We start from the raw sequence: 101,300 nt of genomic DNA on the forward strand, positions 1-101,300 counted from the left end.
CGAAATTAATTAATTTTTAAAATAGTTTTTATTCTACTATATCTTATTCAAGTTTAATTACTTAATTATTTTTATTTGATTTGCTTATGTAATTTAATGTCATGTAATTCAGTCAAATGTTATCTAATGTAATTAGATTTAATCATGTTTAATCCAATGTGTTTGATTAGAATCTATTTAAATTAATTAATTACATAATGAGAGGTGGGAGGCAGTCAAAGGAAGTTTGGAAATCTGGTTTTAAAGCAGCAGCCAAAAAGGTGAATCATTACTGAAACATCGATATACTTCATCTCCATTAAAGTATGTCAGATTCAATAATGTGTAAGCAGCATCTTCATACTGGATAGTTTGATCTATAATAATGCATATTTTATGAAATGATCATGTTTTATGTATAAAATCTTGATCTGATCTGAAAAGTGACTGTGGCTCTAAGTACCACATTTGTCTCTCAGTGCAGTAAAAGTCTGAATTTGCATTCATTGGAAACCTTCAGTATTATATATAATACACAGCAGAGCCAACTTGTTATTTTTGTGACTTTTCTCTGCAGACCAAATTACTTTTGCATCAGCCAGAACTTCACAAACACAACATCAGACTCCCAACAGACTTCATTTCATGAAGCTTTTATTTGTACAATAGCATAAGATACAAAGAGTCTGATCACATATCATACAGACGTTCCAACGTAGTAAATACACGTGTACTGCCTTGTCCAAAAGGTAGTCCTACTGAAGAATGAGACATTAAAGCCGGGACTAGACGATGATGACGGATCCAGACAGCAGGAAACCACCGACCCATCTGAACTGAGCTGAACTCTACTCTTCGTCTGACAGAATCTGTTTCATATGAGCCACCTGTCAGTTTGCTGTTATGGCAGACGTATTGACTGAGCAGCCTTTATCCTACTTGATAAGTGCAGTATTTAGTTGTACAGATTTTAGGGTAGTAGTACAATAGCTGACAGAGGTATGAGTGTTAGCGCTACAATCCACAGAGACAGTCTGATATGTGCAGCCTGCAGCTCAGTGACTGCTACTAAAGAGCCGCTTCTGTTTAATGCAGACCAGTGGACTGATGAGGATGAAGCTGCCCCGAGGCTGCTCTCACCTCAAGTCTGTAAGGCAACAGTCGCAGGCGATGTCGTGATGCCAACAGCCTCGACTGCTACTGTTTTGACCGTGATGTATTTGCTCCTTTAAGCTCTTTCTCCAGCAGTCAGTGAGATTTCTGTCCCTGCTGTAGAAAGCAATTCTCCATTACCACTGAATGAGACTGAGCCTGAACCATAGCAACAAGGAAAAAAAAAAAAAAAAAAAAACTGGTTGAGGAGATGTGAGTGGTATTTTTTTTTTTTTCAAACCACAAGAGCTTTTTTTTTTTCTTCTTCTCTGGCACAGATTCTCTTTTGTTACAGCTGGAGATGAGATTGATTTTCCTCTACCAGACGACCGCAAATTGATCCAATTTTCTTATCTTGCGTTAACGCAGACACAAAAATCAGCTTTTGATTAATATTTTAGAGTATATAAAGCCTTAAGTACTACAGCAAGAGAAAAAAATATATACTTAATTTACCCTTGTCATTGCTATTTTAAAATAATAGGCTGACATCTTGGGACATACGCTTGTTTTAGCTGAGAGTTAGATGAGAAGATCAATAACACTCTCCAGGTCTGGAAGGTAAATATGAAGTACAGCCAGGTGCTGCTTAGACACAGTCATGCTTACTGTCTCCAGTCTTTCTGCTCAGCTAACTGTCTCCTGGCTGCAGCCTTTTATAACACACAGACATGAGAGTGGTGAGAATCTTCTTATATAACTCTCTGCAACTATTCCTTTAAATGCAGATACATGTGATGATGATAACAGATATATTATGTCCACTTTCCTGAGCTGAACAGGTGAGCTGTCAGACTGTGTTCACTTCTGCACTCATTCTGTTTAATTACCCCATAAAAAAATACATTTCATGGGTTTTATGTGCCTCTTTTTCTAAAAAAAAAAAGAAAAAAAAAAAAATCCAGGAAAACGGGAGTTGCAATGAGCTCCAGCTGTTTGCCTCTCTGCTGCTTTTTGCAATCACACACTTTCAGATCAGTAATAAGGTGATGTCTGTGGATTTAATACTGAAATGTGCCTCGGCGCATGATGTGTGAGACAAAACGATGTAAAAATAGTCCTGCGTCTGAAAGGAACTAGGATTTTACTGACGGCAAGGTGATTTTAGTTGCGGGGATGTGTCGGGGGGGGAGTCTGGCCCTGGAATCTCAAAAAAAAAATAACAACGTACCTTTTAAAAAAAGAAAATCAGTGACAGAAACCTCACCGTGAACGTCAGCTTCCATTTAGCGTGACTTGTTTCTGTCAAGGTTATCATAGGACTGAACCGCACATTCAGATTTCACCTGAGAAAACACATTGCTGCCAGGACATCTGACTGTCACCTGTTAAATAAGAACAAACAAACAAATAAAACCCCTTAAAATCAAGAACCACGTTTCCCAAAATGCTCTCAGCTGATGCAGCTCTTTACTTCCTGATTGATGTTCCTTACACTCCACGGTTCTTCCAGTTATTTTAAGAATCTGGAAGAGAGAAAAAAAAAAAAATCTGTGTATCGGGTCAGCGATGTGAGAAAAGACCTACTTTAGGTGATAAATGCTACAGGGAGCACTCTGGGATCTGTGTCATGTGCTGTAGGTGGAGCAAAAAAAAACTCCCCTCTGATTTAGGCTAGCACAGCAGAAAGGGATCACCCTGCTTCCCCCTCTATCTGATCATAATGTTCTGCTCTACAACTGTGAGAAATTGAGGAAACTGATAACAGTTTCCATGCTGGAACAAGGTCTCGCCTGTTCGGCTGCACACCGACTATTAAGATTTTTCTACCCACCACAGGCGACGGGAATGTGAGAGGAATGTGTAATTATTCTGCTGCCGGGGAGCCTAAAAAATGTTCTGATGAGAGCTGTGTTATCTCCCTAAAGAATTACACATTCATTTTGAAGCTGGAGGGAGCATCTTGGGAAACAAACATCAAAAACATAGGATCACAGTAGCTGAAGACTCCAAGAAAACAGTAAAGCGGGTGCAGGTTCATGACACCAGATGTACAGTGATATGTCTGAACCTTTAGGTGTCTTTTCAAACCTTTACACAGAGAGATAAGACAAGTACGATGTCGCTGGCTCGAATCTAGCAGAAGACCCTCTCTGTCTGCCATCTTTCCTGCCGCTCTCATCTCATCTCTCTTATATCTAGAATCTAGAAAAAGCAGAAATGCCTCAAACGTATACACTATATGTTCAAAAAAAAAAAAAAAGTAGCAATGTCAAGTCACACTGCATCACAAGTTTACATCCTCTTCTTTAGCCTACAGCGAAGAAAGAAGAAAACGTCAGTGCAGAAAGCGGTAAGAAGTGAAGAGGCGTCTGTACCACGAGCAGAAGGCAGAGTGTGTGTTTTCATGTAAGTGTGTGTGTGTGTGTGTGTGTGTACAGCTCAGAAGGCACAGCTCTCAGCCAGCAGATGTGTGTGTTTGTGTGTCAGTCTATGTAGACTAAAAAAGACGCAAAGGTAGCAGGTGTGTGTTGCTGATGGAGCAGCTGTAGGCGAGAAAAAACGTCCAGCAGCAGGACAAGGCACAAAAGCATGAATGTGTGCATGTGCATGTGTGCATGTGTGCGTGTGTGTGTGTGTGTGTGACAAAGAGAGAGAAAACATAAACATTATGTTCACACTGACTCTTAAACTGAGCCCAGCTCAACACTAAAGCATCCTATAAAATCTGTTATGTGCAAAGAAGGATAAAAACATTGAAAGCAGATAAAAGTACAACAGTGATACATGTGGTTACACGAGTTCATCCAAAGATAATACAACAATAATACAGAACTGATATCAGCAAAGGAGGCACAGTTCTTCCCATCGCCTCCAGGGGGCAGTATGTCACCCCCCCCTCCCTTCCACCCTCCTCACTATGTGTGTGTTCGTCTCCTTCAAACCTTTCTCAGCAGGAGGCTCAGTCAGGAAGAGCAATGGCAAGAATACATGAAAAAAATGAAAACATTTAATAAGGACGAGCTTCATAACACGTCACGTGGTTACATCCCTTAACTTTTAGCATCAAACCCAGAGGGATGTGCGTTCAACAATGTGCACACGTACACAGGTGTTATCTCACGTGAACGTACCATCTGCCGCAGCCGCTGGCACTCACGTTTCCTACACAGCTCCTCTTCACAAGTTGAACTAACTTCTTAGACAGTTTGGAGGTGGCATACAGATTTTTTTTTTTTTAGATCATTGTATAACACCTTATGAGTCATTAAAATAATACAGAGACACCTTCTCAGGAAGAATACAGTGGCAGTAAACTCTTGGCTGTGACTGGTAATGTTTTCTCATAGATTTTAAAGCAGCATATCTGCCAAAAATATCTGTTTTCTTAATCTGTAAATTCTGTAATTGAGGAGTCCTACATGAAGACACAATTTTCCAACGCAGTTTTTCTTATTTCAATTGAGAGGAATCTGTATGTGTGTGTGTTGTTGTTTTTTTTTTTTTGTCTGTGCTCTTCTCACTGATTGGAAATGGGGGCGTTGCTCACATGGAAAAATGTGATGTCACATATATCTATCAAGATGTTTTCATGTTCTAATGAAAATCTGATAACAGCTGTTATTGTTTGCTAATGTTGTCGGGCCGCTGTCAATCATATCTGATCAAATTACAAACAGATTAACAGATAAACAGATTAGCTGAGATAATCCGATTAGTCAAGTTTTTGAGTGTTTAACTCTTAGTAAATAATACATGAGGATGTTTTCTTTCCAAATTTCAAATCAACTTGTGAAATGTTGAATGTTAGTTGTAAATATGCAATATTATACAGAAATAGTACTTAAGATTTCAAACCAAGTTTTCATGAGCTTTAAGTAATCTATGACTTTCCATCACAGGGTAGCCTCTAACAATTAAATTAAGTCTGGAAAATGAGCTTTACAGGTCAGAACTCAGCACAATTTGAAGTAACTGTGGAGTCACTGATATAGCTGACTGATGAACAATCATATGAAAAAACATTAGTTTTGTGTAATAGGCGGTAAAAATGTTACTTATCGCACCTTTAAAGACTTATTCAATCAGTTACTTCTTCATATTGTCCGGACCTGCGTAGGAACTCTGAGTGCTTTTCGCTATCAGCCACCAGCTGCTTCTTGATAAACACATCTCTGCCACGACATCTTTGGATGGATTTGCAGCTTCAGCTCAAAACAAACACTTTTATTTTCCTTCGTCTTTGTGGCATACATTTTCCTTTTCCGCTGATTCTGATTCAAATCTGTCTTCTGTCACTTGAATGTAAAACACTGAGTGGTCTTAGTAACTAATGCTTGAACAATGTGACTTAAGACAGAGAGTAAGATTGATATCCCTCTCATGTCTGTACGCTGTATATATGAAGCTAGAGCTGATAGGCAGTTAGCTTAGCTTAGCACAAAGACTGGAAGCAGGGGGACACAGCTAGCTTGGCTCTGTCCGCTCACTGCTTAATACATCATATCTTGTTACACCAAGTGTAAAACCAAAGTGTAAAAACAAAAAATTGTGGTTTTGTCACGCTAAACTAACTGTCTCCTGGCTGTAGTTTCACATTTAACAGACAGATATGAGAGTGGTATCAATCTTCTCATCTACCTCTCAGAAAGGTGGTGAATGAGCATATTTCCCAAACTGTCAAACTATTCTTTAAGTGGGATATTACTTGATGATACCAAATTGTAATAAAACACATTATGTGCCACCAAATTAAAAAAAAAAAATTGAGCCAACATTATAAATCCATCCAAAGTTGAAACTCAAAGCTAAGTAGTACAAAACAAACAAATCAAATCTGCAGTCTGCGGGGGGATATGCCATCATCATGAAAATCAAAACAGGAAGTGCAGTTTCTGCGGTGCGTAGGTGAAGTCTAAGGCGTCTGGTGGCTCTGCCCCCTCCAGATATAGCTGAAGTTTTAATTGGCTGAGCAGGGACCAGGGCTAGTGGTTAATGAAGCCGAGCTGCTGACATGTTAAATAATTCCCAGATCCAGAGGGTTCTCCATTTTCTTTCATCCCATCACTGGGGCCCTAATCTGGGACAAAATGCTCCTGACGATCTCTAACTCCACTGGGACACAGCAGTCAGCTTGGAGGGTTAGGTCTGTGAGAGGGAAAAGAAGCAGAGCGAGGTGCTTTTTGTCTCAGTCCTTTCAAAACCGAAGTGGTGAACCCAGTACAGTTTGTGTAGTAGTGTGAAGTTGCTGCACATAAACAACAGTGAACCGCCATCTTTTCTTTTCATCCTTAAAAACCAGGGAGCAAATGATGTGTTTCTCTTGCTGGCTTTGTCCTACTGGTTTCTTCATGCCTCGGCTCTCTGTCTCTAGTCCTTTTCTCCTAAATTAGACCCTGACAGACCACATGGGGATTAAACTCCAGTCCAGAAACCAGTGTGCCTCCATCCAAACATGAAATCCCAGGACATGGACTTTTGGCCTCATTAGAGTCTCACGCAGTCAACCAACGCTCTCTCAGAACATTTCTCCTCTCTGTCTGGATGTGAATACAAAATGTAGCACAGCTGTGGTGGTTAAATCCAGGCTAGCTGGCTCTACAGAAGCGGAGGCTCGTGCTAGCGCTGCAGTGAACTATCTGAGTCACAACGGCCGAAAGCAGAAAGTCTGGATAATGTTTCTGTGAGTGTGCTGCAAGGTGTTGAGGCCTTGCTAAGCCTGGTACACACCTGGGGATGGGGGGGTTTAGAGGACAGTCATTTGATATAATCTCCCAGCAATCACCTACGGTCTTATAACCAACTGCTTTACAACCCATCACAAGTCACACAAGGTCCTTGTAATAGTGTCTTGTGAGGCAGATCTCACGTAATGTAGAGTAATGACAGTGACAAGTGGTGAGTGATGTTTCGTCCCATATAGTATAGTAAAGTCATGGCACAGGGCTCTGTATGAGACGGAAAATGTTCAACAGTACAACAGCTTCTCATAGCTGCACAGTTTGTATCTGATGAGTCAAGCAAGTGAAGATGAACTTTGTCACTACCAGAAACCACATGGCTGTAGAACAATAGTCCCCTAGATGATTGCTGATGGTGCTGTTTCTGTGGCCTTTTCAGTAACAAGTACACTGTGTTTATGTTAATGGTTGAGGACTGGATCCTTATCCACTATTCATTTCCACTGGTTTGAGTCCAAAAGTGGGATATTTGCATGTGATCGTTCCCTCTCCGGCTCTCTCTCTGTGTCAAACACAGTCAGTATTTCTGGTGATTTGTTGCATTTTCTTTCTGTCTGGCCCTCACTTGTTTTTTTTTTTCCACTCCTGAGTTGCAGCTGCCCTTGGAAACCAATTAGTGGTCTTATCTTTCAATCCCAGTACTGGTCATTAGAGGTGAAATCTTGAGCCAATTGCTTTATAGTCTAGTTTAAGGCTCAACTCTCACTTTTAGGTCAATCCTCTGTGAGTAGAACTACATTTGGATCTTTATGTTCCCTAATCCTGGTTCTTAAGAGTGTACACCATTTTCTCCAATCGGGATCTCGGCTGGTGGGCCACTTCCCAAACATGAGGGAATATGATTGGAATGACACTTTTTTGTACCAGTTGGGGAACTGAAATCCATTTTTACCTCATCTGTGACCATTTCGTCTCACCTTCAGTAAGCTTTTGGTTTACTGACTGGGAGCCCAAATAAGTGAAAGCAAGAATATCTAACACATTCTAAGTGGCCTCTATAGTGTCTGTTGCCGAACCAGCTTTTTAACATATAACCTTAGATATGCAGGGTGATTTGCTGGTTATTTCCCAGGGAATATGGTGATTTTGCCGGCCTTGGCGAGCCGTTGAATGATCTGAGCTTCGAAGTCGGCATCGTGGACCCCGGTTTTCCTGAACTCTCCGGAGTAGCGGTTCTGCTCCCAGTAGTGGTGCCAGTTTCCCCGGCTGTCCGCCCCAAAACCAAACACATTCACCTAGAGTAGAGCCAAAGAGTGAGTATTAGAAAGTAAGTGTGAGGTTACAAATGTGTGTGAAGATTGTCAGTCATCCAGGTCTGGGTACAGGGTCGAGTCGAGAGTTAGTTGCTCTGGACTCGACCCTTCTGGATGGTTAGACATGTGTCCACTATGAATATGATGTGTAGAGTAGTTTCAAAATGATGCCAAGATTTACAGGAAAACTGACCTCATCACAAACGTGCAGGGCAAAGAACAGCACTAGCATGCCAGTGGAGGGGTAGCGCCCATGATGTCTGGTCCAGCGATCATGGATGTATTTAAAGAATGCAGGGTTGAAGATTTGGACCTGGATGGTGGACAGAGATGCAGACAAAGGAAAATATTATAATTAACTGTAAATTTGCATTAAAAAAGGAGGAGGAAGATTTGTTTTCCCAAATGTTCCCAGTCTAAGAAAAGTAAAATTCACATAGCTTTACCCATCAGATGATATTTAAAAAAGGACGATGACCTCATGTAAATCATAGCCGCTACGTATTCCAAAGGTCCACAGGAAAAGGAGAAGATTTTGCCATGTTAAATTTTTAATACTCCCTGAGGTTTTGATTGCTTTAAAAGATTAATAGCACTGTTAACCAAACTAATAGTAATTACAAAATTCTCATCTACCTCCCGGTGATGTTCGATGCCAACAAACAGGGCTTTAGGCTGCTTAGAGCTCCGTATTGGAGTAAATCTTATAAATCTATATTTTTGGGTTGGCTCCAAAAGACACTGTAAAAAAAAAAAACTGTGTCTCTGACCAGACGAAGATGTTCACAAAGTCCTCACATGGCGGGGATTAGTTAGAGTTTATTTATTTTCACAGATTAAAGAGTGAGCAGAAGATTATTTAAAACAAAGGGAAGGTTTCTAATCTAACTGTAATCCTTCATCAACAATGGGGAGGGGATGATATAATAACAGCAAAGCAGGGTCACTGTGTATGTGCGTGTGACTGCACATGTGTATGTGTTGTAACATTACTATGTATGTGTGTGTGTGAGAGAGAATGGCTCAAAGTAATTGCAATGAACGTTGAAAATACACACCTTGTCTTTATCCACACGGAGAAACTGCTTCACTGGAGCGTAGGTGCTGAGAGAGAGAGAGAGAGAGAGAGAGAGAGAGAGAGAGATTGATTAAATGCATTTAATCAGCTCTGTATGAGATTGCTGCAGCTATGACTTTGGAATGATTGACAACTGACAGATTGTTACAACCAAGTGACTCTCGTGGCTTCTCTCGACTCTGCTGTGTGTGTGTATCAGCGTGCGGGCGTGTGTGTGTTCGTGTGTGTGTCTTCTTACAATCGAATCTGGCCGGTGGACAGAGCGCTGGTGATCCAGACAAGATCCAGTGTTTTAAAAGGGACCAGGACAAAGCTGACGTTGGACGCCAGGTTCTTGGCGCTCTCCGGATACATGAAGTGATGAGTGGTGTGGCTGCCGGCGTCTTCCTCGTAGCCCACCGTGGGGGCCAGGTTTATCCTAGGAGCGTGTCAGAGGGGGAACAGCATTAGAGATGTGTGTCTTCAGGCTACACTGGGTTAGCTAGCAAAGTGTAAGACAGCTCCAGCTCTACCTGCAGTCAAATACATGCAAAAACTGTTTCACAAGAATCTCCACTCATGCTGACTTGATAGCAGCTCCTGTAATGTTGTTTTGGAACCAACGTAAGGGCTTTTAAAGGAGTAGTTAAACATTGTAATCAGTTTCATTTCAATTTGTTAAACCTGTATTAATTGATTTTTTTGGTCACTTGGGGGCAGCGCAGCAGGATGTAATTACATAATTGACATTATAAACTTCTTAAGGTGATATGGCAAAAGTGTCAACAAGCAGTGGCTTATGTACACATCCAGGGACAAGGATCAACATTAGCATTCATTTGGAGTTGTGTTTTTGTCCACTAGACGAATGCAAGTCCAATATTCACTTTGATTTGGTCTCCTACAAAACCTGAGGAAAATATCTGAATCTTTAGCTGCTAAATATTCCATGTATTCACCAGCTAGTCGCTGACACTGACTGTCACTTGCATACAGCTGGTTTATTCTCATTTGAAAACAGCTGCCTGCTGGAAATGAGGGTGGCAAGAGTGTACCAACACAGTAAACAATAAAAACAAACAAACAAAAAAAAAAAAACCTGAAACTGAAAGATGCTAAAACACTCTGTAGAGAGCTATGAGGAACTGCAGAGTCTGGTGATAATTCTCTGTGGGTTCATCACTATGAGTATTATTATGAGTATTATACACAGCAGCTTTAAGTACGGCGCTAGAATCAGGATGTGTTTAGCCTAGCTTAGCATAAAGACTGGAAGCAGAGGGAACAGCTAGCAAGGCTCTGTCTAGTTCAAAAATATACCTGACTCAGCTCAAACATGTTCAAACTTATTTGTTTTGTCTTGTTTTGGGTTTTTTTTTACTGTATGTTAAAGCCCAAAATAGTGAACTATTGCTTTAAAGCCACACTGTAGCCACATACATGAACATGTAAAAATGACAGGATAATAGTAAATGCTAAAGCATAATATAACACTGACTCTATAATGTCAGTTACACAGCACTCTCTATTTGAACACCGGCTAACATCTGTCACTATGAGCTACTGGTCATACCAGACCAAGTCAGGCTGTAGCAACAAAATGCTGAATGTATTGAACTGTGTTTGTTTTAGTGCTTATGAATTCAGGTTTTCCTTTGTAAGAGAAAAAAATGTGTTTCTAAAAAAAGTTGCATAGTCCTGCTTTTACTGGTGCTTCACAAAAAAAACAGCATTATGCAACCAGAGTGGATCCTTATATACACCAACCTCTCAACATGTCATTAAAGAAAACCGCTTCTGTCAAACCAGAATGTGGACCTTCTGCTGCTGAAGACTATCTGCTTTAAGGTTTGACAGGTTGTGTGTTCTCACAAGAGTGTCATTTTAAATTTGACAATGCCTGACAAAGATCTCTGTTAGATCTGTTCAATTAAATCAAATTCGCCGGGAGTGTAAAGGGGGTTTTTTGTCTGACATTGTAGCGTTGTTGTTTTCTAACTCCTCATCATAGCTTGACAGCAGCACATTGTATTATATTAGATATAAAATATAGTGCAGTGTAAGCGTTTGTCAGTAAGTGAACCGCTCTGCTCTGTCTGTGTACTTCAGACCTTTGCTGTATTTACAGTAGATGTGGCTCACTGTCTGGAGGAGTGAGCTTCTTATGTAAACAGGAAGGTGCACCTGAAAAAATGGCCACTGAGTGCACCTACCCATATGCCTGCAAACAAAACAAATGTTTGTTCAGATAAGCAGGAGTGAAAAGGCAGACGGTCAGGAAGTGGGTGGTGGTGGTGAGAGAGACTGTTGTTGGCTAAGCCGGTTTTTAAAAACAAATGAGAGTCAAATCAGCAGAAATGAGAAACTGTTACAGGAAGTGGAAGTTAGAGGTTGCCCGCACAGGTCTGCTGAGAGTGCGCTAATGGATGCTAATGCCTTTAGCACGCAGAAACACAAAATACAAGTCATTCCTGCAGAGAGGCTCTCGTGTCACCGGCACGTGGCTGCAACACACACTCGCTGCAGGAAACAACATATAGCTGTGTGTTCGTGCCAGCTGACAACAATCAGACACTGCTATCCATCACTGCTGCACCAAAACGACCGGGGGAATAGACTGAGACAAAAGGATTTATGTACCTCGCTGCGTGTGTGTGTGTATGTGAGAGACAATCTATATGTTTCTGCTTTTTAGAGCATACGACCCTGAGTGGTGACCTCACATGAGCCAAGTGACACTCCCTCCCAACCAATAGGAGAGCTGAATACAGGATGGCATTAAAGAGTGAGATTAAATATAGAATCAGACGCACACATCTGCCGTCTGCTTCTCTGTAAGTCCTTCTCTCTTTAGCGCACACACACACACACGGTCATCCGTGATGTCACTTTAATGACATACTGTGCAGTGTGATGGTATAGAGCTCTCCTCACATGAACTCTCTCTCCTCCCTCCAGCTTCCTCTAACTCCTCCTTTCTTTGTCTCTCAGTTTCAACCTTCATCTCAGCCTCTATCTCCATCTCTCTTCGTCCTTCTAATGCATCCTTATGTCTGCTCCCTGGTCTCTATCGGTTTCCCCATCTAACCATTACATCCATTCCCCTCACCTCATGATGTAGTTGTGTCCATCAATGGTCGCCCCATATCCGGCCCCGCGGAGGTTTCCGGAGTTGCCCACCACAGCGCAGCGCAGGCAGCGTCCCGGATCCCAAGAACCGTACGGTGACCTTCCGGGAATCACCTGTGATAGAAAGCCATGATCAAATTAAGAAGACTGGATTCAAGCAACAGAAGGAAATGACTCTAGCACTAGAATATCAAGATACATAAAATAACCTAACCTGCGACTTAAATCTGATTATAAAAATACATCCTGCTTGCAATACTGGGGTGAATTCTTCATGAGACCCATCCATGAAAAATACATGAGCCCCTTCTGTCCTCGGGGAGCCAGACTGAGATATTTAAACATACGGCCTTATGTGAAAGTACTGCTCTGCAGTGAGAGTCAAGATGAAAAAAAAAAGGATATACAGGTACATTTGAAAGGAATGAGCCAGGTCATTGATAAACCTGACATCTAATAAAGACAATCTGTTCCCCTCAGCCTTTGCCCAAGAGTGTGAAGTAAAGACTTGGCTGATTTGAAAGTACCAGAGTAATGAAAAGATGAATTAATAATATGAAATACCTGGAACAACCTCAGCAGCACCTGCTGGATGCTGTGGGGTTTAAACTGGGGCTGTAACATCTAGAGAGAGAGAGAGAGAGAGAGAGAGAGAGAGAGAGATATGGTTAGGATGTGTAGTTTCTTCTCTGCAGACAAATCAGATCTGACAACACACTTTAAACTGAGTTACTTTCTGTGTACTCATGTACGTGTGTATGCATGCACTCGCCTGCATTCATGTGCAAATAAGCAGGTGCTGTGCCTGTGTATGTGTGTGTGTGTGTGTGTGTGTGTGTGTTTAGGTAACAGCCATGTGTCAGACTGACAGGATGCAGTCAGACTGGCCAGACTGTGGTCAGAGGAGCAGAGGCATTGCTGTCCACATGTCAAAAACAAGCTGAATAAGAAAAGTGGAAGAAGGATGGAAAGTGAGAGAGAGAAAAGGCAGAATATGATGTTGTGCCTTCCATGTGAGTCAAAAAAATGTTTGCACATAAACTCCAATTCCAATTACACCAGTGTTAAAGTTTCTTTATGACTTTCCAGGCAAGTTTTCTTTTGTACTGTCCGTCATCAACATAGGTGAGATGTCCAAAGGATCTACTGTTCTACTTGGAGGGATAAACAAAAGTGACAGCAAAGATGACATCAAGGCTCTCCAGTCAGGATGAATCAAAAACGACCTGAATAAACAGCAAGCGGATAAAAAAGTACAAGTTGTGTGTAGAATGTAAAGAGGAAGATGGCAGAAAGAAGCAGAGAAGATGAAAGAACAGAGGAGGAGTTGATACTTTATATGATGCTGTAAGTTTTCTCTAATATTCTCTGCACTCCCTTTATTTTGCCCTTGAAGTGCCTGACTGTCAAAGTTTCCATGGATAACACCATGAAGATGAAGCTATTAGTGTCTTGTGCGAGAAAACTTTTATTCAGGATTTCTCTTTGGCTACCTTGAAAATGGCTTTAATGCGCTGCTTATTTTCCTGTCTGAAAACATTAAATATCATTAAAATGTTTGAGATTGAATAGAATCCATTACAATGTTAATAAACCAGTTCATTTAAATAAAGCAGATATTAAAGCAAATACAGATAAAAAACACCCTGCGGTGTGTAAAGCAATAAATAAAACCCAGTAAAATTGTGATTATGGTGCTTTAGGAAATGTAACCAATTTTAAGTGGACCAAAAATATGTGGATACATTAACACAAAATGCTCCGTGTTCTTAAAATCAGTTTTAGTAATATTTTTCATGCTTTTCGTACCATTAGACTCAAGAGAAGGTGATTATGCATTTTTGAGGCACACATGGCAGTATTTTGTGGTTCAGATGTGACAGTAACAATATGACACTAATTATTAATAAGCTATGTTGCGACAGCAATAGCAGGCTTTTTTAATATGCATAGCACCTTATAAAGTTTGCTAACTTACTCACAAAATCACTCATTCACATTTACAAAGCTGCGGAAGCTGTTTGGACAGAAAAGTAAGAGCAGCAGCTTTTTACGTATTATTTATGTACGTTTTACGTAGACATGTTGACGTCGCCTCCTACAGGCTAAACATGTTGCTGCAGTTTTAACAGATGTGCAAACTGCAGGGAATAAGCTTCATTTTTTACCCCCATTCTTTAAGCTGCTATTTGTTTGTGTTTGTTTTTTTTTTTTTTTTTTTGCAATTTACAGACTAAAACAACTAGTTAAAATAATAAAAGTGAAACGTCGCTGGGTCACATTAATCTCTGGTGTGGTTATTAAATACAGAAATACAGTTCAGCCTTTAGGTATAAAATAGAAAAAAGTAAAGCTCAAAGCATTAATGTGAAAATTAATCTGCATCTATTTAGGTAATTAATTCATTAAGTCGCTTTTTAAGCAATGTGCAAAAAACTCTGACTTCTCAAACAGGTTTAATTACTCTCTATGACTGTTATTTGTTATCTTTGGGTTTTGTACTGTTGGGAAACAGTGACAGGCATTTCGCACCATTTCATGACATTTTTAAAGACCAAAGTGATTAATCAAGAAAGTAATGGTCACATTAATTGATAATAAAAGTAATCATTAGTTGCAGCTCTAAAATGCTCAAAGGACTTGACCATCAGACAAGTGACTTTTACTGTCTGTTCAGAGCTATCTTTTCTAAAACAACAAACTATTTAAACTATTTTAATAACCTGTGTTTATAGTTCAAATGTTTTGCCCCAAGGAAAGCGCTTAATTAACATATAGATGGATATTTTCTTTTTTTTTTTGTTCTTTTGGCCTTTGCTGTCCTGCTAAATGTTGCAAATATTAGTTTTTATGAAAATAGGTGACAACTGTTGGACTGGAACTGCAGTTGGATGAGACCGGCTGCATCTGGCTTTAGGTGCTTTACATCAATGACACAATTTTTAAAAAGGTTTTTTGGTTGTGTTGTCTGCCTTTAATCCACTCTCATGTTTTGATTTTTTTTTACTGACTATTATCTTACACTTTAAGCCCTTATGCATATGTAGCATGTGTTGTTCTTGTTTGTGCTGTAACAAATTTGCTGTCCCCCAACAGCAATTTCAAACAGATCAAACTTTACCAGTCAGTTTAGCTTGATAGAGTGCTCCTGTCCTTAGAAGCATGAAATATTGTGCAGCATGATGTTCGCAGTCGACACTGAAAATACATATTCCTGCGTTGCCTATGAATTTAAATGAGGTCTGTGGCTTTTTTGGGGGATCACGGTTTTGAACTGCTTCATAGAGGGATGTAAAGAGAATGCTGTCACATAGCAGCAGGGGCCCACAATTAGATTAAAAAAAAAAAAATCTTGTACCAATTTGAGCATCTGCCAAACCACACAAGCGAATGTGCATTCATGCGCGTGAAGAGAGAGCGAGCACCTGCACACACAAAAATCCTCCAAAAACAAAATGCTCAGACAAAAGTTTCAACAGGATATCAGCAGCTACTACATTGCTGTTGCTCTCCATAACCATCTTTTCCTTTCTGTTTTTCTCCCTCTCTCCCACACAGCAATCTTCATTTTTGCACTCCTTTGTCACCTCTTCCTTTCACCCACCATCGGCCTTAATTCCCTTTTTCCCAACACAGATCTCATTCGCTAATATTTTCATTCACACATCTTCTCCAGCAGTTTCCTTGCCCTCATGTCTAATTCCTTCTCTTTAATTTCCCTCGCTCCCTCTTTGTTTCTCCTCCTCCTCTTGTCTTTCTTCATCTCTTCATCTCTCTGGGACGCTTGTGCACCCTGCAGCTCATCAGCGCTGATCAGAGACCACTAAATCTTTCTTAAACTCCCTTCTACTCTCTGACTTTGTTTCTCATGCTGTTACCTCATTCACCTGCATTTTTCTTTCTCCTCTTCCCTTTCTGTTTTTCCATCATCCTTGATCCCTCCATCCTTTCTTTGCCTCTTCTGTCTCTGACTCCCTGCATGATGCCAGAGCCAGCTTGGCATGCTGCACTGCTGTTGTTCAGGGGCTACTAATTTTTGGCAGATGTTTTTTTGGCAGCCATGCCAAATTCCTTCTCGCCTCCTTCCTCTCAACTGACTTTTAAAGTATAAGTCACCTGACACTTACTTTCAAGTAAATAAAACTTTTCTTTTTCACTTAGACCAATATTTCACATTGGCAGAACATTTCCAGGAGCTGGACGCACCAGCGGTTCTCAATCTCAAACTCAGCCTGGTTATAACAAGTATTAACCAAGTGGAAATAACCACACCGCTAAATTAAAAAGGGCTGCACCACACAAACTAATTCTGAGATTAGTTGTTACTAAATGTTTGCACACGGTAACTTCAAGTAACTTAATCAACAAACAAAACTAACGTCAGCTTGTTAATATGTGACCCATTTAGACTAAAGAGTAAAAGAAGTACTGTAATAAGGTCAACATAGTTAATCAAAATGCTGTTTAATAATGATGTAAACTGGGTAAAATTACTTTTTACAAAAATAACACAATATACTTTAAATAATAAAAACCTTACGTCAATAACATCGGCTTACATAGCCATATAACAACAGTTAAGTTAACGTTAGCTTAATCTGGTATTTCACTCACAATCTAAGCTACATCTGTACTACTAACTAGCATACATATTTCTCCATGTATACAAATATAAACAAAACAGATTCATAGCCACATTTACAAAGGATTGTGTGGTGAATTGAATACCACATTCAGTAAATCATTTGACACCAGCTAATAGTTAGGGCTACTTGACATGACATGACAGACTTTTATAAATAAGAGGAAAAAGAGTGGTCCAAGTACACTCCCTTGTGGGACTCCACACTCCTAGGATAGACCAAGGATGAGACATTGTCCCACCAACATCTACCACCTGCTTCCTATCTTTCAGGTAAGAGCTAACCCATCTGACTGCTGTATTATTAAAACCAACAGCTTTCAGTTTGGACAATAAAATAGCATGATCAACCGTATCAAATGCCCTCTGTAGATCTAACATTGCCATATTACAAAAATTCCCTTTGTCTATCTCCCTCCTGATGTAGTCAGTTAAATACAATAAACAGGTGTCAGTGGAGTGGGATTTTCAAAAGCCAGACTGAAAATCATACAGTAAATTGTGTGAGGACAGGAAGTTGTCAATCTGATTAAAAATGATCTCCTCAATGATTTTTGACAGAGTGCACAAGACAGACGCAGGGTAATAGTTTCCGTGATCCAGTTTAGTCCCTTTCTTGTAGAGAGGAATCACTAGTTTAGGATCACTGGGGAAAAGATGTTGCTCAATAGACAGATTTACAATATGCGTGATGCATGGAGTATTGATTTCAGCTGCATCGCTAAGAATCTAGCTGAAATATTATCAAAACCTTTAGAGCAGTTGAGCTTGTTGAGCATCTCAAGCACAACTGCCTCAGACACCTGTGTGAAGGAGAAGCCATCAGCTTGAACCCCTTGCTGAGAGTAGTACTGATGGACATGACTCTCCCCGTGTTGTCCTGTTTAGCCCGGTAGCTTTTCAACTAGCCTCCTGGCAACTGATAATTATTGAGACCGTCCGCCACCTCCTTCTTATCTGCTGTAACCCTGTTCTCAGTGTTTAAACTGTTTTTTGTTCTCAGCCCTTTACTGTAGCCAAGCTGCTTGAGAGATTTCCATAGCTTACCTAAGTTATTCCTATGTACAACAATCCTCTCCTTAAAATAAGCCTTTTTGGTACTATCCATTAATCTTCTTGCTTCATTCCTTAACTTTATGTATTCTGCCCAACTCTGATCATCCCTATTTTTCCTGTATTTAAAATACTGTTTATTTATCTTCTTAATAGCTTCCAGAATATTGAATGATGTTTTATTCTTGCCTTTTAACGGGATCAGTTTGTCCATAACTTCTAAAAACATACATTCAAAAGAACACCATGCTTTATCCATGTCAGTATAATGCAATAGAAGGGACCAGTTCATTTTACTCAATGAATGGGCAATGGACATAAAACTTTCTGGCTAATTACACTGCATATTAACATACATTGTCATCAGCTAATAAACACTAAATTTACAGTGAAAAGCAAGGCAATGTATATTTACATCAAGTCCAAGCTTAGTGCCAATCTTTGGAATATCTCTATTCATTTCTTTCAAAGTAATGACTCGGGGGTACACGCTCAGTGTTTCCTCTAGGTTGACTGCCTTTGCCTGCCGGGGGAGGGGGGTCTTGGCATTTAGCATTTATCAACTGACACACTGTAGCCTGTACTGTACATTTACTGCCAGACTAACAACTTACTGCTAACCTTTTTCTCTGCTCTGCTGGCATTCACCATCACTTTTCTGCCACTCGCACTCTCACTTAACCACTCACTTGCTTACGCACTTCCGTATTCCTTAAAAGGAGCTACGCTACCAGGAGTTTCCCAGGCAATGACACAGACATTGACTCACGTTTCTAAACAGCACTGCTCAGAGGCTCCCAAATGATTTTGATTTGGCATTTAAAAAAATGCGGGGGTTCTCGTTAGCATGGGCCCACCAGGCCCGTACAATTAGAGGGGAAACACTGCACGCTATTCTATTCTATTCACGCTATTACATATGTAATTTACACAGAAATCTTCCAGAGATCAAGACGACCTCACTACATTTTTTGGAACTCATGAGAAACGTTTGAAAGTCGTCACACTAGTGTGAACAAAAGTTCCCTGGGTCAAATCCACTAACTACAATAAAACTTTAAACTGACATAAAGCTTTCATGACAAGCCTTTGTTTGGAACAACAACATTTAAAGTCTGAAATCTAGTCGAGGTTTGAAGAGCCGTGTCTGATACATTTACAGGTACACAAGGCAACATGGCACAGCCAGATTACTCCATGCAATTAGATGTGATGTTTTCTCTGATACAGAATAACAGAGAGGCGTCTCTGACAAGAAAACACAATGTCAGAAACAGAGAAGCACTGCAGACACTTGTATGTTTATCCTGCTTGGTCTGGCCCGGTACCTTTCTTCATTTAGTTTTCTAGATCATATAATTGTTTTCTTCTTTCTCTTTTTTTATCCTCTTTCCTCCCAATTTCTTCACTTGATTTGATCATCTATTTTATCCCTCATTCCACTCTTTCATCATTTCACAGCTTCCATTTTCCTAACATCCACATTTCCTCTGTCTTTGCTGTATTCTACATGTGATCCTTTCTTCTTTTCTTCCTCTCATCCATTTCTCATTCTTTCTCTCTCTGTCCCAGTTCATACCTTTCCCTTTGCAGTGTGACCTAATGACTTGGCAGCTGTTGGCCTGTGTTTGCAGTTTTCTGCCATTTCAGAGCTAGACTGAGGCTATAGCTCTGGTATAAGACTTTAAACCTGCAGTGCGGGACTTTTACATATTAATGAACGTCTGTTACATTCAAGCCAAACGAGTTCACACAATGCTGATTAAGCCTATCATTACCAGATAAATCTGTGTATTTCACAGAGTTTTTAAATCTGGTGTCGGTTGAAACATTCCCACTCTGGTCAGAAGAATGCATACTGCGCATGCTCTATGGGCAGAGCATGCTCACCAGGGACTTCTGCCAGCTGAGCGGCAAACTTCCGGTTAACTGCTGCTAACTTGAATAGAAATAAAATAATTTAATCATGCGGCTCTTCTAGACTTTCCAAATGAACCAAATGGATCAAATTCTGACAGTGAAACAAGTCATTTCACGGGGATTGTGTGATGCTCAAAACAATTTATCCACCGTTTTACAGCTGCAACAGTAGCAACGGAGAAGACAACGGCAGATCCTATGACGTACAGCAAGCACGTGTCGACAGTGGTTTTGTAATCACTCTCACTGGGAGACAAAAGTCCCACACTCCAGCTTTAACCTTGCCAACGAAGGACATCACACAACATCAACAATAATACTAGAAACACACACACACACACAAACACATTTACACTTAGATTTAAATGGACAATGACAAATGGGGATACAGCTGCAAAAGCACACCCACAAAGATGAATACGCACACATAAAGTAAGAGGGGTTGTTAATCAAAAATACTGAAATAAAGTGTTTCCCATCTTCCCCTCTCGCTTGCTCAGAAGACACATTTATATCAGTTTTTCCAGACATCACAGTACTCTGTGGTGGTTTAAGAAGAAGACAAGTGGCCAACCCTGTAATGTCCCACTTCTCCACAACATATGACTGGCAGGGATACATGAGGAACACTTGTAAGAGGGGATTGGTTGGCTCAGTGACGAGGGAGGATGAAGAGGATGGAGAGGGATCTGTGATTATGATGTACTCCCCCAATGTTGGTGTCCTAATAAATGTATAGCTCCCCTCTGTTCCACTCAGACACACCAATGGAGAATATTTGAATGTGCTGTCAAAAAATACTTCAAAATGTTTTTGTTTTGATGTTCACGGGATAGTTATTATAGAATGTGCAATCCATAATCTTATTTTTGTCTTTTAATGAATATCAATGAAGTCAGGGATATTCAATCGGAGAAACCCAGTCTGTAACTGTCAACTATGCTAATGTTGGGTTTGGGAGTTTTATTCCAACAAGAATTTGAATAAAATGAAACAATTAAAGTCTCTGTGTATAGGATTTGAAATTTTTGACAATGGCGACTCCCTGGGATAGTATAATACACTGTTCTTCAAAGCTCACTAATGATCGCCTCCAACCAAAGGATATAATCCAGGGTCACTGAGATGAAAGAGCTGAAAACGACAAATAGACTGCACCAGTTTTCAGCAGGGTTGTTACTGGAATCTTTCTTCAAATACAAAATTGTGCCATTGGAATATTTTCTAATTTTACGCATAGTGGCTTTAACTGCCTCAAATGTTAAAGGTAAATACCCTCAGCTGGGAGCATAAAGACACTTTTAGACATAAGAACAATTATATTAGTTATACTTGGACACAATATATACAGAATGCAAGACATAGTGTTTGGAATTGGACTGAATGTGCTTGTGGGGTTGACAGACAGACAGATAATGCTATCCATAAGTGAATAGTTTGGGACATTTAGGGTAAATGCTAATTTACTTTCTTTCCAAGAGTTAGATGAGAAGATCATCAGTCCTCTCATCTAACTGTAGGCAAGACAGTCAGATTTCCCAAAATGCTGAACTGTCAATTTAACCTCAAACCAGATCAGATCAATTCTCTATAAAATGATCCACCAAACTGAAGTCCTGCACATGTTTACACTTAAAATTCACAGTGCTGGTTGTCATGACCTGATCTGAGTGGGTCCGCCATCTTGGACAGCTTAGTACAGCAACACCACCTGGACAAACCACGTGTCACTACAGGATTTGAGTCTGTCACTACACAATCTGAGTGTCACCCGTCACATTTTTCATGCATTTCAGAATGAATACTCTATCTGCTCGAGCACATACTGAAAGTTTCTATCATTTTATTTTTCAACAGTACTTTTATATCTTTTCAGGGCCAAAGAATTATATGTTGAACATAAACAAAACAGTTTTACCAAAATAAATCATTTAAAAACAATAATGGGATCTAAGTAAAAAGAAGAAAGCCTCAGTGTTTTATCAAATTAATGTCAAAGATGGAAGAAACAAAAGATAGAGCTCAGATATTTTTCATTTTGCCAAAGAATATGACCATGAACCAAACAATTTTATGTAATGACTCATATGCATGTGCTACTCAGATCGGGTAGCGAGACTGGTCACTGCACTTGATGAACACCATTGGCTACACAACTCCAGTATGTAAAGTTAAATCAAATTGTTACTTACCACCCACCAGTAGTAGACATCAGAGGGCAGTTGGATGTTGTCTCTCGTCCAAACAGGTGAGATATCCGGGTCGTAGTTCTCATCGAACCAATCAGAAACGCCGGGGTCTCCGACACAGTGAGAGCAGGCACATGTCTTCTGCTGCTGTGTGTCAGGTGGCGACAGCCGGTGTGCGCCCACGTAGCTGGGCACCAGCTTCACCCGCCGTGACTCCTCCCACCCAGGTGGCTCCAGGTAGTTGAAGCCAACGCCTCCCCGGAGCGAGACGGAGAAGAACAGTGAGGTGAGAAAGACGAGAACCAGCGAGCCGAGGAGAACCCAGACTCTGCGGGAACATCTCACCCTGCCTCCTTTCTCCGCTCCGCCTCCTCCTCCTCCTCCTCCTCCCCCGCTACTACCTCCGCTTCCTGCCGCCCCAGCCGCCCCTCCGCTCAGCCAGGGCCTGAACTCGGAGAGTCTGGGAGCTCCCCTGAATGGAACTCCGCCCCAGGACCCCCAGCCCCAGCGCCTGTCCCGGTGCAGGGTGGAGGACGGGATGCGGCCCCCCCATGGCCATGCCCCCACCCCTGGGCCTGCCACTGTCCCCAGCCCACCTCCTCCTGTGCTGCTACCGCTGCTGCCTTCACGCAACAACCGCCAAGACCTGGTCGGCGTGACCGGGACGACCCCCTGACTAGTACTCTGGACCACAAGATCACCCACTGTATCAGACTAGTGAAAACACACACACACACACACACACACAGTGACGGAGGACAATGTGTCAGAATCAATTTGTCTCAGAGTCAAGCTGTGTGCTCAGTGATGCTCCTACGCTTTCTCTCCGTCTGCCGCTGGATTCTCTCCCTCTCTCTCTCCTCCACAGCTATGTGCTTATCGCACATGCAGCAATGTCTAAACACACACACACACACACACAGTTGAATTACACACAGATGTAGCCTGACTGGTCCGGAAGTCCTTTGCTTTCGATGAGAGATGATCTCTCCTTCAGCTTCAAGCGCAGCCTCTGCATTTATCACCTTTGTATCCTTTGTTCATTCTCTCCTTTTCTTTTTTTTTACTTTCTAACTTTCCCTTCTCTGGCCTCCACTCTCTTTATATCCACCTCTCTCTTTTTCTTCCCTTTTCTTTGGTATTAACTGCAATGCCCATCTTCAGCGAAATCCAGTGCACGGTGTGGATGGATGCAGCAGGTCCTTCTCCTTCTCTCTGCCATCTGTGTGAATGTTGAGCTCGGCTCCAGCGCTCTGCTTTCTCTCTTTTCTGTGTCTCTCGTTGCACTGAAGCGACGTCGCCAAAGAAATCTGGCAGACTAGTTGAGAGCAGCGGAGAGAGGGAGGGAAGAAGGGAGGAGGAGGAGGAGGAGGAGGAGGAGTGGTAAAAGGGAGGAGGTCTGGCCTGAAGGGCGTTCCATCACATCTCTAGCCATCCAAGACAAAAAAAACTCTCTTCTTTCTTTTCTCCTCCTCTGCTAACTGCTGTTTTCGCAGTTCCACTAACCCTTTTTTAAACTCCTCTATTTGCATTCCTCTAGAGGTTCACCTCGCCTAGTCTCTTTCCTCTCCCCGTCTCAATATCTATTCTCTCCTCTTTCACCCTTTTCAGTCCATTGTCTGTGTCGGCCTGCTTCACTGAAGCTACTGGGTGAAAATCAGTTCTGTTGGGTTTAAAGGACTCCTCTGTTGCTGTTCCTCTTCACACTTTTTTTTTCAGACACAAAGAAAAGTTTAAAAAGTCGAGTTAAAAAGTGTTTCAATTCTTTGTGGTGACTGATGAAATCTTAATGATAAAAAAAATTCAAAACACTAACGTAGTGGCGGAAAGACTTCATGATGCAGTGCCAGTGAGAGTACAGCGTTCTCCCAATATCACCATCTAGATGTCAGTGCTGCAGCTGAGAGGTTCTGCCAAGTCTGACTGATATGCTATCCAATCAATGTTCAAGATTCCCAGTACAGGCACCAAAAAAAGTCCAACAACTAATCAAGAAGTCTTTTCACTGTTCTGCTCTATCCCCATAGAGATAAAAAAAACAAAACAAAAGCAAAGATAAAAGTAAAAAGAACTCTGGGAGAAGTAATCAAAGCATCACAAGCAGACTGGCCGACGTTCTTACGACAGAAAGATTTTTTATGATGCTGGTTCATCCGGGGAGGAGGCTGCACCAAGGAAAGGCGAGAGTGGCGGATGGAGTGATGCTGCGGAGAGGGTAGGATGGATAAAAAGACAAAACCAATCAGCCCCAAATCTCATCTTCTCTCCAGCTGGCTTTGAGAGGACGGCAGGAGGAAGGGTGGGGGCAGCATCTGTCCTGTAGCCCAGAGAGTGTGTGTATGTGTGCACGTCTTTGTGCTTGTGATTTAATCCCTGTACAGTGTTAAGCTAGGGTTGCACACCGCCTGCCAGTTGCACTAATTTAATTGTGTTTTACAGCTGTGCCAGTGTGTGTGTGTGTGTATATGTGTGGCGGTGTGTGTGTGTGTTTGGCCAGCAGCATAAGTTTCATGGGGCTGGTGAGCTTGAGGTGACTGCTGCTTAGCTCTAATCTGCTAAACTGTAATCCGAGGGTAGGACCCCAACAGTGCCCACTTTCTGCCAGCTGTCTGCCCTGCCCATGTTCATCTGACGCCCGATAAACACCTGCTTTCCTCACCTTCACGCACGCCGACCCAAGTGTCTTTCCACTGCGGTGTTTTCTGATCTGTGCGTGTGTTTCTGTCTAACATGCAGACCCTAAGGCACGAACCACTACTCCCAGTAAAGTTATGAAGTAGTTTATTCCATGATCAAATGTCCGTGTGTGTGTTTGCGACTTTATATGCGTCCTTCAGGGATTTCTGATGGCCATGACTGGCTTGAAGTCTGGCTTCCTGTTCCATGGAAAACCTGCAGAGAGACAGACAGAGACAGAGAGAGAGAGAGAGAAAGAGAGATAAAAGGCAGAATGTCATTTACTGCCATTAGGCTCATCGACCGCATTGACTTCTTTAATTCTCCTTTAGCTTCCCACTTTGATCCTCTTCCCTTTCTTTTAATTCTCATTTCCTCTTCTCTTAGCTCAATCTAACCAGATTCACCTCAAACTGTTTTTTATTTGTCTCCAGCAACCGTCTCTTTCTTTTGGCTGCTTCTTACACACTCCCATCGCTACTTTTCTTTTCCGTCTCGCCGATTTGAACCCTGTTTCATCGTCAGACATTCCACCAAAAAGGGGACAAGGTCAAACATGGAACAAACTCTCGCTCTGTCCTGTTTGTGTGTCTGTTGATTGGTACTGAATTCATTACAAAATGTCACCATGCTGGATTGGAAATATTGCAGTAGACTGACAGGACACAGACTGAAAGAGTCGGATGAGAATACTAAGCAGAAAAACAAACCTTCCATATAAACTCCTTTCAGATCTGCTTGCTGCTGTGTTTACTGCTGATGTACCAGACCGTCATGCACGACTCTGTGGGGGATATTTACTCAGCCCACCGCAAATTACCATCAGGGTGCGAAATTTAGCTCCACTGCAATTTTTCAGTTTGGCAGGGTATTTACTAAGACTACTAAGATGTAAATGAACCCAGTCCACCAAAGAGGACAGTTCATCGGATTTGCGCTGAGTGACACTGAATAAGATCTGACGCTGGGTTGTTTCGATGCGTGCTGTGCGTGTCTGGAAAGCAACGGGGCACCAAAGAAAGTTGTTTCTGCTTCTGAAAAATACTGGTTACTGGTTGAAGTACTCGTTAAATAGAAGACACTTTTAGATCAGCGAGCAAATACTCATCCTGCCAGAGGAAGCATATAAAGTAACAAAAAGATGAGTCATTGAATTAGTTATTTGAGGAGATTATTGCTGTAAACAGGCCTACGCAAGTATTACTGGCTGAATAAATCATTACACACCGGACTGGACCTACTATGAGCCATTTAAAGTCAAGAAGGAGACCACTGCGGAAAACAGAGAAGTTTTATTTCTCACAAAATGCTCTTTTGTCTTGTTTTTTTTTTATTGCAGTGATAAATGTCGAGCCACAGTAAGGTGACTTTCTAATGCATCTTTAAATTTGCTGCAACATTCTTTTATTGATGACACAAAACTATTTTTGTTGTCTAAACTAAGTGGAGCTGAAACAATTAATTAAGCAGTCGATGGCAAGAGGAATATTTTGCAATTATCTTGATTAATTATTTCAACCGAAATGCCAAAAAGTTTCAGTTCCAGATTCAACTTATACCTGTGAGGATTTGCTGCTTCTACTTGTCTTATTCAATAGTAAAATTAATTTTTCATGGTTTTGGACTATCAGTTAGGGTAAACCAACAATTTGATTGAATTATCTTGGTCTTTGGGAAGTTCAGATGGACGTTTTTCACTATTTCCTGATGGTGAATAGACAAAAAAAATAGTTGGCAGATTAATCGATAACAGAAAGAACGGTTAGTTGCAGCCCTACTAATTAGACTTTGTCTCACCACCTCTCTCTCTCTCTCTCTCTCTCTGTTTCTCTCTGCTGTAGTCTCTTTCCTTATGTGTGAGTCTAGTAAAAATGTGCCACAGACTTTACTTCTGCTTTTCCCAGAATTTCAGACGGTTTCCTCTGCCGCAGTGGTCAGCCAGGAGTTATATAAATCAGGTGTAGCAGATATTTGAAATTTCCATTTCCCCCTTCTATATTTTGCACCTTTCACCAGGATGCCTTACAGTACATATTGCATGAGACCGAGCATGCAATTTTCAGCTGTGATTTCCTTCCATTTAACTGTGTGCAAAACCTCGGTGCGATTCTTCATTAATATATAAGAAAAAATTTAACTTGAGTCTTTCATGCCTAAAAAAGATCCACAAATCCTTAGTAAGCATCCCTTTGTGTGCTGTTCTCTCTGGTGTGTACCAGCATGTCATGACATCCCTTTGCACTTAAGAGGATGTGATAACTAATTACATTATGAAGACAGTCTGCCTCATTTTCTTGCTACCAACGTACCAACCCACTCACCCGGCACTGAAAGATTGTTTTGCACAACTCTATTTTTGATGCATTGCCATGGCAGCCACCAAGTGATGCAGGGTTGTTACAGCAACACAAACCACAGAGTCCCCAACCTTGACCCATCTAATCAATGTTAGGAAACCAGGACAGATTTTGCTTTCCCCCCATTTGACATATTTCTTTCTTTTTATGTTCTATTTCTATATTTGCTGTATATATCATATGCTCCATGACAGAGAGTTGCATGTTTACACCTGGAACCACAGTCATGGCTGTCCTGGTGCTTCTTCCTAACTTCGCTGTTATCACTCTATATCCCCTTGGGTGTAAAAGTACACTGACAAATAACATGCAGATGCACATAAACACACATGAAACATACACAGAACTGACAGAGGTTTACTGCAGCTGTATTCTGAGTCCTAACAAGCTGCAGATTTGAAGTTCTCAGTTATAATTCTGCTACTTTAGTTGGCTAGTTTTTCCACTTCACTTCCACTTCATCATTCATTTTTTTCAGATTCTGTGCAATAGCTTGTTAGCATTCCTTCCATTTGTCACTGAAGCCAAGAGATACAATTAACTTGAGCATGAAGCTGGCCTATGCCCCTTTGGTTTTAATGAGAAATGCTCTCAATGCAACTGAGAGCATTCTTCACTGAATTCATTATTCATTTTTTGAGAAAGTGAAGGACAAATGCAGATAATTGTTGACTGTGGCGGCTGTAAATAAAAACAGCTGTCAGTGTTTCCGCTATGTTTCCCCACTGTTATCTGTAATGTCCTTAAGAGTCCACACAGCTGTCAATGAAATCTTCTGTTAAATGATTTATCGCGCCAGGTTTCCACTGAATAAATGCTCGTTTCTACACCGCAATCGCGAGTCATTACTATGCAAGAAAACACAGTTTATCTATAATGCATTGAGGTTAGTGCAAACTCCGAGCAGAGTCCTACACCAGCATACTGCAGCTCAAATGTATCATCCCAAAGACATCACCTGTCTAGGTGTTAATACATTTATACATATTGGGAGCAGCTCTCAGTATGTCAACTTGACTTCTGTGTTTTGTATTCTGTCCGGTTTTTGTCCTACTTTTTAAAACGGTAACATTTCATTTTCTTGCATTGATTTCAGTTCAACTTTAACAGAGGCTCGCCACTTTAAACTGTCGTTCATTTCCACCCACATTCTCTATATTGGCTCTCTCCATTGTCTGCTTTAGGCTTACCTATTGTCCTTTCATATTCCTGGAAGGCTGATGCTATCACATTTTTTACAGCTAGCAATTATCACCCAATGCTCTCCTGCCAGCCTCCTCTCTGTAACAATGGCTCTTAACAGGTGCCGGTTCTCTCACTCTACCTCCTGTTGAGTGCTCTCGTCTATGACGCCCTCAGTCCACTCAGTCTTACCTCCTCTTTTCATTCTCCTGGTGAGGGTGTAAAATGACTTAGCAAAACAATGACTAACTCCAGTACGAATCTATCCCCTCGCAAGCAGCTTTCAGGCACTCATTGCTCAATGCCCGCGCCACATGCACCCGAGTGTGCTTATGTATCAGTGAGTCCTGACATACACACAGAGCTGACCTCCTATAGCGGCTTTACTCCACATGTCTGTGCACTGCTGCAGAATAGTGAGTGACATTAAAGACTTGCCTGAGGAAAGTGTCAGTCTGACAGATCTGCATTCCATGAAAAGATGATAAACAAGTAGAAAAGGAGGAACATAGTAAAGCTCCAGGAGCTTCACATTTAATTACCATCTTTAATTATGTAAATTACTCACCTTAACTGTTGCTGTCACTAAGCACGCTGTTGCCAGCCTGCCATTAACCTGCCTGGATGAGTCAAATCTTGTTCTTAGTTGACCCGCATCCTCTTTCTCTCCGTCTCCCCTCTACTCTCCTCTCATAATTAGTTAAAAATAAGGTGTCAGCAAAATCCTGCAGTCGAAACGTCTGTTATTAAGCAGCTGTTATCTTGGTACTGACCATTTTCAATGCCAATCACTCTCTCATGATCTACTCCCCCCCCAACACCCACTTTCCCTCCATCTCCTCCAGTTACCATTTGTTTCTGATTCATTCCCGGTCCGCTCGTTCATCCTCATCTCCTCCAATCGTGACTGTAATTACGGTGTTTTTATGACAATAAAAAATGATGCTGTCGCTACACACATCATCATTACCCCCTCTTGTTCCCTCTCTAGTGTCTGTCTTCACAGTAGAGGCGTCTGTCAATAGCAGTTGATCTTATTGATTCTTTCAAAGCTCAAACAGGTTCTAGTCCATTTTCCATCACTTCTTCTCTCTTTGCTTTCTTCCACTTTTTCCCTCTCATAACGCCACTTGCTGTCTTATTTGTCATTGTTTTTCACCGTTCCCCTCCATCAACTCTTTCTATTTGAATCACTGCTGCAGATGGCGTGAGTCAGAAACAATATAACACAGTCACTTCAGTTGTTACAGGTCCCCAATACGGTCTGCCACCACCTATCTTCTTGTTTCCTTTGCATCCACAACTTTTGTCTTTTTTGTCTGTTTGAATATTTTACCTGTTCTCCGTCCCTCTCCACCATTACCGTGGTTACAATCTGCAACCATGTCACCTCTTCTTCAATTACAGTGCACACAGCTTCAACAAACAAAGACTGAGTGATGCTGCGCTAAAAATCAAAAACAAAACTGAGAGTAAAAGTAAACTTTAGTGCTTATTCCTTAAGTATGTCTGTTTAGTTTCCATCTGTGTCTATTTGTTAACCTTAATGGACTCAATGCACTGTTGTTGAGACAAGAAGACCACACAGTGGACTGAGCAGAGCTGAAAATTACCCTTCTTATCTAGACATGGGGTCAACCACATGATATGAACGCTCCAAGCCTGGACTTTTAGTTATTTGCATTATTGCAAATGTGAAGGGGAATTTGAATGAGGTTTTCTTACTTCCCAGAAGTTGTGGTTTCACTTCAGATCTCTATATTTCGTGCTCCGTCCTCACTGTGTGCAACTGCACTAACCTGCTACAAAACATTTTCTGGACTGAGTCAGACCTGCTGCTGCTGGTATTTTTGTCATTCACTTGCTATTTTTCCTGCTAAAAATAAAATGAAAAATGAAAACAAAGCAATTTGAGCTCCTTTCCATTTTCTCTGTACTGGAGCATTTTGTTCTCAGAAATGTACATCCTTTCATTCAATTAAGAGTTTTTTAAGAGGGGGCAAAAAGTTTCAGATACTTACAAAAGGGTAAGTTCACACAAAAAACATATTTGTACCATTGATTCCTGTTTCGTCACTGTTTGCAAACCATTCAAGACTGTATGGTGACACACAGCTAAAAAGGTACAAGATCTTCCTCTGTTTTGGAGTCTCTGGCTGTCCGTTTGCACAAAGGTTAGCACTGTCAACATGGCTCGCTACTGGTAAACTGCTCAAATTCAGATGTGAAAGTTGACGAGAGTTCAAGTGTGAGCAAATCTAAATCCTTCCATGATTATATTCCAAATTTCCTGCTATTACTGTTTTTCATTCATAAACTTTTGCATAAATCATAATTAGAAGAACTACAGCCTTTTACTTACTTTACTTACTTACTTTTACTGAATGGGCAGGTAGATAAAAGGCTAAATGCATTGCACAAAAAATAATACAAAAATACCTTAAATATTCTTGTGTACTTCAGAGAAAAAGAGAATACTTTGTGACAGTTAACAACTGATTATAACAAGGAGATGTTTGACTTCTGGTGTGATCGTCACTCTTGTTAGTGCTCTTATTAGATTTTTAAGTTTGTTGAGGGGATATTTTAAGTGGGAGGTGCAAAGCTAACAGTCAAAGTCATCACCTAAGACATTGCCAAAGTCTCCTGTCTGAAAACAACATTTGAGTTTTGATCTAGATGTTTTCACTGCAAAGTTAAAAGGCCTTTCTTGATCTATCTTAATGAAACACCTTCAGCAACAAGCAGGATCTCCTGTCTCTGCTTCCATGTGTTTGAGGCAAACACCACTGATTTGGTGTTGCTTGCCATCTGGAGACACAGAAAATCACGACTTGCGTGGAGTGACACAGTAAACGGAGAAACATTAAATCAAACACAGCGAGATGAGAAAATAATTCTAGACAAAGTCAAAGAGCAGTCAAATTGAAAAGGAGATAATAGCTTATTTATCATCAAATTCAAGTGTCTCCATTTTTATAAACTGCAAGCAGAAAAGACTCGCTCTGCAACTGGGCTGTAGCCATGGAAACCCAATATCTGAATCCCATAGAAAGAGATTATTCTTTCATTCCTGCCTTCAGTTAATTGTGTCACACAGCCACTCTGATTACACAAAATTACTGTAAAAATCTAGTCCTTAAATTTTAATTGGCAAAAAGAGCTTCATTATGCAATTTCAAAATCCACATTCCTCCTACTTAATAAGCCTTTCCATATGTCCTGATTAAATGTTTTATAGATAAAATATTTTCATTTAAGACCAACCATTTATTCTGACTTTATCATAATGTTTCCAAGACAGCTTGACTTCATCTTCACTGTATTAAATGACCCTCTGGTGAAATGACCCATCTAAAATCCATTTGATCTTTTTCCTGACTGATCATACCTGGAGTAGTTGGACTACTGTCCCAAAAGTGCAACCAATCCCTCATCTGTCTTGCAAAATCACCTGAGAGCTGCTGGTGAACTGTAATCTTGATATTTCAGACAACATATCAAATGCTTCCACTGAGAAATGTGTTTTGCTTATTGTTACATCACTCGGATGTTTGAGCTTCACTATGCAAATTACTATTCAAAGCAGAGTGTTTGCTATATATAGTATATGAACGAATAAAACACAGCTTATTTGTTGTTTGAGTCGAGTCGAGACACAAGCAAAGTTCATAGAGCTGAAATGATTGGTTGATTAAGTGAGGAGTTCATCGACAGACAAGTAATAATGTATTCATTGTTTGAGTGATTTGGTGCCAAATATTCTGTGGTTCCATCCTCTCAAATATGAGGATTTGACTTGTTTTTTTGTTTCTTATCAATGTTACCTTTGGGACTGGTCAGACACAGATTACTTGACAAATCAAGACAGTCATTAAACATGAAAATAACTGTTATTTTCAGTCATAAAAGCTATGCATTGTTTTACAGTCACATTGTAGCTTTTGAAAAATTTTTAAGAACAAATGTAATGAATAATTTAAAAGCATAAAACATAAAAGAACAAACATTTTATGTGTATTCTGATAGATATTTGGTGCAAGGATTATTTCAGTTATTCTCATTTAATGTTAATATTTTACATCTTAGTTGCAAGTTTAAATTGTGTCTTCCCCACTACGATCCCTGCGTAGTGTCTTTCATAGTTCTGTGTATTAATACCTAAAGCAGGAATGGTCACAGGTTTTAGATTTAACATTAGGGTTAGGGTCAGGGTTAGGGCCAGGGTTAGGGTCAGGGTTGGGGTTAGGGTTAGGGTTTAGATATAACCAGAGGGTGAGCTGAGCTGTAAAAACACAGCCAGTCAGAAATCTTTAAGGGGATTAATCCATTAAAACCTTTACAGATAATTCAAAGAACTTTCATATAAACTCCAGCTGACACAGGAAGCCAGTGTAAGTCAGATAGGGTGGGTGTGATGTGGTGTCTCATCTTTGTCTTTGCCGAGATTCTGGCAGCAGCATTTTGAATAATTCGGTGCTCCGCAATTGATGAGTGCAATTTCCAAGTTTAGGACTGTCAGCAGGACTATAATTAGAAGAGCCTGGGTCCAATGGCAAAAGATCACTTCAGAATATAGTCTAGACCTGAAAAAATAGTCTGTGCTAAATGTATGACTTTAATCATCTGTTTTGTGCATGTCATATCTTATATTTGTTGTATATTGTATGTAACAACATTCCTTGTTCATCTTGAATACTAAATTGTCCAGAAACCACTTGAATCCTGATTATCACTTTAAAGAAGATTGCAAATTCTTTTTTTCTATCCACATAATATGACAATATCATATATAAATCTGTGTGTACTTCAATAATAAAGCTATTCTTGCTTAGTGAAACACTGAAACACTAGACACTGTGTGTCTATATATAAACGGATAAACCATTATATTGAATGCAATGGTTATACACATTTCCTGAAATTCATCCTGACACATTCAGAGACTTTACAAACCTCTGTGGATACAGTCTAGACTTTTTGTAACAAAGTTTGCTGAGGCTGCTTTGCTGCACAATAAGCACCTGTCATGATGGGCACGCAGGTGTTTAAAAGTTAACAAAGTAGGTGGCAACTTTTTTGCATTGGAAATGAAAGCGTCAACAGTAGTTTTCCCAGAGGTCTCCAAAACTGACAAAGAGTCACAGAGATAATCACACCAGATGGGAATTAACATATTGAGGAATAATAACACAAGGTTCAAGGAGTAGCATGCTTCCAAAACAGTGAGGACATACAGTAACTGTCAATGACATTTTCTAACAGGGGTCAATGGGACGTTCAATGGGCGTTCATTAGATAATATTTTCTTTGCTAAGATTAAAGTAAACAGCTAAAATAGTGATGCACTTGAATAATTACTACTATTTGGCTTAGAGGTATTATTTGCTTGTCATTACACACGAGGTTTCAGTACCTATCTTTAGCACCGCCAACAGTGGTGGCATGTCACCACAACAAACAGGCAAGTGGTTGGTTTGATATGAACAGTGGTGGTATCATTCAGCAAAGAGCAATCCTGACCTCTATAAAGAGATGCTTGTATAGTGGTTATGTTATAAAACATATTCAATTTACCTAATTTCATCTAACATGAAACAACTGTACAACATTAGCTGTCTAATCTGTTCATGGGTGTCAAGTCTTTGAATGCAAAACACAGTTGCAACTGCCAAAATCGTTTTGCAGATAAAACATTCCTATTGCTCCACTAAGACTGCAAGTGACATATTTAAATGGAGGAGTCAAAAAGACATTCACCCAGGAAATTAATTTGAGATGTCAGCCTATTTTGAATCAATTATTAGTATTCTGTGTAGCTGCACCCGAGTGTTTTCACTGGTGAGTCTGAATTAAGAATTGCTGTTTTCAGTGAGTTTGGGGCTTTAATCAGCAGTCAAACAGAGAGAAGGGAGGAAGAGTGCGAAACAGTCAGACAGCGAGAGAGAGAAAGGGAGACAAAAAGAAAAAGGAAAGGTCCATCCGTTAGCTCCCCAGTGACCAATTAAACACATCTGACATCTTTCTGCTGGTGGAATTCAAATGAGTAATTGTGTGGCTGTTTATGTGAAAGAGTCTTTAATGTTGTGTGAATGTGTTTGTGTGTCATGTAAGCATGCTTTATCTGTAATTTTGCCAGACAGAGAAAAAAGAGCTGGTGAGAATAAATGTGTGAAATTACTACTGAGGACAGACTGAATGGAGAAGATGAACGTTCACTTCCCCGCTGCGCTGCTAGGAGGCGCCAAAGAGCTCACAGATATGGTTGAAGCAAACCGTGAGACAAAACTCAGCTTTCTGTTTGCAGCAGTGGCTTTATTACCCCTGCTGTTCTTTTATTGTGCAGGGAAAGCTTTAATATCAAGGGTTGGGTAATCACCCCCCTCGAGCTAGGGTGTATGCCTAACTGTGGAAGGACAAGGATTACAGCCAGATTTAGCAAAATAATGAAACAGATCATTATCAAGTCTGAACAAAAATGCAAAATACCAATCACTAACTTTCTTCTTTGTTTGTTTACATGATAGTCATATCATGTCACTGTAATGCTGTGAGATTATTGCTCCCTCATGTTCCCACATATTGTTGTAATTTTACCCTTAAACCAGCGATAGATAATATGAGCTGGCTTCTGTTTGAGCGACTGGAATTAGCTCATGCAAAAGGAAAAGCCATGAAAGCTGCACTTTACTTTGAAGCTGCACTGATCAATTTTTCTAGCATGTTTTCCATAACAACTTTAGAAGGTGATAATATGTTCTCGCTGCCCTCAAGTGGCCCAAAAAAGTCAATTAATGCTGCTCTAAAACACCTTTTTTTATCCCATGAACTAAATTACCAAATGTAATGTATTTTATGCACTTGCAACAATGTTATCAGCCAGGAAATATGTTGTACAGACTGGCGGCTGCATTGCCTGAAGCCAGTTCAGATAGACACACACACACACACACACACACACACACATGTTCAACCTCAAAAAGACTGAAAAACAGAAGCCATTAACACGCAAAGCTTTAATTTAGCGCGCAACAATGCCTCACACTGACTAGGAGATGTTTCATCTGAGGCCATGTCCCATTTATCCAACATCATTTACATCTTGAAACCAGAACGGTAGGTACGCTGTAGGATGAGGTATCACCACAGGATAGCACTTTACAAGACGCACTTTGTTTGCAGCTGCACATGCTCAGTCAAAAACCGTGAACCATTTATTTAATATACTTAAGTCTAATTATATACAGTCATTTAAAGAACAGTAAGATGGTAAGATATTAATCATTTAGAGATATGACTTTAAAGTGATTTGTTGTTGGGGTGTATTACATGGTTGCATCATGAGTCATTGTGTTTCCCTAATCAGAGGCAACAAAACAAAATGTTATAATGGATTTTTCCTTGTTTTGCAATTCATCAGCCTCTATTACTCAGGGTATTATAGAGTTGAATTACACCATTGTTAAAATAACAATGAGGAAGGAGCTGAGAACAACAAAGCTAATGGTGGCATCTCTAAAGAAAGGAAACAGGGAGGTAATGTTTAAAAGCTCTTAACACCTTGCTTTCATAATCCAGTTCAAGTGTATTACCAACGTATTGGCATAACGTTGAATTCAACTGAATGTATAGCAGTGAAGAGGAGAGAGCAATGCCCAAATTAAGTACATGTGTACAGTTTAGGTTGTTGTATCAACTGGCAAATATACTGTAAGACAGCAGCAGCTGATTTCTTGTAGTATACATTTCCCAGCATATTTACAGCACAGTCAATTATTTATCAGCAATTTAATTCTAAATGTGAAATTCTAAAAGGACAAGTTCACAGTTTTTCAAGTACTTCTTAAAACAACAGTCAGGTGCACATATGAATATTGAAACAGGTTTTTCTTGCTGTAATCATTCCTCCTGTTCATATTGACCATTAGAAGATCCTTTCATAATGCACTTATGATGTAAGTGATGGTGGACAAAATCCACAGTCCTCTATTTAAAGGTTTATCTGGGGTAATTTGAGGCTTCAGTTGTCAGAGTTAGTTAAATAAAGTGGATTTCTGACACATTTACAGTCTTATTAGTAAAATTCACTCTTTGTGCTTCCTCAGACAGCGTTTCCCTATTCAGCTGCAGTGGAAGTATAGTAACAAAAAGAGGGACTTTGGCACTAAAAAGACTGTAACTTTGAAAGATATTGACTTGATTTGACTCATTTGGCTTCAGATAAACCTACAAATGTATTTTTGCACAGAAGGAGGACTGTGGATTTTGTCCTCCGTCACTTACATTGTAAGTACATTCTGAAGGGATCTTCTAATGGTCAGTGTGAACAGGAGGAATAATGACAGTGAGAAATACATGTGTCAGTGTTCATTTGGACACCTGACTATTGTTTTAGGACAGACTTGAAAAATTGTGAGCCTGTCCTTTGACTACAAAACAGATTATTGTGTACTTTCAGAAAACTATTGACAGTAATTCCAACAAGTGACAGCAGGTACACTGGCCTATAAGTGACTTGGCAACACATGACAAAGTCAGTATCAGCAAACAATGATGTCTTGCAGGCCTCTCCACACTGATGCAGGGTCACTGGCTGAAAACCTGTTTTTCAGCTTTTCAGTGTAGCTTCTTTTAGCCACTCTAACCCCTTTCCGACCAAGGCAGTTCAAAGCTGATGCCTAATCTCTAACCACTTCTTTACGTTTTGACAGCCAAAGAACTGGGTCTCAGCCAGGAAAACAAGTTCTAGAGTGGCACAAACACTTTGCTGGTCTATCAAGAACAGTTTACGTCAGGGGCTGTGGGCAGGATTATCATGACCAAAACCAAAATGCATTGTGTCCAGCCAGGCTGAAAGCCCTTAATAAGTCACTTTATTAGGTTTTAATATTTTATCAGGCGAGAAAGTAACCACGTAGATTCCTGATATGTGGTCAGTTTATTGAAATAATGCATGTTTGGAAATTTGCTGCAATTTTTTTCAGAGATGTGAAGGGGCCACTGGCCGGTGTTACATCATATTTGGTGACCCATCAGATTCTGTGACCTGCAGTGTTGGAATAAGTACTCAGATCCTTCAGTTAAGTAACACCGGGTGAGACGGCCGTCAGTCATGTGATACAGTCATGTCTTGCTTGAGTATACTTCAGTGTGATCTGTCTGCTGGTAATAGCATACTCAATCATTCATTTAGTAGACAGTATACAGTACATACAAGAGAAAGTAAAGCTGTGATGTAGTCCGCCATTGTTGTTGTGCTTAAAGTTCTTCTTTTTACCGATTTATGGTGGGTGGCAACTAGCATTATGTTGCACTACCTATGTTGGAATGTGAAGTGCTTGAAGTTGGGGATAACATTGGTAGGAAACTGGAGTCATGCACAGTTAACGACTTGGTTCTCCACCCCTTGGAAAAAGAAAGCCGGTTCTTAGAAGGGAGGAAGTTTATGAACAATGTCTCCAAGATAAGGCTGCAGTATTTACTTAACACTGTGACATCTGTACACCAACCTTCGTTGATGTAGAAGCAAATTCAGCTGCCTTTTGTTTTCCCTGATAGCTCCACAACTTCTTTACTGTCTTAAATCTGATAACTCTGATATATACTTGACCACCGAGTCATTACTCTGAAGTAAAAGGACATGGCTTTGTCTCTTCAGTTGTTCACTCAACTTTCTTTTTTTTGGGGGGGGATTTATGGGTCGTTACACCCTGTATCTGAATTGGATAGCATCGCATTTGTCCAATCATTGGGAAAAAATGGGTGCACTTAAAGAGCACTTACAATATTTCTTCTCCAGCAGCTAAATAAAGGTAGCAGTGAAGAGGCAAAAACAATCACCTCTCTCTCCTGCTTTCATCTCCCCGCTCGTTCCTTCCTCTCTCCTCTTTTTCCTTACCCCCCCCCACCCCTTTATCATCTTCCCATACGTTACTCACTTTCACCTCTTTCTGTCCCCCCATCATCTCTCTTTCTTATTGTCTTTGACTCTACAGAAGTCCCATGTGGTAGGATTTCATATAAAATCCCGTACAAATGGGATTTTCCAGAGTATTGTATGGAAATTCTACTCAGTCACGCATCACACGAGTTTAAGATGGGTTATTTTTGTAAAGTATTCTACTGTGGGGAACATAAATTAGTGTGAATCATAGAAAATGTACGCAAGCACAGATAAGTTACAGCTATCCTTCTTCTTTCCTCTCCCCCTCTTCCACACTTTTATCCCCTCTAGTTTGAGAATGGTTTCTTTCTCTCACGTTTCTGTGGATTATTTATTAGGGGCAGCTGTGGCTCAGGAGGTAGAGCGGGTCATCCACTAATTGGAAGATCAGCGGTTCGATACCCGGCTCCTCCAATCCGCATGTGGAAGTGTCCTTGGGCGAGATACTGAAATTGCTCCTGAAGGCTGTGCTGTGTGTGTGAATGATTAGAAACTCTTCCTGATGAGCAGACACCTTGCATGGCAGCCTCTGGATCAGTGTGTGAAGTGCTTTGAGTGGTCAGAAAACTAGAAACGCGCTATAGAAATGCACTCCATTTACCATTACAAAACCGTGTCACATGCCAACACTTTGTCTCTAACACCCTCGTCATACTCGCTACACTGCCTTACATTTAGGTCTTGATTACCTCCTGCATCTCAACAACCCCCGCCTCTTCTCTCACCTCACTTTTTTCTTCGAGCTTATCATTCTAGAAGATTCTCTCACACTCTCTCCCTCCTTCCCTCCCTCCCTCCCTCTCTCTCTCCTCCTTGCTTTTTAATCTGCTCCGCGCTGTAATTCGCTCTGTAATTTGCATTTAGGTGAGTACTGCGTGACCTATATGGCTGATCCCCTATTCCTTTCAAACTGTTCATACCTGTTCAAACCTGTTCACAGCTTTCATACTGTCGAAGAATAGTTCTGCTACATTGGCAGAAACTGTATTTCACTGTGAGCATGAAATCCCATTTGGTGATGGCTGTTTAGCAACGGGGACATTTAGTGCTTAACATCCCTGATGTCCGACAGAAAATGCAGATGGAAAACTTGTTTAATAGTTTTTGACTGTTTCGAAAATGGGAACAGCACTTACACTTGCTGTTTTGTGTGTGAAATTGTGTACCATCTGAACCTCCAAGAGTTGCAGAAAAAGGCTACAACCGGGAGTGGCTCAAGAATAAGAAACTGGAACTATCGAGGCCATACGACAATACATTAAACCAAACAGCTTTTGTCCCATAATAGCTAAGCAATTTATAACTAGGCACAGCAGGTCTGTAGAGCTTTGGATTTCTTCATGTGTTGAGGCATTGCGGCTCCAGTGTGTAAGGATTTATTCCAAAGACTTTGGAGGGTGGTGTCTTTTTTTAGGCTTTCCAAAAACACGAGAGCAAAAATGTTAAGAATGAATTCAACAGTGTGCTTGTCTGCTTTAACGTAAGTGTGGGGTTACAAGTTGTGTTGTTCACGACTAGCACTTGGCCTGTGTTGTACTTCCCCACTGTGTGGATGCTGGTTCAGGATGCTATCATAGTTTAGGGTAACATTAGCAGCTCTGTCCTGCTCATTAGTTTTGGCAAAGTTTACACTCCAATAATCCCAGGCAACATTACCCAAGTTAGCGCTGCGTTCGCCAAACTCATTAGTTAGTCCTCATCCCGAAGGCCTTTTCTTTTGAAACGTTAAAAGTGAAAACATACTGAAAGCTAAACAGCCAAAAATGGTTGTGGTACAATGAAATCTCTAGGACTAGCTAGCTCTACCCTGCAATACAGCAACAAAGTTGTTTCTTCATTTAAATTTCCTCTACATGGATCATTGGCTGGTAGACTTTTTGCCTTAAATAGTAAATCTGCCATTGTTATTATGAATTTCATGTGTGGCAGTGAAAGAATGGAGAGCTTGGCAGGTGTAGCGGCAGTAACTGAGGGAGATATGGATTAGTGAATGGTCGATGCTGGAAGAGTTTTTTTTTTATTTTTGGAGATGTGTAGAGCTAAATCGACTCAATGCCTGTGTATTCAAGTTTTCAGATACCCAATCATTGTAGGTGGTGCAAGAAACAGGGCTGCCAAAGCACACAGATAGCATGTCTGCATTCGTACGGTGCTCCTGCACTTTCATCCACACAGAAAGCATGAACCAACCACTTGTCTCTCTCCTCTCTAATCTCCCCGCTAGTGTCTCTAGGCTGTTCCTCCACTCTCACCCTCCCTTCCTTTTCTTTCCATTAGTCTTCAGTCCTAAGGAGAGAGGCGAGAGGAATACAAAAGGGAAGATGAGGAGGAGAGTCCTTCTTCCTGAGGCCCAGTGCCAGCTGCTACTGCTGCAGAGACTATCCATCCAAACACAGGCAGGCAGGGATGACACTGCTTTGGAATTCAGCCCTTGAAGCAAACTCCTTGGTAAGCCTGCCTCAGTAAACCCCTGGGCTCTCTGGGTGCTATATGATGCTCTGCCCTAATAATGAATAACATACTGGTCACCCTAGTCTGCACTCTATAAACAATGTTACTATTACAAGTGCGTCTATCCCTTATGAGCCATGTACACAGATGGCAAGAAGTCACATTTCCTCTATACTTCAACATTACTGCGTACAGTAGACGTAATGACTTATTGCCCAACACCGATCATTAATCAGTTTTTCTATCAGCCACAACATAAAGGCTGCACTTCTGCTTGCTTTATCACTTCAGTCTAAGGTAAACCAATATGGGAAGAGAAAAGAAACTTTAGATTAACAGCTGTAATTACCAAGAATCAGCTCTGTGAGCCAGGAGCATTGTCAGCCAGTGAGAGAATCTATTTCAATATAAGTTGAGGGAGTATAGTCAATATTTTGAGGTGTGGATGCACACACTGAACAATGGGCAGTTTTCAAAAGGCTGGTCTCAATGGATGAGAGTCTACAAAGCAACTCTAGCCCTGATAATAGGAAGAATAGAGTTAGTAATATACACCAAAGCATGTCTGACATCATTTTGTAACAGCTTAATCAAAGCAAATACACCATTATGTCCCAACAGGCATAGCATTTCCATCACCGGTAATTAGAAGCACAGAAAATGACAATTACATTTACTACACAATAGGGTTTTTATATATGAGAGTCATATGCATGGGTGTAGATTTGGGTATAGACAGTAGAGACATGTCCCTACCAATATCAAGGTGTTGCTGGAATGTCCCTACCAATATTTTTACTGATCTCAAACAATGTAGCTGCTTTAACTCCACATAATGTTAACATAAGATCAGTCCAGCATTATGGGGGGGGGCCCTGGGGTCCAGGACCGCCCATCCAGGAATTTGGCCCTCCCAGGAGAAATCAGTATCAACACTGTTTTAATGCACAGGCTTACAGGGGCTCAAGCCCCAGGCGCAACAAGGTGAAAGTGACCCCAAGGCTTGGGGACCGAAAAAATAAAATAAAATTCACAGAGAGGAAAAAAAACTCCTGCTTCGTTTGTTCATTTTTTTGTCCACTTGTGGTGTCTGGATTTAGAGCAAAGTTAGACATCACCTTGTGTTTAGTATTCTGCTGCTCCTAAGCAGGAGCAGGAATTGCAGTGTTTGTATTGTTGTCAGCAACAGTTGTCGCCTTTAAACTTTTAGTTTCACTCTTTCTTTAATCTTTCTGACATCTCTTAATGTTTCTAAGAAGTCTGATTAAGCCTTTCAACTTCTGTTTGCAACAGTTACTGTTATTCAGAGTTTTCATTGGCGTGTGACGCTGGAGCAGGAAATTAAAGCGGCTAGCTGAGGTTAGCATGCCAGCCGGCGCTTTGGTTTAACCAGTGACCGTGTTATCTGGTGACTTTTATGGCAATGTGTCATAGTTGTCGTGGTTGTCGTGGCGACGGCAGCTGTTGAAAACACAAACAGAACATGTAGGTGTCCTCCTAAACGTCTGAAATTGTCTTATGTTCAATGCAGTATATATTCAACTGGTCCTTTTTTTTAATTACATTATGTAACTTAAATGGTGTCTCCATCAAGAAGCATTCACATCTCCTCACTTATTTTTCTGAAATTAATCTTTTCAAATGGCTTGCTTGAGATGAAACGCTGAATGTCAATGTTAAACAGAATGTAGGCTGGTCAAACCCAGTGAATACTGACTGTGTGATCACACAGTTTACACAATATTTGGCCACAAACTCTACTTTTAGTGCATGCACAATGAAAAAGGTTGACTGAATATGGGCCACTTTCCAATTGAAGATAACCCGCCCATAAAAACCAAATTCCCAGCCAGTTACATTCCTCTGGCGCCAGGACTAGCTGCAGAGTTGCCAGGTTTGTGTGTTTTTTGCAAAAAACGTGCGCTATTATGATAAAGAGTGAAAGAGTAGGATATGGGGGATACTCAAGCTGATGATCTGGCAACCCTCAACTTCAAGCTGTACGCATTGTTGACTATCAGCAGCCTGGGAGCAGCAGCAGTAGTGGAGTCAGTAAGGTGGAGAATCTGAAGTGGTTAGTATTTATAGTTGAAATGTTCCAAATGTCACAGCACAGAGTTGAAAACAACTTGACTGGACAAAACTAAGATCATTTGATGTGATTAGCTGATTAGCAGCAGCCTGAGCAGCACAGAGACAGGTGAGCTCTGATGACATAGTGAAAGATCTAGTCATAAGTTCAGGAGTTGAATGAAAAATAATACAAATATAAGATTTTGAGATGATGTAAAAATAGGTTTGAGTATCACTGTGACTGTTGTGAAACTCTTGAGTTGTGTTGCCAAAATCCACAAACTGAAAGAAGGACAGAATCTCAAGTGAGGTTTGAAAACCTTCCAGCAGTGAGTTACAGAGCTGCACATTACCTACAGGTTTCTACACATTTATTGTGACAGTCTATGCTCTTTTATTTTTAAATATGAATTAAAATGCATATTCAGTAAACATTTTGCAGAGTCAGGCTCTTTATGTGAGAGAAGAAAAGAAAGAGAATAGAGTGACAGAGAGCCAGTACACGTACACAATTATTTTGGCCTCTGACAAAAAATGTCCTACCAAAGTTAAAACCCAACCTGCACCCTGGCAGTACAGAGTCCTGATTTAATTTACCTCGAACATTTTGGGAACAACTAAAAGCTGCTGAGTAATTCTGCATACTGTATGTGTTACATTTCAATTCACCTATTAGAGTTCAACTGCGTTGCCATGACAATAACACATCCTTTGGCCTGTTGTCATTCCAGTCTGCTGCTGCTATTGATTGGAATTTGTTACAAAAAACACTAAACCTGGATAAGTGCATCTCAGTCTCTGCCTTTAAGGGCCTACTTATGGATATTTTTCATGATACTTGTAATTGTTTACTTCTGTTTGATCAGTTCTTCTTCTTCTTCTTGTCCTCTACCCTCCTTCCCCCTTTCAAGTGTCTTCTAACACTTGCCAGGCCGTCATTGTAAATAAGAAACTGTTCTTCATTTCCTGCCTGGTAAAATAAAGGTTCAATAAAATTTTTAAAAAGTAATACTTACACCATTTGTCTGTCCACTCTCACTCCATTTCCAAAATTATTTCTTTTAGAAGAGGAGGAGGAGACCAAGTTGAAGCCATATTGCAAGAATTTGAAGTAGAAAAGCTACAAATGCTGCACTGGTCACAGAGTGTTGAGAGAGTGGTTACTATTGGTTACGAGGGACACATCTAGAGTTATTTGAATAGAGCGGTGACAACTCAACCTGTCTCCATTTGCATAAGACACGATTAAGCAGTTTTCACATCACACATGCTCACTCAGCCACTGTAAACTGACGTGTTGACGTCTTGAATTCAGGTGGTGGTTCAGAGCGAGTGGAGCCTCTCCGGTTTTTTTGCGGGGGAAGCCGATTAACTAGGCCTCGGCCCTACACATTTCTTGAAAAATAGAGCAGGAGGGATCCTTTTGCTCTTCCTCGCTCTCCCTTGGGTGCTTTTCCTCCCTCCACAGAGAGATGAGAGGGTGAGAAGAGACAAAGAGATAAGAAGGTTTCTAGGAGACAGATAAGATGAAGTGAATGTTTGACAGACAGCAACCCAGGGAACTGCTCTTTTCTGTGTTGCAATATAAAAGAGAAACAGACAGAAAGAAAAGAAACTCACTTTTTCTAAAATAGAGGAACAGAGCCGGCAGCTTATTCTTCATCAGATTAACTGGAAAATAGTGGAGAGGAAGGCATGAAAAATCAGTGACATGAGCATTTCTGGTGACAATATGTTCACAAGCGTTGTGGTATAAGACTCATAAGACTCAGATCAGTGATTTTCATGGTACCAGTAATGATTGCAACTGTAGAGCTGCTACCGAAATAGCGACGGCTACATCTGCTTGCTAGCTGGAGCTGCAGGATGGGACGGTTTTTTAAAAGCTCTAAATCTGATCATCATTGAAGTTAAAGAGCCATGATGGCTGTCTGTACATGTGCTACCGAGTGAGGCAGAAACATTTAAAGACTGAACCGTAATCCTGAGAGAACAAAGCCCTCAGTTGACCAGTAAGCTGATGTGATGGATGGATCGGTCTGTCTACCTTCCTGCCACCCGTCTGGAACAAAAGGGAGGCTATAATAGGTGTGACTAAGCACGCGCACAGACTGACTGGAGCTTGTAGATAGGTATATACACACAGACACACACTGGGAGTAAATTTAAAGGCTACTCTCCTGTGTGTGTGTGTGTGTATTGTGAGGAGTTGATGTGCAAAACTTACAAAGATATGCAAAGGCCTACACAAGCTATAATTTTCACAACTTAGTTTGTCCAACTTTTCCAAGCGAGTCATATTTTACCTCTGGCACAACCTCTCACATTGGACAGACAGAGTGGTCCCTGTCACACTTCATCTCCCAAACTTACAGCAGAATTGCTTTCTTATACAACCACAGTGACACATTGCAAGCACCTGCCAGACATTGCACCATATTACATAAAACAGCTGGAGTCTTTGCAGCAGGATGGTATAAAATTGGTAGTTTCTCTTGCCCAGGGGCTACTTGGGGAGAACTGGGACTCTGTCACAACCAATGACTCAAACAACCACCTGCAGACCTTCCTTATCATGCTGGCATTTGCCTCTTTCTATGATGCAGTACCAGCGGATCAAATGCCGCACAGATATGATCAGAAAAAAAAAAAAACCATGACACATCAGTGAACAAATGCCATAATGGATTTGTGACAGCATTTAAAAGTCATTTTCTTTATAAACTAAATTCATGACACCCTACAGAAAAACACTGAATATATATTCATGCAACAAGCTGAATTTCATAAATCCATTATAGTTATATAGTCCCTTATAACCTCTTATAACCCCTTACAGTTAGTTTATTTTATTCAGTGTATTTAAATTCAGTTATTTCCTCTACGTAGTGGTTTTCATTGTTACTGGCGGGGTCACACTTGTTTCAGATTACCTACATATGCGAAGGAGATTCAAAGGAAATTATTCATACATGTATTGTTCATAATTTTGTCTGAATAAAAGAAGCCTCCGTGTTTGTTGATAGCTCTCCTACAGTCATATTAAAGCTCTGTTACTTTCCTGCTGTTACGTGACAGCAGGAAAGTAACAGGAAATGCGATGGATGCTGACTGCCATTGATCAACAATATACATGTCTAAAAAAACAACGGCCTTCTCGTCAGGCAACACATTACTCACAGCATGATGGAAACCATTTATTTTCTTATTAAGTCAACGTGATGCGATGAATCCTCTCAGCCCAGTTTGTCTGGCTGCTCTGTAAACAGAGTGTGACACAGTAGCTGCTGAAGCCATGTTTGCTGCCCCCAGTGGTTGATAAATGAACTCTGAGACCTGTAGTATCAAACGCACTTTGCCACCAATAGAAGCCTATCACCAAATCAACTAGATGTCTTAAGGATTATAACTTTAATAGAATGCTGTACTGCTCAAAACTCTCCTACTTAAAGGTGCAGTGTGTAGAATTTAGTGGCATCTAGTGGACTTGGCAGAAATGGAATATAATATTCATAAGTATGTTTTAATTGGTGTATAATCCCATGAAAATAACAATTGTTGTCTTTTTGTTACCTTAGAATGAGCTCTTTATATCTATACAGGGAGCGGGTCCTCTTCCACTAAACCCACCATGTTGCACCACCATGTTTCTACAGTAGCCCAGAACGGTATGCAATCTGCAACCTCACCACTAGATGCCACTAAATCCCACACACTGGTCCTTTAATGGGACCAAAGCATACATGTGATTATGAATAGAAAATATGTATTTTCTATTCATAATCACATTTAAAAACCAGCAATTTGCCTCTGCAGCTGCCTGATGTGTTTTTTGCTGGTCATGATGGGTAGCATTGAGGACAAAGACTAACTGGGAGAAGACAAACACATGAGGATGATTACAATGTAGATTCTGTCAGATTCAACTACAGATATGTGGAAAGAGGAGAGTTTCTGTCACACAGCACTAATTTCGGTTCCTTTTTTTGCCTGGAACAAGGGTGAAATACAAAAAAAAAGCACCTTGGGGTATTCTCACAGTGTGTACTTTTTGGACCTGCATCTGTCCAGATGTTTCTGCTCAGAAACAAACAGGCCACCATGCATCTGCTAGACCACACACGTTTATTTATTAACAAAACCAACATTCTGATTATCTACTTCACATCCATGAACATGCTGTTCTTCACTGGAAGCAAGCCCATCTGTCTGATACCCAGCATGTCTATGACCAAAGCTCTCCTTTCAGTGACGGGAACATCAATATGATGCTTGTGTCTACTTATTTCATCTGTTACTTGTGAGGGTCTTGTGCAATTAAGCTAGCTCGTGTTGCAGGTACACGCATGTGAAGAGAGGCACACCAAGAGAGAGAAAGTAACACTTTTGAGGCCGTATCAATAAGATGACCTGTGTGTGTGTTAACCCAGTTCGAAATCCCTCTGGACAGAAAGTGACAGTGACTGTGCCATCAAAAAATTCAGACAGGAGGGGAGAGGAGAAGGGAGGAGAGGGGATGAGAGGGGAGGAGAGGAGACTAACCCAGTTAGGTTTGTGTGACTCTATTAAAACTCTTGTCTGCTCCCTGGGTATCAGATTAACCTAGTTGAAGCTTTTCCTGATGAGTTAATTAGACAAGATTGGAAAGGGCTTCTGAGTCCCGCCACTGCAGATTTCTAATGATATGATGAACATCATCAGGGTGTGTGAGAAGGACGGTGATCTATAATTATATTATTCGGCTGAGTTCAAATTCCAAAGCACCCTCTGCAGTACAAGGCATGTGACTGCCCAGAAATCTAATCTGGAGTTTGGGCATTGAGTTCATCATTTGGGGAAATGCTGGAATGCTCATAGTTTTTTTTGCTGAGCGTTACAATGTTGTCTGGTCTCGGTGGGCTAGCTGAAAACATTAATGGTGTTTACTGGTGCTTGTAGTCCACTTGTTTTACTTGACGTATTCATGAAACACATTAGAGGGTATTTCATCTGGTTTGGTTTGGCTTTTTAATAGCTGCTTTTAAAAAGCACAGAGAGAAAAGAGAGCAGTATTGACTGTTAAGAAAACTATAAGGGCCTGGTCGCACTAGTATTAAAAATGAAAGCAACATTCATTTCAATGGAATCGCCGTGATCAGTAGATTCGCTCGCAGTGGCAAAGTAAATCATAAGAATCTTTTGTGGCGGGTTCATCTTGACTGTGTTGGCTGCTTATGCTTAAAGGTTACTACTACTATGCAGGTTTCTCCTAAAGAATAATCTATAGACTCATACAAAAATAATCCCTCTCAATCATCAGTTATGAGCCACTAGAAGTGTGTGGTGGAGTATATATCTACAGAGCCCACTGCCTGTATTTTCTTATTATTTCGCTGTGTTTGGGACACTTCTGGGCATCGACCTTTGGGTAGTGGGTGTGTAGCCCCCAGACAATAACAGCCTGTAAGGTTACATTGCTGTTTTTTGATGTACTGCTCCCCTGCTTCTCCGTCTCCCTCCTCTGCTGTGTTCAGAGTGCTGCTTGTGTTCAGCTCCTCTGCTGTCAGTGTGTCTGTTTGACCGAGGGCGGGGCTGAGCTACACACAAACGCATGCAGAGCAGAGAGACCTCAGCGGACAGGATAAGCATGTGTTTCAGTTGGATTCACACCAAATCCATCAATGCAGCACCTTCCCGCAGGGTTTGTACGGAGGTGTGGGCATGTTTATTCGTGTTGTAGAACGTAACCGCCGTGAAACGATCAGAAAATAATGTTTTATTTATCTGATTATCTGATTCGCGACCGTTCTCGCCACCGCTGCTCGCTCTCTTCGTTCGCTTTTTTAGCTCGCTCCGCCAGCACCGCTCACTCTCTTGCACGCGGCTCGCTCTGGTATCGTTGAGCCGGGGAGGAGGAGGAGGAGGGGCCGACTTTAAATGCTGTGTTTACAAACACCGACCGATAAATCCTGCATAGTATGACTTTAAACTAGGGCTTATCTGTATGCCTAACTTAGATTAGCATAAAGACTGCTGGAAATAACTAGCCTGGCTCGCTCCAAAGAGAACAAAATCCTGATCAAACAAACAAGATATGACATATTAATTAGCGGGCTTTACGACGCTTCTGGCAATTCAAACACATTTTTTAAGTCAGAACAGAACAGGTCATGTAACAGCTCGCTCACACTTTTCATGCATAACCACAATATTTTTACACTTCAAGCTGTATTTTCTTCCATTCCATTTCAACAATGTGGACAGTGATTGTGTGTTGAGCTCAACACTGTTCCTGTGTAGACACAGCGTTTACAGTGCTGGTAGGTGGACATGAGAGTGATATGGATCTTCTCCTCTACCTCTCACCAAGAAAGAGAATAAACTTATTTCCCAAAACGATAAACCAAAGGTGTTCCTCTGATGTAATAAAATGATACTGCTTACAGTGCTGCAAATGTAGCCCCTGTTGTCTGGAAAGGTATTTTCTTAAGTTTTTCTGTTAGATAAATCAATTCAAGAGCATAGCTAGAGAGAGCACTTCAAACAGTGTCTGTATGACACAACTGTTTGAATGAACACATTATCTATTATCTTTAATCTTGACAGTGATTTAATTTAAATGGCGTGTCCTCTTTCTGCTCCATGAGCAAAAAGTGATGCAATTTTCCAATAGCAATTGTGTGCTTTTATAGGCAGGAACAGAAGCTATTAATTTAAGCAGCTATGTGATTTCCATTGGCAAAACAAACCAGATAACCATCAATGAAGTGGCAAACAAATGAAGATTAATACAAACAAAAGTCAGACTGAATTGATTTCCAGTAATTTATATAAACAGTAGTACAGTACGCTGCAGACTACAAGGTGTGCTCTGGTTTTACACTAAGTGGTTTTTAGTATTGATTCCAATACCCGTATCAATAAAGGAGTTAAACGGGTGTGAGAAAGTTAAGTAGTTTAAAATGATAGGATAGAGTGTGTGTGTGTGTGTTTGTCCTTGTGTGTGTGTGTGTGTGTGTGTGTGTCTGGAGAATACTTTCCCCCCCCCCACTATGCATTTAGCATTGTGTGGTATCATCATATATTTTTTTTTTTCCAATGCTACTGCATGTGGCTTCACAGGCTGGAGGGGTTTCTCATTAGAGCCACCACAATGTGAACTCAGCCTGGTGCCTTTTTGTATCACAAGTCTTTCATGAAGGCCCATAAACTATACTTCACTGCAGGCTTTTCCAGGCACTGTTTAAACTGGATGCACATCATACAATTTCTCCAGCTCATTACGAACTAAATTCGCTGTCGCAGCCAAAATTCACGCACACACACGCGGCGCCCTGAGATAGCTTTCATGAAGACATTTGCAAGTTTCAAATCTGTTTTTAAATTGTGAACTGGTAACCTCCGTTGTAGATTGTTGTGCGTGTCGTGAACTGTAATTCCTGTTATGATGTAGACAACCATCCACAGAGTAAAAATTCTTTGCAGATATATTTTATTACAAGATCTTGAATCATGCATCCCTTGCTGCATTTAGTAGAACTTGTGTGTAACCTTTTTTTTTAGTTTAGGATGCCTTGTTGGCTGCTATAAAAAGAGAACTGTGTGTGAATGTGTGTTGAGATATAAGCCAATATATTAACAGTTAGTTTGTTGACTCGGGGGGGGGGGGGGGGGGGGGGCTGCCATGGCCGACCAGTCACAGACCCTGTGAAGATTCATGGCACTCGACAGAAGGGATTTACATTTCAAATCTGTTCTCGGTATTCTCAGAGTGTAGCAGGAGTATAATGAGGAGAGAGAGAGTGTGTGTGTGTGTGTGTACACATGGTTTAAAGGTAAGAATCCTATTAGCGACCTCTTGGCTCAGTGCTTAGTCTGTCAGCTGACGTCTCATGTCCAGTAGTCCGTGCCAGGCTCGAGCTTTGCCTCGCTGTGTGTGTGTGAATTACAGATTTGATATGTTAACTGTCAAAAGGGCTGAAACGATTAGTCAATTAGTTGATTAGCTGATCAAAAGAAGATTTGTCAGCCCCGATTTTTTTTATAAAGCTTAAGTCAATCATAAAGCAAGAATGACAAATCTGCTGCTTTGCTTTGTCTGACGTGATCATGAACTGCATATTGTGATCGTGGACAAAACAATGTGATGACATAACCTTTTGGTTAATTGTGATCGGGCATTTTTCTATAATGAACATAATCATTAGTTGAAGCCCTAACTTCTTTATGTTGTTGATTAGAGTGTGTAAATAATTAATTAATAAAACGACAGCAACATTCTGCATCATTTCTGCAAAGTCTGTCTTAAAACAAAGGTCAGGAACAGTCGGGGGTCACGTTAGAGCTGCAACCATTAGCTGATTAATCAGTGAGTTGATCACCAGAAAGTTAATATGCAATTATTTTTATTTGATTTATCATTTAAGTAATTTTTTAAGCAAAAATGCTAAAAAATTCTCTGCTTCAAGCTTCTCCAATGAGAGGGGTTTTTAGCCTCATTGTCTTTAGGGTTTGTACGGTGGCCAACAAGGGCAACAAGAAAACAGATACTAATAGACAAAACACAAGCTAATTAAGAAAACATCTTAATCAATTTGACAAGAAATGAGCAGCATTTAGAAAATGTGCAAATACCACAACACAACACACTACAGACACAACAACAGAAGTGTTTCCAGAGGACACTTAAGAGTGATGAACACGTCAATAACTCATAAGTGAAATGTTAAAACACAACTGAAGCCTCTTTCCTACCGTAGTAAGCTACAAGCTACAACCTTATTACCACCAAACCAAGCAGTGCTCCGAGCTGGACTGATAACACTGGTCAACCAATGAGAATTTAGTCAGACGAGAGCATATCGACCAACTAATCGACCAATCGACCAGCAGATTACAGCCCTTCTTTGTAGTACAGTGGAAACCGCTTATAGTGATCACGTCCATCCGGGTCAAATTGATCACTATAAGCGGATGATTATTATAACCGTGTTTTTTTTTCCTTTTTCTTTATTTCTCATGCAGACTACCATCTAATTGACATTTGTATATTTATTACATGAATATAAAGTAATGAAAGGGGAAGCTTTTCTATTTACTGAATTTTATTGACTGTTCAAAATACAGAACAGCTGTTTCAAACGCTCGTTGTGTCACTGCTGCATCTTGTTCGCTCTTTTTGGCAGTTTGTCTGCTTCAAGGAGACTACGTTTTTCATTGAGAAAAAAATGACTTTTTCCCTTTTCTTTTTGCCAACATGATTTAAATATGCACGCAGCACCAGTCTCAGGTAACCAGCTGGCAGCAGACGGGTTGTGCGTTAGGCTGCAACCTGTAACACTGCGGTGGCCAATCACAGCTGCTGATCAGACTGATTAGAGTTTTGTCCTGCCTGTCAGGAGTGGAAGGAGGAGAGGGAAGGACATCATTTCTCTTCATTTGATAGCGTCACAAGTAAAGTTAGCCTGACTCATTTTAAAATAGATGAGAGAAAGAGAGGGAGAGAGAGAGAGAGAGAGAGAGAGAGAGAGAGAGAAGCAGTGGTCTGGCGAGCTAAAGAGTGGATGAGGAGACCTTACTAAGATGCTTTATGTTGGTTTTTCCTTTTATTTGTCACCCATTTTTAAAGTTTTCCTGACATTTTATAGTAGATTCCTTGATAATGCAAACAATCATTAATTGCAGCCGTCCTTCACATAAACTTTGGGATACATTTCACATAGAAGGAAGACTGTGGGTTTTGTCCCTCATCACTTACACTGGAAGAAGGAAGGATCTCTTAATGGCCACTATGAACAGGAGGAATGATTATAGCAAGCAGAAACAGTTTGAATGGACATATGGGGATGTAAGTGTTGTTTTAAGACAAACAGACGAGATGTGAACCCATCCTTTGAAGTTAAACGGAATCGCATTTTTCGTCTGCAGCAGTATCTGCCCTGTAAATCACATGTTCAGGGTTGTCGGGGCTTGCACTGACTGCATACATTCTGTCTGAGAAATGAATGGTGTGACACCACGTTGCGAGTTATGAACAGAATTATTTGGACAGTTGTGGTAAAGGCCTCCAGGCTCGCTTAGAAAGAATGAATAGCACAGCTGAAACTCATGAAATGAGTTTAGCCTTGCACATTTTTCATTAAATGGCACTTTCTCCGAGCTCCAAGGTCATTGTCGTTTTTTTTGTGTTTTATGGTGTGACACATTTATGTGCAGGCCCTTTGAAATTTTTACTGCCAGTGATACATTAAAAAGAATTGTTGTGGTGTTGTACAGGCTGCACAATACTCACATCAATTAAACAAAGTCCACCTTCTATTTTCACACGGTTACTTCTTTTTGATAAATCGTTTGAAATGCACAGTCTGTCGTGTCATTTGACAGATTTTTTGTAAACAGAATGAGGAGAAATGGGTTTCAGGTGCAACATAAACTGCACCTTTTGGGGTATTTGTGAGACTGAGGAAGACAACTATGTATATCTTGTGTTTTCTTTAGTTTTTTCATGCTCAGACAGAAGCTTCTTACAGTGTTTGCCTATGTAAGTATGAAAAATTATAAAGAATTATAAATAAATCTACTTTTCTGCTGATTTATACAACTATAAGCTTATGGATATCTTCACTGCAGAGCCCATGATAAGATCATAAATCACTGTGGGCTTGGGAGGAATTTTAGTTGAATGGACAGAAGAGAACGCCTTTCTTTACTGGTCACTTAGCTACGAGCACTGTTGTAAACAGTGTGTGACTAAACAGGGTTAGCATAGCATGGCTCTCAGGCTGAGAGTAGCCTATTAGAGAGAAGAAAAACAGAGGAGTCAGCTGTTAATAAAGTGCTGCGAGGCCACAGCGTGTGCGGACATGAGGAACACTTTAACCCCCAAAATGAAAAATTTAGAGAGAGTACTAGTAGTAGTGATGAATTCTGACAAATGAATGAATCTGCTCTGCTCCTCTAAGTAATGGAAACAACATCAACTGGATCTAGTCGACTGCTTCGACTAGAACAGTGTGATGTTAGTCTACTCCACAACAGAGTGTCTATACCAGCATAAAATTAGAATAGAAGGGGGTTTAGGTGTTATATTGGCCATGATTACAAAGCCAGGCCTGCTTTGTTGAGGCAGCATCTAAGCCTCTTTTAAAGCCAGGAAAAATCCAGAGTGGGAATTGGAGCATTGAGCTCAATGCATTGGATACACATGATGCGTGGCAACTTCTGCGGGACCTATTCAAAAAAACATTCAGTTAACTAAATGCCTTTCAAAATAAGATATTCATGTTGAAATGTTGCGTCTGGGAACTCGGAAGGAAAAAAAATAGAATGGAGGAGGTGAGGTGAGTCGTAAAGCAGCTTTTCTATCACTACGCTAACATAATGTTGAGATGTGGAAGGTGGGTGTTGCCGGTGATTTTACTTCCCCGGGTGACAGACTGCTGACGTTTCTGTTTATTTTTAACAGTTAGATGATTAAACCAGGAGGCTAGGCTGAAGGTTATGACACTTGCTAAGCTAGTGTGAGACTCTCTCCCTGCTTACATTTAAGCCTCTGGGGTTTTCTTAGAAGACGAGCTGGTGCGTTGTTATGTTCTTTTAAAAATATGTCCACATGGGATGAGAAGAGAGAGAGAGGGATAACAGAGGCGTTTGGTTAATCTCGCTCCTGATATAGTCTATATATAATGTAAGATGTAAGGTGCTTTTTTTTTTTAAAAAAAGCAGGTAGAAACGGTAGGGACGCGTTTGACACAAATGTTGAGCGATAGGTGAGTTTCTCCAGTCATGGCTGACAAGTGACTTCACTGGTAATCAAGAATAAAAGAGAGGAGTACTACCTTAAAACAGCTCTGATTCAAGTGCACTTTTATTTGTTTTCTCGTGTTTTTTTAAATTCCAGTACTTATTCCGCAGTTTTTTGGATGTGCACAGGAAACTGCTTACCCACATTAATTTATACAGACGAAGGGTCACTAATAAAGTAAAGTCCTACATGAAAACAGGTTTGTCTAATTTAAAAAAATGCAAAAAAAATTCAGTCCATAAAATCAATCGGTGAGCACGGTCACAGAGGAGCAGCTCAGGTCATGCTGTGTTAGAGGGCAAAGGAAAGGTCATCTAAATACAAGGTGTGCTTTAATTGCATCCACGTTTCCCTCGCTTTGCATCTCAGTCCCTCCTCACTGAAGACACGGGGGAGAGATGCGAGGAAAAAGATGCGAGGAGAGAGGAAACTGGGAAATATGCTTTTTAGAGAAATAAGATGTCCTTTCCTTTCCTGAAGCGTCACATGAAGCGATGTCTGTTTCTGATGACGGCAGCGACTGATCGCAGCTGGTTCAGCTGTCAGTCTGCTTTAACAACTGTTAAAGCTGTTAAATGTTTCAGGGGAAAAATGGAAATTGTGTAAATATATCTCACATGGAACTATAGTACGCTCAGGGATTTTCAGTCCTCAGATGGGACTGAATAAATGTGTTTAAAATGTGTTCCTCTCCCTGGCTTTAATTTGATCTATCATAAAGATTAGTGGGGGAAATAACAGATCATGAAAAGAAAAAAAAAAAAGTTCTAATAAATGAAGAAAGTTGTTTATGGTTCTTTTGTTGATCAGACCACCAATTAACACAGATCCTCTATTTTTAATGATGAATCAGAAAACAAATCAAATATAACACACTTGAGTTGAATCTGTCTGTCCAGTCCAGTGTAAAACTACAGTGATGTATCAGTGCCGTCCAATCAGCAGCAGCGTCCAATCAATAACTGATTTCCAATAAGTGGGTGTGTCGACCGGTGTAAGACTGTCATGAAGGCTGCTCTCATGTAGCTTCTCTCACATGGCTCCTCAGAAATCCTTCCTCGCTTATTGATCGAGGAGCGAGGAGGGACCAAATAAGGGAATTGGGATGTGCCTAAGGTGCCTGGTCACTGTACGTGGATGAGATCATGCACACTCATCCCCTGGTTGGTCTTAATCTATGTCAGATAGTAAAAAATATTTAACAATTTGAAAAAAAAACAGACATGTTGAATCATGGCCATACGTCTCTCCTTGATCGAGCAGCATCGTTTGACATATAGAACAAAAGGAGGTGTGTAACCTAGAAACCATTCCTCTGCAAACATAGTCAACATGTTTCAGCATGACCTCTCCACCCTCTCCTCTCCTGTGGTACAAACAGTTTCCAACTTGTCTACAAAATGAGATGGGGAGATGTAATCTTATCAAACAGCCTAAACTGTGGGAACGCTGACATTCAAATGTTTGAAAATGTTATCTAGTGTCCATTTACAACATAATGGAAACATAAGAGAAAGGACAAGAGACGACAAGAAAAGAAAAGAGAAGAGAACTCTCCCTCCCGATCGCCACCTCTTTTTTTTTTTTTTTTTTTTTTTTTACAGAGCAGAAGCAGCTGCCCCTTCATCTACTCTATCCTTCACAGCACTCCGACTGCTGTTGTCTCTTAGCAACGCCACCAGGCAAATCGATGGAGGGGAAAAAAAGAGAGACAGAGAGATAAATGGGGGGATGAGAGGACAAAAGGGGAGGAAGAGTGGAGAGAAGCTGGGAGAAGGGCAGATGGGTGTCAAGTGTATAAAGAACAGGAGAAGATAGGGGGAGTGAAGTGAGGGGTGTGGAGGCAAAAAAAAAAGCATAGAAAGGAGAAAGAAGGTGACTGAAGAAAGAAGAGAGGGAAGAAGAGGGTACAGAGTAGGAAAGAAAGTAGGGAATGGATGCTTGAAATGTCAGACAAACCGCTGCATCTGATGTCATCTGGGACAAAAAATGTCAAAACGATAAAGTCGTCTGTATTTTAAGAGACTTTGACACATTTTCTATACACTGACTAAAATCCTATTATTTGCTTGCAGGTTTAGTTTTACACTTCACTAAACTCAGACAGCACAGCAGGTGCACTGCTCCCTGGATAAGATCTGAACTGTAACTTTTTATTCCAGTGTTGTAAAAACCTGCTAGATAAAACGTGGGACTCACATAAAGGTTTTTGTTTGGTAAGACAAATGTCCACACTTTGCCTCAGTGTCCGTACTTTGCTACTCAACTGATGCCCATGGGCGAGGCGAAAGAGAGGCGGACATTGTCAGGCAGGTCAGCGACATCGACGCATCTCCGACCGGGCAGAGGGAGATGCAGGGAGCCGATGGCCTCCGACACCAGCAGCAGGCACCGGAGGAGGAGAATGATGCCTGCCTCTTCATCATTACCACCACCACCACAGCAATCTGTAGCCGAGCTGTGTTTGTTATAGACAAATTGGTTGCTTATAAATTGTGTGTTTTTTTTTTCAAAGACTCACCTCGCTGTAGTAGTTGTATTTCGCAGGCTTCAGGATGAAATCCCACATTTCAGCCGTGCTCGCTGCTGCTGCTCCTGCTTATTTCAGGCATCTAGCGGCTCTCGTCGTTCATGGCATGCAGTCACGTTGGCTGAATCTAAATGTGTGTGGGGTTTTTTGTTTGTTTTTGTTTTTTTTTTTACACTCTCTCTGGATACAAAGTCACACGAGCGACGGAATTTAAAGGGACTTCGGTTAAAGAGAAGAATAAGAAAAAAATGCGCTAGCGGTTTAGCTATGCAGAAGCATCGGACACCAGATGTTGAGGAGGCTAAAAGCTTGCTAACCCGCTTGCTGAATAAAAATGAGTGACGAGGAGGTGTCCAATACGAGAAAAAGACCGCGGACTGTTCTCCAGGACGGCCCTCTAGTCCTGGACGAGGCGGGAGGCTGTGTGAGCTGATGTATCCTGGGAGGGACGGTCCTCTCAGACCCCGGCGGCTCGGCTGCAGCTGTCAAGCTAACAAGCACACATCTACAACTTCCTGTCGTCCCTTTTTCCAATTAAAATATGGTGCGTGTTATAACCATGATGTTAGGCCATGTTCCCCTCCACTCAAAAATATGTTTTTCTTTTTATTCCTGCACTTGGATGTTTGAGATTCGCTGTGCAGAATGATGTATGTGCTGAGTTTGTTTTCACATGTATCGGCTGTCTCTGTGCTCGTTGAAAATCAGATTTTAAGGTATGAGTCTACTAGCAGGATTTGTGACATCACAAATAGTTTTGAAGCCAATCCTGGCAAGTGTGATGTGGAAACTTGAAGCCTCCACTGCACACACACACACTGAGAATGGACTTTACAGTAGGAGACGTCTTGTGTCCAGCAGTTAAACTTCTGAAATTAAATATATTTGCATATATTTGCATATTTATATATTCTGGATTTTTTTAATGAGGGAGAAAGAGGAAATGTTGTTTTAAGGATTTTAACAAGATAATTGAACTTTTTTCAAGGTAAACCATATCAGACACGAATTATTATTGAAAATATTAGTCAGAATATTTTATATACATCTCAATACATGTCTGGAGGGGATCTTTAAAGTAATTCAGATCCTTTACTTTAGCATTAGTAGCAATAAAACATGCTTTGTGCTTTCTCGTCTTGCAGGTGACCTTGCAGGTGACCTTTGGTCCAGCTTGACACCCACTGCTACCAGTATTATAATTAGTCATAATTCTATTATTATTATTGTTGTTGTTGTTGTTGTTGCTGTGCTTCTCTGTGTCTCTCTCCCCCCTCTCCCCCTCCCTCCCTCTTTCTCTCTAAACCCAACCTGTCAAGGCAGATGGCCGCCCACCCAGATCCCGGTTCTGCTGGAGGTTTCTTCCTGGTAAAGGGGAGTTTTTCCTTGCCGCTGTCTCCAGGTGCTTGTTCATCACAGGAAAAACAATTAGTTTTTTTAGTCATTTTCACAGACCATATTCAAAATATCATGGACCTATGCAGTATATCATATTCCATTGCATCAGTGCTGTATTTAATATAGTGTATTGTATAATATTTTTGATAGGAGTGTTGTTGTCTTTTGACTATTTTCTATGATTATATTCTATTGATTCTGCTACATAAACAAACAAAAACATTCTCTAATGAGCAAACAATTTAATAATCATATAGATAGAAAGAATGAAAAGACATTCTCACATGAGCATATATAGGCTATACAGCACATCTGCATGCACATATGAATACATACATGCACACATACATACACATGCACATACCTGCATTCTCAAATATCCCAATTTACTGTCCTGCTTTTTTATAGATTCCTCTTTTCCAATATTATGTCATTTTCATTTTATTTAACTTTTATAAAATCTAGACTGCTTGTCTAAAATACCAGTCTATTTGATCACTTCATGATCAACTCTGTCTCACATTCTGAGATAAAACCAGGCTACCATGCCGAGCTGAATAATCCATTCATGAAGACGGTTCCCCTGGAGTCTTCTAGCCCCTGAACAAAACCTGCCACTCCACCATCATGCTAGTTTTATCAAGTCTAGAGATCTACTGTCCACTATAATTAGTGGCTCACCTAATATATACAGTCTAGGATTTAAATTAAATATGTACAATCACAAATAGATTTATGTACATTTATTCCACTAATAAGTCTGAACTAAAGCATATGCATAAACATTCCTTCACATCCTCATTTCTGAGCTAAAGTCTGAACATTTTGGGATTCAATAAAATGTATTTAGAGACTTAAATGGAATCAATCCTATTTAACCTTTTTTTTTTTTTTTTAAACCTTTTTGACAGTCATAAACATTAACAGTAATACATGTTTAAGAAGAAGAAAAGGAAACAGATAAAAACAGTAAATAGAAGAATAGTGTAATAGTGTAATTACAGCTTTTATTTTAAAAGCAAACACAGGTAGTCTCCTAATCAAGTTAACTCAGCAGCTTCACAATAACGATTGATCAGCTATTCAGAAGAGAAACTACTACTATTAAATAGTTCTTGTACGTTGGTCATTTATATGAGGTCCATGATTGCAAAAATGGGCTGAAAACTCACCTTTGAATATTTAAACAGTGAAATACATCATTAATATTTATAGTTTTCCTATCAACTTGATAGGCATACTTAATTATTGGTGACATCAACTCAGCAGAAAAACTGTTTGTGTGTCCACACCAAGAACCAAGCTCAACATGAAATTGCTGCAGATGTGATTTTTGAGAGTGATGTTTTGAAATGAGTAAAAAAAAGTAAGTAAAGTCAGAAATCACTGACACTGATCATAATGATCTCGTGTGTGTGTGTGTGTGTGTTTCAAATCTGTTCTCAGTATTCTCAGAGTGTAGCAGGAGTATAATGAGGTGAGTGGTGTGTGTGTGTGTGTGTGTGTGTGTGTGTGTGTGTGTGTGTGTGTGTGTGTGTGTGTCTATTTCCAGACTCAGTGTCAGATGTGGTTTTGCACCATCTTGAGGACACTTGATTCTAGTGCTGCCACGACACCTTTGTTGACATAAGTAATGAGTAGAATTTGAACTAAATTTTAAAAATTTTATTAAATTTTTCTTTTTTAATGTATTTTTTTAAACTTGTGTTTGGCTGCAGTTTGCATGTTCCAGTTACACTACCTCAACAAAGTTGTACGGACAATTACTGGATCACGTGATCGTCTTGCACAACTGCACTCTGTCTGTTCCGTATTTCTGAATTGTAGAACATTAACCAGATTTTTATTGATATAGATCTTTTACACAATCCACGTTCATTAACACTGCTACAGTTTTTAATGCCTGTACCAATTCAACCTTGCACACTAGATTCTTTGTATTCTCTATTATCTTTTAAAATCTTTTTTCTTTTTTTTCTTACCTTAATTTTAATTCTTCTTAAATTCCCTCTCCACTCAAAAATGTGATTTTCTTCTTGTTCCTACAATCGAATGTTTGAGCTTCACTGTACAGAATGATGTATGTGCAGAGTTTGACACTAGAAGTTTTCGCATTCATCTGCTGAAAGTGGAAAGTTTCACTGTGCTCACTGAAAATCTGATTTTAAGGGGCGGGCCTACAAACATGATTTGTAACATCACAACTAGTTAGGAGCCGATCCTGGTCCAATATTCATTTTTTTTAAGTGTGTTGTGGAAAGTTGAAGCTCTAGTGTACATACACAGAGAATGGACTTTAAAGTGAAGTAGGAGACATCTTGTGTCCAGCTGGTTGAAATTTTCATTGTTCCAAGCCAAGCAGAGTATTTTTATTTGTCTTAATACACGCCTGGAGAGGATCTTTAAGTTTTAATAAATGCTGCATTTATGCTACCTTTTCACGAAGCCCAGGAAACGCAATTCCATTTCTTCATAGTAAGTATTTGATACTGAAAAGTATAAATGTAACTGTGCTGAGATATTTGTGTTCCTTGTCAACATCTGCTGGAGAGTCCGCGCTACTACATCACTGCGCAGCTTTCCCGTCAGGCACATCGAGGACCACCTCATTGTGACGGTTTTGCTGCTGTCGAAGGACCCACCAACGGCGGGTCATCGTAGGAGCTGCAGTGAAATAATTTGTGTAAATGAAACTTTATCCGTCTGAAATCAGAATCATCTCATTTAACACGCCGGTAAATATTTTATTCTACAAATCTTCACTTTGTCCTCAATCAAACAGACACTGTATGTGTGTAAACGGTGCACCATATTCACTAATATAGGTCGAAAACAGAGGAAGTGTCAGGAAAAAAGTGGCGCTTTGTATGAACGTTTAATTCATGTTAACAAACGAGCCGTGTAAGCTAAACTGTGTGCATAGCTTTAACAGACGAATATTTTTAAGTTAAAAGTATATGAGTAACGCTGTGCTACCTTGGTTCACAACAGAATTGTGAAGTTTGCAAACAAAAGATACTGATAAGTATTCAGTCTACTTGCTAAGCTAACGGGTAGTACTTTAAAACATCCAACCTTGCCAGTAGGCATTTTATCTTTCTATCAGCTTCTTATGACTATATTTTCAGGAGTTTAATTAGAAAGTAGCCAGCGCTCATTTCACCTCAATGTTACTTCCTCAGTTCAGTTTGAACATCCCTCTTAATAACACAATTATTTGTAGGCTGGTCATAGGAGAGAAACCTGCTCATACCATCAACAGGATTACATCTGTACTTTCGTCTTGCAGTTCATGTATTAACCTGTTTGTCCTCCTTTCCTTCTGTTACAGATTTGAGCTGGGGTACGCGCTCTGTCTGCAGCCCCTGAGGAACAGAGTGGGGAAGTCACAGAAAGAAAAGGAGCCATGTTTTTGTACAATATCACCCTACAGCGTGCCACTGGCATCACCCACGCCATCCATGGAAACTTCTCAGGTGAGGTTGCTTAACGTGCTGTTGTCTGTCCTTCCCGGGCCTGCTCTCCGTTCCCTTTTGGGTTATCTCCAGTCTGTCTATGAGTGATTAGTCAGGCAGTTGCAGTTCAGGTATTGTAGGGTTGGTGTCTGTCCACTACTGACCTGTCTGTTCACCAGTCTGTATTTTTTGACCTGTCTTTTCTGGCTTATGTCTTTTGCATTGTTTTGTGTTCTTTTTGTGTGTTTTGGGTCTATTCAGCTGATACACAGGCCTTCACATTATAAGTGATCAATATGCAAGCAAGCAAGCAAAGTTTATTTATGTAGCACCTTTCACAAACACCAGTTACAAAGTACCTTCACAGTCAAAGAAATAAAATAAAGTGAAATATAAATAAAAAACAAAAACACCAGATAAAATATACAAGGAGAGCAGATAAAATGGACAAATTAAGATAAAATATCACGTTCTACCCAAATGCCTGTCTGAACAAATGGGTTTTTAGCTGCTTTTTAAAGGAATCTACATTATCCAAGGACCTTAAGCTTGTTGGAAGAGTGTTCCAAAGCTTAGGGGCTGCTGACTGGAAGGCATGATCCCCCTGGGTCTTAAAATGTGGATGAGGTACACTTAGAAAGCCCTGGGTGGAGGATCTAAAAGCTCGACTAGTGGTGTAGGGATGCCAAAGGTCACTAATGTACTGTGGAGCTTGGCCATGTAGGGCTCTATATAAGTGAGCACCAAAATTTTAAAATGAATTTTAAAATTTACTGGAAGCCAGTGCAGTGAGATTAAAATAGGAGTTGTGTGTGACCATCTGTTGGATTGTGTTAAAAGCCGAGCAGCAGCGTTTTGGACAGTTTGTAAGCGTTGTATGGAAGATTTATTAAGACAGGTAAAAAGAGAGTTACAGTAGTCCAAACGTGATGATATGAAAGCATGTATTAACATTTCATTTCTTGATACCACAGACTGGAGTTTGGCTATGTTTCTCAGGTGAAAGAAACATGATTTAGTTAGCGTCTTAACATGCGCTTCAAAACTCATGGATCGGTCGAAAATTACACCAAGATTGTGCAGGCAAGACCGGGAAGATGAAGATAAGGCACCAAGGTTCTGCCTGATTGCTGACTGAAGATTGTCAGGGCCAAAGATCAGGACTTCAGTTTTGTCTGCATCTGATATGAGTTTTCATCATGACATGACTTTTCTTGGACTGTACATCAATAGAAAGAATAGCAACACCATTGAATGTAGTACAAAACATATACAGTATATACACCATAGTTTTGTCCTGGCCTCCAAATGATTTCATCCTGGAAATATCACATCTGGTGGTGGGAAAGTAAGATGTCTTGCCATAACTGCAGTTTGATTTTTAAAACACAGAACTGGGAAAAGTTGATCAGAAAATGGCATACTCACTTTTATCATTCTTTTGATATTTGACAAAAGTTGCTGTTAAAAGCTACTGCAATTTAGGGAAAGTGGCTTCATTTTGCAGAAAATGCAGGGTTCCAACTAATTATTTTCAATTAATCACTTTGTCTAAAAATCAGAGTCAGCATATAGTAAATAATGCTCATCGCAGATTTCTGAAGCTCAAGATGATGTCATCAAATAGCTTTTTCCCCCTTCAAAACATTTGGAAACATAAAAGTATTCAGTTTCCGCTTGAATAAGGCAAAGAAGATTCAATTGACTGATTGGAATGGAATGGAACAACCGTTGCAGTTCTGTGTAATTCTCTATGAAAGGGGGGCAGATTTTAGTGGGACATCCTGTGTAATACTGCAACTATAATACACAGCTATCTGAGAAAAAAGCCACATAAAGCTTCTGACACATGCTGAATGAGATGTTTGTATCTTGATAGGAACCAAGATGCAGGAGATTGTCGTTTCCAGGGGAAAGATCTTGGAATTACTGCGACCAGATGCCAACACAGGAAAGGTGCACACTCTGCTCACGGTGGAGGTGTTTGGCATCGTAAGATCGCTGATGGCCTTCAGACTCACTGGAGGAACCAAAGGTACGCAACTGAAGAGTACATGCACTCACTCACATGTGTTTGTTACTGCAACTGTGTTTTTACCCTCAGTGACATGTGCAGAAATTTCACCGGTTATCATATTCCTGTGTTAGAGGGGAAATGTTTCTCTCTGGTTTGTTAAGATCTAAATTGAAGACAAACACATTCAACCACAATCCTGTGGCATCAGGTAAATGATTTGTAAACTGAAGTGTAAGGAAAAGACATCTTTCTGTCACATGTTCCACCAAACCCATATGTTGTATTTATGTATGTTGGTGTGTGTTTGTAGATTACATTGTTGTTGGAAGTGACAGCGGTCGTATCGTCATCCTGGAATATCATCCATCAAAAAACATGTTTGAGAAGATCCACCAGGAAACATTTGGAAAGAGTGGCTGTCGGCGCATCGTCCCTGGACAGTTCCTAGCAGTGGACCCAAAAGGCAGAGCTGTGATGATCGGTATGAAGTGATATCACGAGTTAAAATATTTGCATGAAACGAACATTTGACCCAAATAAGAAAAATGTCAGTATCTGCTTAACCTCATGTCAGATAGAACACAGATAAAGTTGGTTTATTACCACCAACTGTATATCTAGATGGCCCAACTGCAAATATTTGCATAATAGCAGTAGAGGGAAAGGCACATTAATTTGAATTTTCTTGTGCCAATTTTTGGTAAATTTGGTTAAAATGTTTGCTACATTTGGATGTAAACCTAGCTATAGACAGACACATTACCAGCTCTTGCTATTAATTAGTTTGGACCGTCATCATCACGCAAATATCAAACACCTGTGAAATAAAATTTTAGTGTTTCTGACTTAGCAGCTATCTTAAGAAAATTGATTACACAAATAACCTTCAGCTAAGCTTCACCGCTGTCTTTAACTACAGTTTGCTATTGGCGCATTAATTTAGAATGGCAAACAAACAAATCTGTCATAGATGTCTAGTTATACTGTCAGCTACTAAAAGTTAGTCCAGACCTTCCAGCCAATCAGAATTGAAAATTCTCAGTGTCAGTGGTATAAAATGACATTGTTTCATTCTTAGACGAAAGCCCTGTATATTAAAACATTTCTGTGAAATTATGAAATTAATCTTTGTGTATGCCTTTTCTGTCTTTCCCTTGTTTAGGAGCAATAGAGAAACAGAAGTTGGTTTATATTCTGAACAGAGATGCAGCTGCAAGACTGACCATCTCGTCTCCTCTGGAAGCCCATAAAGCCAACACACTGGTCTACCATGTAGTAGGAGTTGATGTGGGCTTTGAAAACCCCATGTTTGCCTGCCTTGAGATGGACTATGAGGTATGATCATGAAATATAAAGGGTTTGTCTTTTAAATGAACACACACTGCCTGTCAGATTACGAAGGATTATCACACACATCAATGTGTTGTAGATGTGATGAGCTTGTCATGTCTCTTCTCTGACAAACACTGGAGAAAGATTTAACACCTCTGATCTGAGCACACAAGTTCATTTTCAAGCATCAATAGTAACCAATTATCCTCCACATTAGTTTTGTACGTTTTCATTGTTATTTAAACATCAGCTTTGTCGATATTTGCTCTTTTCAGGAAGCTGACAATGACCCGACAGGAGAAGCCGCCGCTAACACGCAGCAGACGCTCACCTTTTATGAGCTGGACCTCGGTTTGAATCATGTGGTCCGTAAATACAGTGAGGCTTTGGAAGAGCATGGAAATTTCCTTATCACTGGTAAGTAAATGGGCAAAAGCAGTTGTACTCATCAGGGCTGAAACTGTAACTGCATCAGTTATCACAAGCTCCAGGTGTTCGATTCAGCTGCATTGAAAACCAGCATACAAATACCTGCCACTCATGGCTGTAGACTGTCAAAAGTGAAGCTAAGAAAGAGGCTGCTGTGTCAAATTACACCAAATTGGGAAAATGTAAATGAAATTTAGCCAGAAATATCTTTAGCAATGTCCTATGATTAGATATGTTTGCAGGACAACTTTTATGTAGGTACGGCTGTAAGGTAACACACGCTGTTCCCTTATATTTCAAATGGTTTATTAAATCAGAGTGTTGTAGATGTGATGAGTTTGTCATGTCTCTTCTCTGATTAACAGTGGAGAAAGATAAAACATCTCTGATCTCAGCACACAAGTTTAATGTTTACGCTTCAAGAGAGAAGTTGAAGTTAGAGTAGTAAGGAGAAGCCTTGTTTTGGAAAACAGATATTTGCACTGCAGTGATCATCATTTTAGAAAGAACACATCCCACTAACTGCTCCTCTCCGTCTAGTTCCTGGTGGTTCAGATGGGCCCAGCGGAGTCCTGATCTGCTCCGAAAACTACATCACTTACAAGAATTTTGGAGACCAGCCTGACATTCGCTGTCCAATCCCGCGGCGCAGGGTGAGTCCTAAATACACAGATGTACCATAAGAGGCACGCCCCTGTAGCCTACTGGTTAAGACGCATGCCACGTAACTGCGGTTCGATTCCACCAGCGGACCCTTGTTGCATGTCATGGCCCTTCGCTCTCGCCTCATTTCCTGTCATCATTAATCTCATAAAGGCACAAAATGCCCCAAAAATGTTTAAAAAAAAAGACATATTTTAAAAATAAAAAAATCCTACTAGCATTACATACATTCAAATGTGAACCTTTTCTTTACTGTGAGGAAGTGTTCATGGTGTTCATCAGGTCACTTTCATCTCTGTATACACTTTTATTGTCATTGTTGTTTCCTAACCCCCCTCCTTTTTAAACTTCATTTGTCCCATCCTACAGAATGACCTGGATGACCCAGAGCGTGGCATGATATTTGTCTGCTCAGCCACCCACAAGACCAAGTCCATGTTCTTCTTCCTGGCACAGACTGAGCAGGGAGACATCTTCAAGGTTACCCTGGAAACAGATGAAGAAATGGTGAGCAAAGATGATGGAGTGGAGGGTGCCACCTTAAAAATGGACCTTGTGATTTATCTACTCATTATTTTTTGTTAATTGATTAATCTTTACTCTAATCACATGTCTCACATTGCTTATTTAGTCTTGGGTAAAGTTAAACATACAACCCCAAGGTATTCAGTTTACAGTGATTGAAATGGGGCTGGGCATCATTCTCTAAAGGTTATATCACAGTACATACTGCATATGGGACAGTAACAGTGTATATCACTGTATAAATACTATGACTTACATTTAGTATAGTGTATTAATTGAGTAAAATTAAGGCAAAAGCTACTTTTTGTCATGCGACAATTAAAATACAGTTTACACTGGAACAAGTGGTATGGCCATATCATACTGCATTTGCACTGGTGTGCATTAGGCTTGGACGGTATCTTTTATTAATACCTTAAAGGACACTATTTTTCATGTCTGTCTTAAAACATTAGTCAGGTGCCCAAGTGAACATTGAAACAACTTTTACTTACTGTATCATTTCTCCTGTTTGTTCAGACCATTGGAAGATCCCTTTTTAATGTGCTTTCAGTGTAAGTGATTGGAGACAAAATCCACAGGCTTTGTTTTGTGTAAAAACATATTCAAAAGTTATCTGAAGTTAATATGAAGCTGCAGCTATCTGCGGTAGTCAAATCAAATGGATATCTTCCCAAATTCCAGTCTTACAGTCCATCTCCTCAGCAAGTAAAACATGTTTCAGTGGTCATATGGACACCTGACTACTGTTTTAAGACAGACTTAAAAAATTGTGTACCTACCCTTTAATATCTTCCCAACATTTCATCGCATCTGAATACCAAATATTCCCAAAGAGAGGCAGGGGACAAGTCCTGTAGCCTCACCAGCACAAGGCTGCTTGTCTGTTCCACCAGCAGCCTATATCATGGCGGACTGCCCTCTGGTGGTGCATGTTGTGCACTACAACACATCTCGTTAATGGAGTGTCTCTGTGTCATTTAAAGCAGTGCACGTTTTTGACAGTATTAAAAATCATACTTTTGGGATTTACAGATATTGTGGTATACCTTAGCACCGTGATAGCACCCAAGCCTGGAAGCATCCCAGTAGTCAGTGATAAGATTTCTGTGGGTCAAATGATGGTGTAATTGTTTATATTATGTTCTGAGTAAGTCTGTGTTGTTTTCAAGGTCACAGAAATTCGGCTGAAGTACTTTGACACAATCCCTGTGGCAATGGCCATGTGTGTCCTGAAGACCGGCTTCCTGTTTGTGGCCTCAGAGTTTGGAAACCAGTAAGTGTCAGGCTGTACATCAGCGCGTCCAGTTATTTATCTTGTCTTCCTTACTCTTAGAGTTCATATCTTTTGCTTTCTTTTCAGTCACACATTTTCTCTTAAACTTCTCCTGCTCATGTTGTTCCTCCTCTGTTTCCTTTAGTTACCTTTATCAGATCGCTCACTTGGGTGACGATGACGACGAGCCTGAGTTCTCCTCCGCAATGCCGTTAGAAGAGGGAGACACCTTCTTCTTCCAGCCCCGCCCCCTCAAGAACCTAGTGCTGGTGGACGAACAGGAGAACTTATCACCCATCATGTCCTGCCAGGTGTGTGTGTGTGTGTGTGTGTTGTTTCAGGTACCAATGAGATATGAAATACTGTATGATCCAGGAGGGCCAGTTTGAAAAATAAATCCATGTGTTGGAAGGCGTATCTGGGGCCTGAACGCTGCACAGATGTTAATAATACTCTGGCCTAAGAGTAAAGTAGCCTAAGAGTAAAGAAAGGTAGAGGAAAACATCAGGCTACCATCTCTTTGGGCCTGAGTAAAGAAAAGCACAGTCCTGGGAGCTGTATCGCTGTAACAAAGTCTTATTTAATTTTGAATTGAAGATGCATTTCTTAACTGACTCATTTTCTATTTTATTCCTCTTTTGTTTTTTTTTTTAAGATTGCTGATTTGGCCAATGAAGATACACCTCAGCTGTATGTGGCCTGTGGACGAGGACCCAGGTCTACTTTGAGGGTCCTTAGACACGGATTGGAGGTAAACGCACACACACACATATATATGTATATGTACATGCACACACACTCAGCTGGCTGTGAAAGTGATGAGTTTGTTCATGTCTCTTCTCTGAATAAAAGCTGAAGAGTCTGCTCATTATTCTGATCTCAGTACAAACAGAAGAATTTGGTGTTTGCTTATCAGTCTGCATCAAAAGTGTAACTTTGTGTCACTTGCTGCTTGTAAACAGGAAACAAAACAATCATTGATAGGTGTTTGTGATTCCATATGTGTTGGCACTGTCAGTCTTATGAGGAGTAACGATCACACCTACGAGTATACACAAAGCTCTGCTGCAGCGCTTTCAGAGAAGATGTGTGTGTTCTGCACTCAACACACACACACACACACACAGTACAACAGAAATGCTTCAGTTAGGTTATCTTTATACTCAAGAGAATCATCATAATTTGCTCACATGAATGAGAATCTGCAGCCTGCTCGACATTAAATTGATTGGCTCAGGATGTGAATGTAGGAGAAATGTCTTGCTGGTCACCTGCAGGCCTCAGAACTGGTCCTGAGTCTTTGAACATTTCAAAGTAACTGGATCAAATACTGTAGAATCTCTCACAACACAATACAATATGTCTGCAATTTAATCGTTATGGGAGAAGGAACATGTTCTGAGTGGTTCTGGTGCAATTTGTGTAGATGGACTGCATCTCCACTTAACTGCTAGTTAGTACGTATTTATGTATTTACTACAAGACTTAAACATGGTGTAAAATGATCATCTGTATAGAGTGAATACATGTTTGAGTGAGTCTTTTGTTCTTTCTCCACTCCCTTCCCTACACGTCTGTATCAGGTTTCAGAGATGGCTGTGTCCGAGCTGCCTGGTAACCCCAATGCTGTGTGGACAGTCCGCAGACATGTGGAAGGTAATGACATACCTGTTTCACATACCTTTTTTCCAACCTCTCATGAACTAAATTTACAACTTATATAGACACAGCATGCAATCAGCAAATGCCAACAGGGACTGGGCTGTGGTTAATGGGAGGAGTGGAGTCTTTAGTTCACCTTAATGCTGTCAGACTGAAGGAATCTCACTGTATTGATATCAATCATTACTGATGTAAACAGCCACTCAGCAGCATCAGTGAACATAACTTATATTTAATTGTTGTTTACTGATAGTTTGTATATCTGCCTCTCAAACATTCTAATATTTGCTCATTCCTTGATTTTCATAACAGAGAACAGGTCCCCACTTGCATGCAGATCACTTTTCTTGTGTTTTTTGGTTTGGCACATGGAAGTGAAGAGTCTGTAGAAGTGTGGGAAGATGTTCAGTGCGTGTGTGTGTGTGTGTGCGCGCGTGCGTTTCTTCTTGAATTTATTTTGTGAAATAGTGCATTTCTCTGAAGTCAAATGGTTTTCACATTTTGTCACTTTGTTCCACCACAGCTGGTAAAGATCAGTCATTAGATGTGTGTGTGTGTGTGTGTGCACGCACGCACTTTTCCCCTTGAATTTATTTTGTGTAACAGTGAATTTCTCTGAAGTCAAGTGGTTTTTCACATTTTGTCACTTTGTTCCTCCACAGCTGGTAAAGATCAGTCAGTTGTGTGTTTTGGGAGGGGGGGTTGTGTGTACTAGTTTTATGCAAATTCATTGACCGTGTGTCTGTAGTATTTATGATATTTTTCATTATTGTTTATCTGATAACACAGTGTCAAACAGAGGATGTTTGCCTTCCTTGTTATATTCAAAAGATTTGTTATCCTCCAGAAGTCCTTGTGTTGTAAAAGCAGGGATTGTGGGAATAGTGGCGTATCATATTCAGGCCAGTATGGTAACAAGAACAATGTTTAAGGGAAGCAGTGGCCTTAAAGTATTAAACTGTGTGTTTTATAAATAATGTGAACAGACCGACTAGTTTCCGGAGTCTGTTGGCAGGCAAAGCAGCAGGGCTGCCTGCTCTTTTCCCCTCTGGATGGTGTCAAGCAAGCTGCGCCCACATGTTGGTGTCACCGGAAATTATCCATGCCAGGCCTTGTATTCAAACAGCCCAGCTTAATTCTCCTCTGGTGTAAAAAGTTACTCATTGGTTGTCTTTGAGGAAAACAACCAATTGTTTTTGAGGAAAACAACCAATGAGAAATACATCCACAAAATATGATCCACATGCACTTCCAAGTGAAGGAAGTGAGAGTGTTGTTTCAGCCACAGACCTGAGGTGTTTTGGTTCAAAATGTGGCAGAGGTGGAACCCCAGCTGTGGCCTTCTGAACTTTCATTTATTTATTATATAAACAGGAGAATACTTAAACAGGTCCCGGGCCCATCTACCTCATCTGTGTGTGGGAAACATGGGCAAGGAGTTGAACCATGTTAATTTTAACAGATGTTTCTTACACAAATGTCACCCAAAGCGGTCTTTATCACAAGTCTATTCATGTGAAATGAACAATGTTTTTTATGGTAATTTCTGATTACCTTGTGCATCATCCTATTATAAGATCATTTTCATGAATTAATCATTTATTCATCATATATATATCCTCAACCCAGTTTAATCAGCATTATTTTTCTAACCAGTGCTCCTTTGTCGTCGTCTTTTAATTAGATGAGTTTGATGCCTACATCATTGTATCTTTCGTCAATGCCACTCTGGTTCTGTCCATCGGGGAGACTGTAGAGGAAGTGACAGATTCTGGTTTCCTGGGAACGACGCCCACTCTTTCCTGCTCACTGCTCGGTGAAGACGCCCTTGTTCAGGTGAGCGAAATGCTCCTTTAACATCTTCTCTCAAACCTGTAAGCAGATTGAACAACTAGGGTCCCTCCACAAGATGACGTAAAGTTCTAGAGTTACATACAAGCAGTCTTGACCATTTTATTACTACTTCCACAGATTTCACAGATTGCTTATCCAGATGATCTCTTAGGTTTAAATGTTTGGACGTGATCAGTCATCGCTTACTATCCTGCTGGTTTTGGGGAACAGGGTTGAGACAGTTTGTTTTCAAATCAAGAATCTGTCTTCACTTTGTTTTATGAGGCAGAGGTTAACATCTAAAACCTGTTACAAGGAATGTTACACATGTAAACCCATAAATATTTTCTTCCTTTTTGTTTGTCTATGACTGTTTGCCAAAATAGTCTTTAAAGCAACACAGATGACTCTGACATCTTGTGTGTCCTGATCCATCTGGGAGCTGTGGGTTTTATTACAGAGCTGTATTTGTAACAGATAACACAAGATGAATTATTTTGATGCTTGAACAATAGTGAATACAAAGTAAAACCATCAGGAATTAAACCAACCCACTAGTTTGTTTCAGCCTCTCCTTGTTATTTCTGCTGCTCAGCCTCTCCCTGCTTCTCCCTACAGGTGTACCCAGACGGTATTCGCCACATCAGAGCGGACAAGCGTGTGAATGAGTGGAAGACTCCTGGCAAAAAGACTATCGTCCGTTGCGCTGTGAACCAGCGACAAGTGGTTATCGCCCTCACTGGAGGGGAGCTGGTGTACTTCGAGATGGACCCGGTAAGAAGGACAATACTTTTACCTATTATTATGTTTCCTCAGGAAACAGACTGTTCTTGATGATCTTGATGAGTAAAATTAAGTTTTTGTGAGTTAATAAAATTCAAATTATGATAAACTAGAGTGTGTAAAGTACTTGAGAAACCAAAGTAAAATTGTGTTACTGACAAATACATGTTGAGCATTTCATATCTTATGCTGCTTAGATTTCATACTTAGGTCATAGTTACCAGTTTTGAACATTAACATTTTTAGCTTTTAGTCAACAAGTAATAGATCTCAGTGAAATCTCTCAAGGATTTTTGGGTGCATCTACTACAGCAGACCTCACAAAACATATATGTGGACTTGATGACATTGACAGAGACGCTTGCTACACTTGATGTTTGAAAAAGTGCAACCTCAGAAATGACTGTGCAGTTGAATCTAAATGAGGTACCAAAATAAACACAGGAACACTGAAAAGCTGCATAGTAATACTGTCGCTCTCATTGTCTCCGTCCTCTTTTGTCTCTAGTCTGGCCAGCTGAATGAGTACACAGAGCGAAAGGAGATGTCTGCAGATGTGGTTTGTATGAGCCTGGCTAACGTTCCTCCTGGTGAGCAGCGCTCACGATTCCTGGCTGTGGGACTGGTCGACAACACTGTCCGCATTATCTCCCTGGACCCTTCGGTATGAATAAATACATTTGTTTATGTACTAGACTCTTGGCAAAGCTTTTCTTTGTGCCAGAGAAACTCCATCCAGCACAGCTGACACACCAAAATTATAAATTGTGTGTTTTTATGACACATTTCACTTTGCCTTACCCAGTCTTTAAATGAAAAAATGTTAATGTAGAAGGCAGTTATTGACAGTTTTATTGGTCAGGCTCTAATGTAAGTAAATATAAAGTAAGAAGTAAAAACCACATTAGTAACTGTTTTGAAACTATATATATATGACAATTTCACTTAACTAAGGTTGTTTAGCTTCAGGTCATTGTGAAGTAATCCATGTTTGTTCAAATAACAGTTGAGACCCTGCCCTTTGAAAAAGCAACATGAAATTTGGCACCCGGTTTTCACTGCTCTGACGGATGACCGGCACAGTAGCCTTTGCCCTTAAGATAATTATTTTTAGGTTCATGAGAGAGTCTTACTTCAGATGAGACACAACCACAATAATCTGAAGCAAACCAGTCAAACCTATATTTACCCATCAAACAGAACAAATAAAAAAGAACAAAAGACAGTCCGCAGCCCAGGCAGAATGTTAATAGAGTGGAGTCAGGCATTGATATACTCATGTATACCAGATATTGTTCATTTACCTTTATGATTTAAAGTTTTCCATTGTGTATTTTTGAAGATTAGTGAATCATGTAAAAGATATATTTTGAATATTTTTAAATGAAATGATCCAAATTTGCTGCAAAACATGGCTGTCAATCATGTCTACCCTGGATCCATCAGATTTAAGTTTTGTTTAAAATGCTTGAGATAGAATATGACAGGGTCTATATGTCTGTTAATTGCATGTGCAACATGTATGGTGAGAAATACTAAAATATTTACCAGTATCCTGATGGATTTTGCTTGGTTATGTAATGTTGCCAAATCTCTGACAAGGATTTAAATATGATGTGTGAGGTGTAGCTTGACTGAAAGTGAAAGTGTCTATGGAAACACTGAGTGGAATCTGATGACACATAGCTATCATTGCAATATTAATTATGGTGTTTGCTGTGTTGCAAACCAGCTGTTTGAATTCCAGTTGATTTGCTGGTTTTCAATCAGCAAACCAGCTGTTTGAATTCCAGTTGATTTGCTGGTTTTCAATCAGCAAACCAGCTGTTTGAATTCCAGTTGATTTGCTGGTTTTCAATCAGCAAACCAGCTGTTTGAACGTAACTTGGAATCAGGACCACCCCCGAGCAGTGCCAAAATTTCAGTAACTGGCCCCCTAAGTGGGGGCAGTGTAGTGGGAACAAGCGCAGAACCCAAGATAAAGGGTCATTAAATTCCTGAAGTGGAAAAGGCCTAATACACCACTTTTCACCAAACCCTGTAGTTTAAACATGTGGAATCAATGCCCACGTTCATTGATACTGATTATTCCTAAAAGCTCTAATTAGCCCTTAATCAGCCACTTATAAGTAATTGGTTTCCAATGTCTATATCACTTAATATGTTTTAAAGAGAGAGAACGACTATGTGTTTGTGTATGCACCATAGTGAAGCCTTTAGATAATGTGAGGGACCTGCTGCAAGTTGATGTTTTAACACCTTGATTTGTCCTCACATTCAGGACTGCCTCCAGCCGTTGAGTATGCAGGCCCTGCCTGCCCAGCCAGAGAGTCTGTGTATTGTTGAGATGGGAGGGGTCGAGAAACAGGATGAACTTGGAGAAAAGGGAACCATCGGCTTCCTCTACCTCAACATAGGGCTTCAGGTATTATTTCTCATTCACCTAACTGAATCTTGTTGAAGTTTTCTTGATAAGAAGTTTTGTTATGTTGTAATGGCAATGCACACATAAATCACACCCCTGTATAAATACACATAAGACATTCATATTTATGTTAGCATCGACTCAGATTGCTCTTGTACTTACTGATAGATCACGTAACACAGGCACACTTGGTCATGTAAGTATAGGAGCACGTGTCTTATTGGTCATCCAGGAAGAATATTTCAGCTATAATATGACATTTCTCAATAAATACCATATATTCTTATTTCTCTAAGAATATCTGCAGCCACCTATGGCATCGAAGTTTTAAATCATTTTAAAATCATCCTATTGTAATCAATAAAGATGGAGGTGTCAGCAATGAGCCATATAATACATGCACCCACTAATTGGTGTAAAAAAAAAAAAAAAAAAAAAAAGTCTATATTAATTTATCATTCTTGAGTTGGTTTAAGATTTAACGTGATATGGATTTTAGATTATGTCATCTAGTAATGTGTGTGTGTGTGTGTTCAATGTGTTTTCTCAGAACGGTGTGCTGCTGAGGACGGTGCTGGACCCAGTGACCGGTGATCTGTCAGATACCAGAACACGCTACCTGGGGTCACGTCCTGTCAAACTCTTTAGAGTCAGGATGCAGGGACAGGAAGCTGTATGTCACTCATAAACATTTGCACATAATCAGAGAATATGCTCTATTACAAAATTCTTTGTTTGTTTGCTCACATACAAGAAATGAATGAATAGTCTTTATGCTGCTGATCAGACCACGTTAACATTAAATGTTAAGTTCATTTTAAAGAAGAGATAATTTGTGATTAATCAAGAATGAGTAGACTCATTGTTGTTGGAGCTGTAACCTATTGTCTCTGTCTTTTCTCACTGACAGGTGCTGGCAATGTCCAGTCGCTCCTGGCTCAGCTACTCGTACCAGTCTCGCTTCCATCTGACCCCTCTGTCTTATGAGACTCTGGAGTATGCCTCTGGCTTTGCCTCCGAGCAGTGCCCAGAAGGCATAGTGGCCATCTCCACCAACACACTGAGGTATATAGACATGTTTGCATATATCTTGAACAGCACTAGAAAGTCAAGGATAGTTTGACATTTTATTTGGAAAATCCTGAGAAGTTTGTACACTGGTTCAGCCAAGAGACGCAGATGTCTGCTGTCTCTTAAGGAAAAGAAGTAGTCTTGAACTTTCTCAGTCGCCATCTCATCCATTGTTGCTGCTTGCTGTTAACAGCAGCACAGCACTCTTGTGTCCATATTTCTGCGCTTTAAGTGTTAGGACCCATATTGCATAAGCCAGAAGTTTTTGCTCAATTGAGAAGCATAAATCCATGTTCAGAGCCCCAAGTTCAAAATGATTTGTAACTGTTTGTCCTTCTTCTTCATCCTCTCTTATCATTATCTTTCTTGCAGAATCTTGGCTTTGGAGAAATTGGGAGCTGTCTTCAACCAGGTGGCCTTTCCTCTGCAGTACACCCCCAGGAAATTTGTAATCCACCCAGAGACCAACAACCTCATTTTGATCGAGACCGACCACAATGCCTACACCGAGGCCACCAAAGCTCAGAGAAAGCAACAGATGGCTGAGGTATGAAGTATATTTATTAGAGCAGTGAGATGGTCTGTTGGCTAGTGAAGTTGTGACCAGAGGAGAATTTTCCACTTGGGGAGATGATATTATTCTAGTACAAGGCAAGACTTGATCGTTTGTACAGACACCTCTATACCTGTGCTCTGTCTCCTGGGAGACTGGTCCACTGTCAGTACCCTTTGAGTTTCCTGTGGAACAGGTTTGGTCCTGCCTGTGTCAGAAAGGATCACACTGACCTCGTACCCGAATGCACACCTTTAACAGAGCCTGACTACACAAAGACATAATGAGTAAGAATTTACAATCTCTGACATGGTTTAAGTCCAGGGGTTTTGATTTAGAGTACAGAGACCACCCAGGCTGAGCATCAGGACCACCTTTCTGACATGCTAGTCATTGTAAGCCTGATTGTAGCTGAGATTTTATGTTGAAGAGATTGATTGTGGTCAGAGCAGAGTTCAGCAAGTACATTTGGCCAGTTTTTCAGTTTTGATTAATGTATGTTTACAGAAGCAGGGAAGAGACATTTAAACTTAGAGTTTGAATTTCCTGAATTCTTGTAATAATAGAATAGATAGATTTATTGATGCTTTTGGTTTTTGCAGTGGTTTCAGTGTGGGTCATTGCCTGTGGAGGGATCATAAAGTTAGCCTGTTTGAGCAATTAGCCTAATTTAGCAAGGCTGCAGGAAAAGCCAATGCCTCATTCAGACCAGTGTTCAGGGGTCTGTCTGTTTGGATCCCATTATATACCATCAATATCTTCCTTCCTCCTGACCAGGCCTGCATGCAGGTCCGACTCTACCTGTCTTTGGTCAACTGGTGTTGGTGGCAGTGGGCTTTGTCTCAGTATGTCCCACTGAATGTGTCCAGCACCTGGTGATAGGGGAAAAAATGTCTCAAACTGTTCAAAATGCCACAGCATCCCTCCAGCTGACTTCTTTTGTTGTTTGTTGCTGTTGCCCCTGCAGGAGATGGTGGAGGCTGCTGGCGAGGATGAAAGAGAACTGGCTGCTGAGATGGCCGCTGCCTTCCTCAATGAGAATCTCCCAGAAGCTATTTTCGGCGCACCTAAAGCTGGAGCGGGGCAGTGGGCCTCACTGGTGCGACTGGTCAACCCCATTCAGGGTTCAACACTGGACCAGGTGCAGCTGGAGCAGAATGAAGCTGCATTCAGGTGAGCAGCTTCTGTTTCTTGATTTTGTCCAAGTGGAAGATTAGACGGTTGGTTGCATTTAATGAATGAATGACCAGACAGATAGTGTGGGAAGCAAAACAAACATTCCTCAGTGTAGTGTCATGTACAATATTACTGGCTATAAAGGAAGGGGAGTTCAGCGTTTTTAATTAATAGGTGGGGGTGTTTGTTTACTGTCGGATGCAGCGAAGCTTTAACTGTAATGAAATGATGCGTAAACAGGAAGGAATGGAACAGAAGATAGTGGAGGGACGATTTGAGATTAGATAAGATATACGCTGCTACTCTGCATTACTCGAGGTTTCAGTTGATACTGAGAGTGGCGTGGGTGGGGTTAAATGAAGTAATGCAGTCCAGACTCTGATCCTGGACTGTTTCCTTTTTATTTCGCCTTTCACATTGATTGACAGCTTCCAAAACTCCCGACATCTCATAAATTCTAGCTGGAGATTTTCCTGACTGTGAATTTAACTGGCAGCTGCCAAAGCTAAATGTTGGGCTGCCAAAAGAGAACAGTGAAGTTTTTGGGCATAAAATATCATTTGAAAAATCATTGTTTTGTGTGTTTGGTGATGGATTGCATAACTCAGAAGAAAGAAATGGTTCTGCTGGTAGAATAAATATAATAATAAGAAAGAGAAAGGTATTAGTCAAATAGTAAACCTTATGTTAGTAGTGTTTTTTCTTCTTTTCTATTTCTTACATTCAACAGTTTGATTTAGTTGGAATGCTGCACTTTTGCCATATTACTTAATTATTGTATTTACATTACATTTTTACATACAGTATATAACATTATCAGCTGTCATAGTAAGCAGGTAACTTGCACTCATACCATGGCAGTATAAAGTTTTGCAGACCCTGTAGCTTCCTTGAATGCTTGATATTTTAGTGGAACTGATGTTCTGAGGAAATGTAGCCTTTCAGTTTTCACCATTTGTTATAAACTGGCCGTTTGTATATTTTTATGTTAAAGCATGGCACAGTAGCCCATATCTCACACCTTCTTTACCTCTCTGTTTTTCCTCTGATATTTTTCAGTGTTGCAGTGTGTCGTTTCACCAACACAGGAGATGATTGGTATGTTCTGGTTGGCGTGGCCAGAGACATGATTCTCAACCCGAGATCAGTGGGCGGTGGCTTCATCTACACCTATCGGCTCGTCAGTGGCGGGGAGAAGCTGGAGTTTGTGCACAAGGTGGGCTCGATTGACACGTACCACACGGAACTTGATTGTGACTCACTCTCAAACTCATTCAGTTTCGTATAGCAGACAAACGGAAAAGTGAAAACTGCCGCTGTATCATTTGCCTGCAGGTGGTGCAAGTGTAAGAAAATTGCAGCAGTTGTTACTTTCTCTGTCTGCACAGATAGTGGAGTCTAAACTGCTGCACTCGCTATTACTTTCCTTGGCAATAGGTGGCACAGATTGGACTGGCTGCACATTGTTGGTTTCAGGTGCTCTGTCAGTTGAAAGATTATTTTATAAAAAAGCAACACAAAGAAGATTGAATAACTAAGCAAAAAATGCACATATTAAATGACATGGTAATTTAGTGTGGGGCAGAGGGTGTTAATTGTCTGAGGAGACTGTGTGCCGTTATTGAAATGTGTGTAACCAGGTCATGGTCTGAGGTGGTTACTAATATAAGGATTGGATTCCAAGGAGGAAGGGTCATCAAACTGCCCCAGGCAGTACCACCCCCAGTAAAATTTTGATGACACTAAACACAGAGGTTACTGCCCCTGGCGCCACGCACTGATCCCCGGGCAATTCCCCAGAAACTCGAGCAGGGTGGAGACCATCAGGGTGAATCAGCCCACAGACATTTGTTACCTGATGTGGATTAACAGGGAAGTGAGTCATGAGTGTTGTATTACATGGCGGTGTCAGCCAGTTGAAGTTAGAGGAATTTCCCAACCACTTAACCAGATATGACGTTTTCAATGAGTCTAGTTAAACACACATTATTTATTGATGCACATACACAGATTATTCATACACAACAGTGCTGGCATGATATGCTCATTACCGGATTCGATACTTTCACAATACTTAGGTGACGATTCTTGATTCAAAACTGATTCTCGATTGAATGAATAGAAAAGGGGGCACTACTTTCACAATATACTTCATGTTCATCTCGCAAAGGTAATTATTTAGTCATTTAACAAAACATTCTTGCAACCGAAGATAAACTACAAGATAACTAGCATGTGTGCGCTGTAGACTGTCGGGGTGCTGCTCTGTTCTTGCAGTTGAGTTCTGCCTTTTTTGTTCTGTCAACATCACGTTATCAACTAACATCTAGAAAATCAATTTTTGACATCTGTGAATGATTCAGAATTGTAGGAGATAAGAATCGCAATTCTTATGTGAATTGATTTTTTTTTTTTTTTTTTTTTCCCACCCACCCCTAATACACAAGTTGACATACTACACAATCTCACAGTGGCACATAAATGAATACATCTGACTACACTGACTACATTACCAATAAACACTCAGTTGTAGAGATTTTAAAAATTGTTGCTCCTACATTTTTCAACAATACTCCTCTAACTGTAGTTTTACCCCTTGACACTACTTACACCAAGAGCTGACACCAAAGTCATCTCTTGTTACTTCTTACATTACGTGTTTGGCCTCACCCATAGGTGGGTTTGGGTGGCTGTTTTTGAACACTGCACTGACTGAGAGTCCAGCTGTGTTTTAAACTGTAAAACAAAGCAGCCGATGTTTTTGAAAACATCCTTAACTTAGCAGCAATTGTCAATAATTTTACCCATGTGTATCCCGTCATATTAGCTACTCATTTTTGTCACAAATCTGTCCTACTGCTGCTCCTACCGGCTGACCCACAGGTAACCCACATCATCGTCAGCCTGAAAACACATCATGAAATGTCATAAAATATGAATTTAACAAGCAGTTGAGGATGTGGAATAATAATGCTAATGGTTTGTATGTTGGAGCAATGTGTAACTCCATTTGTTACAAGAAAGTCTTGATTTTCACATAAATATTAACATTAATTAGTTGTTGCTAATAACTGTGATTTTTTTTTTTTTTTTTTTGCCAGATCCTGACAAAATAAGTTTCTCTATTTGTTATTGTTACTGTTTGTGTTCAACCTTTTTAATAAAGGCTTGACTTGAGTTAGATGTAAGAAGCAATGGTCCTACTGTCAAGCTACCGCTAAGGTGCATATTTATGAGAGGGCAGTAAAATAAGCACTTTTTTTCTACAACAACAGACTGACCTAACATCATCACAGCATCTCAAATTGAGTCAAGCTAACATCGTTATGAGACAAGACAGCATCTGCAACAATGATTGTAGTGTAACCCCCCCCCCCGCCCCCCCAGCAGTCCATTAATGCAGCAGTCCATAAAAGCTCCAGTCAAGTCTAGAGTCAGTCAGTTGCAGGGGATCAGCTACACAGTGACCAAAGCAAAGTAGCATCCTTTTTTAGCAGACATGCTATCCTTTCTAGCTTAAAGTTATGTGGCAGGATTTATATTCCAGCAGGATAATAAAGCTTAAATGTGCCTCAAAGCAATGACAGGCCTGTTTGAAGACCAATCAAAAGTGAGCGCTGACTTGCATGGCTTTCTCTACTCAGTCACCGGGACCAAAGTAGAGCTACAATGATTAATTAATTAGTTGCCAGCTATTAAATTAATTGACAACTATTTTGACATTAGATTAATTGTTTTGAGTCTTTTTTTTAAAGAAAAAAACATTTTATCAGCCAAACAAGTAATTGATTAATTGAGAAAATAATTTACAGATTGATCGATAATGAAAATAATTGTTAGTTGCAGCCCTTGACCAAACCCCACTGACAAATGGAAACATTTGTCAATTATAGTCATAACATCAAAATGTTATGACTATAATTTCTGTTCCCTTAAGGAGAGGAACACACATAATATGACCTTGATGATCTGTGGTGATGTATGTGAGGCCCCGCCTGCACATATATACATCCGTCGCAACGTCTTCCTTCAGTCCAATAGGCGTTATATAACATTATAACAGTCATAATCTGTTATTGTCATAACAGATTCACTTCAATTCACTTGGTACAACACATATAGTATGGGACATGTATTCATGCCCCGCAGAGCAGCCACTGAACCAGAGTCAAACCTCCAGCACTCTAGCGTAGGGTCGGGCAAGTAATCAAATTTTATTTTCTATTACGATTTTGGCTTCCAACGATTATGAAAACAAGATGGAGATAAAACACGTTCCGTTTCGTAACGATGCTCTTGGGTGTCAGAGCAGCTGGGACAGCGCCGTGACAGACAGACAGACAGAGCGGAGCTTATCCTCACAATTTCACACACAGTCAAATGTTCAGGGCTGCAAACTGACTTATTTAGACGTCTACCACTTAGACCTCCACCACCTGGATGCTAGTATTTTAAATTTGAGGACGCTTTGCTCTGTGTAATGATCTCTCCTTTCTTTTAGTTCCACGGTGCCGTGCTTTCTCTGTCTGCAGTCTGCTGCTATGCACATGCTTACTTGTAAAAAGCTGGTTAGAAACCTGGTTACACGTTTATATGGCAGAGAATTTGTGTTCTCCAGGGAGTAAAATCTACCTGTGGAAACAAGGTTTCTCTAATCCCATACTCTGATTACAGAAAACAGATTTTCTTTCTGATTCACATAACAGTTAGGAAATCAGCTTTCTAGAGAAAACTGACTGTAACCTGGTTACTCAGGTGCATGTAAACACACTGCATGATAATACAAGTCAATGATTTCTGTCATTTTAGTATTGATTACTCTCTACACAGCATGCATCTTCACAATCACTACAATAACATGATCTCAATTATTTTTGTCTAATTTATTTTTATTTATTATTTTTATATTATTTATTTAAATATATTTGTATATTCTATCATTTATTTATCTCAGTTTTTACATTTATTTGTTTTTCAGTTGATTTATATTTAAAATTCAAGGAAGTCCAGTTAAAAAGACAAGTTTTTTTAAAAAAGTTCAATAAATGCATGATGTTTCCAGAGTCGAGGAGTAATCGTTTTAAATAATCATGATCTCAATATTGACCAAAATAATCATGATTATGATTTTTGCCATAATCGAGCAGCATCATAGACCTAGCAGAGTGGACGGAGTGAGCCGCCGAAGGGGTCCTTGACATCTAAATGATAAAACTGAACAAAAGTGTGTGGTGATGACCAACTGGCTGAAGTACAGATATCACTTACAGATGGCCTTTTAAACAAAGTCCTGACCTGCAGCACTGTTGTGGAGGGGCAGTCGCCCTCTGGTGAGCCGGAGGAGAACAACATCACCTTTCTGCCCTGGTTTATTTGATTTGCAGTGTTTTGAGTACAAAATGCACAATTTATTGGATTCAACAATTGAGCATTCAGGATATTCATACAATGAACATACACTGAGAAAGTGACAAACATTGGGAACACTTGGTCACCTGAGAAATATTGAACACAGCCAAACTAGGGGCTACAACCTGAGGCAACAAAAGTGCATTTCTGTGCATGGGGGGGGCGTTGTGCTTGAGAGACTGTTTTTAGGAGTGTGCAATGCCTTTTGAGACTGGACCCCTGAACAGACCATGGAAGCGGCCTCTTGGGCGGCAAAAGATGAGGGGCAGCAGTGTCTTCCTGCTGCTGGAGCCCCTCTTCACTCAGTCCCAGAGCTAGGAGTGTGGTTTCTTCCCCCTAGGCGCTAAGCACCTCTAGAGGCCTGGTAGAGGACACTTGCACCAGGTGCCAAGTGACATGGAGTTTGACCAGGTGATTGCAGCCTCACTGGCTGGGAGACCCAAGTCTCAGGTGGTGCTGCCCTCTTTGGTTGAGCTGGTGGTATCGCAGACCTGCAAGCACTAGCTGCTTGGGTTTCACATCACGTCTAGGGGTGATGCTTCACACAAACCCTCAGCAGACACTGGCTTATCCAAATAAATGGGGGAGAGGAAGAGTGCTGCGCAGTGGGACACAGAATATAATCCGTGGCAACTCTGACCTCGTTGAGAAGAAGTGCAAGCGGACCGCTGGGGGGCATTTGTGTCCCAAGCTCCGCCAGACACATGGCTTGATAGCTTGAAGCATGGTAACAGAGCTCAGTGAAGCTCAATAAATATTCTCCAGCTGATATGCAGAGAATCTGCAGTGCTTGGTTGGGAGGGCTGTGGGGCCACCGACACCAGGGTTGTGGGATGGGGCCAGATAGGGCCCTCTCCTGGTAGAGGAGAGGGCCACTCCACCTCCAGTTTCTCAGTTGCATGGCGTTACACTGAGAAGAGGGATGTATTGTCCTGGCCAACTGACACAGCAGCAGGGTTGTACTGGCCCGATGATAAAGCTGTTCTTGTTCATCTTCCAATAAAGCATGTATGTCCATGCTGACGTCCAGCACGTGATTGTCATCATGGCAGACGGCTGGCTATTGCTCTCGCTAACCCCTCAACATACACCATATGGTCAGCCCAGTTACTGGTGGGGATTTCGACCAAAAGCTTCTAGGTGTCGGACTCAGATGAAGCTAGGTCTCTCGACTCAGAGAAGAGGGGTTTGTGTTGTGCAATGGTAGTCTGTCCCAGCACTTTCTCCAGGGTTTAGCACTGGAGCTGGTGACAAAATACACAGGACTCAGGCTGAGTCAGCACACTCCTGGTGTGGACAATCCCCAGACAGACGAGACATGCCTCGTGCCGGTCTTTTTAGTGCAAAGAGAAGCTGTACCCCTGAGGACAGTGGCGGACATAGGACTACTACTTCGCCTGTTTAGGCTTGGTGCTTGTACCGAGACACAAAGCCCGTGGATAAAACACAGACAAAATTAGCGCTTTGGGTAGCTGGTGGCTAACACCAACAGGGGCTGTTAAACTAACTTCGAGCTGGCAATAGCCTACTGCGGAAACAGAGCTACCTAGCTGTAGTGAGCTAACCTGACTCCGCAGAGGTGTCCTTAGCTAGGTGAAGAGCGTAAGAACTTAAGCATGACTGTGGTGCCGGATATATATACAGTATGTGCAGGCAGGGCCTTACATATGTCACCATAAATCATCTGCCTTAAAGGCGTGCATAGAGGTGTCTTCAGTCAGGTCACGTGAGGGCATGATATCCCATTCTCTGTGCTGGACCGAGTGAATTGCCTGAAAGGGAACATCACAAGATGCTGTCAGTGATTCTCCAGAGAAGAACTGGGATAATGTGGATTCTCAAATTGTGTTTTAGTTGTGATTAAGCCACATCTTGGACATAGAAAGTATTTAGACAGTTTGACTTGTGACCACTATAATCTAATTTGAAAAATATAATTTACCAAAATTTGATGTTTATAAGAGGTAATGAATTTTTGATAGAAGTCATAGCTTAAAAATAAAATGCTGGATTAGCCGAAGTATGTATTAATGTTAAAGTCATGGGGTGTGATCTTTTTGTAGGTCTCAGAACAACAAGTTCAAATTTACCACAGTAGTTTTAAGTTCAGTTTTCAACAAATGCTGTTTTATATTTCATTTCTTAACAAAAAAGAGGAAAATCTAAAAATAATCAGCATGGTATCGTGTCACAGGATTTTCCAGAGTTATTATCTTATCTTTTGTGGATGAGTGAGGGACACAGTTACTGTGCAGGCAGGTACATGATATTTTAAAAGAAAATTGAAACAGTGTATCTGCTTACATTCCGTTAAACTAGCCTGCCTCCAGAACACTTTGAGACCTTCTTGGGTCACAATTTTGACCCAATTTTGACCCAAGGAGGATCTGGAGCTCATGCCTAAATCTGTGTTTAGTGGGATATTGGACCCCGCTTCAAAATGAAGCTCTTTCACTTCTTAAGAAATATAAACCGTTTCTCTTTAGACACACCAGCTGCATCTCAACCTAAATTCTCCTGAAAGCTGCCATAAAATAATCTGATTAGCTGCGGTTTATTAATTCTTTGTTTTTTGATTTGCAGACCCCAGTAGAGGACGTGCCTTTGGCCATTGCTCCATTCCAGGGACGTGCCATGGTGGGAGTTGGGAAACTGCTGAGAATCTACGACATGGGCAAAAAGAAACTACTGCGCAAGTGTGAGAACAAGGTAAGGCAGCGACCAAAATACATAAACCTCTGTGTGCTTAATGTAGGTCTCTATATTCTCAAGCTAAGCATGAAGCGTTTAAAGAGGAGAAATGTGACCAGAGGCTTTTCAAAAATGCGGGTGAGGACTGTCAGTCTTTGGAGACATACCTCAGGTAGCGTTCACGTCAAGAAGCCAACATTTACCTGACCGCCAGGCCCTGACCAATTGACTGGTCAGGCAAAACAGTCACATCCTGCTACATAATCAGCTTAGTCTCAGTCTGCCTCATGAATTTGCAGTGCAGCTGCAGACCTGATGCAATTAAAGCAGAACATACTATGTGAATTATTGAAGTCCTTGACTAAATATGTTTACAGTTACCCATCAAAGTTTTAAGCCATGCAGTGTCAGACAAGAATAATAATAATAATGATAATAATGACCACCAAGTGCAGTTGGGAACACTAAGCACCTGGTTTATTCATTGTGGACAATCATTTCTGTCATGTCGTAGGTCTGACTGAAAAAAGATTACACACATGGATGTTTGCACATAGGTCTTTGTCTGCCCAAATGAAAAAAACTGAGAAACCAGGATCAGTGATACTTTTCCTCCTGGGTCTTTATCATGGTCAAATCATGGTTTTTAATCAGAAATGTGCCTGAGTGCAGGTGAAAGTAGTATATAGATTTAAAGGTGAATTTTTCATACCTTTTTGGCTTTTCCTCCTGTGAGGACAAAGATGTTATTTTTTCCCTCCTGTGAGGACAAAGATGTTATTTTTTCTTTCCTGTGAGGACAAAAATGTTATTTTTTCATTCCTGTGAGGACAAAAATGTTATTTTTTCATTCCTGTGAGGACAAAGATGTTATTTTTTCCCTCCTGTGAGGACAAAGATGTTATTTTTTCCCTCCTGTGAGGACAAAGATGTTATTTTTTCCCTCCTGTGAGGACAAAGATGTTATTTTTTCCCTCCTGTGAGGACAAAGATGTTATTTTTTCCCTCCTGTGAGGACAAAGATGTTATTTTTTCCCTCCTGTGAGGACAAAGATGTTATTTTTTCTTTCCTGTGAGGACAAAAATGTTATTTTTTCCTTCCTGTGAGGACAAAGATGTTATTTTTTCCTTCCTGTGAGGACAAAGATGTTATTTTTTCCTTCCTGTGAGGACAAAGATGTTATTTTTATCTGACAGTGCACAACGTTGCTGGTTTAAATTGTTTAATTCAATTCAACCGTCTCCTGCTCTTTGACCTATTTTATTCCTTTTTTAAGATTAAATATGATTCTGAAGCATAGAATGGTGCACAGTTTCCTGATAACTGAATTTATGATGTGTTGAATTGAACCTTCAGCCAGAGAATGTGTCAGTGTGATGACATTAAGTGGTGTGAACCTGGTCATGTGTATGAGGGTGTATTCCCTTTTGTTTGCAGAGGCTTTGTGTGTAAGAAATGGATATTTATGTCATTGTCAGTTGATAGGCTGTGGGATGTTTGAGCTCTAGTGGCGCCTTAGAGGAAAGTTTAAATGAGTGTCATGTTTCTGTCATTTGTGTCTCACGTGTATATACACATTTCTGCCAGTTGCACAATGTGATAATGCACATCAACAGGCGGGGGTGACCGTGTGCTGTTAAAAAAAGAAGACTACAAAATCATAAACAATTCTGGTTTTATAGCCATATTATACTCTTTTTCAGCAAGTTAATATCGGTCTCTGAGGTCCCCAAAACATGTCTTTGAAGTTTTTTTGCCGAAAATACCACTGAGATTATACATTCTTGCATTCCTCTGTACCCCTGTGTTTCAGTCCCGTTCTGGATGGGCTGTTTCTGTGTCTACGCAAATGAGCTGCTGCTACCCACGCTTCATTCCGAAACTGATTGTGGTTTTCCAGCCGTGATACAATGCGAGATAACATGACCACCAAAGTAGAGGGCTGTTATTTATGTATGGTAGCGTTACTGATACTAGTATTACAATAACGCCAAGTGTATCTGTGGACCAGAATGGATGTATTAGTCTTGACTTAACTTTACAGCTTTATGGTCTGAGCAAGTTAGCCGCTGGGTGCTAATCACAGCTGCACAACGTTACGTTCATAGCATGTCTATCATGTACATTTACATAATGTTACAGCAGCAACACACACATACTGGCGAGGATCATGGAGCAGAACATGCTAACGTGTAACAATAAAGCTAGCTGAGCTAGCGCTACAGTTCAAAGTTCCACAAAAGCAACATGAAAAAACAGTTACTAGTTACGTTTAGTGAGGCTAAACATTCACACAGTTTCTCTTGACTGTCTCAATATTCCAAATTAGTCCACATTGCTATCCATATCAGCTGCGTAACATGCTAACGCCAAGTTCAACAAGCTAATGTGCTAAATAAACCGCTAATAAACAGTAAAATCATAAAACATGGCAAAACTTACAGCTTCCAAGTATGAGGTTGGGTCATGGTTTTTCAGACATTTCCCACAAAAAATAAATTGAATCCAACAGGCCTTCACTTCCTCAGATGATGGAAGGACATAAAGACTGTTGTGTTGGTTCTTGCAGCAAACCACAGAACTTTGATTCAGTTGAAAAATTGATTCAGAATGTTTGAGTGGGCAGGGACTGTCTGCCCGCTGAAGCTGAGGGAGAGATCTATGTTCAACAGATCCCGTTATGACATCTTTAAAGGGAGTCAAATTTAAACGGTGTTTTTGCACACGTTTACTGAAAGATGGTGGTGAAAAAGGGAAAGGATGGTCTTTTCTGATAGTTTGTGGGATCTCTGGAGATTTTCCTCCACAGCACACATTTATCATCATCTTTTCAGTGTACCTATCACTCTCCTTCCTCCTCTCTAGCACGTTCCCAACCTGGTGACTGGCATCCATACCATCGGCCAGCGTGTGATTGTATCTGATGTTCAGGAAAGCCTGTTCTGGGTCCGTTACCGGCGTAATGAGAACCAGCTCATCATCTTCGCTGACGACACATGTCCCCGCTGGGTGACAACAGCCTGTCTGCTGGACTACGACACCATGGCCTCCGCGGACAAGTTTGGGAACATTAGCATTGTGAGTACAAAGAGGGAGAGTGTTGGAGTTGTCTGTTTCTATGAATCGTATGAATTGCGGTACAGGACTTCACCCAAGAAAGTCGATCCCAATCAAAACAGAAGATATGATTTTATCACCCAGGCTTCTACAACTCTTGGAGTCCAGTGAGACTGACAAGATGAGAAGAAATACATCTCATCATTTACTTTTACTTTTCCCAGGTGCGTCTTCCCCCTAACACCAGTGATGACGTGGATGAGGACCCCACAGGGAACAAAGCTTTATGGGACAGAGGCCTCCTTAATGGAGCATCACAGAAGGTAAAACCACCATTCTTCAAACCATCCTTCTTATACAGACTCCTGAAGGTCACTGTTACATTTATCTAGATGTATTTTGAGAGTCATCTCTAACGTGTATTGTACCAGTGCATTCCTTGCGGTGTAGAGGTCTTCAACGTGACTCGAGCCTGAAAGAACAAGTCAGACATTTATAAATAAATTGTATGTAATCACAAACGCGATAGAAAAGCCTATGTGAAAACAGTCAGTTCAGCATGTGAGGATTTGTTTGGGGAAGGAATTTTGTGCCAGTTGTTGGGCCCAGCCGGAGAAGTTGAACTGTTCAGGCCACTGCTGAAATTTCAGGCTTGTACAGGACTCCGGCCTGACACACTAATCTGCCTCCTCCACCGCTCTGACCTCTAACCGCCAACACACATGCATAAGCTGCATAACACCGTCAACCACAAGTTTAACCTACTCACAAATACAAGTGTGTGTGGACACACACACACACACACACACATTCATCCCATATTTAAATCCTGGTCAGAAACTGTTTAGGTAGCAGATAGACTGGGAAAGTCCCTCCAATTTAGACATTATAAGCTGGTCCCAGTTGTCTTTGTGAAACTGTTTGTCAGCTATTCCTGCTTCCATGCACATTGATCAAGAATTTCGTTTGGAAATGTACCATGTCTGTTTTTAGATGTGGGTGTGGATGCCTAGATTTGTCTTTATCCAAAATATGTGTGTGTGTGTGTGTGTGTGTGTGTGTGTGTGCACGCGCATTTGCATCTGGCTGGTTGAACTTAATTATCTATACATGGCTAGGTTAAATGCCGCCTTACATTAAATTAGATGCATTCCACTTTTATTTGATTAATATATCTGTAAAGATCAAGGTTAGGGAGACACGGCTGTCTAGTGAGCAAAATGAAAGGATTGACTGTCTTCACCCCAAATGTCATACAGTGTGTGGGCGACTTTTATGTCATGTTGTTTCTCTCCGTTTCTCTCATTTTTATTCACTTCAGCATTGTTTCATGAGAAAATTCACACACATGTAAAGTCAACACATTCCATACAAATATAGAAATCTAAAGGAAAAATCAGTGGAGTTGAAGTTTAATGCAAATACATACATGATGATAAATTTGGATCAATTTGCACCATTTGGATTTAAATTATTTCTGAGGTTGTCTCTTTCTCTTTTTCTGCCAACAGAAGTAAATCTGTCCACTCAAGTTTACATGAATGACTATATTATTTTATGTCAGTTTTATTAACCAGTCCATGTTCTGAAATAGACCACTTTCCACTGGCACAAAACCAGAAAAAAGGGTGCTAACATGTGTGACGACAGGTTCAATCTTCTTAGTGATTGAATCTCACCTTCTCCCCCCTGCAGACACAACTTGTGGCCTTTGTGGGTAAATTACTATTTTACTACTCTACCGGTCACACGCCTGACAGACATACGGCTTTGACCAGCACCTGGGGAGTTCTTCCCTTCCCAGAGGCTACATTAGCCTCTGTTCACCTCCTTTCATTTCAGCTCCTCAACACTTAAAGAGACTTGAAAAGACATAGACATCTCATGAGTCTTGCGTTGAACTCCGTAGCCTTTGTTGACCGGATGTGACATTTTCCACTGTGCTGGAATCCCCCCCGAGGCATGTGGGCATAATATGCTTAATGTATTTTCAACATGATGGAGAGCAGCTTAAGGTTGCAGTTTGTGACCAAGACGAGATGAGATGTCATGCCCTACCACTGTGAATGTTTCATTTTTCTCAATAAAGGCTGCGGTCCAATTCTTGGTTGTTCTGATAAATCCAGGATTGCTCACAATACCAGTGAAATCCGGTTGGATTAGTGGTCAAACACAAGCAACAGGAAAGAATTAAAAAACTGGCTTGTCTTACAAGAAACTTTGGACCAACTCTTTGTCATGCACACAATTTAAAAAAGCAATGTTTTGTCTTCATCAGGCTCACTTCTCGATAAGATAGATACAAGTCATGTGATCATAAGTCTCACATACATTATTGTGAGATTTTCAGAAACAAGCCCTTTCTTCACTTTTGTTATCTGAATCCCTTTCAAATGCTGATGCAACATCAGTTGTGGCACTCGGTATGGTTCATGACAGTAGGCTGACAGGATGCTCACCTTAGTTCATGATAGGCACTGATTCACGTCTTTCAGATGTAACTCTGGCCTCTTGGCTTGTGCTGAGTCTATGGCCATGACAATCAAACACAAAGATTGTGTTGTCTTATTTCAGAGCTGTGGGGTTTTTATCTCGACTAATCTCATTTATGCCCCCTCGGGAAATGACCCTGTCAGTCAAAAAACAAACTTGTTTTCATTCAGAGCCGTTGTTTCCCATCAGAGGGACGCTGTTCTCTGTTCAAGCATGGCTCATTTGTGTGTCTGAGGCACAGAGCTTATTTTAACTTTGCCTTTGCTTTCTTGGTCTCTTGGCGTCAGTGTCATCTATGTCCTGTAGGCAGTTTGCCCAGACTAATACTGACGTTTTATTCCTCTCCAATGCTGCCTTTGTATCCGAGGTACATCCTAATTACTACCTCTAATTATTTGCAAAGCCGTTTTTTGATGGTTATTGGATTAGATCTGACCATCTGGACCAATTTCCTCTGAGCGGAGGATGACAGTGTGTCTCTTCTTTCTGACCTTGGCAAAGAGTCCAGTTTTCCATACTTTTATATGTATGTGCAGCTGTCAGTGTGGGTGATCTTGGGACCTGAAATGGCTTCAAGTGATATATCAGACTTGTGTGATTATATGAACGGAGCTGCTGGTAATTTACCATTTGAATGACTGAAAAGATAGAGGTTACCGGCTGTAGTAAGTCACCTTCTGATAAGAGGCCATGTCACACAATGAAATGTGGTTTTGCCTCAATAATCAGTCGCTCTATGTGTTTTTTTTGATTAGAAAGCGGATACTGCCAAGTCAATAACCATATTTCACTGTTTTATTTGTGCTTTGACCTAATTTTAAAAGCATTTAAATATTTTCTGGTCGTTCAATCCTTAAAAAAAAAATCCTCCATTCATCCCAGGACATCATGTCAGGATCCATCTTATACAAGACCTGCATGGCTGCACATGCCACAGAGCTGTACACGAGCTGCCCAATGCTCATCCACTGAGGTTACAGTTATATAAGAAATTCAAATATACGGTTTTGTTCAGGGTCACATTAGGTAGTTAGGGGCCAGGGGGGGATTTGATTGTTAGTTTATCCTACCAGACAACACATGACTGTTTGTCTCCCTCCGCTGTCTCTGCAGGCTGAGGTGATAGTGAACTACCACGTAGGAGAGACGGTGTTATCTCTCCAGAAAACCACTCTGATCCCTGGGGGATCCGAGTCCCTGGTCTACACCACGCTGTCTGGAGGCATAGGCATACTGGTCCCATTTACTTCACACGAGGTAAACCACAGTCACATCTTATAAATCTCTCATACATCAGTATGGACGTGGATGTCAACAGACACTATCCCAACACCCAACTGGTTCTCTCAACCCTTGTACTTTTTAATGCCCTTTTCTCATGCTCTTCTTTTCAATCATGTCTCTCTCTTTGCTTCATCTCTATGTCCAGGACCATGACTTCTTCCAGCATTTAGAGATGCATATGCGCTCTGAGTTCCCCCCACTGTGTGGCCGAGACCATCTCAGCTTTAGGTCCTACTACTTCCCAGTCAAGGTTGGTTATCTGTCATGTTTTTGTAAAGGCCTCGCATCTGAGCTGTTCATCTCCTTCAAATGTCATGTCATGAAATCATCATGGACTCTGAAAACAACATTTCTGTTTCTGCTCTGCAGAATGTGATCGATGGAGATCTGTGTGAGCAGTTCAACAGCATGGACCCTCACAAGCAGAAAAGTGTGGCTGAAGAGCTGGATCGAACTCCACCTGAGGTCTCTAAGAAACTGGAGGACATTCGTACTCGCTACGCCTTCTAATTGTGCAGACAAAGCTTCACCTGCACACAGCAGGGACGGACGGACACACACCAACACACACAAATCCTGCTGCGCTACAGTACCCCCCCCCCCCCTCCCACCCCCTTTAAGGACACAGTCGAGGGACATGTATGGATCTATATTGTTGACTGTGGACAGACTCACAGTGGCATCTTCTACAAGAAGCTACATGCTTGTAACTCTTACATCGCTCAATTATGTTGCAACTCACATGCACAGTCTCGATTGCCAACAGAAACACCTGCTTTAATTACAAGTATGTGAACAATCACCCACATCGCTGTGTGAGCAATAACACCATCATCTCCCCCCCCCCACGTACATGCTATTTGACGCAATTGCTGAGAAATGTGTGTCAGCCTTTCACACCTCCCCTGTACTGTTGTCAGCAAAAAATCACACATACACGGACACAAACACACCATTACATGGAAACATGACAAGAGGTTTTCGGCCAGTAATTCTGACATCGCAAGACCGTGTTGCCACAATTATTTCTATTCACACGTACAGCTGTTTGTGTGAACCATGTTCACTTTCACAGCTGTGATAAGTGTCATTCTCTCACACACACACATACAGACACACATCAACACACACTTGATTGTGTGAACACACATTTATCAAGAACACACAACACATGCGGGCTGAATCCAATTATCTGCCATGTGTGAGCAGGTGAATACGTTCTTATTTACAGGCTTTGAAGCTCATGCCAAGAAGAAAAGTGTAGTTATTCCCTAATGACATGTTGAGTAGAGATGTATTTCATACTGCCTGGACAGAAGACGTCTGAAAACAGAATATTTTTAATGTTTCTAACAGGTTATTTAGCAAGAAGGTGTAATGCATTTTGTGTGTCCTTTTGATCTCAGCAAAATGAAACGTGTGTTTTTTGTATGATGTGATTTATTTTAATGTTTTGTTTAGTTGTGTCATGATGCGTATACCACAGTCCCAGATGGTATCATTCAATCTCTCTCAGCCTCCGGTCCTACCTGTAGTCTTGAGTTGATAACACATCAGGCTCATTAAAGCATATTGCTTACTCACTACCCACTGAGAACCAGTCAAGGCCTCAGGCCACGGTTGGGTCAAGAAGTGTTGGCATACTTTGACATTAGTCTACGGGTGAACTCAGACTAAATAAGTGGGTGGAAGAATACTGAAGGTTAGCACTGGGTGTTGTTCTTCTCAGTCCTGTAAATTCCCAACCTCAGCCACAAGCACAGACATAGCATTCCACAGTAGTCACTGAATTTAGGGGTTTGTGGGATGGGGGCAGTGGTCTGTTTTGTAAATAAAGTTTTGTTGTTTTTTTTTACTTAATACCATGTGTTTGTGTGTCATTTCCTGCCACTGTGTGTTGAACAATCATTGAGCCAAACTGCATTTATGTGTCAGTTATTAAGGCATTAGAGGTCCAATGGTCACTTCTGTGATTTAGTTTTCACAAGTATCATGGACAATGAACCATATACATGATGTTTTTCAATTAAAACTGAAATTGTTTGAATTTGAGGTTAATTTAGAATTGGCTGTCTGACTTGCAGACAACATCAGCTTCTCTGAATAAAATGTGTAGGATGTGCTGAGTAAAAGCTCAATAGTTTCAGCAAGAAAACAGCCCTGCAACACAGTAGCAACTTTTCACCTTGATGGAGTAATGATTAAAGGAATGATTTTACATTTTGCGAAATAGACTAATTCTCTTTCTTGCCAATAGTTTGATGAGAAGATTGAAACCACTCTGTCTACAATAAATATGAGGCTACATCCAGCAGCTGCTTAACTTAGCATGAAGAGTGTGAACAGGAGACACAGCTAGCAAAACTGACCCACCAGCACCTCTAAAGCTCACTAATTAGCACGTTATATCTAATTTGTTAAATTCATTGAAAAACCAAAGCATGAAAACTACAGGTTGTGGTATTACCAGTCTTGGTGTTCAATGAAGCGAGCCAGCTGTCTCTACATTTACCTTACAGTTATGAGAGTGGTAGAGATTCTCCCATCTAACTCTCAGCAAGAAACCAAATTATTTTAATTTTCTAAAAAATGTTGAACAATCCCTTTAACTGTATCATCCTTGTAGGTCACATTTAAATAAACCAATCATGTCAACAATATGGAAAAGATAATGGTGCTGGCTGTTGTGTGCATCCAAGTGAGCAGGATTTTACACATTAATTGACATTCTTCATAGTGATCACTCTTTATTTTGACATCCATATTTTTAGTTAAGTCAGACTTAAACTTGCTCTAGATTTTAATTGAATATTACACCATGGTGATGCTTTTTTATGTGAAGGTTTTGTGTACTGCAGCCTAGCTAGACCAACCAATAACCAACACTGGGATTTACTATGGCACCTGTTCAATGAAATTTAAATCCACTCAGTCGATGATAGTAATATCTGGGCTCTAAAATTCACAGTGAGTGAAGTTGTTTGAGAGTAATATAAGTAATATAATAAAGTTATAACAGTCTTCACCTGAATTCACTTGTCTATTTCCTGGTTAAAAAAATCAGTAAACTTGCTCTTTCTTTGATGAGGAACACAATGCTGGGCCTTTCAGATATTTAAAATGGTTGTAGATGGTTTTTCCATTTGATGGTTCATTAAAACCATATCTGGAAAGTAAAAAAAGACCTCTGAAAATAAACAAACAAACAAAAAAAAAAACACACAAAATATTCACTGGCATGACAGTGTGACATGTATTTCTTTTTCCTCCATAGGTGGACACAGTAAAGTCACACATGGATTCACAGCCTGGCAGTTTAATTTATAGTTTGTTAAATACGACAGCCACAGTGAATTTGATTCTTCCGATGACAGCAGCATATTTATCTTGCATAACAACAAGAGGATAATTATTTTTCACACAGCAGAATAACAAACACTCAGCTACAACAAAGTCCTCACATCTGGTCCAGTGCTTGTGGACATGTGATGGGTTTTGCCCCTGTGGGAGAAAAGCAAAGAACTTGGCCAGACTAAACTTCCCCACTTAGAACAATGGCATTGGAGAGTTTTAGAGAACTACAACCACATGGGCAGTTGTGCTGGATTTTTGTTTTTTTTTTTTGTTTTGTTTTGTTTTGTTTTTTGGTTTTTTTTTAAATATGTAAAGGACAACAAATCAGAGCCCTGCGGTGAATTTTATCTGGAGGACATGTGCTCCTAATTTGAGGAGAGAAGTGTACAGGGCACAGAATCATGGTTTCACATGCTCCTTTACTAATTAATTTCAAAATGACTTTATTTTGGAGGGTATGATGGTCCTTAAGAAGTATGCAACCTTGTGACGTGAGGATGTAAGTGGATAATACATTCTTGGTTTGTCATAGTTTTTTTAAAACAAGAGGAATGCCTGTTACTGAGGACACTGTAATTGACGGGACTATTTCCCCTAAACCAACTGACCGTCTCCTACTAACTGTGTGTGTGTGTGTGTGTGTGTATGTGTGTGTTTGTGCATGTGTGTTTGTGTGTGTGTGTGTGTGTATGTGTGTGTGAGATTTGAACTTCATTCAACTTCTTAAAGCTGACATCTGTAACTTTCCCCTCACTGTGACCCTTTCTAGTGATAAGAAGTACTTGAAATGATGGTGAACACGTAGTGAAAGCTTGTGTTTTTTATCTACTACTTTCAGTTTTGTTTTTTCTTCCGTCGCATAAACACAATCCAGCCAACAAATTGACCGAGCTCTGATTAGCCTCATATCCAGTGTGCTGCCTCTGGATGCACACTGAACAGATTTACTAGACTGATTAATATTTTGTCACACAGGAGAACAACGAACACTCTGCTCTTTGTCAGTAGTGGATGGGGTCTGGTAACCATGGTAATCAAGGTGTCATGACTACACAGATAAAAGTGGCATTACAAGTTATGATCCAAGCCGACAATGTAGTGACAAAAGCTAAAAGCTTGACTTTAGACAATGTGGAAATGCAGCTGTTGGTTTAACAAAGATGCTCTATACTGACTTTGTCTCTGCCCTGCCTGATGATGTGTGTGTGAGGTACAGTTTACACAATGTGCCAGTCCATATCAGTAATGCTCTACTTTTGGTTACAAAACATGCCAAAAGGGAACTTTCGTGGTCATGTTAAAAACACCTGGAGCAGTCAAGTTAAGTTACCATCATTGTTTTCCCATGAGAAAATGCCTTTTATTATCAGTAAATGTTATGTGTTAAAGTACTTTAGGAGCCATTCAGGTTTTGACTGCGTCTGGGTGACTGCGTCTGGGTGACGTTCAGGGGTCGTGACTGTAGGAAAATAGTGGCTCATTTCTTCATCACACTGCATTCCACTGCTACCTCTACATGATTCTTTTTACAGATGCTCAAAGCATTAAAGCCTCACTTCAGAGTTGAGAAAGCTGTCTGTGCTTTAATACTTCCTGTTTACTTTTTCCTATGGTCGCGGTTGATGGTCGCGGTTGATGGTTTTACTTTGGCCTCTGTGTTACTTTCAATGCATGTTGCATTATGATGGAAACATTCATTATAGTCTTTGGCTCTGAGATGTTTGTGTTTTAACTGTTTTTGTAATTTCAGTTATAATTTTAAACTTTGAATTATCTAAAAATGCTTTGGCATTAAGCTTTGAACAAACCATGAAAAGTTGACATTTTTGGACAGCAGTGATATGAAAATAAGGCGAAATATCATTAAATGGCCGGTGGGGTAGTTCAAATAACAAATGTCACAAATGTGGTGGTAACCTTTTTAGCCACAGTGCAAATGTGACAAACCAAAAAACAACAATAACTTTAGTAACACCTTCACTTTTCATAAAATGCACACTCAAATCTGCCTCACTTTGTTTTTAGTGCTCATTAGCAAATGTTAGCATGCTAACACAGTGACAAAGCTAATGTGCTTAGCTTTGTCATTGTGCGCGTGTTACCATTGTTAGCTCAAAGCACCACTTTGCCCAAGTACAGCCTCACAGAGCCGCTAGCATGGCTGTAGACTCTGAGTCTTGTTAGTTGAAACATTCATTTCAAAATGTAACAAAATGTGTAATGAAATTACACCATCAACATGCTATGGTGAAGCTAAGTGACAAAAATACACCATCAATACCTCTCCACACGTTCAAAATCCTAATTTTTCAACAATGATGCTTAATCACGTCGTAAACAAATTCCAAATGATATTCAGCTTTGTGAAGTTGTCATAATGTTTGCCTTAAATTGACTTTCTCCATGTGTAGTGGTGAGTATTTCACAGATAGTATATGTATGATATTGGAACGGACAATATCTGTGTGGTTTCCATATACTCAAGTGATGAGGTGATAACTAAAATGGAGTACTGACACATGAAGCAATAAATGACAATATACATGGATTGATATTCTAGGTCTAGGTCATTATTAATTCATCAAGTCATTCAACAAGAAATTCATCACAATGGTACACTTAGATGTATCTATTTTGAAGGAGGATTTGTATTTTTTCACAACATGACACACTTACAGAGTTTTGCATCTGAGATGTCCCACAGAGACTTCCAGCTGTGTCTTGACCTCTTCTTGCCCAGGTTGAGACTTGGCTTTTGAAGAAATGACCTTTGACCATACATTTTCCCCCACACGTAACCTTTAAAAGTAGAGTAGTATGATGTATCTCCACAGTGAGAGGATGTCGCTGGCTTTACTTTCCCATAGACACATTTTTGTTGTTAGACTGGACACATGTAAAAATGCACAGAGCAGAAGGGACTGATACCAGAAGCGTATTTGGCCAGACACACTTTGCCAAGTGATCTGTTTTCATTGTATTCTGTATTCTCTTTACATCACTGGCTTTCAAATTAGATTTGTATATCGGGAGTAACAAATGACAGTCTTGCCAAGAGGCCTCAACATGCATTAAAGTGCTCAGCAGTCACATTATATGTTCAGTTCTGCTCTGTTTTGCAGTTGAAAAGCATCTGAGACCACACATGAAGGTATATTTCCATTAAATTGTGCATTTTCTGAAATGCCTGCATAATAAAACTACCTTTATGCAAATATATTCAAGAAAATGAGATTACATAACTAACTGAGCACCTGTAATTCTGATACATCATGGCATTTCAATGCTGCTTCACACTGAAGATTGCTTTTTTTTATGGATGAATTTCTTCTGATCCACATGTACATTGTTGTATATTTATGAGCTGCTATGTTGGCACATACCTGCAGATAAGATGGCACTCGGGTTTCCAGAGAGAAGGTGAGAGTCTTCATCCACACCTTACTCAACAATGCTCATGGTTGTCATGTGTAATTTGGAGAAGGAAAATGAATTTACTTAACTTTGCCACAAGTCTAGCCTTATTTTGACAGACAATTAAAGGACCAGTGTGTAGGATTTAGTGGCATCTAGCTCTGAGGTTGCAGATTGCAACCAGCTGAATACCCCTCCCCTTCCTCTTACAAGCATGTAGGAGAACCTATGGTGGCAAAACTTGTAGAAACATTGCATTGCAACATGGTGGTCTCTTTAGAAGAGGATCTGCACCATGGATGTATAATAGGAACTGGATAGGGCTCTGCTGCTCAGCCTTCCAGCCAATTTTCCCAGTGGCCACTTGTGGTATTGCAGCAAAAAATCCCCCTGCAGCCAAAAAATCATTTTCCCCATAGACCACCATTGTAAAAGAGATGAACTGCAAACAATGTCAATAATTACTCTATTATGAATTTTTGATCCATGGAAGTTTTATATTTGTAAAACTTTCCCTGAGCTGAGAAAAGAGTTTCAAAAATCTGTGACGTCATCACAATGTGAAGTTTATGGGCCGAGCGGGAACTTGCATGCGGGGCCAGTGGAGGAAACACTACTGCGCATATTCAGTGGGCTGCACAACACAGAAGCAAATCTGGAAGCCAGAAACTTTTTTTGGCGTATGCACCAGCCAAACGATTCTTATTGCGCCATTTTTGGCACCCATTCAGGGCTTATTATTAATGGGTTAGTTATCAAGGGGCTTATTATTAATGAAAACACAATGATTCGTATTTTCAGGTGATTATACACTAATTAAATATACTTATGAATATTATATTCAATTTCTTCCAAGCCTGTTCCGCTAGATGCCACTAAATTCAACACACTGGACCTTTAATGCAAATTTTAAAACCACAGTTGTTTTTGTATTTTTTTTGCACTGATATTCTGTACTCATTTGTTACATCATGAAGTCTGTCTGTGTTTCACTCATCCATCCATCCTGTACATCCCGTACATTTCACTCGTCTGCTCTCCCACCAGTGTCTCAAACCCATACGGTAATAATATCTGGAAAATAAATAACATCTTGGTATTGCAGATTGCTGTTTCTGTATTTCACCTTAGTGCGTTGTCTTAAAATTGTTGTCACAGGTAAGAATATCAAATTGAATTTGTCTATACTGTGACATGGCAATTAAATTTGGCTTATCAAAGGTGCAGTTAGGAGGAATCCCATTATTGCTTACTGATTTAATTAATTTGGGCCACATCTCTGCCAATGGAAATTTACAAACCGGGTTAGGGGCCCCTTAACTTTCTAGGTCAATGTTTTCAACAAGTTTATACCTCTTTAAGGGTGTAATTTATTCTAAATTACTTGATTTCCGAGTATCAGGAGTGTGGTAAAGTAATCAGCCTGTTGATTATTTCTGGTGTTAAAGGGAAATGCAGAATTTTTAAGACTTTAGGCCTATTGGTGGTTACCTTACACAACATGAAGACTGGCACCAAAGGCAATGACAATATGTAATGGATGTAAGTAGTGACGGATATTGAGATTAATTAAACTGCAACAAATTAAAGAAGAATAGCAAGTGAATTGCTATGAGATTGATAATTCTATTACTAGTTCAATTTAATAAATGCTTGTGACAAGTGTTTGCATTTTTTCACTGGGTGTCTCAGTGGTGCTCCTCATTTTCAGAGGAGATTATTGACATTTCTTCATAAACATTTTCAGATGGTCTGCACATGTTATCATGCCACACTACACCTGTCTGAGAAATCTGCTGATAAAATCCAGCAGGAAATAATGTGCCTGCTGCTGAGTTGGTAAATCACACTAACAGTTGGCATCATGTGAGAAATAATTCTCTGAGTGGGCAGATGAAAGACATCAAAGCTAAAAGTTAGCTCTGCAGGTTTATCTCTCTTGAGATAAAC

At 40.4% G+C, this 101,300-nt stretch overlaps 2 protein-coding genes and 2 long non-coding RNA genes across 5 annotated transcripts; 2 read left to right on the forward strand and 2 right to left on the reverse strand.

Moving 5' to 3' along the window:
• Positions 1–619: 619 nt before the first annotated feature.
• On the reverse strand, positions 620–23,073 carry st3gal2 (ST3 beta-galactoside alpha-2,3-sialyltransferase 2). Its single transcript, XM_044356407.1, has 8 exons — positions 22,990–23,073; positions 22,059–22,769; positions 12,816–12,875; positions 12,232–12,365; positions 9,382–9,561; positions 9,124–9,169; positions 8,259–8,378; positions 620–8,047 (listed from the first exon to the last, which is right to left on the reverse strand). The coding sequence occupies exons 1-8, from the start codon at positions 23,071–23,073 to the stop codon at positions 7,874–7,876; spliced, it is 1,509 nt and encodes a 502-aa protein (XP_044212342.1). The 3' UTR covers positions 620–7,873.
• A 505-nt stretch (positions 23,074–23,578) lies between these two features.
• On the reverse strand, positions 23,579–57,808 carry LOC122985751. The gene is made up of 2 exons (XR_006404180.1): positions 57,041–57,808; positions 23,579–24,947 (listed from the first exon to the last, which is right to left on the reverse strand). It is a non-coding gene; the product is annotated as an uncharacterized LOC122985751 (long non-coding RNA).
• On the forward strand, positions 57,517–60,515 carry LOC122985752. The gene is made up of 3 exons (XR_006404181.1): positions 57,517–57,593; positions 58,195–58,451; positions 59,894–60,515. It is a non-coding gene; the product is annotated as an uncharacterized LOC122985752 (long non-coding RNA).
• A 462-nt stretch (positions 60,516–60,977) lies between these two features.
• On the forward strand, positions 60,978–94,442 carry sf3b3 (splicing factor 3b, subunit 3). Of its 2 annotated transcripts, none has more exons than XM_044356629.1 (27): positions 60,978–61,182; positions 61,779–61,923; positions 63,782–63,937; positions 64,230–64,400; positions 65,082–65,254; positions 65,527–65,668; positions 66,221–66,333; positions 66,713–66,850; positions 68,041–68,144; positions 68,290–68,455; positions 68,800–68,895; positions 69,728–69,800; positions 71,491–71,642; positions 72,258–72,413; positions 72,931–73,086; positions 74,704–74,847; positions 75,398–75,520; positions 75,758–75,912; positions 76,291–76,465; positions 77,439–77,644; positions 78,707–78,863; positions 85,640–85,765; positions 88,614–88,826; positions 89,030–89,128; positions 92,412–92,555; positions 92,728–92,832; positions 92,952–94,442. In XM_044356629.1, the coding sequence occupies exons 2-27, from the start codon at positions 61,854–61,856 to the stop codon at positions 93,090–93,092; spliced, it is 3,654 nt and encodes a 1,217-aa protein (XP_044212564.1). In that variant the 5' UTR covers positions 60,978–61,182; positions 61,779–61,853; the 3' UTR covers positions 93,093–94,442. The 2 variants fall into 2 exon arrangements, with proteins under 2 accessions (XP_044212564.1, XP_044212565.1); XM_044356630.1 differs by having other exon boundaries at positions 61,032–61,130.
• The last annotated feature ends 6,858 nt before the right edge of the window (positions 94,443–101,300 follow it).

The sequence above is a fragment of the Thunnus albacares genome, chromosome 7 (genome assembly GCF_914725855.1).
Source record: "Thunnus albacares chromosome 7, fThuAlb1.1, whole genome shotgun sequence".
Classification (NCBI taxonomy): Eukaryota; Metazoa; Chordata; class Actinopteri; order Scombriformes; family Scombridae; genus Thunnus; species Thunnus albacares.

Bases quoted from the DNA above. Each gene is read 5' to 3' on its own strand.
- st3gal2 (XM_044356407.1), bottom strand. From the start codon at position 23,073: ATGCAGAGGCTGCGCTTGAAGCTGAAGGAGAGATCATCTCTCATCGAA. The intron at 22,770-22,989 runs GTGTAATTCAAC...TGTTTTCACTAG, and splicing joins ACCAGTCAGGCTACATCTGT to TCTGATACAGTGGGTGATCT. The intron at 12,366-12,815 runs GTATTTCATATT...TTTCTATCACAG, and splicing joins TGCTGCTGAGGTTGTTCCAG to GTGATTCCCGGAAGGTCACC.
- sf3b3 (XM_044356629.1), top strand. From the start codon at position 61,854: ATGTTTTTGTACAATATCACCCTACAGCGTGCCACTGGCATCACCCAC. The intron at 73,087-74,703 runs GTATGAATAAAT...CCTCACATTCAG, and splicing joins TTATCTCCCTGGACCCTTCG to GACTGCCTCCAGCCGTTGAG. The intron at 74,848-75,397 runs GTATTATTTCTC...GTGTTTTCTCAG, and splicing joins ACCTCAACATAGGGCTTCAG to AACGGTGTGCTGCTGAGGAC.